This window comes from Chelmon rostratus, chromosome 6, assembly GCF_017976325.1.
Source record: "Chelmon rostratus isolate fCheRos1 chromosome 6, fCheRos1.pri, whole genome shotgun sequence".
NCBI classification, from domain to species: Eukaryota; Metazoa; Chordata; class Actinopteri; order Chaetodontiformes; family Chaetodontidae; genus Chelmon; species Chelmon rostratus.
In genome coordinates this window covers 13,204,863-13,346,475 of record NC_055663.1, presented here as the reverse complement: position 1 = coordinate 13,346,475, position 141,613 = coordinate 13,204,863, and the positions used below count along the sequence as shown (strand labels likewise).

The following is a 141,613-nucleotide window of genomic DNA, read 5'->3' as shown; positions in this document are numbered from 1 at the left end:
GCTCCAGCCCGTCTTGTTCTTCTTACTGTTCCTTCGCTGTCAGAGGCGAATCTGTCAGAGAGTTGGTGTCAGAGGTCACCTCGGTGTGTGGCCATTGACTTGTCCCCTGCCCCAGTGAATGTTAGGTAGTGTCAAACACCTCCTGAAGTGCTCCAGCTGGGCCTGCAGCCTCTCCCTCTCCTCTCTCACTTTCTGCCTCTGACTCACCAGCTCCTGAGAAATTGAAGGATGGACACGACTCTCATTACAGAAAGTGCAAACGGCAAATGGGAACACATTAAAGGATTAAAAGTGTACAACTCTGCAAGTCACAAAGAAGCAGGCATGAAGGCGTGGTCTCAGATACTTACCCCCATAGTGAGCGAGAGCTGCTCTGCAGTTCTGGTCAGGTTGTAATTCTGTGCTTCAAGTCTTTTACACTGACTGTGAAGAACCTGCCTCTCTATACTCCATTCTGAGAGAAACACACAGAAACCACAGATAAGGGGAAATGATATCCATTATAATACCTGTTTCACACAAATGACCTGAGGAAATGGTGGAGCCCAGCAAACAGTCCATGGGTCAAATCCGTCCCTCCAACAAAAATATTTTAAAGTTTTCCCTTTAAAATGTATTTGTCAAACTGTAAATTGTCCTGCTCAGTACATCACAATTCTTTAATAACCACATTTAAGGGATTCTAGAAATGTTTCTGTTGTGTTAAAAACAAGCATTGGCTGATATATTGTTATCTGGCTTTTAACTGTTAAACACAGTCATAGTTTTGGGCTACATACATAAAACTTTACACTGACTCACCATCCACATATTCCTGGTAGGCCTCAAATATAGCTTCAATACCCTGCCACTTCTTTGGAGCTTCTTCCATCTCCTCCTCCTCATCCTCCTCCTCCTGACCAGACTCCTCCTCGTCCTCATCGGACAGGTTTTCCTGTGCTCCTGGGGTCTCCCTGCTGGCTGCAGGGAGATGGAAGTGATGTCCGTTGATGTGTGTGTGCTGAGGGGCATGGTTAAGACTTGAACTTTTCAGCTGAGAGATGCTGTGAGGCAACGAGCGGTCGGCCTTCATGCCCACCTCAGGGACGCAATTTGAGACTCCTTAGAAGAGAAGAGTGAGACAAAAAGGCAATGATTTTAACAGCTATGATATTTCATTTTAACACCACTAGGTGGCAGAATATTGTCATTTTAAAATCCATGGTCAAGCCTAATGGTCATGCACCTATGGGAGCGAGTGTCTAACCTTTGTTCTGCAGTGTGTTGTGTGTGGACTGCAGCACGGCCTGGTGGAAGTACTGAGCAAAGGCCTCAGGTGTGAACCTCTCCAAGGGCCGATTCCGTCCATTCTGCACGGGGCTGGGCTCCTTTTTCTGGGGAGAAGCAACAATGTCGTTCTGGAGGCCCTGGAGCTTCCTGTTCGGTTGAGCCTCCATGAATTCAGCCTGTTCATGATGAAGGGCCACGGGTGGAGGGATGCGAGCCACGTGGATGTCCATGGAGGGTTTGATCGTGTCGTTATGGAGGAGATGCTTAGGTTTGTGTAGGTAGGGAGGGGAGGGGCTGGGAGAGTCTGGATACAGATGTCCGTTTGATTGACAAGGCAGAGGGGCTGATGAGGAGTCACCTAAAAATAAATTGGTACAGCGTCTTAGAGAGAGTTTTTGCAACTTTAAACATGCATATAAATGTGTGTGTGTGTGCGTGTGTGTGTGTGCGTTCGTGTGTCTCACCAGTTGAGGGAGCAGGAGGACTGCTACATGGAGGTAAAGGATTATATCTGAGTGTGTCTAACGTCACAGTCTTCCTCTGAATGGCCCTCAGCAGCTCCTCTGTCCTCTCCTTATCTACAGAGAAAAAGACAGAATGAGAACACCTGTCATTCATATTTGAAAAAAGGACTTAAAATATTGACTTGTGCGAGGAACTGACGGAAAAAGGTCAGCAAATAGGTGACGCGAGGTAATGCTCAGTGCACCATCACAGGCTATAGCCACAGAAATTAAAGTTTAATGCAGGCTCATCATTTTCAGTTTCTACCACCTTTTCTACAAACAAATATCAAGTTTTTTAAGAGGAGCAGATTGGCTCATAAAAATATTCACATAGATTTTATGTCTCTATTCATCCAGAAGCTGATTATCGCTGTTTACTGTGAACTAGGTTGTCTTGCGATGTTGACAGATCAGAAAATGTGTCTGGTAACAGAAAATTAACATACACATATTCACCATTAATGAGTTTCTTATTAGCTTGCATTGTAGTGGCCATTTATTAGCCATTATAAAGCACTTATTAATGTCTTATTCTGCATGACCATATTCTACAACTATTCAGCCATTAACTAATAATCAATAATCAATAACCTCCTAATTACTACTTATTGATACGAGTTAGGAAGTTATTCTTCATGAATTACGACATTAATAACCTAATCCTCCATAATCCTAACCCACATAATAAGGCAAGGGCTTTATAATGACTAATAAAAAGCCAAAATGCTACTAATATGCATGCTAATAAGCAGCATTTTTGTAAGAAGAAAGAATTTTTGTATTGTTTATGTTCTTTCCATCAGATTTTTTTTAATGAATTGGTAAAATAAAGAAAATTAGAAGGCAAATATATCTATCTATCTATCTATCTATCTATCTATCTATCTATCTATCTATCTACATTAAAAATACACTAGTGGAACAAGTTTCGAAAAGCATTCATACATTTTTAACTGATCGTATATTTTGACAAGCCATAGATTCAAATACACCCTTGCTGGAGAAAGTAGAAAATTCTGCCACAACCTCCTCTCCAGATGCACCCTAACTTTATTTTCTTCTCACCCCTCCTACAGCCTCGGTAAATAATAAAACAAAGAGAGAAACTGCATGATGTATTTTTCCACACGGAATCACCAGAACAACTGTGAAGAGAGCCGAGTAGCACAGAGGATGTGTGTGTGGATATTAAACAGGTTGTTACCTCTCCTCTGCTGTGGGCTGACATGGGAGAGGTTGAACATAAGGAGGAAGTCCTTCTTCTCCTCCAGTTCGGGGGTGCTGTCCATCTGCTCGGCAGAGTACGGGGTAGTTAAGGGAGTTGTAGGTGTTGAAGGTGAAGGGGCTTTTCTCTTGCCCCGCACAGCTGGCGGAGAGAGGCTGCGCTCTCTCATCATCCTCCTCCTCTTCCTCCTCTTCCTTGCCAGAAGCTCATCACGATGGGCCAGTGTGGTCAGACCACACACACGCAGAAATTCCACCTTCTGTGGAGAGAGAGATTTGGGCGGTTTAATATCGCTCTAACAAACATTTTCAAACCTTGTGTGTATATATGACATGTGTGTATGTTCGTGCACCTCGGAGGACGTGTCCAGTTTGAGTGGAGGCTGTTCTGTCACTCTCCTCAAGTGGGCTTTCACCTCCTCCTCGTCACTCTCATCATATGACTCATCCAGGTCATAATAATAACCTGGAAAGAGGAGGACAAGAGAGAAATTATCTTTCATCACAAAGAAATTATAAGCCTTCGGGTTAATATTAATGGCACTAGCAACCATTCCCTGTCGTCATCTCTTCTGCCGGCCACTTCCCCTCCTGCTCATAAATCCCCTCTCTTTTCACTGCCCTGCTCACCTCCCTCTCTGGCCTCCCTCCTCCTCTTCTCCTCCAGGTCGAGTTTGCTGAGCAGCCTGCGGTGCTGTTGGAGAACTTCGTCATACACCAGCATGCTGTCGGGCAGCTGACTCTGCCGCTCCCTCACCGGAGACGGGGAGGCTGCCTGGCACTGCCTCCCAAGGTCAGGAGGCACGCAGGACCTCTGGTGGAGGTTGTTGATGTGATGCCGGTGGTAGAGGCCCTGGATGGCTCTGTCTTGCTCTGCCTTGTTCCAGCAGCTTGCCTCTTGTAAACTAGCTCCCCTCAGTGAGGCGTACCTCTCTGTGCCCTCTGGCCTCCTCCTGCCTGCGTCTTCCAGCTTCTCCCCCCAACTCAGCGGGGGTCTGTCGGCTCTGGTCAGTCCTGGAGGTGGCCGACTTGGTGGCGTAGGAGGGTGGAGTTTTCTGCGGGAGTCTGCAGCGGTGTCAACGAGGGCTGCTGGGTTCCAGAGTGCAGTCGGAGGCGCAGGGGGATGATGGGGACCTTTGGGGGAGATAAGGGGAGGTGGAGCACCGAGGCAGGGAGGTACATCTTTGCTTCCTGGGTTGTGATGGACTGAATTGGTTCTGTTTCAGTAAATAAAAAACAAAACATTGCATTTAGAGTCAAAGTCTCACCACACTGAGTGACACTGCAGGAGGATAAATCGTTTTCCAAGGCTAATTGTTTAGGCGTCTTCACCTGTGGCTGTCTCTCCTCGGCTCCACTCCTTTCCCAGGTGACCTGAGGCCCATCTCCGGCAGACCCTCCCTCTCCTGTCCTTGCCCTCGCTGCCGTGTTAACCATGCCGCCTCGCTTGCCCTTTGTGTCATCATGGCAGCTGCCAGAGCTCCATGGATCCCCCCCGCAGCTGCAGCAGCAGCAGCATGGTGCTTCCCCAGGTGAGACGGCACCAGGCTGGGCACTGGGTGTGGGATAGACCCCCTGGAGGAGTGAAGGCCAGGCTGCAGGGACAGAGCTTTGGGTGCTGGGAACCCTGGGTGCTCTGAGTCCTTGGGTTTATCTGGAGAAGTTTGGAAACCATGAATTATTAAGTCGAACAGCAACACATCTTCAACTTTTTTAATATTACAAGATTTATTCAGACATCATTCAGCATCTTACACTTTTGACAGGATGATGGATTACCAATAAAAGTTTTTTTTCAAATGTGCATGCTGTGTCTTGTAGGTTATTTAAAAATAGCATTTTAATAAATTTCAATCCATACACTTTGTATATTTATTTATAATACATGAAACCCAACAGACTGGGCTGTGCCATGTTTCGGGTATAAAAGTAGAAGGAGGAAAAAACTGAGATTAAAAGTTTAAATTTCCCAACAGTCAAACACTGAAACAAGCATGCTGGGCCAGTAGGCCTTTGACCTTTGGTGGTTGTAACTTAAAAACACAAACACCAGTAGCTAATTGTTTATTTGTATTTATTTAACACGTTTCTGGCACCTAGCCTAGCAGTGCTAACCAAACGTAAACTAACCAGCAGTTCATTGGTGTTGGTTGAGATGCGTGCTCATTACACAAGGCAGCAATGAGCATGCTTGAACTGAGGTGATGACATTATTGTTTCCTAAACTCATCAGTTTTACATGCACACACGGATATGCCGAAACTGGAGATTCTACACCTAAGAAGGCCTTCTTGTGTTAGAGTGACCTAAACTGTGTGTGAACGAGAGGGCCGAACAGGAAAATGTTTGTTTTGCTGAATATACAAATGCGTGTGGTCAAGGCCTCCGCTAGCAGAGTCTCCCCACACTATATTGTTTGTTCTTTTTTTATTGATTTACTGAATAAACTTAAAATGTGCTTCATCCTTGTTGCAACACACAGACTGCCAGTGCAAGCAGTCTGGGTATCCGGTCGTGTTTGTGCCTGCACGTGTGCACGCACACATGAGTGACCGTGTGTGCGTGTGTAGGTACCCAGTCTGTTCGGGGTCAGCCTCTCCCCTGGCCTGGCCCTGTCCTCTGGTGGTGCCCTCCGAGCCTGCAGCTCAGCCAGGTAGTGGCTCTCCGCCGCTCTGACCATCTGCTGCTGTCGCTCCCTCTGCCTCTCCTTCTGTCTGTCCAGCTCTCTCTCCCGCTCTCTCCCCCTCTCCTCCTCCCTCTCTCTCTCCCTCTCTCTCTCCCGCTCTCGTTCCAGCCCTGCCTCGCGCTCCCTTTCTTTCTCTCGTTCACGCTCTTGCTGTCTCTCTTGCTGGCGGAGCTCATTCTCCATCTGTAGCCTGTGGGGGAGGTTGACAAGTATGCGCACACACACACATGCACGCACGCACGCACGCACACACACACACACATAACACACACACACACACACACACACACACAGGGGGAGAAGGTGAGAGATGCAACACCCAACATGAGGGAGATATTAACCACACACTGGTGAACCTCACACAAACATTTCTGCTCAAACACACACACACACGCGCGCAGAAACACACACAAGTATGCACACGCACACTCTCCACTTACCATGAGGAAAATAATCCATACACAGCATGACTGAGCAAGAGCAGATGAACACTTAATAGGTATCCACAGGAAAAGGACGCACGCACGCACAAACACACACAAAACAGACCACATTCGCCAGCGATCAATATCACAGAAAAAAACCTACAGGATATGCTGGAGCCATTACAGAACCAGACGATAAATACCATCCATTTCAAACACAAACATTTCCCCTGTGTATTATGCCACAGGGAAACAATGTGTATTGTGAAACTGAGAGAGGAGCTCAAAGTACTGGAAGAAAATGGAGAGAAAGAAAGAGAGCGAGTAAGGAAAGACTTCCTTTTGTGCGTGTGTGTGAGATTTTGTGTGTGAACTGGCTTGCATATGCATGTGTATGGGTGTGCAGTGTGTGTGTGTGTGTGTGTGAAGGGCAGTGTGTGTGATGAGTGTATAGGAGGCACTGTGGGGTGTATGCTAAAAATATCACACACTCAGCAACCTGTGCCTACCCTGCAGAGAGAGATTACACAGCCCTGCAGACAGAGGAGAGAGAGAGAGAGAGAGAGAGAGAGAGAGAGAGAGACAGAGAGAGAGAGAGAGAAAGAATGAAAGAAACAAGGAAGGAAATAACTAAAAGAATAAAGAAAAGGAAAGGAAAGGAAAGGAAAGGAAAGAAAAGAAGAAAGGAAAAAAGAAAGTGTGGGGGTGTGTGTGTGTGTTACCTCTCAGCCAGCGCTGTGTGGTTTAGTTCTCCAGGGTAGCGGCCTCCAGGCAGGTGCAAGTGGAGGGCAGATGGGTGTAGAGGAGGAAAGGCACCCCCTGCAGGCACAGAGTAGAACTGCGACCGCAACGCAGAAAGACATAGAGACTCCTCCATCCTGTGACAGACAGACGGACGGACAGAAGCAAACCAGTCAGACTGTATGTGCAAGTGTGGAAAAGATGGCTTGCTTATAACTGGTAGTGTTGCCTCAGTCAATGCACAGAACCGCATTGTTCAGCATTTGTACCCTAACGTTCCCAACGTTCCCCTTACATTTCCCCTTACATTTCCCCTTAAAAACTTTGGTTGGATAAAATAGTTCCATGCTGTTTAACATCACATGTATTGTAAGGCGTTGTCATTTTTCACAGCTGCACCTCCCAATCAAACTTAATTCGAATTCAAACAAGAATTATGTGGGTGTCTAAACAACATGAGTTTGAAAGGTTAATGACCGAGAGTTTAAGGTGGTGTTGTTACCTGGGTAAGGACAGCGGGTGGTGCAGGTAGGCAGGATGATAGTAAGCAGCAGCAGCTGCAGCGTGGGCAGCAGCAGCAGGGTCCAGACTCAGGGGTAGAGAAGTCAGTCGGAGGTCATCTGATGTGGCGAAGGGCCGGAGCGCTCTCAGGTACTCCTCTGGGACGGCACCCGAGGGAACCACGGGGTGCATCTGCCCAGGCAAACTGCACGAGGAGTGCACAAAGCATTAATCTAACAATGCTGCATCAAGTGGGTTCTGTATGAAGATTTTTAGAGGTTATGATCAAAAAGTCTTCTCTTGTACAAACAATTGCAGTCCAGCTGTGGGTGTGTGTGTTGCACTTACCTAAGGCTCTGTATTCTGGGGTCCTGCATGACGGAGCTGGGGGTGAGGCCAAAGGGGTGAGCCAGGGGGTGAGGCGACGGGGTGGGCGGAGTCCTCTTATCCTGCTGTGGCTGGGTGTTCTCAGCACCCACCCGCTCCCTACCAAGTCCTTGAACACTCGGCTCTACCTGACAGGGAGACAAGCAGACGGTGTGAGAGCAGACATTACTATGTATATCCCTGGGCTCTGAGCGTGTGCTAGATTGAAACTGAGCAGAAAAAAGTTCAGGAAAATGGTTCCCGTATACCCCCCCGCCACCTCCCCTGAGCTGCACCCAGAGGCTCAGTGGAGTGGAAAAGTGGGTCTGATATGTCATAACAGGTCAAGATCAAAGAGGAAAGATGATCCTAATATCTGGCCGACTGCTCTCCCCTTCATCGCTCACTGTCTCCCTGTCTAAGAGCTTCCCACTCAGAGGACTCGTCACCACAAAGTTGCATTTGGTCCTTGATTGATTAAAGTAAAATTCCAACCTTCAAATCGACAAAAGCAGTCATGGAAAAACCAAAGCTCCAAATTACAAAAGGATGTGTGCCCAACTTGCACGAAAATTTACAGTAAACAGTGACACAGTTGGCAAGGATGAAAACCATGTGACTGCGTTCTGGGACTTGGATCAGTCCAAGTTTGCTTAATATGTCATGTGTCATTGTGCTCACTCTCCAAACAAAATGCCAAAAGATTATGTAAAACAAGACCAAGAGGCTTCACAGGCCATGTGGGGCTACTTTGAGCTACTGTACACTTTAATGCCAGAATGCTAACAGGCTCACACTGACAATGACAACATGCTGATGTTTAGCAGGTATAATGTTCAGAATCATAGTTCAGCATGTTAGCATTTGCTGATTAGCACTAAACAGCTGAGACTGATGATATCTTCGCAGGTATACTGGGGCAAAATTTGATGGCGCCAAATGAAAAGTCAGAGTACCAAAGTCATTAGGATTCCTCCTCTGGGCACCATCCTATGCAGGAACTGCAAGTACCATTTATAAACAAACAGTTTTTGGCGCTGCGTCTGCCATTCTTGTAGCTTCCTCTTAGATGTGTGTTTGTTGGTCTGGCATCTAGTCGTTACCTTTTCATAAAGTCTCAACCTCATCTGCGGGCTGTTGTTGGCTGGCTGCCGATGGGATGCACACCCAGAAGGCAGGGTCTCTGTAGATAAATACACCATTGCATACTTCTACAGGGTTCTACAAGTGATGATTGAGAGGGATTAAACAGGCACTTTTCATGTGAAAGCATTTCACTTGTTCCAAGCTTTTTTTGTCCTTAATTATCTCAATAAGACATTATAACTGCTTACTGAGATTTAATTACTGGTTCTGGGTAACTTGACACTTGAAACTAGAATTTCCAGAATTACAAAGCTGTTTGATCAACACTGACAAGTACAAAACGTCTTGGTCAAAGACAGACAAATGTACTTGTTTAGAGTCTGACTGCCTGTCGGACCTGTTTTAAAAATCTTTGTATGTGAAATTTTTCCTGTTCTGTTGGCGGATAATTTTTCTTATTTCAAGTAAAATTTACCCCATTTTACAACTTTTTTTCTTGCTTTTTAGAGCTGTGTTTTTGCAGTGTATGGACACAGTTTTTTAGTAAAATCCTGCGTATTATACCTTTAATTGTAACATAGTTTTGACAACATAATGGAAAAAGTCTTAGCTGGCAGGAAATCTCTGATGACAGTGCGTTACTGAGAAAGAGACATACATTTCCACTATGATGTGACAAATCTTGTTGCTACAGCAACAGAGGTCAGACAGACCACGGGTAAACCACAACCAAATGACCTCTCCCAGCAACACCCGATCTGCTACCTTAGTTCTGTACAACACTTGCCTTGCAGTGAAATATCTGTGCTTTGAATATGTTTGAATAGTTTTGAATGTGTCACTCATGGAAAGCAGATTCAAACCAGCGATGAATTATCTCTCTCTCTCCATCATTCAGTAATCTCCACTGGTTTAAAATGAGGAGGGGAGACACAGGAAGGGTCTGGAGAGCAGCCATCACATTCCTTGACCTCTGATCCTGCAGACAGCCAACGGCCTTCACAGATGCAGCACTAAACACACACAAACAGTCAGTTTCTTTTGCTTAAATCATCCTATCTGTCTTTCTCTGTTCTAGGACAAGCTCCACACAGTAAGGACAAATACTGAATCTAGGAAACACTATAGAAACCTCTCTCTGTCGCTCTCCTGCTCATTCTTACTCTGCCGCCCCTCATTTCTTAACATCCTATTCTCTATTTTCCTGCCTCCCTCCCTCCTTCTCTCTCTCTGAATGTCTGAATGGGAGCCCCGGGCAGGCAGAGCCACAGAGTGGTCTTTGTGAAGGGGGAGAAAGGCAGCTCTGATCCAGGGGGAAGTGGCTACCGTGGGGGCTAACCCCTGCATTGTGTGAGGGGCCTGGTTCCTCACCCCACCTTAAATCCACTCACACACCCACAAGCAAACACATCCACAGACACACACACACACACAAACACACGCACGGGTCCTTCTTCACATCCTAAGCCTTTTGTGGTGAGGGGTCAAGTACACACACACATATGCACACACACACACACACACACACACACACACACACACACACACACTGCAGGAAGCTGAACACAATAGGTGCCAGTCTCTGCTGCCTCCAGTGTTTCTTTACAAACCCTTCATGTGTTGCTGAAAAAGACATGGACTGATTAGCGAGAGGAAGAGGGGGTGAGGCAGAGGGGTGAAAGCATGAAAATGAAAGAATGAGACAAGACAGAGACAGAGAGAGTGTGTGGGGGATGGAAAGAAAGAAACGGAGGGATGGCTGGTTTTGACAGTTTGATGTTGACAAGCACTGGGACTATTTCTTTAATGGAGGGAGCAGCAACAGGACGCTTAAATGAGACAGAAAGAGACAAGCGACTCATCTGCTGAGAGAAAGCATGAGACAGAGAGAGAAAGGAGAAACCAGCAAGACGAGGGAACAAAAAGTACAGATACACAGAGCAAGAACAGCACATGTCTCAAACATTCACGATTTGACAAACGCCGTGTCTCACCTGTCGTCCGTCGGCCCTCCACAGGCCGTTGCTGATCTTGGTGGGGGCAATGGTGACTACTGGAGGGGTGCTGGGGACACCGTGAGCCCTGGTCTGGCCCAGGAGGGGCCCTAATGAGCCCCGCTTAGGTGTGGTGACCGGCGAGCTGTGGCTGGTGGCTGGGGAAGAGACTGGAGACGACTCACCGCTGACAGCAGAACCTGAGGCGGGGAGAGATGATAGCGGGAGAGGCAGCAATAAACTGGAGCTATCAGACGGCTCATCAGATTAAAAAGATTTCAGGATCAAACAATCCCCCCGTGACATAATACAGATGGTACACGTAAAAGAAAAACTAACTTTTCTGTCAGTGTGCTGGCCTGCGACGAAGTAAACAGTGATTCAATCATTTTGATGAAAAGCATTCTGGCAAGATGTGACAGAAATAAAGAAAAGCGTAAAAAGATACACAGGGTAGAAAAGATGAGGAAATTGGTATGAGATGAAAGTGTGTGTGTGTGTGTGTGCTGCACTGATGAAAAAAAGACAAAAATCAAGTATGGATTGAAGGAAAGAAGGATGTCATAAATGAAGGTGTTAAAAAGAGGCTGGGGTGTGACACGGCGAAGGGGCCGGCGTTAAATGTGATAAAGAGAGAGTATGTGTGTGCTTTCACTCCATTAGTGTAACACTCACAATCAGCAGACACACACAGAAACACAAACACATTCAGAGATGCTAAGAAGGAGGAAATAATAATGAGATGGAGAGAAGGTGGGAACAAATGAGCTCATGGAGAGCCTAAAGGTAGAGAAAGAGCCACAGGGAGAGAGCGAGAGAGAGAAAACGAGATGGTGATAGAGAGGGAGAGAGAGAGCGAGGGAGAGAGGGAGGGAGAGAGAGAGAGAGAGCTTGTTATAATTGACTGTAATTAGATTCTCATTATTAGGAGATGAATGGAAACGAATGAAGGAAGAGGCAGAGAGGGAGAGGTCAGAATAGGTCAGCTCTTATTCAACACCTTCATTAGGACACCAATGAGCTGAGTGAGGACACACACACACACACTGACACACACACACACACACACATACACACACACACACACAACCTCAGAGTTACCAGGCAGTAAAACGTTTCGTATTAATCCACAAAACACAACTTTGGTCTGTGAAAAGTGTGTTGCAGTACGCAGTTTTTTCATCGATGTCTCGTTCACACTTTAAAGGAATAGTTCGCCATTTTGTGAAGTGTATTCCTTTGCTTTTTGGCGGAGAGTTAGATGAGATGTTTGACACCATTCATATGTCTGTGGCTTAGCTTAGCATCAAGACTGGAAACAGCTAGTTGGGCCAGCACCTCTTGCTCACTGATCAGGAAGTTATAGCACGTGTGTTTAATCTGTACAAAAACCAAAGTGTACAAGCGTCAAACTGCAGTTTTACATGGGCGTACGCTTATTCCTCTTCCTCCACGAGAAAAAGAAATAAGCCTAAGTGTTAAACTATTCCTTTTGTTTTGTTTCTGCAGCTCAGTTTCTTGGTGTAGAGGTGCCAGAAACAATGAAAACATGCAGATACATTAAAGGATGATAAACAAGCCTGACAGCAGCAGGAGAGGAGGTTATTTTTGGGTGTGACCAACAAAGAAGAGTCTGCTATACCTGTGTGTGTGTGTGTCTGCGCGTGCGCGCGTGTGTATGTGTGTTCAGGCCCTTGTTAGATCTCCAGGGCCTGGAGCTGATGGCGCTCTGGGTTATAAAGAGGTTAAATCACCGCTCACCTCTGGGATCCTCAGCCTGTTTGGCCAGTTTACGCAGGGCAGCAGCGAATCCAGAATTTGCAGATTGGGCAACTGAGTTCCCATTGGCTAGTGGGCTGAGGGGACTGACAGTAGCCGTGGTGCGAGTTGCCGTGGAGATCATTCCTAATGGTGGTGATTTATTGGACTCATGGTTCATACCTGAGGAGAAGAGCGGAAAGAAATGCGTGAGGAGCCTTGATATACGGAGAAACGTTGCCGTGAAGTTTATAGTTTGTTATCTCTAAATAAAACTTGGACAATCCAGTTAGTAGAAGTGTGTGATTCTTTTTCCAACTGAGGAATTTGATTACCACCTCTCTAAAAAGAAGAACATTTAGCTTAAAGTCATTTTGCATCAGTTTTTGAACACAGTTGGTAACTCGTCTATCTCTGAACAAATGAAACTCATCATACACCAGTGCTGAAACAGAACGGACAAGTGTGTGCGTGCGTGCATGCGTATGTGTGTGTGTGCATGTGTGTGTGTGTCTGCCTTTGTGTCTGGACATCATAGTGAGCGCATACGCGTGGGTCCGCTCCACTAGAGACAGAGTGGAGGGAGTAGAGCTGTGTCAAATAGAGCGGTGACCCTAATAGCAAATCACACACATGAGTGCACACATGTCCATTTCCTCAAGGGAGCTAGTCAACACATCTTAAGAAACTCGGGAGTGTCTACACGCAAACATTATTAAGTATCACTGCAGTTTTACACCCTCGCGCAGAAGCAAGCATGTACACACACACACTCAGTAAACACACACACACACAGATAACTAGCAGCACCATTGATCGACTGAATAGTGGACATACTTAGAGCAAACGTGTTTAGAGTAACCTTTGTCTTCACCCTCTACCCTCTTACTGACCCACTAATGTTAATTACAGCTGGAATTAGCCAGCAGCCCCCCTGCCCGCTTCAGCAATGACCTCATTACCACCACAACACACACACACACACCTTTCAAACACGCATACACACACACATATGCCACAGGAAGACCAAACAAACAGCCGAAGCAGTAAACACACTCATGAAAAATTCATACGTGCACATCGAACACCATTACTGGATGTTCTGCTCATCACGGGGACGATTTTGAAGAAAGAATGAAAGGGCGGCGGGATCTCAAGAGTTTGTTCATTGAAAGTATCATAAATCTTACATTCACAGATTAGATGTCTACCTTCTGCCGGCCAGCTTTCACACGCGTGAGCAAAAACAGGCGGAGGAAGCTGTCGAGCGATAAACAGAGTGGGAGAAGGAGATATATGAAGGGGGGAGTGAGGCAGGGAAAATGAACAAGAGCCAAATCTTAAAGTAAAGTGAACATGAAGTGGAGACCGACTGAGGTTGCTGTGGGAAATCGCGTGGACCTTCAGAGGATCGTACCGGTGCATTTCTTCTGCACGTTGGGAAAATTTACCATCAGAGTTCAACATTATCAAAGTTTTGAGACAAGCGATTGCAGGTGTGATGACCCTGCCGGCTGGTGAAAAGCCTCCTCTCATCAATTTCTCACAAGCTGCCACAAAGCAACACAGACAGATAACCTGTCAGCCGACATCTAACTGCTCTGAATGACATGTCTAATGTGTGTAATGTGTACAATTAACATGCATGCAGCTTCTGACGTGCGCGAGAGGGTCCACAGGATGTGTGCTTGTCTCTAATGTTACCTGTTCTTGTCTTAAATAAGCTGTTTCTAGTATACTTCTAATGTCTTTCCCTTTCTTTCTTCACTGCTTTCCTTTATGTCTTTGGCTACACTTATGTATTTGCATGTCACGCCGAAAGAGCAAATTGAAATTGAGACAGACAGAAAGGGAAACATGAAGAGAGTAAAAGCTCAGATCCTAACAGGCTGTGTGTGTGTGTGTGTGTGTGTGTGTGTGTGTGTGTGTGTGTGTGTGTGTGTGTGTGTGCGCGCGTCTGTATCTCTGTCTCTGCTGAGCCCAGCAGTCAAGGGAGAGATGATAAGACAGTTTCTATCGACTCTTTCTCTCCCTCCCTCCTCTGTTCTCACTCTCTCTTTCCTTCCCGTCTTTCGTCCCTCTCCTCTCTCTCTCGCCTATCAGCATACTGGAGCTTATTTGACAAAAGCCAAACACACATAATCTCCTCTCTGCTTCTTGCTTTCTTTCTTCCTTCTTCTAAAATCTTTTCTCACAGGCTATTTCCTCTGATATTTATCCGTGTCATTCACAAACACATACTAGCATATGCATGTGCACATAATTCAAACATGCAAGCAGACACACTCACCCTCCCGCTCACTGTTCTCCTCCTGCTCGTCGTCTTTCTGCTCCTCTGTGAGACTCTTTCTCTCTCTCCCTCTCAGCCTTGCAGCTGCTACGTGGTCACGTGACCTCTTTTCTATCCACTAGCCCCCCCTCCTCCTTCCCCTCTCCATCCACCGCCCCCCTCCTCCTTCTTCCCCTCCCTCTCCATCTATCACCCTCTCCATCCCACCTCCTCCTCCTTCTCTCTTTTCCCTTCTCTGTCACTCTTTTTATCTTCCCATTTTCTCTCCTTAGCTGTCCCTTCTCTCTCTCTCAAACTGTGCTCTCTGTCGTTTTCTTTTCTCTCTTCATTCTTCATCCCTCCTCCTTTTGGCTCGCACTCTCGGGAGGGTGGAGGGTGGTGGTGGCGTTGGTTGGGAGGGGGGGTAGGGGGTTGAGAGTAGAAGGAGGAGGAGGGTTTATGGTGATGACTGGGAGGGTGGATGTGTGGTTTTAGCTGTGTGTGTGTGAGTGTGTGTGTGTGTGTGAGTGTGTGTGTGAGTGTGTGTGAGTGTGAGTGTGAGTCTGTGTTTATGTGTGTGTTAACTCTCCATCCATCACTCTGTCTCTCTGCTAGTCAGCTCTGTCTGCTTTGGGGACAGGGGGGAGGTGGGGGAGGGGAGGTCTCTGACAGTGACCTTTAACCCTCCACCTCTGACCTCTTAGCCCCTGACAGCAGGGGGCTGCAGAGTGAATCACACAACAGTCCCATATACAAATTAAGACATTTAACTCCCTTTAGGAATCTTTTTTTAGAGGTGATGACTGAATGAATAAATACCACTAAAAGGCCATGCTAGCATCCCCAAGAGGCGAGACAACTTTACTATTCACATCATTGCAGGGGTAAGAAAGTGTACGTATGAGCTGAGGATGGTGCCAGCGCACGGCTATGTAGCTGTTCATCCTCTGTACGGTGGGCATAATAGGACATGTCAGACTGAGGCTTTATATCGGCAGACTTCACTGCTAGTGTTAGCATGCTTACATGATTACAGCTATCATGTTACAAACAAGCTAACACACTGACATTACTACAAATATACATACAAATTAACATTGTAACAGCATTTAGCATGTTGGCAATAATCTCAAGCAACAGCTACGACTCAACGACTCCATAAACGAACAGAGGCAAGAGGAAAAACAATTAAAGCTTGGAGAAAAATAACAGAGAGAACTGTTATTGATCCAAAACGTACCAACTTTTCAAATCACTCTGAGCTGTCAAACTAACACACACAGTCACACTTCACTCACACAAGGTCAGGGTGTAAGTTAGCTAGCTAACAGCTACAGCCGGTGACTGTGTACAGCTGGTACATTGGCTGCTTAAACGCTTGAATTTCGACAAAAGAAACATGGTGCAATATTTAGTTTTACATAAGCCAAAGAGGATCAGCTCTCCATTGTCAGCCTCAGCTGTGCTTTGAGCTAGCTGTAGACAACCTCATGCTAAAAAAACTTCCAATTACCATACCAATGATTAATATGTAACATTTAACTTGTTAGCATGCTAATGTGCAATAGCAACATGCTACACATACCAAGCTCCAGTTTGTTTGCATTAATCTCAAAGTACAACAGGGGCCAGTATGATTCATCCTCTGCTAATCGTTAATGTCTGTGCGAAAGTTCTTTGCACTTTCAATTCTTTTGCATTTTCAACATATCTTTACCCAGGACCAAAATTTAAGTGACCACCGGTCGTTGACAAACTGACACTGCTGTAAAGCCTGTCCTTGCTAGAAATATTCCAACGCCACAAACTAATAATAAAACTACACCCTGCTTGGCCAGAAACAGACGTTACACCCAGGTGTGACCCCATTCATCCACACGCAAACACACCTTCATACACAATCACACTCTGATGTCAGTGATATAGGACATGTTGAGGCCTGTGTCTTTGACACCTTTTTCTGTGTCTAGCTCTCTCTTTCACTTTCACTCTCTCACTAACACACACACACACACACAAACAGGCAAACACCCACTACACAGGGGGACTGTAAGGATAGCGAGGGGGGTTGGTCTGCCCCGTCAGCTCATTAAAAAGCACAATGTCTGTGTGTGTATTTAGTATTTATGTGTGTGTGTGTGTGTGTGTGTGTGTGTGTGTGTGTGTAAGCAGGGATGGGTCATTAAGATGGAAGAAGAGGTTGTAACACACTACCTACTCATTAACCCTCATCACATTGGCATGTCTGAGTGTGTGTGTTCCTGCGCTGGCTACTGTGTTAACACTTAGACATTAAATTGACTATGCTCGTTTGTGACCAATAATGAGCGTGTACACACACACACACACACACACACACACGCACACACACACACACACACACGCACACACACACACGCACACGCACGCACAACCACACACACACACACACACACACACATTCCCTTAACACAAAATATGCTCTATTTAAGTTTTAAGACATTATTATTTGGACTCCTACTGCTGATACTAATCGCAAGAACAACTACTGTTGTTACAATAGCTGGCAGACGTCCTCTAACAAGTACAACACACACACACACAGACAGAGAGAGAGAGGAAGGAGAAAGAAAGACAGAAAGACAGACAGAAAGAAAGAAAGAAAGAAAGAAAGAAAGCAAGAAAGAAAGAAAGAAAGAAAGAAAGAAAGAAAGAAAGAAGGAAGGAAAGAAAGAAAGAAAGCGAGGGAGAGGAAAAGTAGCCAAATGTTTTACAGCCTCTTAAAACTTGTCTGTAATAGCAGTCAGAGTGGCGTCAACACAGCAGTCTCCAGGGTTACTCCAGGGGCTGCTAAATGGCTTTACTAGCTCCAGTCACTCTGCAGCTCGCACAGAAACACTTAACACTTCCTTACAATCCATAAACAACGAACACGCTCTCCTACTCCAGCGTCTCACACACTCACGGACACAGAAATAGGCACGCAAATGACCATAAACGTCAGAAAAATGACACAAGACAGAACAATGACATCAACCAAAACACACATATATGTAAGCCGTCTGTGTAAATGCATGCACAGAGCGGCACATACACAATTAGCTGACTCAGGATTCAGGCATTGTGCGTCACAAAAGGTATGCATGTGACCCCTAGGGACCAAACAGCCAGCATGCATTTATGGTTCTGGGATAAATGGAGCAGAAAAACCACATACTGTAATAACCAACACCTCCAACAAAAAAAAAAAAAGAAAAACGAAACCAGGAAGCAACATCCAAAGGCACGCTGCAGCAGAGAATTATGAGCACACAGCAGGAAAAGAAACAATGGAGAAAGTATCGGAAGTGCAGCTGTCATTACTCTGTTCAATATTAAACAGTGTGTCCGCTAGAGCAGAGCCATGTTTACTGTGCAATCATAACAGTGTGCAGGTGTTAGTGAAAGGTCTATAAATTATCAGCGCCATAGCTTAGAGCAGAAATGTGGACAGGACGGCTACATTGGAAAAGCTCTTCTTCTCTTTTCCTCTCTCCTCCCTTGAACTCAGGCCTCCCGGCTGCAGAGAACTTTTGCTCTTTCAGCAACCCCTTCTCCTTTTCTCTAATCAGTGTACTCGTCTACAAGCATCTCGTTGCTGTCTGTCAGATACAGAGAGAAGATATAAACAGCAGCCATTTTTGGAAGCCTTACACTTTTATCTGCCCGCGTTATCGTTTCTTTGCCTTGTCATTTCCTCCTCGCTATCTCTTTTCCTGCCTCCTACCACTCACTCGACAGCCTCTCCCATCACGTCGGCTACAGTTCTGTTTTTCCCCTCTGTGTCATCGATCTCTTCTGCAGCGTGTGGCTCAGTCTCGCCTCTCTGATACGGAGATGATGCAAAAAGATAAAACAATCCGAGGCAAACCAATCTCACTCTGTCTCAGTTTGTTTCGGCGCCTGGCTGCGTCTGACTCTTGCCCGCAGGATTTTGTGTGGGTGTGTGTGCGTGTGTGTGTTCAGCGTTGGTGGGAGTGTATACACAGGGTCGTGTCAGACGGTTGACAGCCACAGTTCCTCCTCTTCTGGCCCGAGGCCGGCTCTGCTCACCAGGTGCCGACACCACGGTGGCTAGACCTCAACCATCTGAACAAACACGAGGGGGGAGAACACACGCACACACACTCTGGTTGCACAAAGGTGTATGAAGACACAACAGACTAGCAGATGCACATAAACTGGCCTGACAGCCTGCTGCTGGATACGTGTAAAGCAGAGTCTAACTGAAGTCTGTGCTGCGAGAGACGACCTGCAGAGCAACTAGCACTGTTGCAAACAATGAAGTTAGTATGACTCTGGTGAAGTTTGGACCAGAAACTTAGGTCTGGAGGTTCTATGGATTATTTCCTCATTTATAATCACTGCACAGATGAGGAGCAATGGGAGAAGCAGCTTTGACAGTTGACTGACTCCTGCCATCACCTCTGTCCTCTGTGTCAGTGTGTATTGCTGACTTGTGTGTCTGATGTTGATTCTTGTGACTGAAGCATGTGCCTGTTACAGCTGTAACACAATCATTTGCTTTGTGTCACCACCTTGTGCTCATCCACCACTTGCTTTTCTCGGTGTGTGGAAGACTGTGCAGTATAGATTACTCTGTAATTCAGTATAATACAGAATACATTTTGGAACATCACACTCAAAACACCACAAGAAAATAACAACTAACTGCCAGACTCACACAATGTAGGACAGAACGGGACTATTTAAGTAATAGGATACTGTAGTAAAGGATGCAACTAACAATCATTTTTATTACTGATTACTTTGGAATTTATTTTCTGATGGACTGAAGTGGCCCTTGTGGTGACATTGATGTCCGTTACAGATCAGTGGATGCTTTACAGTCATTGCATAGCAAACACATTGAAAACTGGTTTGGCTGCAATCCACTCAACTTATCTGCAAACATACAAATAGAAAAAAAAATGAAATATGTACCTGTATGTGAAACTCTAAATAGTCATAATCACATGTACGTGGTGAACAGAATTCTAAAATAAAACACCCGATATGTGAATGTAAGCATTGACAGTTATAGCACCTACTGCACCAGCAGCTGCAGCAGCTGGGTGTTGCTGACGAAGATCATGCGATAAGAACCCCCCCCCCCCGGCTACTAAATGGCCCCTTTGATCATTTACTCAAGCTGCTTGCATTGTCAAAAAAAGGATTATTTCCTAAATTAGTCCATTAATTGATTGGTGTACTGAACATTAGAAAATAAAGAAAAATGTGTATCACATTTTCCCCGGTTATGAGGTGACATATGTTTTATTTTATCTGTTAACAGTTAAATTTACAAAGATATGAAGCAGCAAACCCTCATATTTGACAGTTTGGAACTAGAAAATGCTTTTTGCCTGATGTGTGCCCTTAAGTTTAACAAAATATCAAAACAGTTGCCTTCATTTTCTGTTGATCTGTTGACGACTGTACACAAGTTTCAGCTCTAATGATACTGAAACCACAGGAGGAAAAAAAGCATCATGAAGTAGGATCAGGTAATTAGATACATACCACTGAGCAGCCTACCAAGAACAAGCTCTACAGGAATATCGTGCTGACTATTTTTTTTTTTTTTTTTTTGCTTTTAACAATTCGTTTACCAACAAATGTAGTATAATATGAACAGAATGTGCAACTGTATAATTAAAATAAATAGAAACTCTGAGTTGAATCTGAAGCCATGGAGTGTTGGAGCTTATCTATATGAGATGGAGGTAATTAAAGAGATTGGAGGTTTACTCAGTAACCCCTGCTGAGCAGCTGGTCTACGGCAGGTCAGGAGCAGCACATGGCGCATGGAGTGTGTGTGTGCGTGTTTGTGTGTGTGTGTGTTCCACCTGCGGGCTGTGTACACACACAAAAGCGACGTGATCCGCTTGACTGCTGCTAATGCGCCCAGCGCATCTATCTCAGCCAAACAATACAGTCGCTGTTAAAGGTCCCGGATTAAAGAGCGACTCCTCTAACTCCCTTGGGTGCTGTGACAAGCCACCACAAGGAAGGAGATGGGTGACACACCGCTGTGTTTCACGTTCGTCTTCCTGTCCGTTAAGTTTATCCGGAGCGCTGTTTGATCACCGACAAGTTTGACAGGAAAGATAACATAACAAGGAACCACAAACACCATTAACAGCCTCACCTTCTGGGCTGCGTCAAGAGTCACAGTTAGCAGCACTAGACAGGAAAAGAGGGGTTCTAACTTCAAAATAAAAGCACGAAAAGTTTCTTACATAAATACATATAATGTAAACGATAGAAAAAAAATAAGTAATTGGATTTTACTGTGCTTAAATTATCATAGCAACGCTACTTTTGGCCTTGTAAAGTCGCTGTGCCGCACGCTAATAACGCCTAATTTCTTAGTCACCAGAAGCTCTTTCTCCTGCTGCCTTCACACTGTCCGTCAAGCTGAACCAGTTTGTCTCATTACATACTGCCTACTGATTCAATCACACACTGCACACTTTCACAGTTTTATAGTCTCCGGCAGTTCAGCTAAAAATAACCTCGAATGAAAATACATTTTCACTTCCTGCACTGAAGAAGACAAAGATAGAGATGAAGATAAAGGACACAAAGTGAGGATTCAGTTGCCCACACACATCAAAACGAAACTGCTGCCATAACACAGAAAAATAAAATAACCACAAAGAAGACAACGTCACTGCTGAGCAGGCTACTACAGACAAGGTAATCTAAAGCCCGTAAAAATAAGAGGATGTCATGGGTTTTTAAAAGAAAGCCATAAGGTCATTAGAGAAAGTCACCACTCAGCGATATCCAGTAATTCAGTGATAATTCAACAACTCAGTCCCGTGTAAACTTAAAGATGGTCGACACGCACATATGAAAGACCTTATTGTTCACTCTGGGCAGCAACAAAAGCAAACAGACGTTTTGTCCTGAAACAACAGAAAACTTACCGTCTCACCAAAGGGCAGAGAATCGTCGCTTTCTGCGCATCCTTCACCGCACAAACTACAGCGGCTCTGTGAGCAGCGATAAAGCCCGCTGTGTGATCTCCACGATACCACCACAACACACACCGATGAGGGAAGGAGAAGGACAACACGTTAACTGTCCTCAGGGACACAGAGAGAGAGAGAGAGAGAGAGAGAGGCGGGGTGTGAGAGTGGAGGGTGCAGGAGGGAGGAGGAGGAGGAGGGCGAGCACCTGCTCCACTGACACTCCCTGGAGAGATGGAGGGATGGAGAGAAGGAAGATGTGGCCCCAGACTGCTGATACCTCTCAGCCTGGACATGTTTACTGTCCACTGGAGACAATCAGATCTGTTCAAGTCAGCTCCTCCTGCTGCTGCTGCTGCTGCTGCTCCGCTGCACACACTCACACAGTGCAGAGCAGCGGCACAGCCTCAATTAACTGATCACAATAATACTACTAGCATTGCTCTACTGGTACTACTGCTGCTGCTGCTGAGGTAACTGACATATTACCACCCCGTCAAGTTGTTGTGGTGAACTCTGACTCAGTCTAACTGAGAAACATTTGCACTCATTGTGTGTTTCTGGTGACCTAGTGAGCACCAGAAACTCTTATCAACTCAATATTTACTCTTAGCTCTGTTTTTGGTCTCAAACGACTCTTGAGGAAAAAACTGCCTGGCTCTTCAGTTGCACGTTTTCAACAGCTACCTGCGGCGACTGGGATCGTCTCTGGTGAGAGCTGTGAGACCAGCAGTGAAGCTGCTGACCGTAAAAACCCAAAGAATTAGCTGAAATACCCTAAAAGGCCCCGTGGAGCTGAGGGGAACTGCAAAGTGGGTGATTAGTGCGGCTTCAATACTAAAACTGTAAGCTAAGTCCTTGAGTAACTTTAATTTGACAGGAAAGTTAGTTATTATTCTACTTTTTAAATTCCCTCTTTCTAACATATAGCATAGCATCAGCAGTGTCTCAGTGATTTTATGTTCCATCACACATATTATGTCTTGTATAAGGAGAAAATACACCACCTGCTATTTACTGCACATACTGTAAGACATGTCAAGTTCTAAACATACATAAACATTCATCTGCCATCATACGCTATAAGCTCACTCGCCTGCTTCATTTAGTCCAATATTTCAACATGTCCCCTGGGCCTCTCTGTCTGTCTCTCTGTCTCCCTGTCTCCCTCTCTTCCGTCATCGTTCATCCCTTCATCTCCCCCATCCCTCTCTCCTCGTCTCCCAAGCAGCTGCTCCACTTTGCAGCTATTTAACAGCTGTTTTGCATCGATTTGCGCTTCCGAGTGCAGATTCCTACCTTGTCCGTCCTCCTCCTCCCTCTCACTTTTTATTTCTCCCCCTCTCTATCTCTTTCCTCTCTTCCTCTCGCTTTTCTAAGATGGCAGGCACACAGTAATGCCAAACAGCCTTGATGTTTTCCTCAATGAATAGACTGTCTCCTTCAAGTCTTTCCCTGAGATCCATTCAGTGATGAAAGAAAAACACACACACACACACACACACACAAGCATGCATAAACACAGGCTGGCACGCATACACCCTAGGATACACACACATTTGTACACACATGCACATGCACGCAGATTAGCGGCCCCCTACTTCCCTACTTTTCCCTCTATGGAAACAACAAGTACTGAAGGAAGCAACGAAAAAGAAAAGAAAAAAGTGAGGCTCCCCTATAATCCCCAAATCCCTCTCTCTTGTACTCAAACCTACACAAGAGAAAAGAGGGGGAGTGAACGAGAATTGTGTGTGTCTCATTGTGTGTATGAGTGTGTGTGTGTGTGTGTCTGCAGAGACTAGTGTAGCCTGACATGATTTATGGTTTGGCTGTGCACTGCAGGCAGACACTCTCAGTTTTCTCTGAGGTGGGTGTCTCACCTCCATCCCTTGTGACCTATACAGGTTGTATAGTGCTTGTGTGTGTGTGTGTGTGCGCACGCACGTGTGTGTGTGTGTCTATGTGATAGAGAGAGGAAGATAAATTGTAAAATGCACACATGAGCATCACTGTGTACAGCTGCAGGTGCATGAAACAGAAGATAAACCTGATCGAACATGTGCTGCTGCTTCTGTCTGTGTGTGTGTGTGTGTGTGTGTTTGTGTGCAGTGTTGGGGTCAAAGCGCACAGCGGTGTGTATTCTCTGGGTGGGTTATACTTGGCAGTGGACTGTAGGATCCCCCATTAAGCAGCGTGTAAAAGAGGCCAAGCACAGAGGCCATTATGAACTCCGGCAGTAATAGCTCCAGGAATCTTATTGCCTCTGGAGACCTGGTCATTAGCCTATTCCTCTCTCATAAAGTCCTCTATCCATCACACACGCAAGCATACACACATTTATATGCAGACGCAGCCACACACAAACACACAAGCGCATGCACCGTCGTCTCCGTCTCCTGCTTTCTTGTTCTCTGTCTATTCATCTCTGGTGAGTACAGTGCTACGAGAACAATCCACCAAGACATCCGCAGATGTCTTTAAAAGCAGATGCACTCGCTCTCACATGAACACACACACCAACACACAAGCACGCAGATGCTCATTTACAAAAGCAGCCAGGCATAATATCAGCCATGAACCCAAACCGCTGATTATTTAAATGTATTCCTCCTTCCCCATCCAGTGAAAGTGAGATGCTGGAGCAGCCTGTTAGCTCTGGTCAGGTAGGAGATTACAAACAGAAACACTGTCACATACAATGGGCCAACGTGGCTGGACAAGCATTACAATCGCAACTGAACCCACCTTCTGAGCATTCACACACACACACATGTGTATACGCACACTCCGTGGCCAGGTTTATTGCCAATTCGGACAGTGAAGACAAACTGCAGAGGCAAAGAAGAGGTGAGCACACTCTTTATCCTCAGGCACACACACATGCACAGCAGAACAGAGCAGAATCACTAGTGTATCACCAAACAGTACAGTATATGTATTTACTTTCACCTCTGCACACACACATAAACTCACACCCTCAAAGCACACAGACTATAGCCAGAGTAAGTGTGGGTCTAATATAGGCACACGCATACCCCCCCACACACACACGCACACATATATATATATATATATATATATATATACACACACATACAGAGTACATTGTGTACCAGCACACACAAAGCAGAGGGAGTCCAGAGAGAAGAGATACCTGGGGATGGAGACACATTGGCAAAGGTAATGCTGGAGTCAGTCACTCTGTCCTCAGGCAAAACACACACATACTCACACACACACGCGTGCACACACACACACACACACGCACACACACATTGCTGTAAAGATAAGCACTAATCCTGTTTATTACCTCCTCCCTCTCTACACCCTCCCTCTCTTTTTCATTTTATCTCTCTCTCATTTTCTCCCTCTCTCCCTCTCCTGTCTTCTCTTATTTTTCCTGTCTCTCCTCCTCAAGCCTATTTCAGTAGCATGCACACACACACAAGCACACAAAAATACACACACACACAGTCATGTTTCTATCATTTTTGGGGACATTATGGAGACTTACCCTAACCATAACCATAATCTCTACTTGCCTTAACCCTAACCTCAACCTAAGTTTAACCTAAGTCTTCACCATGAAATGTAACGATTTATTATATGGGCAGTTGCATTTTGTCCCCACAATGTGACTGTGTAAACAGATTTATGTCCCCACAACATGAGTAATGCATGTCCACACACACACACACACACATTTCGTGCACACACAAACACACGCTCACACATTGTCAGTTTACTCCTGTGATGTTTGTTGGCCTGGGGCTGAGACGAGGAAACGGGGAGGGGAGTGTTGATGTGTGCTGCTCTTTTCCAGCTCCAGCTCTGTTCATGTCCTGCAGAGAGAATTACCTTCCCTTTGTCTGTGTGAAGGGGCTGCTGCCTTTACCATCTGTGCAGCGGATACAGTGGCAGGCAGGCAGTGTGTGTGTGCGTGTGTGTGCTTGTGTTTGTGTGTCTCTGTACTGCTACAGTCTTCCAAAATAAAGACATTTCAGGGACATTAAGACTTTAGGGATAAGATTTAAGGTTATACTGCAGGTGAAGTGAATGGGTACGTTTCAGGCTTAGAAAATAAATGCTGTCAAGTTAAGGTCCTCCCATTTATAGCAATGCAAATATTTTGGTGGAGTTTGTTCAGTTGTCATGAAATTTCGAGAGGTTTAATTTTCCATTTTTGTAAACACCAAAGACTTCTTGACTTTGGAAACAGCTGCTGACAAAATCTCAAGAGTCCATTTAGTAGCTATACTGGAGCTCTTGATCATATTGCATGATCTTCATCAGCAGATGGTGTCTGCCTTTGTGGTTACATGCTAAACATTTTTTCGAATGTAATTTAAAATCTTCTCTATGCTGTTGTTACTTTATCTAATCTTCTTTGAGGTCTAATTCGGATTATGCGGGTATTTTTAGTGCAGTTTTTTTCATTCTCATCTACATCCTTCCTATTTGTCTGAATTACGTGTGTTTTTGATTAAGTTTCTGGATATTTAAGATGCTAGCCTGAATGTACAATGTGATTATAATTCGGTTTCTGCACACAAAAATGTATTTGGAGCTCTATCACACCTGTGATCTTGTCTGGTTTTCAAATTCAGATTCTCTGATCACACTCAAACATTTCCACACATTCACAGCTGATTATAAATCCCAGTCTGCCCTGATGGACACTGGGTTCATGGCCTTGCTCACAGCCACCACAGTGGAGGTCCAGGAATCAAACTGGAGACCCTCTGCTCCTCTAATATTTAGGCCCTCGGATAAAGTCTCTTATTGTCAACAATTCCTGTGAAAAGACCAAAACATCATTAACCTATCTCTCAATACATCATGCCTTCTCCAGCCTGCCTGTGGCACAAGGATGAAGTAATTTCCTAAAACAGCTGGAAACGGGAGCTTTTCTCAAGTGTTACTTAAACAGGAGTAAATTGTATATTTGTGTGGTCTATTTTCGGCTGCAGATGAATACACATTTTGTGCTCTATAGCGAGTGCTCACAGCAGGAGGATGGTGTATGTGGGATCAACGCAAAACAAACTCACCCTGCTCATGTTCATTGAGGAACACATCATAGTTTTTGGATGACTATGGAGCTCTGTGGCACAGAGGAATAAGCTAAACCAAGCTTACAGAGGCAATACTTGTTAGTAAGATCAATTCATTGTTAGATTTGGTCTTTTCATGTCACACACACATTGACATAAGAAAAACATAGAATACTGCCAGACTTATCATTTAGGATGAGCTGTGTTTTTAATGTATGTGAGCCCCTGTCTTCATTTTTGTTGTTGTTGTTGTTGTTGTTTTGTTTGTGTTTTTATAGAGGTGAAGATGCAGTTTTCTCTTGGGGACAATTCATAAAAGAGCTAACTAAATAAAGCATTAGATTAAAACAAAAGAGATCATTAACTCGGGTGTAAACAGATTAAACATATAGACAAAAAAGAAACCTTTCTTCTTTTATCCTTTTTGCACTTTGTTTCCTCCGTTTTTTCTAATTCTCCTCCTCTTATTTATCCCGCCAGCCATTACTCCTCCCAGATGTTCTTTCCTCCCCCTTCCTCTGAAACTGTCCTCATGTGTTCATCCCTCGTTTCCTTCTCGCGCTTCCTCTCTTGTCCTTCTCTTTCGCCTCCTTTTCTCACCTTGTTCTATCTTCCATTTGCCTCCTCTCTCTCTCTCTCTCTCCCATAATGTTTCTCCTCCTCCTCTTACTCCCCTCTCTCTCTCTCCAGATGGGTGGCAGAGAGTAGCAGCTTGCTGTGGTCAGGCCAATTATTTACATAATTATGATCTCCCACTTAACCACATGATCCCTTACCTGGGCGTGGGCAATTAAAGCCGGCATCATTATGCAGATTATGCAAATACAGTCAGAAGTGGAACAAGGTGGCGAGAGATCACACATGAGCAAACACGTGCCCTGTAACTGCATGTGTGTGTTTGTGCGCTGTTGATATATGTCAGAGGGTATATATGTGTGTGTGTGTGTGTGTGTGTGTGTGTGTGTGTGTGTGTGCATCAGCACGTGGGAGCATATTTGACAGTATCCTGATTTGTTAATTGCATGTTGTTTTCTTTTTGCCTTTTGTGTGACTTGCTGTCCACAAAACGTCTGAATGTCAGCCACAGATGCACCTGCAGATGCACCTTCATAAGCTGCATGCTGTGATATACTTTATGGGATCAGGGTTGACCTAGTCCAAGGCCGAATTTTATCCAAGTTAAAGGATCAGTCCAGCCACCAAAAGCAAACCCAACAGAAAGTGAATTGAATTATTTTGAATGTGGAAAGCGTTAAAATATTTACATGACAAAAACTCAATGGCGGTTTGTCTTTCCAGAAACGATGTCATGGTTACTCTGGATTGTCAAAACTCACTTATAAACAGTTCCTTAAACGCTCTCTGCCACATCTTATTCAGAAAAAAATGCTCATGGTGAGGGTGGATTGAACACTAAGTCTTGTTTTGAGTATTAATACTTGCATCAGTATATACACTCCTCATAGCTGCTCTGTTTTGTGCACAAAGACCTTGTTAGTTCAAAGATGGCAGCATTCTTCTTAATTATCATTAAAAATGGTGGTCTGTTTAAACATGCATGGTATAATAAAAAAAAATAGTAAAATCAAATGTTTGGCTGATCATTAGATGGTAATGAAATGTACTCAGGTGTAGCCTTTTATTGATGCATTCACATCGTGACACAAGGCTTTCCCCTATGTCATGTTACATTTGCCTTTTTTGTAATTAAAGGTAGTGGTTTCAGGGTTGATGTTGATTATTCGAGCACTGACACAACTGCACTGGTACAGACTGAAACTGAATGTGGTGGTATTGCCCCTTCTTTTTAAAAGTGAGGTCTGTGGATTATCCAGAGTAAATGACATGTTGTTTCTCAAAAGAGTTGAGCTTTGCATATGTGATTTTTCAGTGTTGTGAGCACCAGCAACAAAATTCACCTCCACTGTATTGGAGTGACAGCTCAAATCTTGGGAAAGGATACCTCAAAAACTCAAATAAAATGGAACATATCTGCATGGCTAGATAATGCTAGGGCGTAATGCTTTTTAATGTTTTTACCTTTTAACCCCTTGAAGACAGATTGTATTTTGTGGTGCCTGCTTGTTTTGAGAGCAAGATCAACTGGCTGATGTTGAGATGCTCTGTGTGTGTGTGTGTGGGTGGGTGGGTGCGTGTGTGTCGCCATATGTGTAAGTTCACTGAAAACATGCTAACATGGTGAGGCCAGGTGGCAGACTGAGCCATGACTGAGCCTCACAATCAACAGGCTCTTCAGCGAAGCGACATCATTGATTATATTTGTGTGTGTGTGTGTATGAGAGAGAGAGAGAGAGAGAGAGAGAGAGAGAGAGAGAGCCACATCCCTCCTGGCTGGAGCGCTGTGTTACCTCACAAAGAAAGCATGTGCAAACACGCATCTGCATTATGAAGCACACATGCCCTGTCTGATGGTAATGATCATCTAACTGCTGTTAACCTGCTCTCTGTAGAGGCCCCCCCACACACACACACGCAGACACACACACACAACACACCACACACACACAGCACACACAGTACATACACACTGACACATTCAATCAATTATGTTTTGACATGGTTCATGAACATGCAGATGGTGCAGGACCAGTGAGGGCAGAGGACTGAGTATCTGAGTATCTCTCTCTCCCTCTTTGGCTCAGCCTTGTAGATGTATGTGTGTACTTGTGTGTGTGTGTGTGTGCTCCCACTAAGGAGTCCACCTCCCTATAAAAGATATTAATGCCAGCAAATTTTTGCTGCTGTATTTTCATTTGGCTAATCCTCCTTCCATCTGCTCGTTATCATACACCGTGCTGCTTATTACAGTTTTACTCTGCGTGTTGGTGTATGTGTGTCCTCGGAGCATGTGCATGTGTGCGGGTCTGTGTGTGTGAGCTTCCAGGAGATGTCGTTATCACCTCGGGTCAAAATCTGCTGGCATTTATCCCAATCTCCCCAGTTCAGCGAGCAGGCAGGCTGTGTGTGTGTGTGAGTGTGTGTGTGTGTGTGTGTGTGTGTGTGTGTGTGCATGCGTGCGTGTGTGCATGTGCGTGTTCATTGTTTGTGTGGCTGTGTGCTTGCATGTGAGATCGCACATCAAAGCTTCTCTGCCTCTTCAAAATGAATGTAAACATCACAGAGCAGGCATGTTTGCCTGCATGAGCGTGTGTGTTTGTGCGTGTGTGTTGCTGGGTGTGCATGTGCTTTAAGTGAATCCTCTGTTAATTAAGAGCTCATTAGTGACACCAGCTCTTTGACCAATTAGGGCAGCTTGCGTACTTGCTCACTTGTTTGTTTTCTAGTTGAGACATTACCAAACACGTTGTTTTATTCATTCCTTTTCTTTTACACTCCTTCTTCGGCTTTATTTTCACTGTCTCTGGAGAGCAGAAAACATAAAAAATAGATTATGGTTGTTTTGCACTTTTATTCTTGTTTTTTTTTTTTCCTTGGCAAGAAAAAGTCGCTCAGCTCCCACATGATGTTTGTATGTGTGTGTGCGCATGTGTGTGCGTGTGTTTTTTTTTTTTTATCTCCTCTGTGTTATCAAGCTGTTGTCATGGTCTTTTATTCATCTCATTAATAACAGCGCCCTTGAGGTGGAGCAACGCGACCCTGTTTTCATCGGCGCATGCTCGCGAGCACAAGCAGGCACATACACACATGCACACACACACACACACAATTAGCAGCACGAGCTAGCCTGACAGCAGCTTCCTTTGAGGCAGCACCCATCTCAGCCTCCTGCATGAATACACAAAGACTCTCCCCATACATACAGAATAAAAATATGGCCAAACACACACACACACGTGCGTGCCAGCAGCTTCCCCACCCACTAAAAACATATACATATACACACAACACCTTGCGTCCTACTTAAAATAAACACTAAAAAGCAGAGATTGAATTCAGCACAGAGCCTCACATATGAGACAGAGCCCACCTGGCATCTTAACCAAGGTAACGCCAAAAACAACGAGAAAAGACACGAAATGAGCAGAAAAAAGAAAGACACTGAGAAGCAAGAGAGTCACATCAAGGGATACTGATCCACCAGTAAGGCATCCTCAGTCTATCGTTACAGTGACCAGCACAGTCTAACAAGCTGTGCTGGTCTTCAACATTTAAGTTGAACCCGGTCTTCAGCTGTGTGTTCATTTACTTGATTACTTTCTGATATTCTGAACTCTTTTTTAGTCTTCCTCTCTTGATGACAGTCTCTGTCACTACAACATTCACATTCATTTTGCAACTCAGTTGAAGTCATTAATATTCTGCTGTCTGAGACATTTATGTATTGGTGCATGTGAAACTGCTGCTGCTGTGCAATGCAGCAAAAGTATTTAGAGTGAAGTTATCAAATGCCACGTTCACAGTACGGCAGCCTGAGGCTGAGTGAGAAGCGTGTGTGTGAGCTGTACTGGGTGTGTGTGTATGCTCATGTGACATCTGCCATAAATCACAAGCCACAGTGTCCTTGTAGCTCTAACACATATCATGGAAATCAATGCAGAGGTCAAGTCGAACAGAGCTACCCAACCCCCGAAAATACCACAGCAGCCAATAAATATGGCAGGCTAATACACACGTCAACAACCCGGCTTTCTAACCCTATTGACTTGCTGCAGATAATGTGTGTGCGCACATGAGTGAATGCGTACATGTACAGAAACACAAATGTCACTGAGTGTCTGACCACTCCTCATGCCAGGTTTGACCTGGTGACATTGTGAGATCTGGAGATGAATTATCTCAGCCTGCGTGAACCTCTGCATACAATATGAGAGGACAAATCTCGCAATATTCTTTATTTTTCTTACTGTCTACAAATCCTGTGGAAAGACCAAAACCAGAAATTACCTGAACAAGTATTGTCTTTAGAGCTAAAGCCTGATACAGTATATCTGGTGGGAACTCCTTCATTGTGGTCACTGTAATTTATTCTGAGTGAATTTTAAATACACCACCCTGCTGCAGTAAATACTCATTAAAAACGTCAGTGCTCAGCTGTTTTAGTAAAATATAATAGTTATATTTGTGACCCCTTTTTAAAGATTCACACCTTCAGTATGGCTGAGGGCCACAGACAGGAGAAGGAAATGAAAAAGTATTGTGAGACAGACTAACACAGTGTTGGTTTTGGTCTTTTTCCTGGGATTTGTTGACTACAAGAAAGATACAGAATATCTCCAGCCTTATCCTTTAAACAGAGTTAAAGATGGTTTTGTTTATTTCATGACTTGCAAAACTCCCAGCAGCCTTCATGCACCGTCTCCTGGGAATATGTTCTGATTTCAAAAGATACAATTTTGAAAAGACATTTGAATAGCGATCAACTGACAAGCCACTGAGGGAAAAGAGTAAAATGCTGTAATGTGTGTGGCACATATCACCAGGGGGTCCGGAGAGTGGGAGATAGCAAAATGCCACTTTCGCTTCCTTATGATACCACGTTAAGGTCATGGTGTGCTCTGGGTAACAACATGTGAAGACACGCGCACGCACACTCACACACACCCTCTTTTTCTGTCACGTCTCCTATCTCACACTTTTCTTGTTGGTGGTTTTATGAGAGATCCTCATGTAGATCATATATATCATTAACCTGAGTTTCTATTGTTGCTTCTAATCTCCATTCCTGTCTCATCCTTACTTTGCCCCACTCCTTCTACCCTGACTAATCACACAGTAATCGCTCCACATTGCACACACACACACACACACACACACACACACACATCCTTTACCCCTCACCCCTTACATTGTCAAATGATCATTGAGGAGCGAGCGTGTGGCTGACACTGTCGCCACAGCAACGGCAGTTAGGACCAGGAGGGGGGCTGGGGCATCTTCCAGAGTGTGAATGATGAGAACACACACACACACACACATACACACTAACACACACCTACATAAACACAAACAGAACAGACAGGTGCACATAACCACAAACACACACGCACACAAACACACACACACACACACACACACAAAGGTGCCAGCTATGACAAAAAACCATTTACACACATGCACGAAAACACAGTCAAGTTGGCACATGCTCGTGCACGCAGACGTTCAAAAGTACACACACCACACAGACATGAAGCGAGACCCAGGAAAGTGAAAAAAGAGGATGAAAGCGAGGGTGGGGGGTTGTTGCTTCCTGGAGAGATTTTCTCCTTCTTCCTCTCTCGTTCACATGCACGCGCAGATAGAAAAAGCACACACACACAAATATACAAACAATGACAAAGCACCACACAATCACTCTGATTCAATCATTTATGAAAGCAGATGTATAATTCAAAAACCAGCATGAAAGATTCACAAGGCAAAGAACATTGTTTAATCTGCCCTCCGCCCTTTAATTCTCCCCATCAATCCCTCCCTCCTGCTTTTCTCTCTCTGTCTCCCTCTCTCTTGACTCACCCATCCCTCCCCCACTTCTCACCTTTTGCCTCAGCAGGGTTTTTAATCATTGGCCACAGTCTGGCCCAGACAACTGAAAGGTCAGAGATCAGGTTAAGGGGTCGGGGGGAAGACTCACCATGAGGTCTGCCTTCAAGCAGGAAGAGTTTTGCTTCAAACATTATCATTCACATCATTTCCCTCACTGCTTGAAACAAGAAAATCCCAGTACATACACCTTTTCTTTGCTCCTCACCCTGTCATTTTAATTCTCTTCCTCACACCGCCTTTTCCCTGACCTCTCCCTCCCCCTTCCTTTCTCTTTTCGGTGTCGTTCTGTCATCCTGCCACCGGGCATGTTTAAGCACCTTTCTCAGGTAACCTCACACCTGTCTCCATGCTGACACTGGCTGCACTCTCTTGTATATCACACAGTTGCCTGGAAGACTACAGACAATAGATGTCCAGGCTGTCTGGCTAATAGGAAACCAAAAGAGAGATAAACCACAGAGTTACAAACCAACCTTCACCATGGAGCCCTACAATTACGAGCCCTATTTCCGTTCATGGCTGCACCTAACTTATTTAAACAATTGATTAAAAGGCCAACTATTTTCTTGATTAATCACTTAATCATTTAGTCCAGACAATGTCAGAAAACAGGGGAAAAATGCTCATCACAGTTTCCTAGAGCTCAAGATGACATATTACAATAGATTGTACAGCAAAAAATATATATTCATCTTAATATCACATAATAATAAGAAAACCAGCAAATATTCATATCTGAGAAGCTGGAACCAAAGAATTAGTCATTAGTTAAGCAACTAATTAATATTCAAAGTAGTTCCTGATTGATTTTCTGTGGTTCAACTCATTATTTACAGGAACTGCCTTACCTTTCATCTTTTGATATTGGTTTTTAATGAAGTTGGCAATTTTTTTTGTCCACTGTATAGACTACACTCATTCAATCAAGCCAGAAATTGAGAAAAGATCAATATGAACAGCACAGCAAAATAATAACAGGGGAAATATATATATATATATATATAAATACAAAAACAAAAACAAGAGCGTACATGGATACTGTGGTTTATGTTTACAGGAAATATCCAAATTGTGGATCTGTCACAATAGTGGCCAAGAGAAAATACACAGCTTAAGGCATGCAGTCACAGGTCAACACTGTGAGCAAATGATGAGAATTTTTTAAATGATCAAGGTTTATTAACAAAAACACTAGCAGCAGCTGCTGTATCTGTGACTATTACAGACACACTGGGTACCTCTCCTTACCCGGCAGAAGACAGTAAATCAGTTGTGACATCACTCAAACTATTAATTATGCCTTGAAAGGATGATTGAAAGAAAGGGAAATTCACTCTTGTCCACCATGTGACCAGTTGGAAGGAATACCAGCACAGAGAAGTCAGCAGGAAAATTAGATAGTGAATTAAAATGTCTTACCTGGGAGGTAGAAGTGTGGGGTCTTTAATCCAAACATGGTCCCGGATCACTCCTCCACTGACTCAGAGAATGAAGAGTCTGGGTTACAGGAGGCAGGGAGGGGGTGGGCAGGGAGGGATCGGGCTGTGGTCGGCCAGGTTAAGGAGCTCGTTGCTGGTGTAAGTCATCAGACGGCTCTCCCTCTCTCTCTATCTCTCTCTCTCTGTGGGCCCTGCGGGTGCGAGGAGGGAGGAGGGGAGAGGTCACCCTCTGTCTACCTCCCTCCCCTCCTCTTTGACCCTCTGGACTGAACCCGCGTGGAGCAAAGAGGTGTAGGGATGAGAGGGAAAAACAGAGAGGAGGAAGAGACAAAGTGACAGAAAGAAAGAGAGAAGATGAGGCGAACGGAAACGCTCCACAAGCTGAGGATGGGTGACAGTGTGCTCATGCCATCTTTTACTGAGGAGATCGCCTGGGAGGGAGAGCCTCTGAAAGAGCTGGGAGGGTGACAGGAAGGATAGGAGGAGGGGGGGGGGGGGTCAGAGAAAGAGAGAGTAGAGGGAGAGAGAGAGTCTTCAGCCGGCGTTCTCTCCTTTTTTTAGTCCTGCGCTTTGTAATCCCTTCCTTGTTATTCATTCAGCGGCCTCTTGCTCGTTTGCTGTATAATGATCTGTTTTTCTGTGCCTCTGTTCTCTTTTCTGTCTCTATTCTTGCTTTATCCTCCCTCCTTTGCCTCAGTCCCACCACTGACTGCTCAGCTCAGCGAGCACATAGGAGGAGGAGGAGGGAGGGAAGCAAGGAGAGAAAAGAGGGAGGGAGGGAGGAAAAAAGAGGGGAGGAGAATCATAAGACGGATGAGTGAGGGAGAGATGAATGAGTTTATGTGAGTGTGGTGCACACACATGTCTGTGTGTGTGTGTTTGTGTGAAATATGTGGAGGAAGGATGATTTAGTTGGTGTGTGTTTGTGTGTGTGTGTGTAAAAAGAGACTGAGAGAAAGAGAAAGAGGGAGGAAGAGAGGCGAGAGGGTGTTGATGCAGTTCTCATTATCAGTAGATTGGACTGGTGCCTGAGTGACAGCTGATTCATCATGGGAGAGAGAGGAAGGGAGAGTGGAAGGGAGAAAAGTGTGTGTGTGTGTACGTGTGTGTGTGTGTGTGTGGAGCAGAGAGGGAGGGAGGGAGTGGGGGTTAAAACCTTCCCTTAAGCATCTGCTTCATTCAGATCCCCTCCTCTTCTCCTCTCTTTCCTCTTCTCCTCTTTTTCAGCCTCCAGTCCTGAAAATCAACAGTCTTGTGTGTCTGCTTTGGATCGCAGACACGCTGCTGCATACCGTGATGTGACCAGCATAACTGCATCATACACACACACACACACACACGTAGCCCCAAACACCGGTCACATGCTCCCATTGATTGGACAGGCCTCATATGTCTGACACATCACGTTAGCCGGGCTCTCCATCAATTACTGTCCACTCTTGGCGAGCTAACATCTACTGTCACCGAGACCCAATTCTATCACAGCCACGTTAGAGCTGGAGCCCAAAACCACTGCCCACACACACACACACACACACACACACACACCATCAAACCATGCGGGGGAATGATATGCCATTAGGAGCAATTATTTGCGGTGGTTCTGTGGTGTTCTGCTCGTTGGTGGTGTAAAGTCAACGGTGCCATTTTGGAGCGTCTTCTTGCCGTTTGTGGTTTCTGTCTGTGTGTCCATGGCAGCCTGGAGGAACCTGGCCGCTCTATCAATGCCTCCATCTCCTCACAGTAGCCCTCATTTCTCTCTGTCACTCCCTCTCTCACACATATGGTGCATGCAGACAGTTTCATTGCATCTGCAGACACATTCAAGTATAACAATGCAGAAGGACACGGGCATGTCTTTCAAATTGGTAAACCCCTCTCTTCCCATTTTCTTCTCTATTTATATATTCTCTCTTCATCATTTTTATCTCTCGTCTTTACATTTCTTCTCTCTTTTTCCCCTCTACCTCTCTACCTCCTCTCTGTGAGTTGTGAGGAGGAAGTGTGCTGGTGATAAGATTGATTGTGAGGGTCTCAAAGAGCTATCTATAACCCCGTCTGTCACTGCTGAATCAATGAAGAGAGACTGCTGTAGGACACACTGTATACAGCACACACACACGCACACACATACACGCAGATAAAGGCACTTTCACAATTCATAAACACATGTGTGAACCCACACAAGGACACACATTAAGCATGCATGAAGGCGTGCGACCCTCGCTTGTGCACGCTCATACACAGGCCGATCAACAGCTGTGGGAGAAGTTGTGAAACATCAGCCGACCACAAACTGACAGTGGGAGCAGACTGGAGAGAAGAGATAAAGAATACTAAAGAAACAGCAAAGAGGATAGAGAGGTGGCGATGGGGGGAAGAGGGAGGTTGAAGTGGAGGGAGACTGTGTGTGTGTGTGTGTGTGTGTGTGTGTGTGTGTGTGTGTCTGTGAGATGGGTTTATTCTCAGTTTCTTAATCAAGCGATTGGTTCTGAATCAGATCAAAACTATTATTTGTCATACACACACATACACACACACACACACACAACTGCCAGCGCTCTGTAAACACCCCTGCCCTCCGGGTCGAGACAGTGGAGGCCCTTTGGCCCCCCGGGTCACGCTCTGCTGCACGGAGCAGGGCCGCCGAGGTCAAGAGAGGAGGAGGAGGAGGCCCAACAAACACACAGCACGATCCGTGATGATTACAGACAACAGCCAATAACGAGCGTCCACCTCTGACCTCATCGCCGTGGAAACGTGAGGGAATGCCTGTCACCGAGGGAGCAGTATAACTCAATCTATCACCGACCAGAGAAGGGGGGGGTAGAGGAAAAAAAGGATGAGGAGAAGGAGGGAGAGAGTTTAGAGCTGTGGTCAATAAAACACCAGCCACAGCCATCACACAGCCTTCCTTTTCCTTATTGGAGCTCTTGTTCTGTCTTCAAAACAGACACCATCACAGACAGAAGAAGCAAACCCCCACCCGCACCCCCAGCCCCCACCTCCTCTTCTCATGTCTTCTCCTCCCTGGCTCTTTCTCTATCATTTGCCTGTCAGATGCATGCTGTGGCAGAATAAGAGCTGACACCCCGGTCCCAGCAGCAACCAGGGGCTGCCATCAGCACTTAAACATTTTCTCTCTCTGCTACGTCCCCCTTCCCTCCCCTGCGTCCATGCAGTACTCTAACTGCTGACAAGGAACACAGAGAAGATGACAAATAAAGGGAGAGAAATGATGGGGGGGTTGGAGAGAGGTGGGGAGAGAAAAGCCTTCTTCCATCTTGCTATTATTCCTGCTTTCCCTTCCCATCTTGTTTTTTCTGCTACCCCCTCCCTCGTCATCTCAGCCCCAGTGAGGTCAGTGACCCCGAGTGAGTGAGCCTCATTACCCAGTCACTCTGTATCCACTCACACAGGGTGGAGGGGGTGTACGTGATCATGTGTTGACGAGGCAAACAGTAAATATATTTGTCATTCCTCAAGTCACCCTGGCAGTTTCAGAAAAGACGTTTAAAGAGACGACAGAGGACGGGCGACATCTTCCCAGAGAGGCAAGATTAAAAGACGGTGAATCGAGGGTGGGTGCAGAGCGGAGGATGAAGTGATGGGGGAGAAGAGGGGGTGGCGGAGGGTGGAGGGATAGGGGGTGGCTCATGCTGGATCAAAGATAATTGTCAGCGGAAGTCATTATGCACATATTGTATAGAGAAACCCGAGGACGCTTCTTTCAACCAATGCTTCTCATCATTTCTCCTCTCCTCTTCATCAGCCTCTCGGTGTCTTCCATAGCACATCGGGGATTTAATTGGACACTGATGGGTTCACTGTGACCTCCAGAGAGAGAGAGAGAGGGGGGGAGTTAAAACTGTTGGGACATGAAACCGCATCCGCAGCACCATCTGCATTAGTCTGTTATAGAAACATTTAGAAATGATCCACAATCACAGGTCTGTCTCCCTCCTCCAAAGTTTTGACACAGCCTCAGACGCTCAGTAATAACACCCTCAACTGCAGCCTTACTGAGGTTTGGATTGCTACGGTGCATTTAGACTGGTTTGGTCTGTGTCTCTTTGTGTGGTGACGGCTGTATTCATGTGACGGTGTCAGTCTCCAAATGAGGACAAAATGGGAGGGAAGTATGCTGTGAAAGCCCCCCTCTCCTCATTTCAGCCCCCGAGCTACGCTCTGGACTCCGGCTGTCTGGTGCCTGTCTGGCCACCAAACTATCTGAAACACGCCATGCTCACATAGACGTGTATTATCAGAGTGTGGCCTGCTGAAGGCCTGAATCAGCACACACACACACACACACACACACACACACACACACACACACACACACACACACACACACACACACACACACACACATACAGTGGTGTTTCCAACACTTATGGGGACATTACTTGGACTGATATTCATTTCCTGAAAACTCACGTTAAGTTTAATGATTTACTTTATGGGGGCCTGCGTTTTGTTCCCATAAGGAGGATGAGACCCCACAATGTGAGTGTGTAAACAGGCTTATGTCCCCACAATGTATTAGTATACACATCCACACAGGCACACGCTCACACACAAACACACACATACAGTTGACTCGGCTGACGTTGTCCCACCACAGCATGCAGAGCAGCATAAATCAGGTCTGTTAATGGGCCTGAGCCACAGGGCTTCACTGTACTTCTCCACCCCTTCAAACTCCCCCTCCTCTCTCTCTCTCTCTCTCTCTCTCTCTCTCTCTCTTTCTCTGTCTCTCTCTCTGTCTCTCGTCCATCTGTCCGTTTGCACGTATGAGCGGAGCACAGTGACACACATACTGAGTGGGAAATTAGCCTGCTGCTGTGACATTCGGTCTTGTGAGCGTTCTTGTGTGTCTCTCTCCATTAGTGTTTGTGTGCAGTGCATGTACACAAGGCAGTGCTGTATACGTATGTCAGCATATGTGTGTATATAGCACACATTCAGTATGAGCATCTGAATGTCTGTGCAGAGCTGGAAAAAAATTACATATGTGTCCTGTAGCTTGCACAACTGAATGATATGAAGAGTATTGTTAGTAAGTTTTTTTTTTTTTATTATTATTGTCCTATCCATCTATCTATCCATATATCTATAGAATGATAGATGAAATGAAATAAAATAAAGCAATTTCATTATTTATTATTTACGAAAAGCAGTAAGTGCGTCAGTACTACCGTCACTGTCACTTGGCTCTCACAACTTTTTAGCTGTAATCTCTGCTGTCTAATAACTTGTACTCCATGTTGGTCCTCTGTCCTCCAAACTAGCCATGGCTATCTATCTATCTATCTATCTATCTATCTATCTATCTATCTATCTATCTATCTATCCATCCATCCATCCATCCATCCATCCATCCTGGCCATCTGTCCATTGCAGTTATAGCAGAAACACTGCCACACACACACTGAGTGGCAAATTAGCCTGCTGCTGTTGCTGTGACATGGGTCTTCAGTGTGTGTGTGTGTGTGTGAGATATGTGTTGTGCCTTTGTTTGGCCCCGCTCTGTCTGCCCAGATGGTGATATCTACTGATTATCTCTGTATGTATCTGCTCCTCCATCCTGCAGCCCTCGTGGGTCAGGCAGGTCCCACCCTCGCCATGCCACCATCCGCGCCGTGCCACATCGATTACGCTCCCCCGGGAAACACACGCCCCCGCAGCCAGGATCGCAGCTCAGCAGAGCTCCCCGGGAGAGTTTTGAACTTCTCTCAGCACATTTCCCTGCCCTGGCCTGACCACCGAGGTGACCCCCGACCTCTGACCTGGTTCTGTGACCTCTAAACCTGTGTCTGTCGCATCTGATGTTTTCTGACCTCGAAGGATCATAAATCACCAGCTCACAAACCTCAAACCTTTCTCTTCGATCTCTTGTACCCAAATTTTGCCTAATTTTGCTTTTATGAAATTAAATCAGAATCTCTGAGCACAAATACCCAAATAGATAATAATAATACATGAATAATCATATAGTGCATAATAATATATAAATAACTTGAAAAATCAGAAATAAATAATCATATATAGTAATAATAAAGAGAGAGAGGGGAGTGGGTGACACTAACATGAAGCTTGTCATACATCGCTGTCACATTAGTGATGTGAGTAGGAAGTCAGCATTTCATAGTAGCTGAGAAATGAATAGAGGAATATGTTTCAACATTAATAAAGATATAAGAGGTAAGATCCAAGTTTCATGGCGAGGCATCAGACTCAATTATTATTACAGTGCTAAATATTTTCAACTGAAGGTTCACTCACACTTGCTTTTTCCAGAGCTTTCAACTGTAAGGCCCACTTCACTGAGTACGATTAGAGTCATGAGTCTTAATGATTCACGGATTAATCACTTCGTCAATCTATAGAAAATTCATCAGGAGCTATTTTGACAATTAAATAATTATCATTGCACTATTAATTAACATATCCTGCTTCTCAGGTGCGAGGATTTGATGCTTTTCTTTGACATCTATGATAGTAAATTGATATTTTTGGGTTCTGCACTGTTTGCTGAATAAACAAGATATTTGATCATCACACTGGGCATGTTTCTCTGTTTTTGACCAGTTAGTTAGTCAGTCAGTTTCAGACCAAGTAACGAGTGGTCACATACAGGGGGAGATTGCAACCTCTGCCTCTGCTGTCTGATGATTTCCTCCCCTTTCCTGAGTACTTTAAGGACCAAACATCCATGTTGACCTAAAATGTGAGAGCTGAGATTAAAACCTGACTTCGGGAACACATAACTGTTATTGCTCATGGTTCATAATTATAATAATGGTTTAACAAAACTGTTTTTGAAAACATGTTTTCCTCTTTATTTTATAAAGAAAATAGAAATAAGCGCGGTATGTAACCAGCCAGTTGATACACTGATCAGGGTTAAGGACAAAATGTATACAGCGTATGAATCATGCATATTATTGCATTGTTTTATATTTCTTTTTGTGTTTGCCAGTCATTTGCTGAGAATTCACTTTGAAGGTCACTTCGCTTGTCAACATGCGTCTAATTTACTGTGAATTTCAGACAGATGTGTTAGACTGATGCATCAGGCTGGTTATAGTGTATTATGATTATCTGCAAATCACAGCTCTGCCTTCTGGGATATCTGGCATGCTGTGTGCAACCGGTGCTGTCACTTGTCAGTCAGATGTCACTTAATATCTTGCACCGCTGAATTAAAACAATGAGGAAAGAGGAGATTTTCTACTGAGTGAGAGCGGTTTTTTAAACATTTTATCAAGATAACAGATATTCAGATGTGTCATATTCCATGGCTCTTGAGGGAAATCCTGGCAGTCTGTACTAACTACCCAGATCAAGGATTATTCTGGCTCCACTGCCAGCACACCTTCACACACACACACATGCACATCCACATTACCTGGGGGGTCTGAGCTCCCCCTCTACAGGCCTTCACCCCACATGCTCATCTCAATTAATCACCCAACAAAACAGATGTCAGGAACAAAGGAACGATCTCCAGGCCTGTGGGGTAAAGGGGGGAGGAGGAGGAGGAGGGGGAGAGGGGTTTTAGCAGAAGGAGGGAGGAGAGGGGAGGAAAAGCAAAAGGGAGGAGGGATGCCAGGCAGAATAGGAAAAAGGAGAAGGAAGCGGCAGTGCATTTAAGTGCTGGGTGGTTTGAACGAGGCAGGTGATTGGAGGTTGGAGGTCCAGTTAGAGAAGGATGTGTTAGCTGTTTTTGTGCTTCAAGTTACTGTACAACGCAAGATGAAACTGTAAAAGAGAAGGAGAAAAAAAAGGAGAAGAAGTCACGATGTAAGAGGGGGAGAGAGAGTGAGAGACGACGAGAGAGTGAGAAAACAACAAAGCCCTGGAGATGAAAGACGGTCTACAAAACAATGGATACAAAATAATGCTCCGCGGTGTGCAGAAATAGAGCAAAGATTGAAAACCTGCCAAGATAAAGACAAACCCCCGCTTTTGAACTGTCACTTCACCACGATACTGTCAGAAAACAAATGGCAATCTTGACAGGTTTCAGCTGCTTTGAAAGAGACAGAATCATATTTTATTCACAAACGCATATTTTATGGCTTTTATAGCAAAAGATCGTAACCTGTTGTTAAGCACTGAATTCTTGAATCTTGCGCTAAATTATTGACGTCTACATAATGTACAGATGGAGAGAGGGGGGAAGGAGCAAAGGAGGGGAAATAGGCAGGAAAGAGGAGGGAGAAAAGGAGAGGGGGCGCTGCAGGGTGGAGGAAATGCTTGGATGACTAAAATCTCCACATTTTCATAACATGTGCGCTGTTGTTTTTGCATGGATCCATGGAAAACGCCACACAGTCTGAAGTCTGCACATTACGGGGAAAGCCATCAATCTGCTGGCATTATCTCCCCACTGTTTCTTTTCTTCCTTCCCTCCAGAGCAGCAGTCCTCTGTCTCTCTTTCCGTCTGTGTGGACAGTGAGAGTTAGAGCTCGCATCAATAACAGGCAGATAACAGCCCAGTCGTCAGTCTTCAAGCACAGCCTTAAATCACATCAGCCCTGGGGGGAAGCAAGAGAGGAGGAGAAGTGTGTGTGTGTGTGTGTGTGTGGGGGGGTGCTTGGCACTTATAAGGCACAGTACAACTACAACAACAGTGCAGCGCTGTAAAACACACACACACAAGTGGAACAGAGTTGTATTGGGGGGGAAATGACAAGAACGCATCAATTTATGCAGCATAAAAACAAGGCTCGGTGTTGTAACTGAGAGTTCACACAGTGAGCAGCACGCTGAGGGAGGAGGGAAGTGAAGACATGATGACTGAGTATGTGTGTGTGTGTGTATGTGTGTGTGTGTTACTCACGTTGTGGGAACATAAATCTGTTTACACAGTCACATTGTTGGGACTTGCCTGCCTTATGAGGACAAAACACAAGTCCCCATAACATAAATCGCTAAATTTTATGGTGAGGACAGGTGAGGAAACACGACTGTGTGTGTGTGTGTGTGTGTGTGTTTGCATATGTGTCACTGCATCACTGCAAGTCTTCATGTATGCTTGTATGACTGAGCTGACATGAAAGAGACCTTCATGAAGCGCTCCGCGCACTGGCAGCTTGTATATTGATCCAAGGCACACCTGTTGTATGTATTGAACAACAATCGACACAAACACACACAAGCGCTGGTGTTTTCAAGGTTAATTCTGTGTTTTTTAGCAAGTTAGTTGCTGAGATGTGGATACGTAACAACATCAGTGAAAAGAAGTCAGAGAGGGCAAGAAACACATGCAGTCAGATGAGCATACAGGCAACAAACAGACATTTGAAAGGGAAAATTCCTGCATCAGCTTTGACCTACTGAACTTGTTTTAGTTTTACCCTCAGATTACCCACATTTCACATATTTTCAGATACAATTTCTAATAATGTGGATCAGATAAGTGGTTCCTCAATCCCAGATACAATGATTATAATATTTTACAATTGCTATAGGCCATTTTTACAGCAATCACCTTAAACTTCCATCACTTCCTGTCACATCTCTAACAAAAATATGCTAGTTTTTAAATAAAGCGGGTCATCAGTATGCGAGGCGACAAGTCTGTCACCACCACCTGTCAGCAGTACATGAAATCTGTGTAAAGCCAATATAGTAAGTACCCACGTTCTTGTTGGTGTGATCTTACTTCTTGCCTCAATCTCAGCAACTACATTTGAACCTCTTTAAGATACCTCTTTAATTCACCCCACCTCCATCCTTCCATATATTGTGCCTCCAGCTTCATCTTTCCTCCCTCCCCCCTTTGCTCTGCCACTCATACGCATCTACACTGTCTCTCACTCATCACTCTTCATTTGTCTTGTTTGCCTCCTCTCTCTCTCTCTCTCTCTCCCTCTCTCTCCCTCTCTCGCTCTCCCTCTGTCTCTCTCTCTCTCTCCCTCTCTCCCTCGACATAGTGATTCAGTGACACTTGTCTTCTCACTTCAGTGTCACTCCGACAGGAGGAGTACACACACTCTAACGCAGGAGAGAGGTGGGGGAGGATGGAGGTCTAGTTAAGCTCCACAGTGAACAGCGTGTGTGACATCCTCTAGGCGGAGGTCAGAGGTCAGCCGGGGTGTCATGACTCCCTCTGTACCCTCTGTACAGCCAGGGTCACACATTCTTCACAGGCAGCTGCTGTCCATACTGTCCCAGTGCTCTGAAGTATGGATCAGAACTGCTGAAGAGATTTAAAGGGATTACTCCACTCTGCTCAAACACACAGACACACACACATCTGTACTCACAAACACACACACACACACACACTGTGCACACTGCATAAAGATAGAGAGGCTTATGGACTGCCATGTTCCTGCATTATGAGAGTGTGTACTTTGTGGCGGCGTTCGATAATGTCATTGTGTCCAGCCACATAGTGGCTGACCTCCTGACCTTTGCCCTGCGCTCAGCACCTGCCAACCCCGTTTGGAGAAGAGGTTGGAGGTCACTGGGGACCACACACTTATCTTAGACACACACACACACACAAACACACACAGTAGTCACCGTCTCCAGTCTGTGTGTGTGTGTCTGAAATGTGTGTGAAACAGTGCATACGTTAACCACAGTGACAGTATGTGACTCAACAGTTTCTCTTGGTTCTGCAAATATCTGCACCCAAAGATTTCACTTGTAAAGATATAAACGCAAGGCAGCTGTGAGAAAACGTAGTTATTAATGTCTGAATTACACAATGATCATATCACAAGTGAGTTTAAATGTATTCTGAGTAGGCGCTCAAATGGATGTTGCTCTCTTATACATTACTTTCTGACAAAAAAGACAAACAAATGTAATCAGCAGCAGGGTTTCCAAATTACTTCTCATGTGCTGTTGTGTGCGTGTGTGTTGTGTGACTGTGCGTGTGTGTGTGGTGAGCTGTCACAGGAGATCTGGTGAGAGTGGGCTAATTGGAGTTAATTCACCATCTGTCTGTGTGAGCCAGCAGACAGGGTCATTAGCAGAGACAAGTCCAGCCACAGGGGAGGCCGAGAGGGGAATCACCATCCCTCACTTTCTCTCTCTCTGCCTTTAGGTTTCCTTCCTGTTCACCAAACCCTCCCTTGTCTCCATCTCTGCCTTCGCATCTGTTTGATCCCCCCTCATCACTTTTTCCCACCACATCCTGTTGTCTGAACGTCTTTGCAAAGCACAGGCTTGAGAAAACGCTTTTTAATTCTTTGCTTGACATGCTGATCTTAATATATTCACGAGGCTGTTTGAGGTGGTGCTGGTGATATAAGTGGGTGGAGAGTGATCAGTGACAGAGCTCTTTTTCCCTTATTATTGACTGTTTTGTCAGATCAGCACTGCCCTCTGCTGGCCAGAGGTCGACCTGAGATCACAGCACTGAGCGGCGATAAAGGAGATGAAAAAGAAAAGACTGTCCAGAACCTCTGCCAGTTGTCAAAAGTCTGATAAATCTTCTTAAGCTAAAGAGGAACAGAGAGAGATTAGCTGTGCCATAATCGCTTTTTGAGCGGATGTGACAGCAATGCATTGAAAAACTCTAAACACACTGAGATGTTCCTTTATGATGATATAAGCTTATATTTCTTGTTCATCACAATTGCAGGTAAACTGGAGCTTCTAATAAATACTGAACTTTTGTCCAGGACCTCTCTATCTCCTTGTATTTCTTATATCTGTCCACTATTGACCGTCATGAAGCAAAAATGGCATTAAAATAATAAATACAAATATAATAAATAAAATAATAAGAGGAAGCAAGGAAGGTGAATAAATCAGCTGCATAACCCAGTGAGTCTCTACATGCTACAGATCAAATGCAAACATCAGACCGACTAGTGTGGGTAATCACATGCACACACACACACACACAAACACAAAGGCAGAATCCCACTCATCTATCAGCATTCAAAATGTCATTAATAACAATATCAAAGTTAATAGAGCTCCTGTAAAATAACACTGGATTCTTAACTCAGACCATTAAGTCTCGGCATGTTCGCGGAGGCAAGATGGACGATTGAGTTTTGAGGTCCCCTTCTGACCCAGACCACCCACACAGGTTTGACTGATCTGTCTGCTAGATGATGCTGTCTCCGCATCAGTCAGAGCGGTTGCACAGAGACTGCTGAAGAGGAGAGGGCAGCAAACTTTAAATTTGGAAGATGCATGTTTAGTATTTGCCTTGAGTATTCATGAGCAGATAGTGGCCATCATGGTCAGCATAGTTCAGACCAGTCCAGGCCCTTCTCCATCCCCATGAGGAGTCAATCAGTGGGAGGCTGCACTGTTTTTCAACGCTGGCTCAATGGACCATTTTCTGCAATGTTCATCACATGTTGGTCTATTCCTTCATTTTAGAAATTTGCAGCATTAATATACGCACTGTTTAAAGCAAGGAAAATCTGATTACTTTCTAATGCTCTGTATTTTTTGATTATTCACACATGCACTGATACCCTGTTCTTCCTCCTACAGGAGAACATTGTCAATTTATACATGATTATTTAGTTTGGTGTATTATTTCTTTTCAAATTTAGGATGAGGAGCATCATGGTAGCCGCATGCTGGATGATGGCGACTATTGCCAGTTCAGTTCCAGGTGGTGACCACTGTTGCATGTCACACTCCTCTCTCTCGCCCTGATTCCTTTCTTCACCTGTCACAATCAAACAAAGGCAAAAATATGTCCCCAAAAATGTAGAATAATGAGTGATTCCTTTTGTTCTGAGTAGTCTCAGCCTCTGTTTGACTCCTTGCTAAATTTCAAGATGTCTGGCGAAGGTTCGGGGAGCCAAATGGGGGGAGATCTTGAATGATTCAGGGGCCCAGAGCTAGACAGGAACTCAGAAAATGGCAGGAATTGTACATATTTACTGTTTCAGAGCCCTGGGTGAGCCGTTCTCAGGGGGGCCAGGATTTCTAGCAGTGCCCCTGAAGGTCAGAAGTGATTCTAAGGTCAGAGTCACTTGAACTACAGATACTACTCAGTTCTGGTACTGCTGGACGCACGATACTGTGCAACACAAGAAGGACACAAGATTTTATATATTTATTAGTTATGTTGATGTGAATTGTAATCGAATATGCAGTTACTTTTCTTAGACAAGTGATTGACAGAAGTTCTTATTTATACCTGTGCTTTTCTTACTGTAGCGGACCCAGTGCGTCTTTCACACACTGCCTCTCTTGCCCTTTCCACACCAAACCACTAACAATCACTGTAAAGCACCCGCTGTGTGTCCTGCCAGCAGCCAGAGGTGACCAGGTCAGTGAACACCTCGCTGCAGTAAGTCTGGGCTTACAGCCAGGTTAAAAACATTTAAACCAAGAAGCACTCGACAGGCAGGCAGGCAGGTGACACAGCAGAGCCCTCAAACAAATGCATCTGTTGCCGGGTCGATGTTGGATGTGTGACTAATTTGACAGGGAATACTATGCTAGGATTCATAAAGACTTTTAGCTGCATCTGCAGGATGAGGCTGCCTCATCCTTGAGGTTGCCAGTGGTCCTTGAAATGTTTCCAACAGTAAATATGGTTATATGACTCCTGTTTTCAGTCTTCTCCACAGTGCAAAAGATTGAGAACACAGTTTTCTCCAGAGACAGACTGCACTAAAATATTTATGTTGCTCATCTTTTCCATGACACGTTATTCTGAAGGGGATTTTTTTTTTTCATGTCAAGACAGCATTACCACATTTTATCAGGGGTGTAAAAATCAGAGCCAATCAATTAAGAAAAAAGTGCAATATATGATAACATAATTTAATTGAATCTAACATTTTATGTAAATATTCTCAAAAATAATGTTCTCTATTTGTGTGTCAACTTCTATATGTTATCCAAATTTGACCTATATGCCTGTTTGTCTGCATGTTGTTGTTAATTTGTTTTTATATTTGCTTGTGCTGTGCACAAAAGCTGTATAACTATAATGTTTAGTCTTTCTTCAGCTGTATGCCTATGCCTAGCTGTGTGTGTAGTTCTTGGTGCTGTGAGGACAATGTCAGCATACATGGCCAATAATCTTGTCATTCCAATACTGAGCCACTGTGGTAGACTATATGAATTATACCTGTGTAACCTTTACTTGTAGAACTAATAACCTGTATTTTGTTGTTGTTTTTCACAAAAAGCCTAACCTACAGTGTAGTTGCATCCAGTTTCAACCCATTAGGAAATCAGCGTCTGTAAAAAATACCTTCAAACAAATATTGAAACTTGAATTAAACAATAAACACACAGATGCTATACATTTCAAACATACATTATTGTTCTAATTTTCATTTTAAATAAAACAATGTATTATTATTATTATTATTATTATTATTATTATTACTATTATCATTATTATTATTTCAGACTGTAGTAAAAGTAACGATACTTATCACTTCCACTAGGAGGCGCTGGCCAACGGCTAAACTTGCTATAAGCTAATAAGCTGGTTTATTCATTTGTTGAGATCCGGGTGGGATGCTCCGACGCTACTGGAAATGCCTCAGAAGGTAAAAGAGGAAAGTTTCTACAATCGAGAAAAGTTCTTGGATACGCTTTGCGATGAGCTGGAGTAAGCGATAAGTTGTTTTGGACAGCCTGGACGAGAAGGTTGCTCTGCTTTGAAGCTCTCAAGTTTAGAGAGCTAAGGCTACGCCGACGTTTGCTAGCGTTAGCGCTATAGCTTTAGCCTAGCCTGCTAGGTAAATATTACGACTGCCTTTCGGAGTTTCCTGCATCTGTGACCACGTTGCCAACAGAAGAACCTTGTTGTTAGTGGACATTTTGTACCACAATTTTTATTAAATGTAATAGAAGGCTTCGCTCCAACGAGATGGGTAGATTTTGTTACGTTACACACAAAGCTAACTGGCTATAGTTTGTATGCTAGCTGATATTAGCTAACGTTGCCGAGCCAGCCAGCAACTTCGGCAGGAGAGTTTCGGCGAGCTAACCACGACAGTATTGTCGCCCAAAAGCAAACTCTGCTGCAAAAAGGAGTTAACCTGCAGTCATGTTTGAAATGGAGACACATATATCGTGCCTTTTCCCGGAGATCCTGGCCATTATTTTCAGTTATCTGGACGTGAAAGACAAAGGAAGAGTAGCCCAAGTGTGCGCGGCCTGGAGAGACGCGTCCTACCACAAGTCGGTGTGGAGGGGGGTGGAAGCCAAGCTCCATCTACGGCGAGCTAACCCGTCTCTGTTCCCCAGTCTGCAGACCAGGGGAATCAAAAAAGTTCAGATTCTCAGCCTGAGGAGAAGTCTGAGCTACGTGATTCAAGGGATGCCGCACATCGAAAGCCTTAACCTGTGTGGATGTTTCAACCTCACAGACAACGGACTCGGACATGCCTTTGTGCAGGACATCCCATCCCTGCGGGTGTTGAACCTCAGTCTCTGCAAACAGATCACTGACTCCAGCCTGGGCAGGATTGCCCAATACCTCAAAAACCTGGAGGTGCTTGAACTCGGGGGTTGCAGCAATATCACAAACACAGGCCTGTTGCTCATTGCCTGGGGCTTGCACAGACTCAAGAGCCTTAACCTGCGCAGCTGCAGGCATGTGTCCGATGTGGGCATCGGTCACCTGTCGGGCATGACCCGCAGCGCTGCGGAGGGCTGCCTGTCCCTGGAGAAGTTAACCTTGCAGGACTGCCAGAAGCTGACTGACCTTTCTCTTAAACATGTCTCAAAGGGCCTAAACAAGCTCAAAGTGCTCAACCTCAGCTTCTGTGGAGGGATATCCGACGTAGGGATGATCCACCTGTCGCATATGACCCACCTGTGCAGCCTGAATTTGCGGTCGTGCGATAACATCAGTGACACAGGGATAATGCATCTGGCCATGGGCTCCCTCCGGCTGTCTGGACTTGATGTGTCCTTCTGTGACAAGATTGGAGACCAGAGTCTGGCTTACATCGCCCAGGGGCTGTATCAGCTCAAGTCCCTCTCTCTCTGCTCCTGCCATATTAGTGATGATGGCATTAACAGGATGGTACGCCAGATGCACGAACTCAAGACTCTCAACATTGGACAATGTGTGAGGATTACAGACAAAGGGTTGGAGTTGATAGCTGACCACCTGACCCAGCTGACAGGGATTGATCTGTATGGTTGTACAAAGATTACCAAGAGGGGTCTGGAGAGGATAACACAGCTCCCGTGCCTTAAAGTGTTAAATCTGGGACTGTGGCAGATGACAGAGAGTGAACGAATGAGGTGAACGCTCTCCTATTTAGCATACATGTGTTTCATTGTGTATAGTGTGTACTGAAAGGGACTGCCTGTATCCATTCTTAATTTTACCTTCTATACTGTGACTAAAAACAAGCGGAGGGACTCAGCATTGATCACTGGAATATTGTTCACCTCCGCCGCAATACTCCACCCTTACTCAAATTATGTTTCAGTCTTGTGCTTTCTTTTGATGTGCATTGTTTAATCTCAGCCTGTGTACAGTTCCTACTATCTAGCTACCTCACCCGTCAAACACAGGAGTGCCTACTATCGCTGAATACTAGATTACGTGCATATTTTTGTGACTCACATACCAATGGAAATTTTGATATTTAAATAAAAAAATCTAATTGCAGAATAATAGTTAGGCATTTTAACTCTTAACAGAAAGGCTGGAGTACCTTGCATTGAAGGTTTGATAGAATGTTTTTGATTTATTGTTTTTTGGGGGCTATTTTTTACTTATGCAACCAATATTTTTTGTATTGAATGACTGTTGTTGACACAATTGTACTTCAAATTGAAGTGGGTGGATCACTCCTGTCTGTCCTCGTTTACCTATGTATAGTTGGCTGTGTTTCATATTCCTGAGGAAACAAGTATGTATCAGATGTTCCAGTATGCTACTCTGTCAGAGGTTCATACACACAACTACAGTAAGGCGTAGTAATTAACCGCTGCCAAGGCTATATGCAATACCTTAAAACTGTTTATCAGTGGTTTTTCTCCTGAGGAGCTTCCAACGATAGTGTCAGAGTATTTGTTTAAAAAAGCAGTAATTTAAGATTGTTTTATATTCATACAGTAGTGATATTTATGAATAAAGATGGCAAATATGTTTCAGTTTTATGTGTTTTACTTGTCAGAACAGAAGCCTGTCCTCTTCACTTGCAGTTAGATACATTTAACAACATTTTTGGACACAGACCTTCATCAGGTAATTTTTTGACCCACAACTATTTGATTCATGATTATAGCCATAGAGCACTACGATTTGTGCAGTTTAGGGCTCCATTTGCAAAAACGTTCAACTGTAAAACAAGTCTTACAAGCCAAGTTTTTTGGAATATATATTTGCGTCACAAGATAATCAGAAGAATGCCTTTTGGCTGCCACTAAATGAAATCTAGGGTCAACTATGTAATTAAGGGGGAGATTAACATCTTCGTCACTTCACAGCAGGTAATAACAATTAAGCCTGTGCAGCCATGGGGAATTTACACCTCGTGTACCTGTAATAAACTGACATTTAAATGTTGGATAATGTATGAGGACTGTGTGAGATAAAAAAAAAGGACAGATATAGAAAAATGTATTTTCACTCGGAGAACGTAACATTTACAGATGGTTTACAGTAGGTATCCTATTAAATCACACTGGGATGAGGAAAAATGTCAGATATAACACAGCTCTGCCACAGAACCTGGGTTCAAAGCACCATTTAGCAAGTTACTACCCTGCTTAGCTACCTTTAACCACCACTTTATAGTGTCTTTCCTTACATACTCAGAATGTAATGCATGTTGTCAATTCGTTTGTGAGGACCCCGGCCTCTTTAATACTGATGGGTGCATTCAAGAGCTCCACAACAAACCTTTTGGGCACTGCATGCACTTTTCTGTGGTCAGCAATCCCTCAGAATTGCTTGAGGAAACAACACAAAATTCATTGCAGTGGAATGTATGACATGATACACAAAGAAGCTCAAAAGACAGAAAGCAGTGTTCAGCTGTCCTGTGATGACATCCCATATTCCACATTGTTCACCCTGAGAGTTTGCATTCTTGACCTTGAAAACAGCAGTTTCAGACACAATTTCACCACAAGGTCCATTTAGTGTTCTGGAGCTTTCTGTGTGTTTATGAGCTCTGATAGCAGATCAAATATCTAGCAAGTCCATAACAATCTCTCACGTTTTTGGGAAGATTATGTGACACGACTGAAAGATCCAGAAGACATGATAAATGGACGTCATGTTCAGGTTCAATGTGAGTGCGAGAAGATGTTAGCAGCTATCTCACCACAAAGTTTCAGAGGCCAGAGTCAGCTCCTTCCCTGAAACCGCTGACACTGAAAAAGATATTTCTAAAGGAGTCATGTATTAAACATAACCAACAGGGAGGTCTGTGGCCAACTAATGTACAATTTCCAATCCGCGTGGTCTTCCTGCAAGGGTTTTAAGTAGTTGCACAGGATAAATATGGGTTTGAAATTTTTATTTTGATGCAATCTCCACTTTATTTATTTCCAATAATAAAATCTCTACAGTCTAAAACTACTAGGTGCCACTTAAGTATTCTTTCACCTTTAAATCGCACTAGCTGCAAATGTGAGATCAGTTGGAGAGCTAGTGTTCAAACTAGTTTAAAAACTGGTTACAGAATAAATCAAGCAATCACACATTTGAATGGAGCTTACAGTAGAAGTAATTTAATGAACAGATGTCCATCTCTGTGTCTTTTTGGAAAAAAAGAAAAAAAAAACAAGGCTTATAATTTATTTATTTACATACATACAAAATCCAAATAACTCACAAACATGTCTGTTTTGCTTTCTTTTTACACTGTTTGATTCTTAACACGAACAGACAGAAGGCAGTACATTTCTTATACAAACGCAAAAGAAAAATAACAAATATCATGAACTAGACAGAAGCCCCCTAATCAGCTCTGTGTTCCTCAATAAGGAGTCGAGAAAAAGAGATGACAAGACATTAAGGCAAGGGCAGGGACACACAGGCCAAAGTAAGGGAAAGGAAACACTTCAAAATAAAAAACAAAAAGCTTTCTTGGTGAAAGGTGAGGGGTCAAAAGAGATGGAGAGAAATTAGTCTCCACTACGAGAGGTTTGACAGACAAGAAGTACAAAAACAAGCATCCAACTAACATCCTCCCTGAACCAGGGTGTGTGCGTGTTCTGCATTCAGTAAAATTTAGCCATCTTAATCTAATCTGAAATCAATGAACTTCCAGGTGCAGTTTTTCCACTGTTTTGTAACATTATGTTCCTTTTATAACAGCAGGGGGGCGATGATGGCTGGGGACTTATTTTTATCCATCAGCTGTCATCTGTCAATGACATCAACCAACAAAAACCATTGACATAACAGGTAAGAAGACAACACTGGAATCTCAGGATAATACATTTACATCACCATACGGTGAAAATATAGATTTAAAAAAATGATTAGAAATAAATGCAAGAAAAGTACTCTCCCATCACACAGTCACGGTTTGAAAACGTTTGTAGTTCACACATTATTTTGACACAAAAGTTGTTTTTTTTGACACTTCTTTCCTCAGTTTCTGCTGAGGACACTAACTCGACGGTCATTTTGTTCAGAGCAGCTCGCTCTTCAAGATTCTGTGCAAACATTCAATGCATATCCATACAGTAAACATTTTTATATATATGTATTATATTTATATATATCTATAGAACATGACTTTCCGCAAGTTATGGCAGTACTGTCACACACACACATTTTGTCCTGCAGACAAAATTAGACACAAAAGACAACTGCACTGCTTTGAACTTCTGATATTTTTTTAAAAGAATGCACAACACCTTCCACTTAATTACCTTTATTCAGTCACTGTACGTGTTAAATATCACGTTATTTACAAACTGATCTAAAAAGTCAAAATCTGCTGAAAAGTGACTTTCATCTCTTGTAAATGTAGATGCACTTAGTAATTAAAAACCTCAGCCCTGAAGATTTCAAAAAATACAATTAAAGGAGGCATCACTTGCATTGGTAAGTGATCTGAAAACAAACAAGAAGAAAGGGGCATCGCTTGTATTCTTCAGTGATTCAGTCGACAAACTAAAGATCAGCTGGGCTTTAAGTAACATCTATAGAAACTTTGGATGAGACTGAATGATAACTGGATCAGATCAAAAGTTCTTACATCATGCCTTAGCACCAATATTACAGAGAAATGAATATCCCTGCATTAGGTCCAGTACTGATCTCTGTGCATGCTCCAAGGCCACGAGAACGTTCTCAAAAGAAACATTGCATACCTCATAATCAAGTGGACACTGTGTGCAAAACCATCTAAAACGTAATACGTCACAAAGAATAAAAGCTTCTTTTTTTTGTTTCCTCTCTCCCTCACGCTCATATTTGAGAACATGGTGTAACTAAAAGCTGACCTCTGATCTGTGTCAAAGGTCAGGCCTTGATCCCCCTCTCGTGCCAATGACCCAGCCACAGACTACACAGTAAAACGTACCTACAACTTAATCCCGGCTACAACGGCACAGCCACGGCTCCGAGCTGGGAGAGGAAACGTTTGGAGAACATGCTGCATTTATTTGGTTAAAAAGAGGCGTTAGGCCACCAGTAGCTGTGTTTCTAACTAGTGACTGGGTTCCAACCTACTAGTTAGGGGACGCTGACTAAAATAAAAAACAAGCATCTACATGGCACCATGATTTACCCACTGAACTCTGCTCCTCTCCGCTCCCCTCTAGGTGTAGCAGCTCCCCAGTTCTCTAAGACAAAAAGCGCTTTCCTGCCCCATGAACTGAATACATTTTCCCCTTTTAACTTGAAAGATTTGTGAGAGGAATCTAAGAGGTAAAAGACTGAGATAGAAGTGAGTGAGGTAACTGTGCTTGATCTAGCACTTCCTGCTGTGAATGAAGACGTCTAGGGAGAGGAAGGTTGGCAGTATACTCCAAGACTTTGTGCGGAAGTTTGCTTCTATCATCTGATATCCCGTCTCTCCCAACGCACCTGTCCCTGACTTACAGGTGTGCACTGATATTTTTCTAAATATACTACAAGCGAATCTGGTGAGTTCACGAATGCTAAAAGGGTGAGATTTTAACTTCTCTTCCCGCTGCGACTCCACCTTCTGCCAGGACTGTCATTGCATGAGCAGACCTCAGTTTGATTAATCCGATATCTTATCAGTGCCAAATATGACGACGTTTCCAGAGACTTTGTGAAAATCCCTAGTTCGATTCCCCAGGCCTGACATTACAGAGACACATGAGACAGGAAAGCGCTTAGGAATGAAAGTTTGTTCCAGGGTGGACGAGGGGAGCGAGGAAGAAAAGCTCAGTGGGGGTGAGATAATGCCCCAGCTTTCATCCTTCCAGGAGCCTCGTTGAGCGGAGGTAGGGGGCTCAGCTACAGGTTATGTGAAGACCAGGCGGCAGCTGTCTGAGGTCAGAGTTGTCAGCATGATTCCTCCAGGGCATTGACAACCTGCTCCAGGATATCGGGGCAGTAGTCTGCGATCTGCTGGAGAACAGAGTTGGCGTACTCCTGCAGCTCTCCGCTCTCCTTCTCACACACCTCCAGCTCCCGCTCCAACTGGAGGGAAAACGCGGGAATTAGTTTCTTTTAAGAGTTTCAATTCAACCGTCAAAAAAATTCAGCATTTTTCCCAAAAAAAATAAAAAGGCATATTTTGGCTTCCTGAACATGGTATGGGGCTAAATGAGAAAACTGTGTGAGGACATTTTATAAAAATTTTCCATTTATCTTCAATCTCCCATAAAGACACTATGCCTGATACAATTATGGACTACATCATCATGCAAATTAAAACACTAATGGAGGCTACTATGACTCCCATATTGACTTAATATTACATCAGGAATAAGTAAAAATGAGTAAACTAAATGAAATCAACTTTGTGATTTTGTTAAAATTGCCCCAAATTTATCTGCTTTCAAATCAAAATTTGAAAAACATTGACTGATCGATTGATACATCTTCCCCACTTGAACTTTTATTTCCTTAACTTATCAGATTTCCTTGATTTGGGGCTTATAGCTCATTGCTGCACTGGAGCTGTATTTTCTGTGTTATTTTCTCTCTTTATGTTGACTTTTAATCAGTTCCCCTTGAATTGATTTCATTTTCTTGACTGTGTTTGAAAGGTGCTGTACATATAAACTAAAACAGGCCTATTCATTTCATTTCATTCATTATGATCAATTAAGAAACAACCAAATGCTTAAAGTCAAACTGGTTAATTATTCATGCTAATATACCTGTCATTTTGAATAGAAATAACAAATTGACAATTACAAATGTAGAGATGAAAAACAGAGAGCGAGAGAGCTCCTCCCCTACCTGTTCGGCACTCATCTTCTGGAGCTCCTCCTCCCAGTCTTCAGGGTCGCTGTGGTGGTAGTGAGAGGGCGGTGTGAGCTGGCTGAGGATGCTGGGGTCCCGGTCATGGCAGAGGTCTGTCAGGTGGGCGATGTAGAGCTTGAGCTTACTGCGGTTCTGGGACAGGGCTAGAAGAGGGGGTATCATCTGCAGAAGGGGAAGAGAATGTGGCAGAAAGGGAGAAAGAGCATTAAGGAATATGTATAAAGGTAAAAGGGGGAAAAAGGGGTTTTTTCCATCTTACACAATAGAAGTTTAATGAATGCTTATGCTCATGTTTCAATGGTTGGACCTAATGAAAGACCCGAGCACAAATAAAAAAAATATTTTCCTGAGAGAAAAACAAAACATCACGATCCACATTCATGCTCACAAACCCATCACCATCTCACATTAGAGCCAACCTTGTCGGGTGCATTATTAGAGTATCTATGGATTATTATTTATGCATGTGCAGTTCAGCAAAGTGTCTTACAAAGCGACTTACTCAACCACCAATTACTGAGGTTAAAAAAGTTTTCCAATACAGCACCTGTCTGTGTGGGTCAAAATGTGAGGAGCTAATCATTGGTGTCAGAGCAGTGGCATGCAAAGCTAAGACGCTTTAGTTTGAGGCGGTAAGACCTCTTAGCCTGTGCATGCAAACGCACACAAACACACGCCACTCATCACTTTCCTATAAGCCACTAAAAGGCAGTAAATGAACCATGGGATGAGTGGTACGATCACGAAAGACCAAGCAATGATGACAATGACCATCAACAATAAGAAGAGAGGAATTACACAGTGCCAAAAAAGAAAACCACAACAAAAGGTAGATGAGTAAACATGCGACAAATACACGATGAAGAAAGGTTTGGCTTTTTAGACTAGCTCACCCTTCTGAACAAAATGGCTGAGAGAGAGAGAGGGGGAGGGCAAAAGGTTGGCTACGCCCAGATACCCTCCTCATCATCCTGTTAGCCACAAGGTAAGCCAGTCGCAGCATTAGGAAGGAACATTTGGTTAGTGTGTACGCAGACAAAAAAGGTACATAAACAGAGGAAAACTTCCTTTTCCAAATGATAGTTCCCTTCAGACAGTAGGCATCCCTTACAACAGACATCACCTTGTGAACAAATCAATTGCAGAAATGTTAGAGAAGCTGTTCAGTGATGTGGAAACATGACAAAATTGGTGGTGAGGTGAAGCTACCTGATCTGGAGAGGGTTTGTGATTTGTCTGGTCAGGGGCAATCTTCAGATGGTCATCCTCATAGTTGTCTGCCATCAGTTTCATTCTGTTCTGGGTCTGTAAATTAAAGACGGTAAGAATGAAAAAACACGTCAGTAACATGACGGAAAAAAAGAGGTAAGAACAGTAGAGTGACATCATTTAAAAAAAGATTTAGAAAGCTGGAATGGAAAAGTTAAGCATAAATAAGCTGAGGTTTGGGATGTGTTTACATGAACAGTCAGACAATAGGCCTTTTTCACAGCAGATACGTTGACTCACAGTGTGAAAAGCACAGGTGTTTCTATTTGTGTCCCAGTAAATCATGAGTGTGACAGCGAGCCAGCATGCACAACACCAGGACCCCAAAACCGAAGCAGCTAAATGGGATTCAGCCATTGGTATTTTACTATCTACACCTGTGCTTTTCAATGCCACGCCAGAGACACACAGGAGGTAGAAGCGCCACTTGTTTCCTTTCTGTGCCCATGTTAACCAATCGGGCTGCTCAGACAGAGCGTGCCAAGGCTGGCTCTCGTTCTGCAGTGATAGTTTCAGCGTCTCTTATTCTCTCTGCACACCGCAAGAGAATCTGGCAAAAATAAAGACCCACTATGCTAATTTCCTACAAACTATAGAAATTGCCAATCCTTTTAATTGACTGAAGCTCTATAAAATATGTCCCAGGTTGCTAAAAAACACTTTTAGTCTCCTCTGCTATACAGGACTGAGTTCTATCACTCAATCATCATACTGGTCAAACATTTAATATAGATATTTCAGAGAATTATGCCCGTTTTAAAATCTATTTTTTGTACAGAATTGACTACTGAGTGAGTCTTATATGTAATTACCCCAATATATATTTCAAAGTAAAATTGGGCGAGATTTAGGAGACAGAGATTGCACAAGTTTAAAACCTTTGTGTGGAGTGAACACAGAGCCAGTCAGGAGTCTGTCTGATATGGAGCCATTGTTTTAGCTTACTTTCTGATTGGCTCATACTTAGAGAGCAGGAGTGTATGGTGGTCTACATTCAGGGACATCAGATACTGTTGGTAGAAAAAGTTACCCCCCAGTGTCACAGATACTCAGGGGTTTTATGATAAAGACATACTATAATGGTTATTGGCATGAAACTTTGCAGTGTGCCTGGTGGCTGTTACTGACACCCAGAGTCCCATTTTTCCAACAGTTTTCTGGTAAGACCACAGAGTCCCTCCACTCTATTCTCTACTGGTGAACACATTCTGTGTGAGAGACATGTGGGAAAGACAAATGGAAATTACATGACTGTGTGTAATCACCACCTCAGTCATATATTCCCACCATGGATACCAGCAGCCCCCTCCCCACCTGCTGCTTGAGCTGTTGCACCAGTCTGTCCTTCTCCCGCTTCAGCAGAGCCACCTCATCCTGGGTCTTCTTCTTTTTAGAGGAGGACAACTCCAGCAGGGCAATGTTCGCATCCTTCTCACTGATAGCAGCCAACAGCGCCTCCTGCCTGTTAGGTAAAACAACATGGCATTTAACCACACAAGTAAATAGCTCAATTATCATTTATTATTCATTGTGCAAAATCATCCTGCCAGCTTGGTGAAGGCCAGAATTGGATGACATTTTACAAGAAGAAGGTAGCAATCAATTCTCCACAGTCTAGTCCACCCTACTGTGTATGTGTGTGTGTGTGTGTGTGTGTGTGTGTGTGTGTGTGTGTGTGTGTGTGTCTTACTTCATCTCCAGCACCTCCTCCAGGTGTTTCCTGCGCTCAGCTCGCAAGGTTGAGAGATGTGCCTCTTTCTCACACAGAGACTGCTGGGTGGAGGCCAGCTTGGCCCTCATGGACTCCAGCTCCTGCTTCACCTTCTCCATGGCCCCCAGCAGCTCCTCCATCTGGACACACAGACACACACACACACAGACACAAAAACAACAATTTAGTCATGAACAGAGTAAAGCAGATCACCTAAATCCATCAGTGAAAGCACAGGGGTTTTGTGAAAAAAAGGGGGTTTTCATGACTTGACAGTATAAACTGCTCTAATAAGAGGCAGGGGCAGCAGAATTCATGGGGGCTTTTGGGAAGGACTAGGAGTCAAGTATTACACAGATACCATTAAAACCAAAGTGCTAAATTTCATTTACCTGTTATTCATTTAAAGGGGCACAAAAGTACCATTGTTTTGTATCAATATATGGTTTAATTACAATTGGTCAAATGAAAAGAGTAATTAATTCATCCCCAAATGATCAATTTTATTGGCTATTTTCTACCGTATTAGCCAAACACTTATATCAGCATTGCTATGTTTCATAAGCAAACAGCAGGTAAACAAAATAACAAGAAAATTACATGGGCTGGAAACAGCAACACCTTACAACATAATGCAATTCAACAACATCAAAAATGATCAACTTTACAAATGCATTTATTGCAGGGTTGTTGCACAGGATTGCATGAATCGTAGAGGCGCTGCTGTTATTGTATCCACCCCTGTAAGTGTTGTTGCTCACTGATGGAGGTCACACGTACTGGGCTCATACCTTGGACCACTTAAAGTGGGCGAGGTTGGACTCATGCATTGGTTTGAGTGAGTGCTTCTGAGAGGCAGTGTGTAGCGGAGAGAAAACAAGAGAAAACGATAAGATGAAAGAACTGAGAAAGAGACGGAGGCCAGAGGAGTGGAGGGAGGTGAAGAAAGGATGAGACAAACCACAATGGCAGCATAAAGGTGAGGGAGAAAGAATCTCAGTATATGAAGGTGTTTATTTTATCTATATACAAGTATGTTTAGATGTGCTGTAGGTATGATCCTGTGGCTTGAGTAATATTGCTTTGTCATATGTGTGTGTGTTTAGGGAACGTTGCGTACCTGTTTCTCCTGGAGCGACCTGGCCGCCTCCTCCTGCGCCAGTACCATCTCTCGCTCAGCTGTGATCTGAACGCTCTCCCTCAAGGCCTCTTCCAGCTCCTCTATGCGCTCCGCCTTCTGACGCAGAGTGTCCTTCACAGCAGGAGTTGGAATTATAGTATGTTAGACACTGAACTAACAAGTCAGCACCAGCAAATGAATGTTCGATGGAATGCAAGGTTCATGCAGTCCAAGTGAGCTACACACATGCCTCACCTTCACCTGCTGGGAGTTCTCAGACAGGTTGTCCTCCCTCTTCCTGGCCTCCTCCATGAGTCGAGCATTCCTACTCTTCTCAACCTGCTCCTTGTGCTTCAGAGATGCCACCTTCTTCGACTGGTCCTTCATCTGCCTACAATGGACATCACGGCATAGATGGGAGAAGTCACCAGTTGTGTATATGTTAGACTATGATCCGACATGACATGTAAATGTAATTAGGGATGCACAATATCTATCAGGCCGATAAAGTATTCTCCAATAATGGGAAATCTGTATTATGCATGATTCCGATATTGAAATTATAGCAACTTTATAGAGCCAATTATACAAACCCAAACTGCCCAAAGTGTAGCATCTACAGACTCTGATACAGTAGGTGGTGGTATGTGCCGTTAAACTTAGCTTGCTGTCTGCCAATAAACACAAATGAGAAAAAGGACAAGTGCAGCATGCTGTTCTCAAGCTCATGACATCACACTGCTGCACACAGGGAGAGCCACACAGTGTAGACTGTAGTGGATGTTTTTTTTTCTTGTTTTGTTTTAGGTTGAGAGGAAGACAACACAAATCATATGTAGTGATGTCAGTTTGATTTGGTTAGGTCACAGCTATGGATAATTAAGTCGTCCATATTTTCTCACTACATCTTAGCTCTTCTTACCCTCAGGTGTGCATAAAGCACAAGGTGACTTCTTATTAAAATACAAAAATGTGAAAATCATTGGTCATCTTTTCAGTATTGAGATCATCAGTATCAGGTGGAAAAAAAAAAATCAGATTTAGCATCCGTAAATTTAATTTATCATTCCAATTAAAATGAGATGGTAAATTGGGGAAAGGTGCAAACAAGTTATGTTTTAAAAACAGATATGCACTCAGCCTCTGGGACTGAACATGTTAACAGTCTGGTGCAAAAAACATTTTTGGCCTGCATAGCTAATTTCCCCATTAATTACAACAGAATGGGCCTTATGGGCATGGCCACTTTGAGGAACAGCTAACTGTGAGGTTTCAGCAACCACACTTCATTTGGCCTGCCTCAGCTCCACCCAGGCTTCATCTCTTTGCCCATTTCTGGATTATAAGGAATCAGAAACTGCCGAGACGGTGACGGCCAGAGCCGATGTTACTGAGCTTCACAACGACTCTTCTGAAACCTATGGGTGACTTCATGGAGACTGCTTACATGTTTTATGCAGTGATGTGCGACAAATAAATAGGGGTCTGATTCCAATTGATGAGTGGAAGCACAGCAAGCATATTTCAATATATCACTGTTTTCACACATTAGGGCACATCAATGTACGTCTATGTAGAATGTTTATGTCAGATATAATTGTACCAACTGATCATGGAACGCTAGGTAAATCAAGTGTCAGGCAGCAAATTAAAGGCATTTTTATAATGAGTACGGACATAAATATATGTGAACCTCTTTTAAAACACACTGACATGACAGTTACGACCGAAGCCAAAGACTTGCTTTTGGTAAGATTTTAGAGTTCCTTGCAAAGAGTCAAACTCATTTGACTCAAGGTAAAAAGCAGAACAATAAGGCAAAAGAGGAAAAGTGAGCATCAACAGAAGTAAGAGGAAAGACAAAGAGTTCAATATGTCAGGACAAGGCAGTTGCTTGTGGCACCACATACTGTGGAGAGGTAGGAGGTGGAGAGAAATGTGAGAAAAGGACAAAGCGAGTAAGGATGTCAGGGTCAGGGAGGGAGAAAAAGAGCAATACTAACCTTGAGGCCAAACTGGTGGGGTGAAAGATTTCCGGTGCAAAGACAAGAAAGCAGTAAAGAGAAAAACAGACTCAGACCAGCAAGATGAGTCAATATGAAGAAAAGAGTAAGAGCTCTAGGATTATGTGGTGTCTTTGGCTCTGGTGTCACAAGGTCACATCGTTCACCACATACGCATACAAGCACAAGACAAACATTGCAGAAACATTACATGAAAGATAAATTGCCTTTCCCAACTCCTGCAGACGGATCAACAAGCTGCTAATAATGTTCACCATATCAGCTTTCAAAGCAAAAACCGCTAAGATGCCACATGGCAGATGGCCAAATTACACTAAAGTCCACCATTTAATGTGCTGCAGGGCAATGTTCTCCAGAGTGACATGATGTCACTGAAGGAAAATTTAGTGGTCACAAGCCCAAGCTAGAGGAAGGACGAAATCAGATAGCAGAAAGCACAATGTAGCTGCCTGACACCACAAATAAACAACACAGCATGTACATGTAATCATTCAAAACGTCTCACACAAAATCTGTACATTTTGAACCTTAAGGATAGTTCTTATTCCAGGGCTAACAATCACAAACTGACATTCATTAACTACTGTGTAAAGACAAGGGCGGAGCTTGAAAACGTGGTGCAGAGTCACCAGCATGTAAGTTTCCACCCACCTCTCCAGCTCACTGATCTTTTTGTCCTTGTCATTCTTCTCATTCTCCATTTCCCGAAGGATCTCCAGCAGGCGGTCCACCTCAGCCTGGGCCTTGCCAGAGTCCTCTTTGTGGCGAGCCACTTCCTGCTCAAGGTTCTTAATGCGCTCGGCCAGCTCTGTGTTGGCCTGAGCCTCCAGGGCTGCATTTTGAGCCTGACAAAACACAGGGTGCTGGTTAGAAAGCAGTTCACTTCAGTGTCCACAGGTAGGCATTAGATAAGTGAAAATTCAAAAGTGGCAGACTGTGTCATAATCATATAAACACTGAGTAACATCATCTTGATGCTGAGCCAGCACATGAGTCGGCTGATTTCACTATTTGAAGATCTCACTCTCTTAAGCTGGTTCTCCAGTTTGAGGCACTCCTCCTTCTTCTGCTCCAAGGTGATCTCCAGACTCTTGAGTTTGGAGTCCTTCTTCAACCCCGAAGAGGCCAGGGATGATGCATGCTCCTTCAGGTCCAACAGAGACGTCTGCAAATACACACAACCACATGCACTGAAGTAAAGAAGCTGTTCCAGCTTATTAAGCTAATAGAGCACAGGACTGAGGAGACTGACAATACATTAGATCTAATACAGGTATCTATGACTCATGGAAAAAGAGACTAATGGTAGCAGTGATATTTCATTTTATTAATAGAATCAAAGTAAACAACAGTTTGCCTGTGTTTGTGTGAGCTTGTGTTCATGCATCCGTTTCTCACCTCTCTGTCTGACAGGTCTCCCTGCAGTAAACTCAGTTTCTCCTTCAACTCTTTCAGCTCCTTCTTGTTACAGTCAAGCTCCTCTGTCTTCTCCCGATCGTCTCTGTCTCGCTGCTCCTTTAGACGCTCAATGATGCGCTCCTAGGAGGAAGGACAGACAACGATCACATGTGCTGCCTTCACAAATGTAACCAACCACATACACACATACATCACTACAAATGAAAATGCAGACATAAACTCACCTTTTCGGCAAGAGACTCCTCCAGTGTGGTGAGAGCAGTGTCAGTGTTGGAAGTATCAGCCTGCAAAGACTTCACTCTCTCCTTGAGGCTGCTCATCTGCTTCTCCTTGTCCCTCAGCTGCTCCTGCAAGTTCTCAATCTGCAGAGCAAATACAGTCAAAATGAGCATCAATCACAGACATGCATCGCAGCATGATGGATGCATCTTGATGGTTATTTCAGAAAAAAACAAGATCTTTGAAACAACTTTTTGCCCAAATCACCTTCTTCTGTAGCACATTAACTTTGCGCTCCTTAACCTCCAGCATGTCCTTGAGGTCGTGGATCTCCCCGTTGAGTGTGCCTTTCTCTTCTGACATTTCTTGGATCTGCTTGCTCTTCTTATTCAGAGTTGCCTCCTTCTCTTCCAAGCGCAGGCGCAAGGCATCCACCTGGCCAGGAAAAGGTAGACAACTTACAACTGTCACTCACCATAACTGTGTCATGCACAAAAGTTTAAAATAAATAATCTTTCTTAACATATGGTAACTCTGTGCTTTTGTTTGTAGTACTGTCAGTCTGAAGCAGCAGGAACAAGTCCCTCCTCTCACTGTACAACATATGAACTCTTTAAAGTGCCCTTGCTATAAACCTATGCCAAAGTCCTCTGGGCACAAGTGTATAGATATGTATCTGCTGTACCTCTGTCTGCAAGATGGCAGCTCGCTGCTCCTTGGCAGTGAGGGACTCCTTGAGGACTTCAATGTGCTGTTTGCTGTCTGAGAACTGGTTGGTGAGCGTCTCAAGCTTGGTCTGCAAGCCAAGAAGCTCAGTGTCCTTCCTGGAGAGGTCCTGTTTCACCTGCTCCATCTGAAAAATATGAGGCCAGGAGGGAAAGAAACCAAGAGGGAGGGAGGGAGGGACATGACACTTAGCAAACTGAAGTCTGTGTCCTCCTGAATGTAAGATTCAGCAGTCCAGTCAAGCTCAACTCCATTTCATGCCATCTCAGACCTTGTTCTTCATGAACTTGGTGTGGCTGCGGTAGACCTCCATCTGTTTCATCTCCTCCTGACGCTCCTCGCAGCTCAGGAGTCCGTTGGATTTCAGCATCAGCAGCTCCTCCTCCATGTCTCTCAGGCTCCGCTCCATTGAATTGATTTTTGCATCCTGGGGTTAATAAAGAGGAGTTCATGCACATATCATGGCACATGTGTCCAAAAACACAACAAACATACTCAAACACACTCCTCTAGTTAAACCCTCACCTTCATGTCAATGACAGTCTGTAGAGCTTTAGTTTTGGTGGACTCGGGGGTTCCCTCGTATCGCCGGTGCAGCTCCTGCTGGGTGCGATGAAGAACATATTGCACGTATGTATAAAATATATAAGTACAGTTTCAAACCAGAGTATAAATATGATAAAACAATAGACAGCAACCAGACTTATGAAATGTTAAGTTATATCTTTCATGATTGGACTGAACAATACCTCTCTTAATGCAGTGATCTCTCTGTCTCTCTGGTCCAGTAAGCTCTCAAGGTGATGCCTGTGCATCTCTGCATCAGCGAGTCTCCTGGTCCGCTCCTGGTCTTCCTCTGATGCCTTGGCAGATGGCCCTGAGACAGAGCGCATAACAATTTGGTTGCCATGATAACATAAAGACATTTGTGTAGTTGAAAGTCTTTCTAAAAGTCAACCTGTGCATTGTAAGCCACATGGTTAACCCACAGATGCTAACACAGGAGCTAAGACTTTGTTTAATGCTTCAGACAAAAGCTCATCTGTTCAGCAGGGAAGGACATCTAAAAGCATTGATTCATGCCTCCACAGCCAACACAAAACAAAAACAAATAACCAAATATAACATTTTATTTTATTCATAAAAGATATTCTCAGGAGTTTAATTTGTTTTAGGATTTCTTCTCAGTTTCTGTATCTGGTTTGTCAAATATAATATCTGTTGTATTTGGTGTCGGGAAGACCAAAACATAAATTTTTTGTTAGACATCTATGCAAAGGTCAATGCATGAAGCCCTCAGATGTTCTTAGCCTCAGAAGCAAACTTGGGTTTAAAGTGTGCATTGGTTGGGTGGAGCTGAGGAGGAATCATCGTAGCTTTCAGTTGTAGCCTGAGACCGAAACCTTTTAAGACCTTAAATATTTGTTGAACAAACGTGTTAACTTTGTAATTCAGAGTTGGCTGGTTTTCCTGTACACTTAAATACTGTTTTGTAAAAGAATCAGAATCTACTGGCTAATAGAAGAACTGCTCTGTGGTACAGTTCTCCACTGGATCCACAGTGTTTCTTACATGTAAACAGCCACATCTCCATTGATACTTTATGAGGATCAATTAGCCGTACACACGACTATCCCCGAGGCTCAAACCTTTGCTCTGCAGCATCTCCAGAAGTTTCTTGATGGACTCGTCTCTGGCTCCCAGAGTTTGCTTCTGTGTGTCAATCCTCAGTTCCATCTCCTCCAGGGTCTTTCTAAGCAGGAAGAGCTCTTTGGCCTGCCTCTCGTGCTCGGCCTGTAGCCGCCGGTAGTTCTCCTCCGTAGGTTCAGACGTCAGGGCCAGGTCACGGCCTTGGCTGGCGGGGTCTTGCTGGAGGAGCTGGTTCAGGTCCCTCTGGATCCTCAGCTCATCCTGAAGAGCCTGAACGGTCATCTGGAGGTGCTAGACTCAAATAACAGCCACACATTAATTTGTTAACATTCATCTGTTCTTAAGTCTGTTTGCTAGACTTTGCTGCAAAATGATGTACTCAGGGGTATATGAGGTGAAGGAAATTTATTGATGATTAATAATACAGAGGGAGGCTCCCACCTCATTTTATGGGAATGATCAGGGCAGAATATTGTGTTACAGCCAGTTAAAAATCAGCCTCTAACCATGACTGAAAATGTAGTGATGCCCTGACAGATGCACCACCAACAGCCTGCTTTGTGGACAGTGTTACATTTCATGCACAGAGAAATACAAGTGGTGAAACACAATCAGCCTAGTATAGTATTGCATTGTTTGTGGCATCTGACGCCAGGGACACTTGGCAGAGTTGCTGTTAGACAGTAACACAAGGCTGTGTTACACTCTGGTCTGAACCAGCTGTGAGCGTTTTCAGACGACAGAACAAAGGGAGAAGTCAGTGTCTGCCTTCGTTTCTCTCTGTCCTCCTCCTCCAGCCCCCTCCCCTCTCCTTCCTTTGTCATTCTCTTCTTCGCCCTCCACCAGCACACACTACTCTCCTCCTCACACACACTATTCATCCACCTTGCCTGCTTGTGCCCCATCTCTTCCCTCCAATACTCTCACCTCTCTTCTCACTAACCCTCCCTTTCCATCACCCTCTCCACCCCGTGACTAAGGCTGACTCACTGCTGTGACTGCACAGTCCACCCCCCAACACACACGCAGGCAGATGCGTGCACGGACAAGGACACACAGACACACAACTTCTCCCTTCCTCAGCCCCCGAGGAGAGACAACAGTCAGGTGTTTGAGAGAGCACAAATAGGAGATGTGATCCAAACACTAATAAGTCACAACTCGGGACATCACAGAGTGCACAGAGAACAAAGCCTCTGCTACACATCAACCACAGCACTGGACAAACTGTATACAAGTCAAAATGTTAATGATGCTCATATCTGCTCTAATAACTCAAGTACTGCTGTATGTCACTTGGTAAAACATCACTAGCATTTCATAAATGTGACATTTTATCCATGTGTCACTTAACATAATAGCAGTCACTTATCAGAGAATGACAGGTATAAATGCCTTCTGCTGTAAATAAGGATTTTGGAAATCTCTTGCCAGCATGCATTATCAGCAGAAAAGCTCATCAAAATGACACACATAAACATACAATTGCAGACGTATTTACTGTCAGTTGGACCTACAGTCAATAAGGACATGCAATTTAACTGAAGCCGTAATTAGCCAAATGCCTTTAAATGTGAGTGAGAGTGTATGTGTCCGTGCTTTCTGTTGTATGTGTGCCAGCGTGGGAGGTGGAGGCTGACATATGAAAGCAGACATCTTTAAATTACAACACCCACTGATTAGCCCTGCGCTAGTCAGGCATTACTGGGAATTAGTCCACAGTGTGATTTTGTGACTCAGCAGGAGTGAAAACCGCAAATTACACAGATCTGCCCATCCATTAAGAATCACAGCGAAACAAAGACCATTGCTCTTCATTAATTAAACTTCATTTGCACAATTCCCACAACATATTGTTGGTTTTTAAAATAGATCTTGCACCTATAGTTAATGTTATTAAACATATGCTTTTCAAACATGTGTGCAGCAGTATGTATACATGCATAGAGGTCAACACAAATGAAAAAGAAATTGACCTCAAATTTTGCAAACCCAGCATCACTATACTTTAGATCTTTAGTATGGAAGATAAAAACAAGTGAAAACTGACTTAACAGTGATAACAGGGAATGGAAAGCATATGGATATACTGCACCTAAAATCAGAAATGATGCAATTTGGATGAATGGCAACACATATTCAACTCTACAAGAATAAGTCCAATGTTGTATACTTAATTTTAACAGACAATGGAGGTGGAGGTGTAAGGACTCAAAAGTAGAAGTTTCACAACGTGTTTTTAAAAAGCTGGAACTTGATAAAATCTTGTAAGTGAAAAATCAAAAAGGAATCAAAGCAGTCAGCACCAAGTTACAGACATACAGTGCATGTCCACACTGACTGTCATATTCAATAGGTGTATTTTCTTCTATTGAAACCTAGTGTGCTCTCAGTACTCATATTCATATTGAGTGATTATTTTCAATCCATCCAAAGTATTATAAAAGCCTTAAATGTGAATTCTACAGTTTTGCTACGGATTTCCATTGAAAGACAAATGTAAAACATTTTTTCTTTATCTGGATTTTCATCATTTCACCTCAATGTATCATATCACCTGTGTCTATAGGTTGTGGATAAACCAAAAGAGAACGATAAGTTCAATGTTCTTGACGGGCACGTAAGCAAAATACTGAATAAAAAGTGCCATTGAGAACAGCTCCTTTAATAATCCTACCTGAGACATCATTCAGGATTTGGTTTCTTATTTTCTGCTGTGGTTAAACTACTATACATACAGACAAATTTACATTTTTGCTTTCTCCACATTTTTATCCTGCCCACCACATCCAGCATTTTATAAAACACACAGAAATGCTAATGCCACCATTAGTCTTATGGCCTCTTTCATCTATTAAGCATGAGCATATAGCTGCATATAAGAGGATTAACTAGATGTTCAAAAACTGCCTCTAACCTATGCAGAGAGAGACGAGAGAGAGAAAGAGAAACATATTTGTACTAAAGCTGACAGAGTAGGTGAATTGCATTCATCCAGTCAAACATGTCTGATCCAGGTGGATTGGTGATGCTACTTTGATTGAGAAACATTTGATTATGAGCTCAGAAACACTGATTTTGAGGCAACATCTATTCCATCTATTCAAATCAATATAGGGGAACACTCACCTGTGCTTCATCTTGAATCACACGATATTGTTCCTTCCAGACAGTGATCTTTGACACCTCATCTTTCCTGAGAGCTCGCTCCTTTTTTAATTCTGGGCTCCAAAAGGTCTTGATAGAATTCATGGAGGAACTGAGCTTGCTCTCTTTAACTTCCACTTCTCGCCGCAGCATCTCATTCTCACGGAGAACCTGAGAAAGGAAGATAAAGGGGTGGAACATAAATATTGTACAGGTGTTCTACGAAAGCTAGCAAGTCAAACTCTTCATCAAAAATTCCACATCCTTCAAAGAGACAATCTGCAAACTGGCAGAAAAACAATGAGCAAAATACCTCTTTCAGTTGGGCCTGCAGGTCCAGTATGGTGTTGTCTCTGGCCTGCCTTAGAGAATGGGGCACAGTGGAGGCCATGTGGTGGTCCCCAAAAGCTAGAGCATCGCCTGCCATCATTCCTGCTGGCAGCACAGCATTGCCAGGCACTGAGGTGGAGATGTTGGGGGTGCTGGCGGCCACAACTCCACTGCTGTTGCCCCGTGACCCATATGTCACCCTCTGTCTCCCCATGGTAGTCACTGTCCCACCACTTTTGGGAAGGTGGTCGCCTCCCATAGCAACCTCATTGTCACTCAGGTACATTGGTCCTGAGGTGGCATACGCAGCGTTGAGGGACTGGATGTTCTCCATGGAAAGTGTCTTGCCTCCCGCTCCTCCAGGACCCCCTCCACTACCTCCAGTGCTGTTGGTGCGACGGTGGCCCATCCGAGGAGAGCGGGGAAGGCGAGGGGAACGGCCAGATCCCTGATTACCAGTACCACCTCCATCTCTTCCTCCACTATGGTTGGCATCCCCTCTGCCAACAGAGCGGGCACTACCATACATCTTCCGCTAAATAGAAGAATTGAGCTGACAGCAAAAGTGAAATATGACCTCAAGTATCTGTATATATATATTCTAACTAACTTTGTGGTTGTGACTTTCACTAACTGTGTGAATGTGTGGTGGTGATCCTGCTTCAAGTGGAGACTGTGGGCGCAATGTTCATGATAATATAGAGGTCTGACGCTGAGACAATGTAGACAGACTTTCCTCTTCCAGCAGGAGCTCTCCCGTCTTACAAATTATGACACCAATCTGTAAAGAAAACACAGTTGCTCCCTGTTAAGTGCATAGCAATGGCATACATGAGGCATAAGTTATCAATTAAGCATGTAAAACTGACAAAACCCAACTGAATCTGCATTATATGGGCTCACAATGTTGTACAAGCCAGAGGTTCCCAACATGCAGTGTAGGGTCCACAGAACATCATTACAGAGGTCTCCATCAGTCTCCAGCAACACGCAGAGTACTACATTTAACATCTGCTCCAGGTTTTAACATTTAGTGAGACTGAGTAGGGATGTCCACTCCGTGCTTAGTTTTCACTGTCCCTCTTGGATTCCCTCATGCAGTACAGATTATGTAACTGTATAAAGTCATGTCCACGTAGAAAATTCTTCTCAAATGGGGTCCCTCAGAACAAAGTCCTTGCTAATGGACCTCAGATGTGGGACGGTCTAGGACCCTCAGTTTTTAGGTTTATCCTTTACAAAGGTGTAGTTGACTGCTGTAACGTTTGAACTGTCCTTCTGTCAGCCTCGTCGAACAATCTGAGTCAAAGTGATGGTATCTAACGTTACAAAGTAGACTTCAAATGGCTTTATGTGCGAAAAAATACCTGGCTTGTGCTGCGTTTTTTATTTTTATTTTGATTGAACAGAATATCCACCACAGCCATTTAACTGGGCAGTCTGCGTGGCCTTGCTAGCAGCTAACGTTACGTTAACATACCGGCTAACGGCAGAGGCTGACATGTCTACCTTTAACTTCGCATTGTCCTTAAAATGTAGTCGGTTGCTTGAGAAGTGTGTAAAATTAGTTCGTAGATTCTGTGTGCCAAATCTTTAATTTAGAAATCGTTGTTCCAACGTGCTGACGCTGTGTATTAAAACTAGCAAGGGAGGGAAAAGGGGTTGTCCATGGTGGACATCGCACGGGGGAAAAAATCTCCCTGCTCGTAAAGATTGAACACAGCAGACTATTAAATAGATAGCTAGATGCCTGACGTGATAAACTAATTGCATGTGATGTCAAAATGTGACACGTTAAACCAGAATTGAAGCATTTCCACAATCCGAACGGCACCGTACAGGGTCTGCTTTGGAGACACCCACATCAAACCATATCCATTTTCCTCCAGCTATAGCATTACTGAACGGCTTTTCGTTTTAAGCTACGGTTTTCCTCATTCACAGGGTCGCATACCCAGCCGCGGGTGTCGTAATTATCTAGAAAAGAGCTAAAATGGCAAAAGCACATACGTTTAACGCTAGCTCGCCTTGACATATGGAGGCTAGTCCATCCAATTTCTGTGGTCAAGCAGAACCTCTTATTTTTTTCTCGCTAACACAATAGCCAGTGGTGAAAACCTCTCCAAACAAACTACCTTTCTCGTTGTCTGGTGGAGCTCAAACCGGTGCCAATACTGAATCCTCTGTCAAATGGAAATCAGCTGCAAAAACCGTCATTTTATGTTAATAACTCGGTAGATGTCTATCTGATTTTCCCATCTTTTTGCCAGCAGTACCAGCGGCTCAGGAGAGCCAGGGCGCCTCAGTGACGTCAAGCCTCCTGTGCGCGCTCACGAGTCTTCCTCGCCACGCTTGAGTTTTGAACGCGCGCTCACGAGCTTGAGGTGGGGGGGGTGGAGAGAGCAGCAGAAAGCAGGCCCAAAAACATTTTTACAAGAAATGCACAGCTTTGGATAAATGTGATGGGATAAGAAATAGTTGTGGTCACACTCTGGAATGTTAAAATATTATATTAGTGAGCAGGGACCGACGGAAATGTAGTTAATGACAATTTACAATACATACACCTGATATTAACAATAAAATAGTAATTAGGCATTGTGAATATAATGTGTTCAGCAGTGAGCTTTTCGTTTTGTGTGAAATAATATAAATGGGGATACATATGACATGTTGAGTCAACAAATACCAGCAGGGGGCGGTGCTTACTTGTAGGAAAATTGTGTCACTGAAATGGTTTCTACAGAAAATCGTCTTGCTGATTGTTTTTTTTTTTTTCACAAAATGCATTAAATAAAACTGAGTCATATGTATGTATAACAGTATGTTGAGGTCGTATCTTGTCCACTCATTATAAAATGTCTTCCTATATTTTTCCAATCATTTGTTGTCTGAAAGAAATTTGAAGAAGAGCAGCTCACCTGTGGTCTTACAAATAATTCATCCTGGTCTATGTTTTAATAATGACACCATATCTTGTAATTTGTTAACAGGGCTCCAGCTAATAATGGTGTGATTAAAGTAATATGTTTTGTCAGACACTTTATTAATTAAAATAAGCTTTCATTTTTCAATTTCACAACAGACGGTTAAACAGCAGCTATACATGGAAGATACAATCAAAACTAATAAATGGAGAAATAGAATTAATACAATGAAATAATAAAACAATAAAACAGATAAAAGCAGATAAAAAATATGTTTTGATTGGAGTGTTTTGAAATGGAATTAAAACACAATTGTATATTAATAATTATCAAATATGTAAAGTATTGCAGAAGGTAAACAATGATTTTTGTTTTCTTTCTAGAAAAAAATTGTGAATGTAAAAAAATCTCTTTTTGACCTTGTAATCAAATCATTTGGGGGTCTTTACATTCAAAAGATATTGTTACATATTTGACAAACAGCTTTAACTTGTTTTGACAATATTGAAAATCACACCTAAAATCTGACCAAAATTTCTCGGTAAAATTAAAATTGGAGAAGACATGAATGAGTGATACTTAATGCAACAGACATCAACATTACTAAGGCGTAAATCATTATCGTATCCAAAAATGATTTTTAATCTTATTTCATTCCTTTTTATTTACCTCGGGTACGTTTATCACATAATTATAGAATCAGGACCTATACTTGATATGTGGTTTGAATTCACATGTGTTGAGAAGTACACATACGTCCACTGTCAAAAAAGATCAGATACAAAACTGATACAGAGAAGATGTGTTATGGTTATGAGGTCATTCTTCACTGGCGCAGGCGCTCTCGGAAAACCCCGTTTCTTCGTCAATATGTAGCAACTGCGCCGCTTGTTTGTCAGTAAGCCCTCAAATCGCAACTTTGGTATTCACTAAAAAGGTAACTTATCCGCCTGAACCCGAAGGATAATGTACATATATTATCTTATATAAATGCGAAGACGGATTGACACTGTGAGGACAATTTCAACGTCGATGACCGTCAGTGTTGTGGATACGATATTGAGGTAGGTCGCTATCTGCCACCCGGCACCACTACGTTAGGTAGGAAGGGCTATATATTGCTAACAGCGGCTAGCGTAACGTAACCAAATAGAAACAAACGTCATATAAGCTAGATGCTTTAGCTGTCGCACACGATAATAGTCTTTAGAACCAGCCAATAATCATGTCAGTATAAAGTGTGTTATAACAACAGACTAAACAGGTGTGGTTAGTGCGGTTATGTTTCAGAAAACGTTAAATTGAATGGAGGACAGCCAGGAGGTGGGTCTTGCTTTTTAGGCCATCAGCAAGACCTGCCTAGCTAACGTTAGCTAGCTGGGTAGGCTAGCACTGGCGCTATTTTGTTCCTGTCTGATGGCTCTCCAACCGGCGTCATACCGTATCCGGTGTGTTAGCACGGCTTGTAATGACTTGGATACGGTAAAGTTGTCAGTATAGAATAAAAACAAGTGTTGAATGGTAACTGGAACAGATACGTTAAAATAGCTACAATAGCTAGCTATGTGGGATATCTTTCACGTCAAGATGAATTGCGAACAACGGGCCTGGAATGTATTTTTAAAATACGTGACGTGGTAAATCATTCATCATTGCTTCACTGGTTAAGGATCAGCTAACGCTAGTTAACTAGCTCCGCGCTAGCTTCTGTCGTTAGCGAGCTAACAAAGAGCCGTTGCTCCTCCTTGCTTTGTATGCTCGATGTTGCCATTTCAAATGGCTATGGTGACACTTACAAGGCGGTGAAGAAATGGGTAAGTAAGACAAGGCTTATGTTAATCAGACTCCTAATTTAACTAATTCGCGCTGCCGTTTCTCTTATCGGAATCTTGTTGCTGCTAACTTTACCAGGTTTAGTTCTGACATTGTGGTTGGTTACAGTGGCAAGGGCTGCAAACACATCAGGATAACATATTGCTGACTAGTAAGCAATAAGACTGTAATTGTCATTGCAGGTCTGCATATTTTAAAGACCTTAATTAATGTCACGGTGCAAACATGTATACAAACACAATTTCAAAAATAGTCATACTAAATGGCACCGGTGTTTACTAAATGGCACCGGTGTTTTGCATCGAAAATTTAAATGTTGCCAGGTTTATAGCTTTGCACCTTTAACATAAAGTGTACAAAGCCGATTTTAACAATGTACTTAACATTAGTTATTCAGACAATAGTCATTAACATGAGTAAAATAAGTAGCAGCATATGTGGTTTCTTGTTTATACTGGAGACTGAGGAATAAGCATCTGACAGCTGTGCTCAATTAGTTACTTCTAGGCTTTAACAAATGAGAGGCACTGAGAGGTTAGTGTGTCATTCTGAAGGGCTGTGGAATGCATTTAGGATTTGTGCGACATTGTATGCTTATCTGTTTTATAAACTTAATATTTACTTAATATATAAATCTTATGGGAGGGCAGTAAGGACACATTAAAGGTGAATCACAAAATAATCTAGACACTGAGCCTTACACTGAAGTGCACATGGCAGTCAACTTAAGAGATCATGTCTGAAACACTAGATATGTAGTGTCTGTCAGCTTTTGATGAAAGCAGTGTTATTAAACTTTATGTATACTGTAAATTCTACTTGTGAACACATTTGGCTACTGTCTTACAAATCTTGTTGACATTTGACATACTGTTGGTTACTTTTAGAAACATGTCAAGCAGCTTTTGTTTCCTTTTTTTCTCTAACAGTGAAACTGGACTGGAGCATATTCAAAGTGTCTGGCCATCCTACCCTTGCCTACAGTTGGAAGTTTGGTGCCTGTTGTAGGCTGTGCATGTTTGTTCCTCACCAGTGATTCCCCATGCTTGATAGAAGCTGCACCCCGTGTCTTACAGGATGGATGATGTGGACTTAAAGAGACCTGTGTATCAACATCAGCAATCTCTATTCTGCTGTGGTGTTCAATCTTTTACTGTTTACAAGAGATCACCTCCCATCCTACACCTCCAAGCTCTGCACTATATATATAAAGACAGTCTTTAAGCAATAAAAAGACAGCAGGAGGCAGAAGTTGTAAGAATATCTGTCTTTTTTTCTTTTTAAGGCATAGGTCGATACTGCTTATATAAGCTTATGGCGGACATGGCAGTATCCTTATTTTAATATTTCAGTTATTGGACCCCCTTACTATTGGTGTGGGTGGTGGGATGTCGGAAAAGCCAGACGACAAAATGGTGAAGTTCCTGGCTCCCCCCCAGAAGAGTGGAAATGGCCCCAGTTCTGGTTCAGATTCGATGGTGAGTGAATGCCGGCCAACAGAAGTGAGACGCCGGCATCACACCATGGAGCGTGATCGATGTAACCCCGAACACCGTTTCTTGCGACGTAGTGTCATCAGTGATTCCAATGCTACAGCATTGGCACTCCCTTTACCCAGCAAGATCCCCATCCCTGCACCTCATCGGGTTCAGCTACGGGAAGCTGCCCCCCAGCGGCAACAGGCTGCTGCTGTTGCTCATTTGCCGCAGCCTGAACCAAGTTTAGCTAAAAATGAGGAATCTGCTGATAGTGGAAGAGGAGGACAAAAAGGAAAAGATGTTGACATAGCCAAGGTGGATGTAGTGCCTTCAGAGCAGGAGCCTGCCATTGTACAAGATATCTGTGATGGAGAGGTGGTGGTAGCAGCCCGTTCTGCACCATGCTTAGGAACAGAATTGCCATGCCAAACAGAATCTGAAAGCACCACTGAGGTGAAGGTACATCATGAAGAAGAGGGGGAAGAAGAAGATAAGGACTCTGCCAAGGCACGTGCAGAGGCAGAGCAGAGAGAAGCTGAGAAAAAAGTTCAGGATGACATCGAAGAGGCAGAGACCAAAGCAGTGGGAACATCACCGGATGGGCGTTTCCTAAAGTTTGATATAGAAATTGGACGTGGCTCCTTCAAGACCGTCTACAAAGGCTTGGACACTGAGACCACAGTGGAGGTGGCTTGGTGTGAGCTGCAGGTATGAATTTTGGATATTACTTACCTTTCTCCATACTATTCCTATCAGTTGCTATCAGTTATTAATATTCTTTACTTGAGTCACCCTTAGTGTTGTGTTCTCTTGCACGTGTCATCATCTGTTTTTGTTTGGGCTGTTTGCTTTCACCAGGCTTACGCATGATGGAGTAGAGCCAATGCAATTTCCTTCTAAACCGTTACCTGAGCTAAAGCAGCTGTCATTTCCCCTCTGACAGAAATGGCGAGCATTTCCTTTTTGATTGTTTCACATTGAATTCATCAGAAAAGCACCGCAAAATAACTTCTCACTTCCTCATTTTACTTCTTTGGTGCCACTCCATCAATCCATACTGACTGACATGACTACTTACAACTGAATGGCTTAAGTAAAAAGTTTACTTCACCATAAGACATTAGAAATTACCAGAAGTTATCAAGTCTTGTAGGGCTTGTACAATTAATGTTTTTAACACTATGACTAGGAGACACACTTGAGACACTGGAAATGACCTTGGACAAGATTTAGGGTTAGACTTTTTCATTGAATTGGTCGTGTGCAGATTTCATATAGTCATGATAATGATTTCCCATATTTCATACAGGCAGAACCATTACAGTGATTATAATTTGCAATTTCCAGAAATGAATATAGCAACAGTATTAATAATCGACTTATACCTTTAAAAAACTTGACTTTGTAGTTTTTTATCTTGGCTTTAAGAGTTTTCTTTGAACCTTCATATACTTGAGTTAATTATTGAACCCAGTTTATTGTTATTATACCTGAATACAGTGTTTCTGTATTACAGAATCCACTATTTTGCTTTGAATCTGCTTCAGACCAATAGTGATTTTCTTGAATTAGAGATAGAATTGTTTGTGAAAAAATAGGAGCTCTGCTGTCTGTTCAGTTAGCTTCATGGCCCACAGAAAAGTTTGACCTCATTCACCACATGAATGTTTGCTTTTACTGTCACGCTTTCACCCTGCCTTGAGAGGCATAGGCCTTGCACGGCAGCACATGCAACCATAGCTACACATGCACTCTGGTTTCAGAACAATGTGAAGATTACAGACACGTGCCCCTCCCCCCTCACACAGACCGAATCAAGCGCATGCTCAGTGCATTCCTCCTCTCAATGCTTGTGTGAATGTAAAATGGGTCACATTCCTGATAGAGGAATCTCCTGTGTGAAGTGAAGCAGGCCAGCCTTCCAAGCCTGCTTCTAAGCTAATCAGTCTACATCCCACCTTTTTAATGTCCTCACATTTTCCCATATTTCTTTTGTTTCAACCAATTTCAAGAAAAACTATGTAAATGTAACTATGCAGTCCTACTTTCACTAGCTAATATTATACTATGAGTTAGTATAAGTAAAAGTATGTAGTTATTGTTGTCCAAACTTTATAAATCTTCCCTTTAACAAAGCAACTAATAATTTGCCAACTATTGTAGAAGGAATTGAAAGCCATGTGAATTTTCACTTTTATTGACTGAGCATAGGGGCATCAATCAGCATGTAATCAGACAGAAAAAAAGTTCAGCTTAAAACCAGTTTGAGAAGTGAAGAAGAAGGGAAAAACAAAATGTGCCTGTCTTTGTGTAGTTTATAAAGAATTATTCATCCAAATGGACAAGGTGTAACAGTCTCTCTTGAGGCTCGCCTAAACTTGCTGTAGGATCTAACTGGCTTTATTTTTTCAGTTACTACTTATAGCAGAAGTCTGATCCACTGCAAAAGGATGATTTGTTGAAATTTTTCAAGTTGAATGAGAACAGCTTTGTTTTATGCACATGGTCTGTTCCGTGTAACCTGACACTCTCATTCCCCTTCGTTTCTCTGTCAACTCAAGGGTTTCAGTGTTAGAAACCGTTGAGAAGCTGAAATCCCCTCTCACATGGCTGCTAAAGCTGCCCCATGATCTCTGAAGCGCTAGTGTTAAATTCTCCATACATCCTGTGGGCATATGTAGTGGAATATAATGTAAGCATATATTATTTTCTGTATGCTTTTTTTCTGTTAAGTTTCAATTGTTCAGTTCCTTTTCAGATATTCATATAATTACAGCATTTCCCCCTTGGGAGTTTTCGACAATAATAGTAATGGTTGCCTAAAAAATGCAGATATTAATATGGGAAAGCATGCACTGTTTAAGAAAGCAGTAGGGGCTCATTCAGTTAATGTAATTATTGTTAGTTTCCTGTTGATGCCAGAATCAGTGATGTAGAAAGTAATCAGCCTTGCCACTTGTGTGTTCACTGGGAATTTGGTGTCAGCTGGAAACAACAGCAGCTCCCTTGCCTGTATGCTAATGAAACAAGTATGACAGGTTTTGCCTCATAAGATCCTTTTCTCTTCCTGAAACATGGCAAAAATTCTAGAGCCACTTAGCAGCCCTGTGACGCTGTAATTCTCAGTACAAACCAGAAAACTATGTAAAAGGGTTTGCTATTCTCAGATCCCTACTGACCTGAAGGTGTTCTTGTTGATTTATTACGCTTATTTGTCATGGACAAAAGCGGTCCATGATCTCGCAGTAGAACATGAGCCTGGCTGGAATTTAGTCATTTGTTTTAGAGCTATGTTGTCATAAACTAAAGTTTTAGACAAGTGGAAATTTGGTACCACATGTCATGGCAAGTTCTTCAGTAGATATTTCACTCTGCACCAGAGTGTTGGTTTGATGAATCAACCAATCCTCTTTGCTTTTTCCTAAGATATGCTGCAATTGTGGCTAGAAATTGTACTGTGTAAAGTTTGAATAAAATATCCCTGGCTTGTTCAGTCTGGAAGGCCATCTGTCCACAATTGTCTAAGAATTTCTAGGCGTCTACCATTTTTCACCTCACCCATGAACCCACACATTTGTTTCGGATCTCACGTTGCAGGCATGTCTGAACAATAAGTAGGTCACCAAATAGAGGAAGTCGAGGGGGAAAAAAAGGAATACATTTAGGAACCTCCCCTTTCTTGCTCATTCATCCATCTTCAACCATGTCATCTTCCACTGGCTCCCTCCCTACCTCCTTCCTCTCCAGTACTGGCTGAAGCCAAGCATTGAAAGATGAGGAAGAGAACCCCAGGCATCCTGTAGACGCTATGGAAGCTGCCTGTCCAGCTGTCTGATGGCATCCGCTGGAAGTGACACTATATCCAAGTAGTATAACATAGTGACTCATCTGTAATTGCCCTTCACGATTAGAAGCCCTTAGGATTAGCGTAAGATTTTGAATATCTTATTTCTGTTTTTACAATTAGATGCAACAAATTCGGGAACAAAATGTAACATTTTGTAAAGTGAAATTCCTAACTGTATTGTCAGCATTCCTCATTGAAGCCATTGGGTAGACTTCCTCATGACATACTGTGGTTTACCCTCTAAGTCATCTTATTTTGACCAAGGTAGTAAGAATGTTTATGTTTTCCCCTTGTCCCTCAGTATCATGTAACATAAAGAATTCAGCAGTAGCTATTAGCTAACCTGTTACTGTAAAGCAGCCTTACTTGAACCGTTTACTCTTGATATTACAGTAATAGTAACGGCTTTTGGTTTTCAACAGCTGTATTGCTGTATTCTACAAATTGTCTCTTATCAGTTGCATTTACTGTTTATTACACTGAAAGAACTTAAATGTCATTGATCGGTAAAGAGGGATACATTAGTGAAAAAACAGTGGGGTTGAATGCTAGCTTTGTGCATCACAACGCTCAAAATAGACCACAAAGCTAAACTGACACCATTAACTGTTAAGCATCGTATTGTGTCCTGGTTCCATTCTGACTTTAACTGTGGAAGGTTGAAGGTTATGGCCTTTCAAACTTCTGATTTACAAGTGTGTATAGGTAATTTCCAGGTAAAGACAGTCACACAAATCAACAAAATCACACTGATCAGAAGGTCACAGTGCTTTCACTGTTCATTATATTTGTTGTGCCTTTTTGGACCCCCTTTTTTACTGTATTTCTTTCTACCCCAATGGTTTTAGATGAATAGTTATACTGGCAGATGTGAAATGGCCTGGCTCTTTCATCTTGTCAGTTGCTGACAGTTTGATTGACAGTCACAGTGATCTTTTGACCTCATTACCATGTGTCACAGTATCACCACAGTACCAAAAATCTCTGTCCACAGAAACATACTGCCCTAACAACACACTAACACAGTAATGTTTTAACGTGGCCAGCTGGCTTTCATGCCCATCAGCCTTTTGGTCTTAACCAGATGTCAATGTTAACCAGAGGGCTCCATCTAGTCCTCAGTGTCAACCTCAGAAGAGACCTCAATGCAGAGACCTGACACTGCCAGCCCTTGGCATGATCACAGCCTTTTTTTTACTCAGTCTATTTTTAGGGTTATTGGGTTATTTATGATGGCTTTTGCCTAGTAGCAGTATTTTCTGCTCTGCTTTGTTACTACTGTAGTTAACTGGCATCAGATGTAATTCTCGTCGGCTGGAAATGCCTCAGGACTTCAAGTCATTGAGATAGTAGTAAAGCTTGGTAATTAAGATTGAAATTGATATCATGGTTCAGATTGATTTTCAATGCGCTGAACTGTGTTCCACTCTTATACATTACTTCAGAGAAAACACTAAACAACTGTAAAACAAAAACTATCTTTAGTTTTGTTTGCTGTAATTAAAATGTACTCACAATCACATGTTAATATTATTCTCGTACAATTTTGTTTAAAGTTGATTAAGGATTATATTGAGCTACGACCATGTCCTACATAATGTCCTGTCCTCTATTGTTCGACCACAATTAGGGCTGGGAAATAAAGTTGATTTATTTCCCAGGTGAGTTGTAGCCCTAGTTCAGCCAATTTAGTAAATTCAAGTTTTTGTTTTTAGATGAGTAAAATGTGTGCGTTGTGGAAATCAAGTTATCCGTAACCAGAGGTCCTTGTCTGCTACAAAGGGCATGGAGGTCTGACAGAGATGGTAAAATTCCTTGTATCTAACACATATTTTTAAAGCTTGGAGGGAATTTCCATTTGATCAGTTTATACTGAGCCACTATATAATTTAAACTCTGATAATAAGTTGGGCTGTCACTGCTTAATCGTGCATTTGCTTGTTGAGGGGTGTGCCGCTGAACTGAAGCAATGGGTTCATGATTTCAGATAAGTGTTGTGCTAACTCTGCAGAAATGGTCAGAAACAAGGTGTTGACTAGTCTGATTTGGAAGATATAGTACTCTTTGTTTTTAACTGAATTTCTACATTGTTCTCACACTCTCCCTTAACTAGTGTGTATATTCTAAACACATTTGCAATACTGTATATTTCCCATGCTCTCTTTCTCTCACTTTATCACATTCAGAGACTTAACAAGGTTAGTATTCACAGCTGAGAGTTGCTATTGCAAAGGCAGTGGTGGCAACACAGCTTTTTAGTGAGCTGACTCATGCCCACTCTGTCAAATAGAGCTGCTGTGATTCAGCTGCAGCTGCTGTTGCCCTCTGAGTGCCTGACAGGTTATGTTTCCTAATTTATAGACATTTAAAGCCTCTCCCTCAAAATGGTATGTAGAATGTGATGAATGATTGACTGTAGAAAAACCTCACAAAATCCGTGAAAGCACGCAAACGGTTTTGAAGTAATCCTTTAAGGTCTACTGTTGGGTTTGGGAAATTCTGACCATCTTTATGAGTTTCTCAATGGGAAGATGGGGTAGTCCAAGTGGAGCTGAGGTGCAATAAGCAAGCTACAGCACCCTTAGCCGATAGGTCAAGACACCTATCAGTCAGGAAAACATGCCCAACATTATTTTTTTCCTTGACTGGCCAGCTCATTGTCACAAATCACAGGGAACACAGGGAGAAAGAGGGAGATAATATGGAACAAAGGTCCCTGGTGGAACTCCAACTAAGTTCACCAAGTCTGCAAATCTAAGCATCGAGTTGTTGGTCCACCACATCATGAAACAGTAATCGTCACATTTGTTGCCAAACTATACAGAGGATGTGATATTAAATATTGGTGACATAATATGGGAATATGCTTACATGTATCTACAGCTGTTTGACTGGTACATGTCTAAGATTACTGTCCTTGCTTTTCTTCATCTCTTCAGCCATTAATTTAGGTAGCAGAAGATTATTTTTTTTTTACTTGAAGTTTTTTTTATCTGATTTAATCTTTTATTTTTTAAAGATAAGTAAATCAAAGGGAAAATGTCTGTCTTTGATAAAGACAGCTTATACCTATTGACTATGGGTATCCTTGGTAGTAATGAGAGAAAACCATTCTGTTTGTTTCCCTTCCATTGTTTTGAGAATAGTGGATATTTAGCCTTTCTGATGAGGGGGTTGGGGATGTACCAGACTCTGTGTTCTCAGTGAGACCAGGTCATGGCACAGGCCAAAGAACTCTTTCAAGTGACAGTCAAAGGGAGTGTGATGTATGTCTTATGATTGGAAGACCATAAATTCCTGGAGGGTTTTTACATGCCCTGGGTCATGCATGCTTTTAAGTGGTAAGAGAGGTATGTAATTAGTTCATCCTGGCTTGTACTGAGTAATTCATGGAAAAATGTCAGTGGGGTAGGGTTTTGGAGTGAGAGTGAAATGTTTTTCTCTCTTTCTTTATTTTTGTGTAGATAACTCAGGCACGTTTTCTTCCATGGTTTTGAATAACTGTCTTTCAAGACACGTCTGACTCAACACATCACACCTCACATTCTGATGCCAACTCACCTTTTATGATCAATTTAGCTACTGTGTTACGGTCTGAAAGCACTCCCTTCCTTTGGTCTTAATTTCTTTCTTTCTTGTCATTATGCATTATGCAGCTGTTTGTTGAGTAGAAAATGTGCTTTCATAAGTTATGGCAGTGTGCCTTCACAAAATAGCACTCCCAAGTGTGTACAGAAGTTGAAGTAGATGTCAGTGATGCAGGTAAATGTTTTTTTATCATACAGGGAATGCAATTTTCTGTTCTGACATTTGTTTTAGATGAGCTATCATTGTGGCTGTGAGCCTACAGTGCAAATGCTGTCCTTGATACAGCAGATTGGTATTTGTGTAGTTTGGGGTCCTGCACACCCAAGGGTAGAAGCTCTGAGGCTATGAATGCTGCTGTTGATTTTTTGCATGACTGTTCACGTGGTGCACAGAAAGAGAAAGGGGAACCACTGTCCCACTAGATACTCTGCTAAGTAGGTCAGTTGGTCCAAATGCATGGTTGAGCCTCCCATTACCCTCCCATCTTCCCTCACCCTCTGTTTCCTGACATTGCTCCCTGATTCAGTGTCGTCCATGTTTCTAATTGTTTACACATTTACCTTTAACTTTTCATTCATGTCAGCCCTATCTTGCCCCCAGATATTGAACACATTCAACTTCAAACATCCGAAATGCCTCCAGCAAAGGCTGTAGCAGTTTCAGTTATGTTTTTCTTCAAGCAATGTTGGTGACTGGAAAGTTTTCTATCTCTTGCTGACACACACACAAAGGCAAATGCTCATTCTCTACTCACAAATGGCCTGAATTTCCTGGATAGCCTGGCCTGTGGCCAGGTCTCTGGAGGATTCAAGGGAGGTCTTTGGCTACAGGGTTTCACTGGGCTTGTCTAACTGGTATGGGTTTGCTGCTCTATAGTCCAGCATGCTGTAAATGTAGGTCATACCAGGAATTACTCAGGAAACCTGAGGAGGGTGACTTTATGCATTCCAGATTTTTTGTTAATACACAGTCTCTACAAAAGGGGGTTATTGCCAGTCTGTATCTATGCATCAGCTAGTTTATGGAATGTTAAATCCCACACAATACTATTATCTTTGGATATATTTTGCTATAATTCATAGACCAACCCATCAGCAGCCATACATTTATTGACTCGTATCATCCATAGCTTTGTTCAGAATACAAGCCTTGGTAAGCACAATGTTAGTCTCATACCAGACAGTTGATATCCAAAGAGCTTGGCAATATATCAGTATTATTATTCACTATAATCTATCATTGTTGTGAATAATGATGCACATATTTGTTTAAATTAACAATAAGGACCAAGCGAGAATGACCCCTAATAAATAAGGAGTTTGCAATGCATTTGCATTCATTGTTGCATGTTGTGATGATTATCTCTTGAAAGTGTGTGTGTGCGTGTGTGTGTGTGAGAATTCCTCACCTTTTGGCCTCTACTCTGCTATTTCTCCACTGTTCAAACCTGGAATGTCAAGATGACTGTAGATTACACTACTCCAAATTAGTCTGTATATATCTAGAAATAGTGCTGCTCTCTGTGATGTGTCACATCTTTTATGTATTTTCTTTTTGTCCAATACAGGATCGTAAGCTGTCAAAGACGGAGAGGCAGCGCTTTAAGGAGGAAGCGGGTATGTTAAAGGGACTACAGCATCCCAACATTGTCCGTTTTTACGACTCCTGGGAGGGACCCTCCAAAGGAAGGAAGTGCATTGTACTGGTCACTGAACTCATGACTTCTGGCACACTCAAAACGTGAGTCTCAAACTTGTCACAGCTAACATACACGTAGATACAGAAGTCATACATGCTTAAAACACATTCTGATAAAAAGGATCATCCTGATTATTGATTCTAAATATTCTGACCAATATTTGTCTGATAAAATATTTGATAAATTTAGTCTAAGTTGGTAATGTTATTTGTCAAGAATGGATCAAATGTCCATAAATATATTTCATGCAATTGAAGTATAATGCAAGTGCATTTGCTCTGGTTAGGTGCTTTTATTAAGAAGTGTACAGGAAATACTATATTTCTCACATTATTTATTCCGTGCTTCTCAGAGGATATGTGAAATGTATGATCTGTTCACTTGTAGATATCTGAAGCGGTTCAAGGTGATGAAAATTAAAGTGCTGCGGAGCTGGTGTAGACAAATCCTCAAGGGACTCCACTTTCTTCATACTCGGGCTCCCCCCATCATCCACAGGGACCTTAAGTGTGACAACATTTTCATCACAGGCCCAACAGGATCCGTCAAGATTGGAGACTTGGGACTGGCCACACTCAAGCGTGCATCATTTGCCAAGAGTGTCATAGGTACGACTCCAAAGTCATTTCTACATCCTGGTCCCTGTCCTGCTGTTGGACAGTACCTTTTGTTTGTATGGAAATTGATGGTGTTTAAAGAGGGTATTTATCTTGACTTATTTTTCTGACGGTGTGGTTCAAAAACAGACCACAGCGTTTCAGCTGTCTCTCAAACCACAGCTCAAATGGAGGCCAAAAACTGTGGTAATCTTAAGCAGATAACCACAAGGCTTTCTCTCTTTGCACTCACACAGTAACTCTATCAAGTTTGGTCATTGTACAGAATATTTCTGTTCTATGTTTCTCCAAAAAAGAGAGGGTTTTTTTTCCAGGCACCTACTGAATGTAAGTAGCGCCTAACATTTCACATACTGTTAAATATTAATATCATTATTATAATAGTTGTTATGCCTTCTTGCAGGCTAACCTGGCCATGGCTAAAGGTATGGCCTTTGCTTCTGTCATAGACTGGTCTTTGTTCTGTGGTTTGGAAATATGTGGTCTGTTTGCCAGTTTACCTAATGTTTAACATCTCTTTCTATGGGTTTGCCTCAACAGGTTTTTTTTTTCTAGTGTTTGTCTCTTACTGTCTTTTAAAATATTGCAGGTTGGCAGAATCTTTTTGCTCCATCTTTGTGTCCAGGGAGCTCTCCCCACTTTCTCTCTGTCAGCCTTTTGCCTTTGTTTTTTTTGTTTGTTTGTTGGTTTTATTTTAAATCAATTTATTTTATTTTATTTTTTTACTTTCACATTCTTGGGTATGTTTTTAAAATGTAGGCTCTAGCCTCAGCTGTGCCCCATTCTGCTGTTTGGAATGAATAGGGTACTGCTGGTCATTGAGTAAGTATGAACTTTTATGGGCCTGGTAAGTCTGACAGTGTGCTGTAACACACATCAATATCAAAAACAATTACATTCAAATAACCAAATGAGTTTTTCTGTGTAAGACCTGAGATTGAATATAAAATGATCAATGAATAGAAGAAGGCTGATGTGCAAAGACACACTGCTGAGCACAGTAAGTAGCTATGGGATCTGCTTTTCTCAGCCTTGACCATAACAGTTTCCTCCTGCAGGTCAAGAAGAAATGGTAAGTCAGACTTCGAAAGGTGAGTGTGCTATAAAAGACAATGTTAATGTGTTTGTAAGGTAAGGTCTTGACAAAAGTTATTTCCATAGCTAGTTATATTTCTCTTACTTGGATCATTGGCATCTCCTTTGAACAAATCATACTGTATTCTGGCCTGAGTATTATTCTCAAGGGCCAAATTTTGAACCTGTTGAACATTGGGAATAGCATTAATTTTGGCTAACAGTTGTGTTCTGCACATTGGCTTAACTCAGTCACCTTATTATATCACAACATGTTAAGGTCTTACACAGACAAACACGTGCTTTCCTCTCTGCAGTCTAACTGAGCCCAGCTTCTCCCTCCTTTTTTGTTTTCTGTCTCTTTTTTGCTTTCCTTCCCCTTTTCTTTTTTTTTCTCTCTCTTCCAACTTTCACCTCACAGGTTCTACTCCAGGAGATGTCAACAGGCTGGTCACTCTTCTCATCCTCCTCTTCCTCAACCCCTCATGGGTTAGAGGAGCAGAGGGGCAATGGGTTGTGAGAAGCCCGCTCAATCAGTAAGGGAGTTCGAGAGTTCTGAATAGTTGTTTTGATTTAAGGTACCCCTGAGTTCATGGCGCCTGAGATGTATGAGGAGAAGTACGACGAGTCAGTGGATGTGTATGCCTTTGGAATGTGCATGCTGGAGATGGCCACCTCAGAGTACCCTTACTCAGAGTGCCAGAATGCTGCACAGATCTACCGCAGAGTTACCAGCGTAAGTCTTCTTTTCAACCCTCCATGTCACCCCTCTGCCCTGCCTTCACCTCTTCCTGTATGCAAAGAAGGCTAGTGCCCCATTGTGGAATTATTTTATATTCCTACCCCTCTTTATCTAGCGTATACATTTCTATCTTCTACTATTGTATTTCACCTCTTATCTTCAGTGTATTCCTGTTGGAAGAACTCCCACTTTGAAAACCTCAAAGAGAAAATAGTTATTTACACCAACAAGCCCCTTTGCTCACCTCATCCTGTCTTTTTTCTTTCTTTCTGAATTATGCTGTGTGTTGGTTAAGCATGTAAACGTGAGGCGTGGATGATTGATAAGAGGCTGAACAAGCACAGTCCTGCTTAATGATTCAGTTTTGTGATGACGCCAGAAGGGCAGTAGCTGTCCTAGAAAAAAACACATATTTGTAGTCTTATTCATAGTTCATATCGGCTTTTTAAATGCATAGTCATGGATATGATTCATACTGTTGCAATTACACGAGTCTCATAGATAAAGAGATAGTGTTATGTGCCTTGAAATCTGTATGTCCTTAGTTTATCATGAACTGCAAAGTGCGAATACTGAAGTCTTTGCCACATAATTCAAGACACAATTTTTTACTCTGCTGCTAAGTGTTCTGAAGTAGTTCTTAAAGCTCTCTTTATGAGCCACAAATAGCTCATACTGCAGAGCACCAAGCACAGTTGACTCAGATGAGCAACAAAGTGCTACAGTGGTTTATTTAGGCAGTGTCACATGCCCTGGTTTTACAGTAGTATTCCCCTGGGGAGATGGGCTGTTGTTCTTCCTATTCTGTTATTTAGCTCAGCTGTTCAGCTCTCAGTCAGTCCTCCATTTTCCTGTAGCACCATGCAGTTTCCTGTTGGTCCTTCCTCAGTTCAGCACCTCTCTTTAGCCATCCTCTACTGACTTATGCCCTCCTTTTAACATTATTTTAATGGTTTACTGGCAAGGTAAAGTTTCTGAGAAGCAACCCTTCCTCTTCATACAGTGACATTTGAGCTTAATTCCACAGCAAAATCTAAAGAGGGAATTTGTTTAAGGCTGTAATTATCGCAGTCATCAATATTTCTGTGATACTCAGGTAGAGTCTCTGAGTTGAAAACAGACAACAAGGTATGGGGTAGTCTCCAAAATAAGAGAAGGTGGGATGAGAAGCAGAAACATTCTCATTCAGGGTTCTGTGTTTCCTGTAGGGGGTGAAGCCGGGCAGCTTCGACAAGGTGGCCATTCCTGAAGTGAAGGAGATCATCGAGGGATGTATTCGGCAGAACAAGGATGAGAGGTCTCTAATTTAAAAGAACATTTCACAGGTTTGAGGTTGTCTAGCTCTCCAGGAAAACATGTATTTGCTCACAGCTTGTTTCCCTCTGTTTAGGTACTCAATCAAGGACCTTCTGAACCATGCCTTCTTCCAGGAGGACACAGGGGTGCGTGTGGAGTTGGCAGAAGAGGATGATGGAGAGATGGAGGCTATCAAGCTGTGGCTGAGAATTGAGGATATAAAGAAACTCAAGGGAAAGTACAAAGACAACGAAGCTATTGAGTTTTCTTTTGACCTCAACAAAGACGTCCCAGAAGATGTGGCTCAGGAAATGGTGAATTGAACTTCTAATGCTTTAATCAGTCTTTTAAAAATACAACACCACCTCAGTGCTGTTACTATTAAAGGCTGCATGACAAATAAAAAAAAAAAAGAGAAGTTATTTTAAAAGTTTTTCATCGCAGTCTTTAAGATGTTTTTTGCTGAATTATTTGTCATGTCTTTGTAGGTTGAGTCTGGTTATGTGTACGACGGTGATCACAAGACCATTGCAAAGGCCATAAAGGACAGGGTGTCTCTAATCAGTCGAAAGAGAGCACAACGGCAGCAGGTTTGTCCATGCTAACCATAGTCCATCTAATGTTACTTATCTTTACTATTGGCTCAAGAGCTTTGCTTGAATTCTTAACTCAGTCATAGGATGTATGCATGTTGTGATGTTTTGATGTCAATCAGTGCTCTCTTGGGGGGTTGACATATTTGCTGTTAATTGTCTTGAAGGTCAGAGAAGATCAGGAGAAAAGAAGGCTAGAAGAAGAACAGCAGAATCCGCTACTGCCAGTTCAGCAACCAAGCCAACAGTCATGCACAGAGGCACCTCAGTCCCAGCCAGTGCCACAGTCTGCTTCTTATGTCTCTCCACAACCAAACCAGCACAGCACACAGATGTCTGCCCAACCTGCATCTCAGCAGAGCCTTCAGAGCTCTAACTACAGCACTCCTCAATCAACCCAACTGACCGGCATGACGCAGGGGGTCCCTTACGTTCCCCACTCAACTGGGCAAGTCCCAGTTTCAGTTCAGGGTCAGAGTGTGACTACCATCCAGTCAGAGTCAGAGGAGCCAGAAACTGACCAACACCAACAACTACAGCACACTGGAGGAGGTGTGTATTAAAGACGAGTGATGGTCGAATACACTAACAGACCACTGGATGATAACAAAACGGTTGGATTTTTGAGTTGAGTGCATTCAGAATCTTTTCAAAAATTAACCTTCTTCTCCCCCTTTTACAGCCAGTCACATGGGAGACAGACTACCTGATTCCTCCATCCTTCCCGAAGCTCAGCCTCCTCAGCCTGGAATATCCTACAGCTCCCTTCCCAGTCAGCACCTTCAGCCCCAGGTGTCCTGCCCGCAGACACAAAATGACCAAACGCAGCAGCAGTTGCCAGTGAGTCTTGATGAAAATTGGATATTGTCTTGTGTGTTATGTTGGTCTCGCTCGGCAGGAACTTTACATCTGCACTCTACATGTGTCTCTTGAGCAATATGTCTTTATAGAATTTTATCCTCTATCTGTTTACTTCCTTATTTGCCTCATTTTAACCACATGTGCTATTGTTTTCTTTCTGTGCAACATACTAAGGTTCAACCCCAGATACAAGGTGTCCAACCTGAAGCTGTTCCTGTTGCAGCCAGCAGCCAGTCAGTTCCCGGGGCACCTCCACAGGTATACCTTGTACTGCATGTCTTAATGTCTTTAAAGGAACTTCACACCAATTGAAAAGCATTGTTTCACTGACCTCTGGTTAAAAGTTTCAAATCTGTTGCAACCGACAACACACCTGAAAGTAATGTCTGGTTGTACCGAACACACCCTGAAAACACTTGAATATCACTGCAGCAAATGTGAACTTCAACTACTTAAGGTCAGCAAAAACATGATTTTCAGAGGGTGATAAGTTAACCTTTAAAGGCTGTATTCTTTGCTGCAGGTGGCTGTGTTGTTCCCAGAGTTTTCCGGTCTCTTCTATTATATTTTCCTTGGTTTCTTTTCATTCTCAGGTTTCCTACTCTTACCCTGTGTTATGTTTTGTTTCTTATAGTATGGAGTTTACTACCAACCATCGCTTCCCCCTCAGGTAGATAAAATGTCCCATTTTCCTGTTACCACTTATAAATACACCCATAGCTTTTCGGATAACATGTTCTGGGGAAAAAAAAAGTACTATCTCTATTAGTCAGCAAGGAAGACTCAGCCTTTTTCGGTCAGTTTTCAGAGATGTTTGGTATGTTGTGGTTCAGTTATTTTAGGCTTTTAAAAATGGAAATTATGTTATCCTTACAAAAATCTTACAATCTTACAGTTGTTTTTAAAACATGCAAGTGCAGCGTGGATTGACATGCAATGTACATGTCTCTAAAATACACGGAGTTGACACAAGGATGAATGTTCAAAGATTAATGCCTTGACATCCCATATTGTCAAATTAATAAATGGTCAGATTATTGCAGCTATGGTATCCAACAGGTAAGTGCATCTCTGAAAGATTTAAATTAGAAACCGGGTTTTGAGGGAGAAGCTATGAAAGTGTGACGTGTATGTCAAATGTGTTTTTACCTCATCTTACCTCTTTTATTTTATTGTTGTTTCTGCCACACCATCATTATCTTCTCCCCTCTTCTAGATTCCCACCCAGCAAGTGATGATACCCCCGTCCTCTCAATCGTCTCCGTCCCAACAACCAGAGAGCAGCAGTACTCTTCAGAGCTCCACTATACCGCAGGCACAGACTGGAGCTCAGCAGGTACAGGTGACGCAGACACACACACTTCCCGCTCGTACTTAACATGCAAATTCATTTGACTGTGCTTTAAGACAGAGATTAACATATATAGGTATTTAGCTCATTAATTCCTTTGTTTTGCTTGACCATTCCAGAATATTAATTTCATGCTCTCTATTTTTATGCTTGCGGTTTCTCTGAACCTCTTTCTTTTCTCTGGACACAACTCTCATTATCATGGCTGTCCCCTATTTTTCTTCCTCTCTTCCCTTCTGCATGCTGCATATTCCTGCATGACTCTTAGTCTTGGGCCAATGATCCAAGTCCTCCTATCATGTCTCCTCCACTCAACGCAGAGCACCTATACTTCCTCTATCAGGCCTCGTGCCTCTCTGCTCTGCAGGTACTCTACAAAGCACAAAACAAAGCTGTGTGGTTAGGGTGTAAGTGGGTCAGAGATGAAGTATTTGGGTCACACCTTCTTACGTTGTTCTTGTTCCTTGAAGTATGTGTATATTTATACTTCAAAAAAGAAGTACATTTTACATATTTTTTGATAGATTTGTATTAAATGAAATAAACAATTATTTTGTCAATTATAGTAAAGAGCACAAGTAAAGATATGATTATCAAAAGGAGAGCAGTATCTACTAAAATGTGAGAACATAGTACAGTGTTTGTTTTCAGTGCTGTTAAATTTTGACCAAAAGAAGGCAATGTAAACAATTTCCTATCCTACTGGCTGTTCTGACAATCCAACAGCTCAAGGGTTTTACTTGAAGCTTCAAATCCTTCATGAAAACAGCACTCTAATACATATCATTTGTCAGCATGTGATAAATAAAAGACATTTTATCACAATTAGAAAATGAGCTTTTCAACTTCACACAGGGCTGGAACTGGAGATTGCAAGAACAGCAGTAACCTATATAAACTTGACTTACATCCATTACAGAACAGCAAAGGAAAAATTGGCACATTCTGAAGGAAATGAAATGAACATTGCACAGCAATATTTTCACTCTGCCTGAGAGCTGAATAATGGCGTCTTGTACCACCCTGATTCAAGTTTAAACAGCTCCATCTGGTGGGTTGTCTGGTTAAAAATCATTCTTTTCCTGTAAATAGTTGGTCACCATAAATGACCAAAATTAAAATTGAATAAATGCATGGAAACAACATATAAACAATCAGTTTACTGTGGAAAACCTAAATTATTTCATAAGAGTAATGCACAATAAGACTTTCTATTTTGAGATTGCTTGATAAAGAGCCTCATCAGATAGAGTGCAGTTTTGCAGCGAGGGGCTTTTTTTTCCAGTTGTAAAGCCAGTGAGTACTTCGCGTGCTACTTATGTGCCTCGAATAAATGGAGAGAAAGAAAGGAGGGCAAAGAAGGAGAAGGAATCTTCATTCCCCTGTTTCCAGCGTACTATTAAATATAAGGTACAGGTCTGTGAGTTTACCTCACAGCTAAAATCAGGGTTAGTCAAAGGAAAGGTGATTTGATGGTTGCTTAGCAACGATTTCAAAAAGTACCACACAGCTCTTTTTTTAAATTGTAGGCTTCAAGAGAAAAGGCAGTATGGTGCTCTTCATGTGTTGCAACGCACAAAATGCCCTCTGTCTGATCCGGCTCTTATGAAAGTTCTCTGTGTTTCAGGCCCCTGTGAGCATTCCTCAGTCAGCAGCCGTGGAGCAGCCAGCAGGATCCACTGCTCTGGTGCCACCATCTGTAGAAAGGTGAGAAGGAAGTTTTTTTTTTTTTTTTTTTAAAGCATGCACGTAATATAATAGGGTCTAATCTCTCTCTCATGGGTTCATTTCTGTTTCAGCTGCCTGTCAGATGCAGCTTCAGGTCTTAGTGATGGCAATGATGGAAGTTCTACATCAGGAGGTCGCCATGAGGGGCGCTCACTGAAGCGTCACCAGCGGCGATCTGTACGCAGCCGCTCCCGCCATGAGAAGACTGCAAGGGCCAAGCTAAATGTTCTCAGTGTACGTGTTTGTGCTGAGGAGTTTGTTCGTATTCTGCCTTAAGCTCTTTGTCATTAAACAGTTTTTAACCTGAATGAATGTTTTGCAGATCTCTAATGTGGGAGACAGAGTAGCGGAGTGCCAGCTCGAAACGCATAACAGGAAGATGGTGACCTTCAAATTTGACCTTGATGGTGATAATCCAGAGGAGATTGCACAGATCATGGTAGTAGTGGTTCTGTAAACATTTAGGACTGTATAACGTTTCTTTGTTTTAATAATGTGTTCTCTCTCCATGTATAATGAACGTATGTATTCATAGAGTATGTACATTTGCATTGCTGCCCTTCACAAAATCCCATCAATTTACTGAGAATCCACCATAACTGGACAAAAAGCAAGAGCAAAGGGAAGATACAGCTAATGGTCCTGTGTTGTTGTTTTTTTTATATCGGGTGTATCACCCAGTGATGATTACAGATTTTTAGCAATTCTGTGGAACACACTCACAGTACATGTCTCGTTTTCTTACAGTAAATGAACTTCTTTTTGCGTTCTGTTTCAGGTTGAGAGTGAGTTCATCTTGGAAAGTGAGCGGGAGTCCTTCATCGAGCAGGTCCGTGAAGTCATAGAAATGGCTGACGAGAAAGGAGAGAGAATGAAGGATGGGTTTCCTCAGGTATTTCCTTACTACACATCACCTTATTAGCCATTACCCATAATGACAGTTTTGATACTCTGATATCTGATATTTGATATGCCGAGGAGGTAACCACATACATTTTATCTCTTTGCAGATGAGTGATCACCAACCACAGGCTGAGCTGTCTGTTCCCATGCTGCCAGGTGAACAAACTTTAGCCAAAAATACAGTGCTGAATGTCAAGTTATTGATGTTTATAAAGTTTAGCTCCTGCCTCACATCTGACCTTTTCTTTTGACCTTTTCGTTCTCTCAGGCATTTCCCCGAGCACTACAGCCCAGGTGGTGCATTCAGCAGGACGAAGGTTCATAGTCAGCCCAGTGCCAGAGTCTCGTCTCAAAGAACAGTTCTTTGGTGCTTCCTCTGCTAATACCTCCTTTGGAGATGAACCTGCCCCAGGTAAGAGAAGAGTTTGCTTTTGGGCATGGCACAGAAGAGTGATGAAAAATGAAAACTCCAGGGTTTTTGCAGGTTATATATTATTACACAACTGTTAACATAAGCTGTTATTAATACTTACAATAATCATATTTAAGTTTTTGTCAATTTTCAGGTAATGACTTCCTGTTTTTGCTTTCTTCTAGCTCCCTCTATGACATTGGGCCTTTCTCTGTCTGCTCCATCGGGCACTCTCCAGCAGGCTTTCAGTGAAATGAGGCAGGCTCGTGAAGAGAGATGCAGCACCCTTGATCTCCCTGCTGCTGTGCAAGAACCAGGCACTGTCCCGTCCACTGAGGCAGGACTCGGCCCAAACTCTAACAGTGTACTTGCTCCTCCAGAGGCTGGAGGTTCCACCACTACCGCTACTTTTCCTGCTGTGTCTCTCTCGTCTATATCAGCATCCTCACCACCTGCCTCTACTGGAAGGGTTTCCCCTCCTCCTATATCCACTCAGTCCCAAACTCCAGCTCCTGTCACCAGTGATCCCAGTCCACCTGCTCAGTCTTCCCACGAAACAGCCCCCTCACAGCATGCACCAGCTGCCAACATCCCTCCTTCATCTTCCACCATTTGTCCTCCATCAGGGCAGACGTCCGTCCCTGCAGTACCTGGGCCTCAGCTCAATAGTAGTTCTGTCTCTTCTGTTGCTAGTGTCACACCCAGTAGTACTTGCACTGTTCCTGCTTCAGAGCAGCAGCAGTTTAATAGTGCTGTTACTCAGCCTATGAGTTCGTCCATCCATGCACCACAGCACACAACCTCTCAGTGTCAGCCCGTTCCCATTTCCACGCAGCCCCCTCCTCCCACCTCGTTACCCAACCAGAGCCAGGTCCAACCGCAGCCGGTGGAGTCAGAGGGGGCTGAGCTCCAGACCAAGACTGCTGGCAGAGATGATATTCAAGCTCTAGATAAGAAGCTACGGTCCCTCTTTAAAGATCAGAGCTCTGCCTCTTCGTCCACATCAGTGGATGCCAGTCAGAACACAGGCACCGCCTCTCCTCCCACTGGAACTTCTTCCCCTCCACCCGGAGCCGCCCTGGTCCCCCCATCTAACCTGCCCCTCAACTCTGGGGTGCAAGGTGTCCTGTGCCCCACAACAACCCCAGGACAGGGTATCACCCCAGCAGGACATGCACAGACGCCTCCAACTAAGCCGAGGGCACAGGTTAGTGAAAACAGCAACATCTAAGACTACATCCCAAAATGCTGTTTGTTGTGATGAAAATATTTTGACTTCCCTCTGTTGTATTTTGTAGACTTTACCTACTGGTTTTGACCAAGCTGCTACACCTCCCTCTGACCTTGTACCCCCCTTTCCTGGACCAAATCAGGTGAGGTCTCCTATGTCCCTGTAATATAATCTGCTGTAATGCTTTTATAGGTTTTTAACAAACAGTTGTATAACTGTATAGTTGTACTATTTAGATCGGTCCTTATGTCTTGTTTGTGTGACTTCACAGTCACAGCAACCCCTGGGCACTTTGGATGCGGAGTTGAGGAGAGCTCTGAGCCCAGAGACTGTCCAGGGGGGTAACAGAGTCCAGCCCTCAGCAGCTGGTTTCACTCTTGGACGTTTCCAAGTAAGTTTTATTCACAGCTTAAAATGTATGTGGTTAATTCAGTTTAAAACCTGTAGCTTAGTTCATTGACATTCCCCTGCCCCTCTTTCACAGGTGTCTGTTGCCACTGATGGTGCGTCCAGAGGCGTTCCAGATCCCTCCAGCATTGTGTCCTCTTCTTCCCTCACGCCATCCTCTACCTCCTCCTCCTCCTCTTCTTCCTCTTCCTCTTCCTCCTCCCCCTCAAGTCCAGAAAATACCCTCCACCGGTCATCCTCTCTGGCCAAAGGCGTTTGTGAAACTGACGCTGTAAATGGAGCGTCATCTCTCTCTGTTGGTCCTGCCAGTCAGTCCACCACTATTGGTCGCTTCCAAGTGTCCACGAGCACCAATGCCACATCTGGGCCAACCACTGGCTCTAAAGTGGGACGTTTTTCTGTCACAGGTGTGTACTAGGTTCATAGCAATTCATCTTTTATAAATTAGTATAAAGCCCTCTTTGCACAGGAGTAATATTGAACAGTGTCTTACTATACTATACTGTACTTAATATACGTATAATATGTATATGTATATATATATAATTTGTACTGAGCATCATACAAAACTGCTGCTTCACACAGTCGTAACAGTTATTTTACTGCCAACACTAGAACAGAAAAGACTAAATTAATTAACCATAATAGTTATGAGAATTTTCATTCTGATCTAAGAAAAGCACCAAAGTGACTGAGAAAAACTGTTATAATTAAAGCTTTGATAGCATGTATCTATCTACTGATCTCGAAAATTCATTGTGTTTTAAAAAGATCAGAAGATAATCCCTGGACTTGACCAGTAAAGTTGCTTGAAACAGGTTTCTGGTGCATGTTAAAATCATGGGAGGACCTCACAGGTAAACCCAGTAAAATGGCCTTATTGTGTTTGATTTCCATCAGTGACCCCAGCTCTAGCAGCAGGCTCCAGTATGCAGAATGGACCCTCATCCTCCACCTCTGATCCTCATAACACACATCCCCATTACAGTAGTGACAATGACGACGACTCTGAGACTGAGGATGAAGCTTTGCAGAAAGAAATTAGCCGTCTCAGAGAAAAGTAAGCAGCATTCACAATCCTGATTTACACATCCTTCATCTCCTCTTATGAGTGTTACTTCACAGCTCAATTTTAACATGACTTTATGTTTTACTGCCTTTCTTCTCCCACTCTTAGACATATGATTGAGATCCAGGCCTTGCAGACTCGTCAGAAAGAGGAGATAGAGTCTCTATTCACACGGATGGGAAAGCCTCCTCCGCCCTCTGTCTTCTCCCCTGCTGTGGTAATGGCCGGAGGTAGACGTAGGCGCAAAAGCCACAAATCTGCTCGAAGTAGTGGACAGCCCAGCCCCATACACTCAGGTAAGGACAGTGAACAGGCTTTTAGCTTTGTGGACTCTCAAGACCAATGCAATACTCACTTTGGTGTCACTGCTACAATTTGTGTTTTATGTACAAGCTTTTTAAATCACTGACCCAGTTGAAATGGTACGCTCCTGGGTAAATGTTTACACGCCATTGTGATTTGTGCTTGTATGTTCAGGATCCTCAGCCTCAGCTCAGAGTCCTCATGGTTCAGAGTCCTCTCCAAAGCAAAGTTCAGTGTCAGAAACAGCAACAGGGGCATCACAAGCAGCTGGCAGGTCCTCCATACAGCAGCTCCGGTCCTCTCCATCCATGCCCAGCCTCAGTAGCTGCACAACAGGTAACGTGCAGGCATTTTAACTTGTCACAGCGAGCTGCTTGAATTGATTCCCTGACTTTATTTTCTAGTTCACCTCTCTTAATGTTTCCCAGGATCAAGTGGGACCAGCTCCACAAATGGTTCAGGCCACTGCCAGAACCACTCTGCTTCCTTGGCCCAGGGGACTGGACCGACTCCTCTTGCCTCTCACACCCAGAAGGGCAAGGGCACCTTCACTGACGACCTGCACCAACTGGTGGATAACTGGGCCAGGGACGCTATCAGCCTCTCCCAGTGCAAGAGAGGTCCCAAAACTGGGGCACAGGGAGCACTGGGACATGATGTAGGCATTCAGTACTTTCTTTTAATTTAAAAACTGTCCTGTCTTTGGAGTATGGACTAGATGACCTTGTATGATACTTATGTTTTTGTCAACTGCTTGTTGTTACGTAATAATGATAATCATTTTTTCCTCTATTGCAGATTATCCCTCCAGCCAACATGGGACGCAAATTCTCAGCTCCAGGGTATCTCTGCCCTACACTTCCCACGCCCTCCAACACCACATCCACCACCACCAACACTCACCTCCCTAACCAAGCCAATCCTTCTGTCCCAGTGGGGCCTCGTAAAGGCTCTCTGGGCCCAGTTGCCCAGGGGTTTGGATACGCTTCATCCCCGTACAGCGCTCCTCAGTGGGCAGGACCCACAGGCGCATGCCAGGTCAGCATGCTTAACCCCACACAGCCGTTAACACAGTACCAGCCGCCTACAACAGCCTCAGTGCCCCTGCACCAAGGCTACCACATGGGAGCCACATCAGCCCCCCAGAAATCAGTCAGCCCTGGAGCGTCCAACCTGAGGCCAACGTAGCCCAGTCAGAGCCCTGGTCCAGGCTAAGACGGCGGACCACACAGGGCAGACAGTTTTTGAACCACTAGCTCTCTTTGCTGTTTGCTGGTTAGCTGACTGGATTATTGGGCTTTTTATTTTTATTTCAACTTTTATTGTTATGTGTTTTTTTTTCTCTGTAATAGAGATGAGCTGTGTGGTTCAAGTCCTCTCATGCAGAACGAAATCTGTCTGGCAATTGGAGGGAGAGTGCAATACACATCCACAGCACAAAAGTCTCACACTTAGCCTGCCATTAGCTGTGGAATCGAGCTGTGATGAGCCGTTTGGTCGTGTCTGGTGATGTAATGACCCAAAGGCATAACCAACAACATGCCAAAGATGTCTTTTGAGAGCAGACGTTGCAATGTCGTCATTCCTTTGAAGAGGAGTAGACAGCCGAAAGCCGAGCTGGGACCGAATACAGTTGAACTAATACACCACATAGACACATGTGTGCGCACACACCTGACTAAACATTCATTTGGTTGAGTGACTTGGGATGGTAGGTAAAGTTGTCTCAGAGAGTGAAGGGGGAGTGTTCTGGAAAGTGGGAGATAGGAGTGGGACAGTTTGTCTTAGATGGGAAAGTAAAGTGTGGCTGGAGGAGTCAGGAGAAGAAAGACATAGTAAGTTAGGCAGGAGTGAAATGGATAGGGTTGCAGTATGAAGACATCCCAGTGGCTACATATTAAGTAAAATGCAATAATGAAAAAGAGTAGATATACTGTCCCTTGTATCTGTGGCCTTATTCCCCCAACATTTAAACATTGACTTTGTACATAGGTATTTCTTCACTGGGTTGTGATTCCATGTTTAGCATATTTATGTCCCTGTGAGAGTCTGGTGTCATTGTGATTTGAGTTGTCTATCCATAAAGATTTATTATCATACTGATTTATTCTACATGTCTGATATTTAAGCCAGTGGATCTGCCATACAAAAAAAGCGTTGTCCTGGTGTTGACCACCATTTGAAGTTTGAATCTTAACAGGTGATGCTGCTGTATATCACAATCTGGCTAGGACGGTGTTTGCAGGGTGTTCGCTTCTTCTTCTTTGTTTTCTCCAAGAATGAAATCTTGGTAAGAATCCTAAGTTGACACATGAAACCATTTCACTTAGTGCTTAGCAGTGACTTTTGAGCAGTTCAAAATCTGTTCCTTATATCCTACACAATGGTATAGTTTTGGTTTATTGTAGTAGTATTTGTGGATGGGATGCAGCCTCCCATCTTCTCTCAGTTGTTTAGACAGTGCACAGTACATAGATGAACAGGTTGTTAGTGAAGTCATGTCACATTAAATATCTCAGCTCATATCATTTAGCCGTCATGTCTCAAATCGCAAGTGTCTGGGGTTCTCTCTTTCTGTGGTCTGTTTTTGTATGCGTATATTTAATAAAACAAATGTTCTTTATGGACCTGTATTCAGCCATCAGATTTTGATGTTGTTTCACTGTAATTATTTTTAAAGGTTGTTAAACAACATGTAGTTAAAGGAATATAAAAAGTGCAATTGCAGGGTTGTTGTTATTGGTATGCTACTCACCAGGCTGGAGTAATCCTGCTGTTTATTAAGCTCTTCTATCTATGACTGCCCTGCCCCCTTTTTCTATTTAATTGTATATATGTTAATGTGAGGTAAATGCTTTCACCTGATGCTCAGTCACTAGAGTACGCTTGTGGTGACCCACTCTACATGCACATGCACTCTAACCTGTAAACATGAGGAACACTTTAGTGCCTTGCATCCTCACTAATGACAAGTTCCAGATTCATCTAGTCCTGTAGCTGTGACTGTAGTGCAGAAAACCAGTCAACTAAAATCTGCACACGATGTAAACACAACACGCAGCTCCATAACTGACACACAGCCAGCTCAGAGGCTGTGACACTCTGAAACATTAGACACGACACCACACACAGGACTGCAGAACAAAGAGCACACTGATGTGGAAACCGTTTTTCTCTCTACAGTTACATTTGTGTTGGCTGTGTATTTACTGTATATTTGGCTCATGCATTCATGGATTTGGCTGACATTTGTTTTTGTGGATTTATCATTAAACCGTGTAATAGAAACACCTGTGCAGGCAGCGAGTGAGCCGTGTAAAGGTTTAAAAGTTGTCGTGCCCTCATGCTGGCTCAACCTTTGTCTCACCCACCTCACACGAGTGCCATGCTGTCGTTGTGACTTTTTCGCCTGCTTGTAGATTGGACGAATAGTTAAACTTCTCTAGAGAAAAAATAAGTTACTGCAATGCAGGATATGCAATGTTTAAAGTTTTAAAGGGACTGAGGGGTATGGAAACATTTGCATGCTGAAGAGGGTTGTTACTGACTTCAATGTTTTTGATATTGGAATATTAGAGATCTTTGTTTTTTATTCCTTGCCTTCCTGAGTCATCATTTATGTGTTGATCTGTTCAATTGCCATTCACCAATATCACAGGCACAACTTCAATATCAGACTAGCAGCATATGATTTCTGCATGCCGGCTTCACTGATGTTTAATCTTACAAATGAAAACTAACTGGCCACTGTACAGCACAAGCTCTCAGCAAAGCTTAAGGTCCATGTGCTACTATGCTTCTATCGGTAATTATCACAGACCTCTACACAGTACTGTTTGAGGCTACTGACACGCAGTAAGATGTTGACTTCTTATTTCTGATCCCTCCTGACTTCCTGTGATTCAGTGTCTGTTTTGTGTATGTTTTTCACATTGTACAAAATGTAAAAACAAATAAAAATAATATCAATTAATTTGCCTTGCAGATTTTCTTTTTAACACTCATGACCAGACTGTGCTATTTTAGTGTTTACTAATTGAACTCAGGGATAAACTGGGATTGGGTTTTTTTCTCTCACCCCAAACTTCCTCACTTCTCTATTACATTAAATATTCCTTGCTGATTCTTAATTTTGTTATAAAGTTATGGCTGTTCGATTTAGTATGTGGGTGTATATATTGGAATCGCCTGCCATAAATCTTGATTTGGTACAGTCAGATGACTCGTCTTTCTTTCATGCTTTTAGGCTGTTTTGTTGGAAAGATTTTCCCAAAAAAAAGTTTTGTACACGGCAGACTTAACACTGTTCATGGTTCAACCAGACTGATAACTGAAAGGGCACCAACAAACCTCGAAGCAAGTTAATATAAAACATCACCAGTCATTGGTAAAAGAATCTGGAAGCTCAGCATCAAAATCTGCAGGTTCCTGTCTCTACTGTCAACTGCATAATACTGGCTTTAACAAGTTGGAATTGACAGAGGTGTTGTCCCAGCAAAGCTATTTTTAAAGCCTAAAAACAGAAAATTAGAGTTAGCACTGTCGGAATATCAGATGAACACTCTGGACTAACAAACCAGTTTAAAGCTGTTCAATCCAACCTGCAGAGGGAACAACAGCTCCCAAAAATATTCAGAATCCAGTTGCACTGTCATGGTTCAATAATGATCTGGAGTCCCCTGTCATGTAACACTGTGGGGACATTGAGTAAACTGAAGTTTTAATCCTTTTATTACATGTCATTTTGGGGCTGAAACTATTTCACATGAAAATACATTCGGTGTCAGAATTATGCTGTTTGTCTAAATTAAAATAGGCTTTATTGAAGGAAAGAAAAAAAAACATCAATATAACAGGTGATTCCACATTGTTGAACAGTGGTGTAGAATATATACATATATAAAATATGAATAAAACTCAGCTGACTGACTTCTGTGGTTATGTTTTTATTTTTTTACAAAACCAGATTAACATTTCTCCAAACATCAGACATAGCAGCAATAGCAAAATAAACTCATTGAATGTACATATTAAAATAAATATAAAAAACTGAGGCAGTTGTGGAACAGCAACATAAAATCTCAGCTGTCCAGTCTGCGTTTCTTCATGTACTGTCCCTGTCTGTATGGACTGAAGGCTTCACCTGTAAGGTTGAAATAGCACTATGAAGACCACAAAATTCAGCCAACAGCTCACTAACAGACCATTGACTCACCTGATCCTGTTTGAGGTCTGAACTGACTCCTGTCCTGTCCTCTGCTGTACGACGGGGCCTCGTCTGGAGGTCTGCCCGGGGCTCTCTGAGGGGTCTTACTGCGTGTCTGCATCTGGTGACTGCTGGGTGTGCTGGGCCTGAACCCTCTGGTCTGAGGGCCACCTGCGAGGACATCAAGCGCCTCAATCCCATCCAGAGTGAAATCCCAGAGCTCAGGATCATCTGCAGAGAGAGACAAACCAGTAGTACTGACTGAAGGTGCGAAAAGGCGAAGAGAGGCAGGTCTCCTCACCACACTGCCTCAGTATGCTGAGCCCTCTGGTGGTGGATTACAGCACCTGCTAAATACTCGTCCTTGCTGCTGGGGGTCCTGTGTCCAGCCGAGGTGCTGTCACTGAGAGCGGGTGCACCTTCATGACCTGGAGAATTGGACACATCTTTAAAAAAAACAACTCCAGAGAAAAACACAGTAAACTTCTAAAAGTTAAAGACACTTTAAACCAAAACTGGAGGTCAAACCCAGCCTGTGAGACAATGTCATGAAACCCCCTAAATGTTAAAAAGTTCCATGTGCCCTGAATACTTTTTTTTTTACATATTGCCATACAAAATCATAGCATAAAAATAAACTGTCACGTTTCACATTTAGCAAACTGTGCCTAATTACACAACACTTTAAAACAGGGTAGCATTTTAATTGAATTATTTCTATTGCATAAAATATGACAGGCTCCTCTTGAACCTGCTGTTCTCAAGGTAAAGGATCTCCTGTAGTGTGTTACTGCAGGTATGAGAGAGAATTTGTTTCTGGCAAAAAGGGGGTTGGGCTTTTTCTGCAAAGTATTCAAGGTGCTGCTAAAGAAAACCCAATCCAGCATAAGGTCATGAGTTTGACACTGCTCCTTTAAACAATGAAATCACGCTACATTATGTTAACACATGAAACCTTTACCTCCACTGGATCCCCGTCCAATAGCGACCTCTGTGTCCTCAGACTTGGCTTGATGCTGTTCCTGCTGCAGCCTCTTGGCCTCCATCTCTTTTCTGAACTGCTGCTGAAGCTGCTGCTGTCGGAGTTTTCTCAGCTGTTTGGGGTCCGTGTGGGTTTCAGAGTCTGTGGGAGGTCTGGGAGAAAGAAATGGAGGAAATAGATTGGAAGTGATGCACATTTGGAGGCACAAAAGATGAAGTGTTAGCACCACTAGACCCACTGCTGTTTACCTGGAGCAGATGTTCTCACTCTGCCTGTCGAGAGCAGAGTCAGCGGCATTAGGAGTATGAACTTCTGAACAGTTCTGCTTCTGGTTGAGGATTCTGGGCTCCAGCGGCGTCCTGCTAGGTCCCACCACAGACGCAAGCTTGTCCTCCCGGACCAGACTGGAGTACCGGGCCTTGTCCACTGAGGGCTCACCGTCAGAGCGCTTAGTCTGCATCAGGTCTAGAGGAGGAGGAGGCTTTGTGTGGAGAAGAAACAAGATTCAGCATCCAAAGAATTTTTTTTGAGTGAAAATAAAAAGTGCTAAAAGTTCATATTATGTATCTGACCTGTTTGGGGATCTTGTTAATGGCTAGAAGATATTCTTTATTCAGGATGCAGTTTCCCAGGGCATTACCGAAGCATCTCAACAAGACCAAAAAAACCCCAAACAATTAAAACACACATCAGATATCAGCAAAAGACTTTGATCGGTCTACTTAGACCGAATTTTTTTTCGTTATAAATGATTGTCTTCATACAACCCTGATTCCAAAAAAGGTGGTACTCTGTTTAAAACATGAATAAAAACAGCATCATTTGCAAACAATCTGTGTTTAGTGACAACAGTTTTGCAAAGTGATCCTGAGCACATGTAGTCACATCCTTTATCCAATCATATGTTCACAAAGTGGTGAACCTCGTTCCATCCTCGCTTGTGAACGACTGAGCCTTTCCAGGATGCTCCTTTTTTACCCAATCATGATACTATCACCTGTTATCAATCAACCTGTTTACCTGTGGAATGATCCAAACAGGTGTTTTTGGAGCATTCCACAACTTTCCCAGTCTTTTGTTGGTCCTGTCCCAACTTGTTTGAAACGTGTTGCTGCATCAAATTCAGAATAAGCAGATATTTACAAAAATCAATTAAGCTGATGAGGTCAAACATTAGACATATTGTCTTTGTGCTATTTTCAATTGACAATATGTCTAATAGGATTAGAAAATAATCAAATTGTCTTTTTTTGTCTGTTTTACACAGCATCACAACTTGTTTTGGAGTCTGGGCTGTATTTCAGATTGATAAGAGATATACAAATGCAAATCCCAGTACTTCAGCGCTCTCTTCATGCCATCAGTGACAGCTTCCTTTCTCGCCTTTTCCAATGACAGAGCTTTAGACTTCAGCCCTTCACTGACTCCGTACCCTACATCCTCATGAAATGCCCCGTCCTGGAGAGAAAGCACACATTAAACACAAATTCACATTGACAGCATGCGCATCAGAGGGTGATGAGCACTGCAGAGAATACATGATTTAAAAATTTAAGTGAAATGAATCTTGATCAGATGATCCATTATGTGAAAATAGTGCTGAAATCAGTAAAGTAAAATAAATGAGGTTATTTGTCTAACCTTCAGCTGCACTTTGACAAACGCACTGACTCCAACATAAAACTTCCCGTTGATGAGGTCGACAAAGTCTGTGAAATATAAGTGTTCTGTTAGTCTGACTGTGAGGCAACAGCTTGACTTTAACAGGATTCTCCAGCAAGAAGCTCCGAGTCGTACCGACATTCTGCTGAGAGATGGAGTGAGACCATCCGTTGTATCCAAACATCTCATTAGCCAGGCTGATCACACGATGGCCTTCAATGTAACACACCTGGAAGAGTCCATTCAAGGGTTGATATGAGAGACAGAGGCAGGGGCAGGGTTATATCCAGATGGTCTTTTGCAACCTGATTTGCCGAACTGGAAAATGGGCAAATTTGGGTCAAATTTCCTCCATGTTGTACCAACGTCACTTTGTTTCCACTTGAGAAAAACTTACCTTTAAGGGAAGGAAAATAAAATAAAAATATAAAGCCATTACATAAATGCATTTGTGCAACAATAATGTGCTTATAAATTAACTTTAACTCCACTGACAGACACACATTTAACTTTGCAACATTTCTGCAATTCATTCAAGCTTGGCATCACAGCAGTACAGAAAACAAAGGCAGAGAGATGAACAAAGACTTGCCCTCTGTCCTCCTCCAGCCACTCTGGTACTGATGTACTCTGGTCCCAGCTTCTGTCGCAGAGCGTTGTGCACCGCCTGGTACTCCTCAGCTGTGTAGGTACACTGACAACACACACACAGTCCAGTTAGCAGAGCAAAAACAAATGCACACACACACGAACCATGACATATTAAAAGCATGGATGTTTTTTTTACCAGTCAATCCTAATTAATCTGACTGAGTAACCCCTCACCCACTGCTGTGGCACTGCCTTCTGCTGTCACATGATGTTTTAAAGGTTTTAAAATTGACTTTCATCTATGCAACTGATATAATATATAGTGATATATTGCACATAAAGAGTATTGTTAAAAGTTTGAAACAATGCATTTTAAAAAATAGCGTTAATCTCCGAAGCACCAGTGCAGCCAAACTGTTCAGTGGAATTTCTAAGTACACCAAAGACATCGGTGGGGGGACGCTGGACAAATTTGTATACAACGATGGACAAGCTATTGTTGGAAAGGTGCAGCCATAAAAACACGGAGACCTGGGTCTGAATATCTCACTCAGTGTAAACATTATATACATGTAATGAAGAGTTGGAACAAGGTGAATAGACACTGCCAGACAAAGTGGAATCAGATGGTTTTTGCAAGCTTAAAACTAATGAAAAGAAACTGGATGATTAGGGTTAGAAATTACTTTAGTCTATCCGGTCCATCCATAAGTCTTTCATGTCTTGTTTCTTTTCTAGGGCTGCAACTAACGATTGTTTTCATTGTCAATTGATCTGTTGATTATTTCCATGACTAAGTGAGTACTGGTTTAGTCTATAAAATGTCAAAAAAAAGTGTGATCACAATATCCCAGAGCCCAACGTGACATCTTCATATTGTGTCTTTTGTCCAACCAACAGTCCAAAACCCAAATACTCTTTACGTACTGTAATAAATGACAAAGAAAAGCAGCAAATCATTACATTTAAGAAGGTTAAACCAGCAAATGTTTTTGCATCAAAACTGACTGAGACAACATACATAACACAGCTGGCTATACTTTTTTATTCTTTTTCGATCGACTAATCGATTACTCAACTAATCACTGCAGCAATGTCCTTACCGGGCACAGAAAAAGAAACACACACAACACAACACACAGACACAGTGACAGAGACCACCATACTTCCCAGATTGATGAAGCTAATTACTGAATTCTGCACACCTGAGCTTTGGATGAATGGGTGTGTGGCAGGAGCTTTCAGGTAAAGAGCCTGGTGTGTTAGCATAATGTCTCTCTGCATTCGTGTTATCAACCCACCTGCCCGAAGCACTTAGTTGCAGGGTTGCTCCCCTCCTCAGCGTTACTGGACATGATTGCAGAGCTCTCCTGTAGTCACTCAAGTAAACAGGCATGTAAACAGGAAACCGTTGATGGAGCTAATAACAACTGATTTCTGCTCTTCTAATCAACATGCCAATACGCCATGTAACTATCCGTAAGGGTAACTTCGTTATTAAAAGCTGAATTGAACCTAGAACGGACACAGAAGCGAAGCTAACGTCAAATGTATGCAGCGTAGCACATTAGCAGGTCAAACTAAAAACTACTGGCGGCTTCGGTTAACGTTAGCTGGTTAATATTGCATTATCCCTAGCCGTAAGCACAAACTCACCAATTAATGTTCCTCCACAGTGAAGTTTGTGTTGACTGAGCTAGCCGCAGCACAGGAGCATTTGCTACATTTTAGCTAACAGGATGAACATCTTAACTTCCCGCTCGGACACCAGGGGGAGGAGTTTATGCTGCCTTCGGGTCCTGTTAGAAACTAGTCCTGCGACTGAGATGTCGGATAAATCAGAGCTGTTTTTGTATTCGTTTTCCAATATGGGATTTCACTGTCAGTCAACACGTTTTAAACATAGTCTACGGTCGTGCGGTACAATCAGTCTGACTCAGTTTTGTCTACGTGACTTAACGTGTTGTCCCTTACTTCGTTGGGAGATCAAGCACTTCCCATTAGCCTCAGCGAGGTCGTACCAATCACAGGTATTGCTGTTACCATGGAAACGTTACCGTGTTAGTGGGAGGCCATTCCAGGACAAAATAACAAAAGTGTTCACAAAGTGTTTATAAAGTAGAAATAAAAGGAAAACGAATTAGATGAAAGAGATCAAAGTTTCTCCTTTTTGCTCTGTCGCTGGGGCACATGATTAAAAGAGCTGTGCAAATACCTACAAACATTTTGTGCCAGCGGTGATTTTCGACCCATGCGCTTCGGATCCAGACCAGTCTTTGTCCGGTTAGCTCACCAACCCTCCTGCTGGGGGTTAAATTACTGACATAATCTTTTTTTTTTACAATTGTGATTAAACTTTTGTACTTAACTAATCTCATGTAGCACACTTGTGATGACTAATGTGTAATGAATTTATTTTAAATTACCACTTTAATAGAAAATAATAGCAGTTTCTTCCATGTATGGTTAATCCATATCAAATGAGTTTTACAGAGGTCATGTGAGTGTGTCGTATTTATCCAGTGTATTAATGTATGGTATTAACAAATCCGCAACGTTCTCAAGGCTAGATATAGGGATTTACGAGGCTAAAGTGAGCATTACATTTACTGGGGAGACTATGAAGATATTCACAGTGCGGCTGTTTTGCCCTGTATTTCTGTTATTTGAGAGTGGTAGTACATTACTGTACATCAGCCACACTGTCCACTGTTGATTTGGGGGAATAAATGTAAAGAGATGGACACTTAATGCTCCCTCAATTTTTCCATTCTTCATTTTAATATTGGACTTCCGCTATACGCATCCCTTGTTTTTTCATTCTGAAAGAATCGTGCAATTAATTGTCTTAAAATGATCAGACTAAATCTGGTGTGAAAAAGCCTCCCCCTCGTGTGTTATTTGGGCTACACAGTGTGTTAATGTTACTTTTTGCTCTTTGCTCTTTGTACAAATCAGTTGTCACAACATGCATATAGATGTCATAATTTGGTGTTGGGCACAGCTGTATTTGCGCACCAAGCAAAAAATGAATTTCTCTAATACTGAGGAGGGAACTGTAATGAAGTGTTTGCCTCAGTGCCTCTTGCGTGATTTTTATGCCAGTGACGTTTCTCACGAGACCCGGTTATTTACATCACGACCCATGGAAATAGGGGATTATCTGCAAAGAGCCCGCGCCTGCTTTGACAGATGGTAAGACACCCGCTGTGTTAAACGGCATAGATTGGGGTCAGTGCTGGATACAGTGCGTTTATTACCTTCCACTCCGTTTATGAAGCCATATGCATACATGAGGCCAAAGCAACGTGGTACATACAGTGTTTGCTCCAGTGTGTCCAGTGTAATACAGTGCAGCACTCTCTTTCTTTTTCTTTGTTTATTGTGGAGGTTAAGGGTCCTTCACTGTGCTTGTTGAATAAAGTGGAACATCTCATGCATGACCAGGGCAAAACTCTCTCTGCTTTTTTCTCTTGAACCCCCCCTTTACTCTTTTGCATACAGATATAACCACTATGCGCGTGCACGCGGCGCTCGTGGCCGCGACCAGGTTCGCTTTGCATCTCGTCAAAACAAAGCGGGGGCGAGCCAGAGAGGGAGCGATTGAGCGAGCGGCGGTGCATGCCTCATGAATGAGTCCCCCTCCACCGCACCGCAGGTCGGACCCTTCATCCGCCTGCGCCCTGTGGGTGCGCACACCGGCGGGGAGCAGTAGCGGAGCCAGCCGCTGATGAGCCCGGACAGTAAACACTTCCCATCGGCGCTACATGATCGTTTCATCCCATCCGGAACAACGCGACGGGATAAGGTACGGTGAGCGCAGGCTACAGTGGGCGTGCAGAGGCGCATGACATACGGCAACTTTGTGGCCATTATGATACAGTTTTTATCCACAGGAGGACTTTATGATGCGTCTGTCCCAGCGCGCGTGTGTTCATGAGACAGTCACGTTGTTTACAGTGTTACTTTGCCTCATTCTCCCGTCCGCACAGGTAGAAAAAAAACCAGAAAACCTCCACGTACGCACGACTGGGTTTACATTCCTCCCTGTAGGACAAACGTGCGCTGTTGATGGCGTGTCTGGCCAATTGATTGGCTATATGTCGAATAGGCATGACGGGGGAGGTACAGCGGGATGTGAATAGGCCAGAAAAGAAATGGAGACTAATAGAAATTAAAAGTGGCATCGATCTGACTGTGGTCGCCCCTCAAAGACGAGGAGGAGGGGTGAACAAAAGCAGAAATGCCCAGACTGGCGTGGCACAGCATGTCGGGTAGACAGAGCGCAGTCTTCCTCTGCGCCTGTGACCGAGACGAGATGTTACTGTCACGAAAGTGCAGGCCAGTCCCTCTGAAAACACACCAGACACCCATTTTATCACCCGCATGCAGGGTGGCAGCGGAGGAGGCTCGTGTTGTGTCTTTGTCTGAGGAGTGACAGCCCAGACTGTCGTTCCCCCCTCTGACCAGGGGGTGGTGCTTCACTATGTACAGTTTGTCTCCGTGGGGAGACACCCAGAATACTGTAATGTCATGCTCCAGGAGAGAGGATCGCGGCTTCGTGGCATTTACAGGAATAATTCTCACACACACTCATACTGTACATGCTCACACACGCATTTCCCGTTTCTTCTCTGATGTAATGTGTGTGTGTGTGTGTGTGTGTGTGTGTGTGTGTGTGTGTGTGAGTGACTGTGTTAAGGCGTAGCTCTGGTTGCAAAACACACTTCCAATGTGTTGAAATAACAGAAAGATTAGGGAAACAGAAAGCACGCAGATGATTTAACGCTATAGCTGCTTGAAGAGGGTCACAGATGTGTGGCTTGATTTTCTCCTCTGTCCCCTTGACCGTAAGTTTGACTTTAATATGTCTTGTCTGTATGTTTTGTGCTTCATTGTTCCTTATTTCATTCGTTGTCTGAGTATGTGGAGTGTCATGACTGTGTCAGGGCCTCACACAGCTGCTTGATCTACTCGTGATCTCTCCCACGTGCCTTTGATTACATGTTTACCTCCAGAAGCATCTCTCCACCGTCTCCCCTCTCATGCTCAGATGCTTGATGGACTCCGTAGGAGGCACGCCTCCCGGCCCTCCTCCCGACCCCTGTCACTCAACTTCAGCACCTTCTCGGCCCCTCCCCCGAGCCCAGACCTGGACAGCAGCAGTGAGCATCCAATCAGGAGGTGAGGCTCAGCTCCTGGGATTAAACTTTCACAACACACAGCATCCTGGAAAATGCATGAAATATTAACTAGCATTCATAAAAAATCCCACTGTCTCTCCTTCCAGGAGCTTTTAATTAAGCAGCTGAGCTTTGCTTGCAACACATGTTGACCTGATGATAATGATCTCCTGGTGGGATGTTTGATTGACTCATTTCCTCACGCGTGTACATCTCATCAGTGTTTGCACTCGCTCTCCATGTTTTCTGTGTCTGTGTGGACGTGGGTGTGGATGGGGGTCTGTTGTTTACCGCCGTGCTGTCAGCAGAGAGTTTCTGGACTGCGTGGGTTTCATCTCATCATCTCTTCCTCTTCAAAGTGCTACTTTTCACCAGTTTCTGGTCAATTCAGGATATTTTCCTTTTTTTATGACAGCAAGTATTCATTTATAAATTGCATTGTTCCTGAAGTGAGTGAGGATTTAAAAGAATCTTCAAGGGGAGGTTGTTTCATAAAAGAGCAAGACCAACAAATTCAGTGGGCCAGTATATTGACGATGTTAGCTTATTGCAGATATGTCGTGTCAATACATACTATGCTGGCTGATAAGTACTGAGAAATGTTTGTAGGATGCCAAAGAAATGTTAGAGGTAGTTTTGCAACAATGTCTTTGTTACATAATTTGTCCACCAGAGAGCACTGACAAGTTTATTTTTCAGCTGTAAAATGTAGAGTGCATTTCGTAATAAAATGAAAACTAATTTTAAAACTTAAAAAACTAATGTAAGGGACCCTTATCCAAAAAGGGTAAAAAATCTTCATATTACCTGTTAATTACTATTGGCTGTATATTGTTACTCTTATGCCCTTTCCTGTTGAGGATCAGGCGAGCGGATCAGTACCACTCTCATGTCTTTACGGTAACTATGAAGCTACAGCCAGCAGCTGTTTAGCTTATCTTAGCACAAAGACTAGAAATGGGGGGAAACAGCCCGGCTCTGTCCAAAGGTTACAAAATCTGCTCCTTCCTGCACCTTTAAAGCTCAATAATTAAACACCAGTTTGTAGGATTTACTGGCAACTTGGCTGCAGATTGCAAACAACTGAATACCCCCGGCCAATATTATGTTCTATTTCTGTCATATTGTACCAATATGCTGGACTATTCCTTTGCAGGTGCAGTGACTCCATCAGTAGCCTGGCAGTTTGACAGTGACATGATATGCCAGGTCATAACCCCCTTTGTAACCTCTGAGCAGAGCCTGTTCATCCCTAATTCCAGTTTTTATGCTAAGACAGGACAATCAACTGCTGGTTGTGGCCTCATGTTTAGCGCCTCTCATCTAGCCCTCAGCAAAGAAAGTGAGTCTTTACAATGGAGATCCCAAATTTTTAAAGGCACCAAACATTTTAGGTTGAATTTGGTTCAAAAAGATGTACAAGACATCCAGAATATTTCCATTTGCTGTGACCATGCAGTCATAAAAAACACAGTCCTGGCTTTCAATATTTCATTCAGTGCAGACATCATAGCTTTCATGAATAGTTCAAACAAGCTGATACACGATATATATGTGATACTATCAGAAAGGGTGGGGAAAATGATATTTCCAACCATAAAGGAGGATATAAAAGAATAGCAACTGGATGTTTAAACTCTCAAATACCAACATAGTAATCGGCTTCAAAGACCCAGTATCTGTCTCACGCTTTGCGCTGCTTTTTACATTTGTCGTCCTGCACCAGCTGTGCTGAAAACAGGAGAGCAGGAAAACCTTCCTCATTGTCCCGCATTGTGTCACAGCTTCCTATCCCTGTTTTTGTTGTCAATAAGCCTGACGACTTCCTCCTCCACCTCCTCGCCGTACAGTGACAAGCACAACAAAGTCCCTACTGCTTCAGTCTGCTTACCCTGCAGTTCCTCTGGCATCTGTGCTCTGCATAAATATTTGTTTGCATCAATGGTCGTATTGTGCTGCGATAGAGGCAGAGAGGGAGGACGAGCATGCATACATCAGTGCATGTGCTATTGTTTTCTCCCCTTCTGAGACCTGGGGCAGTGCGGTGTCCCACCTCTCGGCTCTTGGCTCCACCCATCCTGCTCTTAACGTGCTACCCCTCTCTCAGCATGCATCATTCTGTCCTACTTCTCTCCTCCTCTGACACTGGCCGCTCTTTGTGTTGTCATTGTGCTTCTTCCCTCTGCGTACTCTACCTCTCTCTCAGACTCACGCCGCTTATGTTCCCTTCTCCCCTCCGGCCATCTCCTCGTGTTTCTTCCTTGTGTCTCTGCATGTCAGCTCACCGCCTGACCTTCTTTCTCTCCTGTCCAGTGCTTACTCTGTTTCTGTCTCCACTCCCTCCTTATCTCCCTCATGAGGACTCTGCACCGGCTGAAGTTGATGAGCTCTCCCAGCCTCAGCGATCTGGGGAAGAGTGAGAAAAGTTCACCAGAGGACAGAGGGGAGAAGCAGAAGAGGGCAGGAGCCAACGCCACCTGGAACAGGTGCACTAGATACAATCAAAGTGCAGAAAATGCTCTTGGAAGAACAATCTAGACCATTGTGTGTGTGTGTGTGTGTTATGTTGCAGCATCCACAACGCTGTCATAGCGGTCTTCCAGAAGAAAGGTCTGGCAGATAATGAACTCTACGTCCTCAATGAAGGCGTCCGGTGAGTTTCGACAGCCACAGAAAAAGCTGCGAGCACTGTCACAGCACAGAGAAAACATCCTTATTTTAGACTGTTGATGCCATTTTGTGCTATAATTAGTATAATTACCGCCTGTCCTACGTTCTGTGACTGAACGTTTTCCTGTGAATGAGTTTGTTTGTGTGAGCAGCGTACTGTACGCTGGCCAGGGGAGTCATGTGGTCGTGCCAGATATCTCATTATCTTTCAAAACCAGACCCGTCACTTCTATCACATCAGCCTCCATTATAGCCCAGTAAACATGTTTCCATGTAGAGGAAAGCCACGGGAGGTCGACGCACATTTCTGCAACCACACAGGAAACTGGCAGTCATAATGCAGGAAAACCTGGTGGATGCAGCTCTGCCATTAGCACATTAATTAAATGTAGCTTGTAAAAACTTTATTGACACAAATTTGATAAAACAGATGACAATGGTTGAATAGTATCCATCTCATGATCATTTGTTTCTTCAGGCATCTGTTGAAGACTGAACTGGGGTCCTTCTTCACAGAATATCTTCAGGTAATAGATGGTATTCATATACCACTAATATAAAACCACCAATATAAGACTCATTCAGATATATTGCAGCAGAAGACTTTTTTTAAGTAGTTGTGGTGTCTCTGATGTTTATATTAATGGCATCTTTCCTCTGTACTTCACAGAACCAGTTGCTAACGAAAGGCATGGTCATCCTTCGGGACAAAATAAGGTTCTACGAAGGTGTGGCTGACAGGCAAAAATAGCCCGAATACATTTCGCAGTGCTCTGTGCAGGCAAGTAAAGCTTTAATCAGCTGTCTTTTTGGCTTTGTGCTGGATGCAGGTCAGAAGTTACTCGACTCTCTGGCAGAGACCTGGGACTTCTTCTTCTGTGATGTTCTCTCCATGCTGCAGGCCATCTTCCATCCGGTTCAGGTACACAACCACCTTAGCAGGTGTTTTTTTCTTTTCTGCACAAAAGGATCAGCTATAACAGCTATAACAATCTGTACTGGAAGATGGTCTTTGTTGCTCAGTTCTGCTGTTTTCTGTGTTCTTGATGTGTGTAGGGTAAGGAGCCCTCTGTCCGACAGCTAGCTCTGCTTCACTTCAGGAACACCATAGTACTGAGTGTAAAGTTAGAGGACGCCCTGTCTCGACCTCGGGCCCGCGTGCCCCCCTCTGTTACACAGATGCTGCTTATTCTACAGGTATCCCTGCAGGCACCAAGGCAACCTTAATACCTTGTTTCCTCACTCACTGTTTGATTATTCGTTTTGTTCCCAACAAGGGAAAACAGCACTAAATCAGGTTTTTGAGCTTTGCATGTGGTCACTTGTGATGATGATAAAAACTTGCAGCTTTTCATGTGATTTTTCATTGATTTGTATCTAGACATGAACAGAAACACATTTGACTAAATGGCATAAAAACACAAAAAAAAGTTCAGATAAAAATTGTCATACATCTATTTGTGTGATTGGAGCCTTCAATTCACACTTTGATGCCTGTCTCCGTCCATGTTAAGGGGGTCCATGAGTCGCGTGGTGTGAATGAGGACTACCTGAGGCTCGAGTCTCTGGTTCAGAAGGTGGTCTCACCCTACCTGGGCACCCACGGGCTTTACTCTGGAGATGGTGCTGAGGCCCATTGCTGTGTTCTGGGTAAGATAGTGTGGGCATCAACCTAAAAGCAGAGTAATAATGGCATATATCTGATGCGGAACATACATTAATCAAGACCTTTTTGTCTTTTCTTTCAGAGAAGTGTTTACCGTGGCCCAAATCTGCGGATCAACCCTCCAAAAACCCTGTGGTACGATCGAAAAGCTACAATATCCCTCTGCTGCTGACCCCGGTGGCTGAGTATGACCCAGATGCCAGCTCAGTTGGCAGCGGAGGAATTCGGCGTCACTCGGCCTGTGAGATTATATCATGCCTCGAGGACCAAGGACTGGCCTACACAGACCTGGCCTCAGGACCTGAACTGTCTGGCCCCTCCTCCAACAGGCTGTGTGTGGGCTCTCAGTTCAATGGTACGACAGATTAAGAGTCGCATGCTGGTCATTATGAAATCAAAATCAAAATGTAATATTCCGTAATAATCCAGTGCCCTGTCGCACACAGGTATCGTACAGGCAGGAGCGAGTGCCCTGGACTCGCCTCTTTCGTCTCCCTCCATCCTTCATTCCTCGGGAGCTCTCCACGGCACTGAGGCCACAACAACGATGACTGATCTCAGTAAAGGGGCATCCTCTACGCCACCCAGTGAATCGTCCAGCCCTGAAACCATCATTGGACAAGTGCTAGAGTCCGCAGACTCAGACTCAGATGGGATATTTATTGATTTCCCACCTCACTCCTCAGAGGCTATGGGGTACAGTCGCGACAGTAGGCAGAGCACTGTGTAGCTGTGGTTGACATTAGGAACACAGCCCCCTGCCCCCCAGTGTGTACGGTAATAATCTGTGAGAAAGTTTAAAGAAATCTACATTTCATTAAGTGGGTGCCTCCTTCCCCTCTTACTGTAGTACGATGAATTTCCATGACGAGTCCATTCCAAGTGCTTTTGCTGGTGAGTGACAACCTGGCACCTTTATTCAATGTCAACATACAAAGCTAATTCTGGTGGGACTGTTATTAAAGATTAAAGGACTCAAATGTTGTACCAGGTTTTCATCTTGAGGGCGCTGTAGCCCAAGCCTTTTATCCTACAGTCTAATAATGTTCTCAAGCAAAAATTGTGGTGATATTCTATAATTTTCCTTATTGACAACAAATCTCATGAAAACCAGAGATTAGAATCAGCAACGAATTGATCCTCCTAACGAGCCCCTGATGTATGTCATCTCTCTGAGCCACAGAACTCATTTTAAGTCAAAAACACGTCAATGAGCCACACCATTGCCACCGTGACGTGATTCTTGTTTTGGATGAACATGGGCAGTTTATTTTGAGTCAATCCCACATGCACATTAAATACTCATTAGAGCAACAAATATGTAATAGTCAGAATCTGAAAATACTACCCAACAAAACATCATGAGGTTTGTTGACAACATCACAAATGTACAACACAGTCAATATTATGCTTTAACCCAGAGAGAGACATGTCATCCTTCAGCTATAGTAAAATCACAAAAATGACCAAAATTGGAGTTGCAAGGTTTTCGCTTAGCCGGCTTTTAAAACCACCATTCACATGGAAAGATCACAAAAACTTTGCATATTTCTCATGGATTTGTTTTGTGTATGTGTATTTTGAACCTCAAAGCAGTTTTATATTTTCTTTTTACGCTTTGTTGTGTCCCTCTTGGTGGTAACACAGTAATGAGATCTTCTGCTCTCACTTTTGTACGACATCTTATTAAAACGCGGACTGTTGAATTGTTTTTATTGCCAAAGGCGGTCATAGACAGCTAATGCAAAATACTCTTCTTAGAGCAAACATCAGTGTGACCGCATTTGCTTTTCTGTATTAGCTCTGTAAAGCAGGATTTTCGATGAATATGACAATGTTTATTGTTTACATTTGACAAAGACATGAACATTTTGGCTGAATGTCGTCCCACACACTGTATTTTGCACCACCACTACCTTGTAAATAAAAGTGCATTGTTGGTTTTTAGGACAGCTAGATGGTGTAAAGTGAGCTTTTACCTTTAAATGAATTGACATTTTAATAAGGGCTTTTTAACTGAATCTTTTTCAAATGATGTTTTACCTCAAGCGTTTTGTACTTTACTTTTTTTGACAATCTATGATGTCTACGGAGTTGTACTTTGTATTAATTTGTTATACTAGCCCAGTAAAAAGTAAATAAATTTGAACAGTATTTAAAAAACATGGGGTATCTCCTTCTATGTTAAACAATTGATTCATTTTGTTTGTTTGTTAATAAAAAGAGGGGGATCTACAGTAACAGCTAGATTTAGTTTTACTATTTAGATTAACTTTCTTTCAGAGCATTCAGCTGCATATTGTGACCTTTATTAGCAGATGGAGTTTGCTCAGTTGTCATGGGAAAGAAATCTAGTAATTTATTATTATTAATATTTGACAAATTCCCATCAGGCAGCTACAACCCGGCAGTTATCTATCAAAATAAAATACATTAGCTGATAAACTCGTGCTTTTGTTTTGAAAAGGGGTATCAGAAAACTTAGTCACCTATCAAAATAAAATATATCGCCTGTTTAAAAGCATGCTTTTATATTGTAAAGATTGACCGGAAGTATTGCCGTTACTGCTGGCGGAAGAAGCCTGAACTAGCTTGAAGCTAACTACATTATACGAATCGCTGTGCTCGAACTGCTCTGCTGTTAAAACTAAGTTGTTTGTTTTAAAGTGCTGACATTTGCCTTGTTGGTAAAGAATTGGTCTTTCAAACAGAGTGATTCTCCTGGTCAGGTTGGTAAGACATCTTTCTTTGAACAATGTTTCTGTTTGGGTTTCACAAGTTGGCTATAGCTAGCCAACACACAGCAGCTTCAGGTCTGCACTAAGTGGAAGTAACAGCAAAAATTATTCATCAACGAGATGCACATTGATGAAAGCCCGAACGCTGGTGGTGGGAGTTTTGATGCATGACCAAAGTGACCTATTGTTTTCGGTCATTACATCCATATGAAAGTGCTGTGTTGTGTTTTGGTCTTCAGATCTGTGTGTGTGTCACCTTGGCTGTGGTCCTCAGTCTCTCTGGGTGTGGGTGATAACTGGCTCTGTGCCAGTCCTCTGTAGATGAAGATGTCCCTGGCCCAGCGAGTGCTCCTCTCCTGGATCTTCGCCCTGATCTTCCTTATCATGCTGGTCCTGAAGCTGGACTCTAAGGTCCACTGGAACTGGTTTCTCATCTTCCTCCCTGTGTGGACCTTTGACACCATCCTCATCCTCATGTTGATAGTGAAGATGGCAGGGCGCTGCAAGCCGGACTTTGACCCCAGGGATGGTGAGCAGAGCCTGAAGAGGAGGCTGTGGTACCTGACAGCCCTGCTGCTGAAGCTGGCCTTCTGTCTGACACTCTGCTCCCGCCTGGAGAGGCTCATTGACATGTGGGTCAGTGTGGTGTGTGTCCCTCTGTGGGTGCTGCTGGGTGGGGCACTGGTGGAGCTGGGACACAGTGTTTTTCACTACCGGAGAGACTGAACCAGAGTACTCCACAGTACGTGGTTTTGAACTGTAACATAGGCGACAGAAAGTACCTCTCGCTTGAGATGCACAGATGCAATCCACTGGAATGGTGTCAGACTGATGCTGACCTTTATAAGTGGATGGGGTATTGGTCAGACATGACCGACCAACTTTGAATACAGTTTCCTTGTCGAAGTCATTATAAAATCCAATGCCTCTGCGATAAGTTACTTTTACGTTAGAGCAAGTTGCAGACTCTGAGTTTTACAGGTTTTAAAAACAGGAAAAATGAGCACTCATATCCCATCAGGAGTCGGTATCAGTATCTGGAAAGAAAAAGTGGGATCGGTGTATTCTTTTCTTCACCTCAATAAGACCTAATTGTGTTTCATTCTGTGATGCTACTGGATCTTCGTTAAACAGGAAGATTTAACATACATCACTACACAGTTTGGCATCTTTAGAATAAATCCTGGCATCACATTGTTTTGGCATTCACATTACTGCCTTGTGGCTCGTCTTTAGTCTGTAGGACAGGATCGAAGGAAAATTAATTTCCAACTATTTTGATAATTGATTGTCTCAGTCATTTTTCAACCAAAAATGTAAAACATTTGCTGCTTCCAGCATCTTAAAGCTTTTCTTCGCCCTATGGACTAAAGAAGCAATTTAAAGACGTGGCTTTGGGTCCGTGAAAGTCTGATGAGCTTGTTTACCTTTTTTTTTTTTTTAATTTTATAGGCTAAACTTTTAATCAATTGGTCATGAAAATAATTGGCAGATTTTTATTTTATATTGGACTGTCCTATGCTGGCAGGTGGGACAAGGTTTAAGAAATGGAGCTAAGAAATCTTGTGATCCAAAATCAGTAATTTTCTACACTTAATGTTGGTCTACAATTCACGTTTTCCCTTTATAGGAAGAGAGTGCACATATTATCTCACAAATCAGTTGTCAGTCATGTACTATTGTGGGATCCTGGTGAAACTGAAACTAGCCCTGCATTAATAGTATGAAATTATCCAGCCTGTACTAGCATGCACTGTGTGCCACTGAGCCATATTGTACCCGTTTGTGAAACGTATAGCACTATTTGAGCATTTCTGTAAAGCAGTTACAATCCTCACACCTTCCATATGTGATGGTACACACATGATGTATTAATACAAGTACTTGGCAGTGCCCATCGCAGGGTGTCCCTCTGACACAGACACAATTTGAATGTAAATCCCTAACTTTCTCCAACAATATGGATGTGACAGATGTGCACAGAGATGTATTTTCCTGTAAAATTTGCAATGTAAATCCTTTGGATGCATTTTTTCCTGTGATCACATTATAAATATAAACATCTGCCAGACTCACCTTGTCAGGTCACAGCTCAGCACTGATTAACTCTGCTTTCATCACTGTACTTTGCCAGTCCATCAGTTTCATCACATCACATTAAATGTGACACTTTGTCAGCTTCAGTTAGACTGCTTGGAATATTGAATAGTGACAATTTAACATGATGCAGTAGGAAAAGCATAGGTGTCAATAATAAAATCAAAGATGACTGAATTCCATTTGACTGCTCAGTTTCAGGTCTTGAAATTGTGCATGCTAGCTCACTGGGACACCTGAATAGAGCAGAGGCATCATTAATGTCATTCGTAACACCTGTGCTTTTCCTACTCTGGCCAGTCAAAACATCTGCTCTGAAAAAGGTCAGCATGCTACCATGGACTTTTAACATGCTTGCTGTTAGCAAGTTAAAGTAACATTAAGCATGTGAGCATTGTATATAAAACTAGTCGAACTAAAATAATCAAGTACAAGTACAGCTTAAGACTGACAGGTTTTTAGAGATATCCTGACACAACTGCAGTGACTGAGAAACACATTTTGAACTCTTGTGGCAGCAAATTTCACAGCAATCAATCCAACAGTTTTCAGTGTTGGACCAACATTGTCATCTCTAGACCCGAGCCACTGAAGAAGCTAAAAAGAAAAGCATTGAAACCTTAAGGATATGAAATGCAGGAGAGACAGTAACAGTAGGTCAATATTTTTGAACCATTTATTGAGAGGTTCTGATCAGAGTATAAATCACACTACCAAGTCTTATCTTAGGAAATAAAATGTATTTACAACAAAATTTTCACATACATTGGTTTCAAATAAAAACAGACAGTAAATGATATAAATAAGTTCTATGGAAAATAAAACTTGTCTTACAAAAAATATATGCAATTTCTGTATACATTTTCTCACATTGGTGCTAATAACATCTATACTGTACAGTTTTGGTACATACAGTATCATTTACAGCCCTGTGTGAGTCAAACAACGTCCAGTCTGAAAACAACTACTTGCTCCAATTTTGGAGTGTTACAAACAACAGACCCCAATGACTAAAGCAACATGGCAAAGAGGATTTCAGCAGGAGCTCTGTGACATCCCAAAACGTCCCAAACAGTGAATGTAGGTAATTCCTATAGCAGGGAGTAAGGATGGTTGTTTTCAGAGTGGCTAGTCCAGTACCTAAAATAGGTGCTTTAAGAGCGAAGCTAAGTAGTGCACAGGCACTGACACATGGGTCACATAACATTTTATATAGAGCCTACATACATTCGCTAACAAACGTGAAGTGAGCTACTTAGCTTACATTCTTAGGCACTGCTAAAATACTTGGAGAATGCATCCTCTTTTCACGACATCTCTGGAGTAATGTGGCTGTGGCAGCACAGTAATGGAACGCACCCGCACTCCTATTTGCAAAATTAGAAAGGCCAGTTGATGTCTGAAGGAAGGATGCATTTTCAAATACTTTAACAAAGCCTTGGCGTAAGTTGTACAGTAAAAAAAGAAGACTAGACACCTAGACATTCATATTAAGAAGTCTTTCTGTGTTTGGGGCGTGTGTGTTTTAAGGGGCTGTTTTAACGAGTGCTGTGGCCGAGTGTCCTGTAGGGGTGTGGCAGGTTTTCCCTGCGCCGTGTCCTTTACTTTTGGTCCTTTAGAGGGCACAACTGTCCGACTGTCAGATCCAGGCTTCGAGGAAGAGCCTCGAGAGTCACTGTGATGGTGGGTCTTAGGCCTACTGTCTGTGAAGGAAAGGGCCAGAGTTTGGTGAGCCTCCATCGGCTTAAAGAGGTCAAAGGTGATGAGCGTCCGTGGTGGTTTGTGTTCTGGTGGTGCAGAGGCAGTCTTCTTCCTCTCCTCTTTACTGTTGACGTCTTTCTTTCCCTCTTTCTTTACCTGAATGTTCGCAGGTTTGGGAGTGCCCGTCTTACCGTCTTCTCTCCCCGACTTTGCCTGCACCCCCTGCGTGCTCGCCGCGTTGCCCTCCCTGTGTCCGCTTTTCTCCTTCTTGCCGTGCGAGGACTTGTGTTTATGCGAACAGGCGTCTCGAGCCTCCTCTCTGTCTGGCCGTAAGAGAGACGCTCCCTGTGTGCCTCCCCTGTCTTTATCGTGCTCCTTCTCTCTCTTGCCGTGGGTCTTTGAGTCCCACTCCTTGGCCCACTTCTCGTCTCTCTGTGCAGGCTGGGATGTTTGAGAGGCTTTACTGCCCTCTCTTGTCCGCTCCTCGTCCTCTTTTTTCCTTATCTGTGGCAGCGGCTGCATCGCCGTGCTTCCGTCTCTTCCTCCCTCAGCCTTAACTTTCTCCTGCTCCCTCGCCCTCTCCTTCTCCCTATCCCTGTCTTTCCCCCTGTCCTTTTTCTCCTTTTCCTTCTCTTTACTCCTGTCCTTCTCCTTCTTCTCTTTAACCCTCTCCTTTTCATCTTTCTCTCTTTTTCCTTTATCTTTTTCCTTTTTGAGTTGGGATGTGTTGTAAGTGCTTGTTATACTATCTTTAGTTTTCTCTTTTAGACCTTGACCTGGTACCGTCGTCTTTTGCTGCCTCTCTTCCTCCACATCATTCTCCTTCCTAATGTGCTGTAGTGACTTTAAGGATGCACTGTCAACTCCACCCTCCTCGTGGGCCTTCTGCACTGTCCGGCATGCGTCTGCATCTTCACCCCCCCCTCCCCTGCCTTCCTCCTTCTCACCTTCCTCAGCTGTAGGCTCCATTAGTGTGTGAGCGAGTACACCTTCATCTCTCTCCTTCTTGACGAATGGCGGAGACGGTGTTGTTGACAACTGCTTAGTCTCGGCTTTGTTCTCTTGCTCTTCCTCCTTGAAAATCTGTGTCGGAGTTTGTGGGGGCGGCCCCTCCCTTCCCTCAGTCTCCTCATCCTCCAGCTTCATCGCTGTTTGTAAAGCAGGGTCACACTCTTTCCCCTCAAGCTCCTCGTCTTCCTCTTTGATATGAAGTGTTACTTCTCTTGGTGCACACTTCTCCTCTTCCTTCACCTCTTCCTCCTCCTCCTCGTCTTTCTCTTCCTGTTGGTGATACTGTTTGAGTCGGATATGCCAGGCCAGACTGCAGACAGCAGACACAGTTTTGAACTGGTGGACAACTCCTCTGGGAATGAAGTAGATGTCATCGTGGTAGAGCTGAATTCGGGCGTATCGGATCCCCTCCCTCCTTAGCTGGTTCAGCTTGGCGTCATCGATCCACTGTACACACTGTAGATGGAGTGACAGGAACACGTGAGATTCAGTAGTCTCTTGAAAAATGAGCAAATATTTTAATACTTGCATGGTAGAAACAGAAAACTGATTCTGATCATGTATTGCACAGACTAACAGTATTATAAGTAAGTAGAAGTGAGTTTTCTTTTTGCACTTACAGCTCTTTAAGACACTTGGGGATATTGCAACAAGCTGTAGACTCATTATCACCTTGTAAAGTTGTTAGGGTGAAAATGTTAAAATGCAGTTTCCAATATACACATCTAGCAGACACGGAGTAGCATAATTATTAATTTGTAGTCCAATATTAACTCTCTTCGCTCAGTTTCCGGTCTACACCAACTCCTGAGAAAATGATCTGTCTCTGTAACGGCTAAATGCTAAATGCTAAGCTGTCTTCACTAGTCAGTTTGGTAGGTAGCCTACAGTAGGCTTCTTAAAGCTTTTTTTACTGAAAACAGCTGCCTGATGCTCGAAAGCTGGGTTGACAATAGTAATGACAGCGAACCAAGCTTGGGCCATAAAACCAAAGCAAGCTGAAACACATGATTACGCTCAACAGAGCTGAAGGGAACTGCAGAGATGGGTGAAAGATATGGGTGGATTCATCACTACAAGCAACCTCTTTTACATTACAGAGTCATTTGATTTCTTGTTAATACAAAAATATGTATTTGTGCAGTTTTAAAGGACATGCATTTGATCTCACAAGCAGAAAAGAGATCTTTTTATCTGCTGCTGCTGCTGTGTGCTGCAAGGCACAGTTAATAAATCTGACCCACCTGAGACAGCGGAGGTTCGTGAAGGTCCAGCTGCAGCCTCATGACCACGTCTGGGAAATCTCCAGCATGGAAACACACAACATCTTTGGTGATCCGGGCCGGAGCACATGTGCTGTAAGGCAATAGGCACAGTCCTGTTTACTGATCTGAGTTCAAATCTGAATACAAATAAACAGCAACATCAACTGTGTTTCTTACTCATCACAGCTGTACAATGAAGGACTTTGACACGGAAATGCTCCCCATAACCCATTATTTCACAATATACTTATATCTGCAAAGATGTATTCTGTTACCTGCAGTTGTTTTTTTTTTTTTTTCCAACATCGACCATCTACACTGTACTGACTGTTAAACCATCTTCAACGGCAGATCAAAGGTCATCTGGCCAAGACAGCTGTCTGGTTGTATTCTATGCAACGTAAGTGCATTAATGTATGTGTGTGTGTGCTGCATTTGATTAAAAGTTGTGAGTGTGTACTCACTCCTCTCCGCAGCGCACAGCCTTCAGCACACCTACAGCAGCAGTAGTTTGTCTCTCGAAGCCCTGACCGATGTGGTCAGCGTGGGCTCTCGTCCGGTCCTCAAACAGCATCTCCCTGGGCTCACTGGCCCTGGGCAGATACTGCAGGTTCTTGATCTCATTGGTGGACCTGAAATACATTTATTCACATCAGCCAGGATACAATCATGGCATGGTTAAGAACCTGTATGTGGCATGAAATATAAGCTGAACGTAATTCAATGATTTGCTGCATCAGCTTTACTTCAAACATTTTTTTTTGAAAACAAGGTTGCTGGTGAGACGATAACACCTGTGCACTGGCAAACATTTAAAGCTTTGATATGCCAACCCACCTTTTCCTTTTGAAGGGTGATTTTGGCATGTCTGCCATAGGGATCATCTGTTCTCCAGGTCTGACCCACATGATGGGGCCGTCGTCACTCTCAGTGGGGCTCTGCAGCCGCAGACTGGAGAACGTTCCCCAGGGCAGAGTCCGCTGTATAAACACAGGGTGAGAAACTGTGAGTTACATAATGACTCATGGCCATACACAGGGAAAAGTTAGACAGACTTTCACTGGCTGAAATGGCGTTTACATACACAGGCATAATAAACATACTAACCTCCAGAAAGGGAGACTCCTCTAACATGCTGATGAACTCGGGGAAGTAGTCTCCAACCTCTTCATCCACAGCCCCGACCAGACTGACCTGCCGCATGGCCCCGGCACGGTAAGTTCCCTGGGAATATGTCCGCTTCACCTGCAGGATGAACCGTAGAGAAGGCAAATCAGACCCTCAACCAGTAGGTATCAAAATATCCTAGGTAGACAAGTCTAACTAAATCTGACATATACTCTACTGTCAGTTGAGACCTTTTCAAAAACATATACGTCTTTATACATGTTAAAATTGAGGCTAGCACTGTCAGTGTGCTCTTGACATAAATGGTGTGACCTGTCCATTGCACCTGCCTATAATAAAGCACTCAGTACCATCAGCACCTGCTTGGTAGTTAACAATACAAAGATTTATGTCTTTGGTGGCTCCAAGACACTTCGCAGTAATCTAGAGAGGCAAATGTCAACAGAGGACAAATTAAAGGCAAACTGTTGTTACTCAGAGGAACGAAAGACTGTTTTACAGAGAAATTAGAGAGAAACCAAAAGAGAAAATGGGAAGACAACAAAATCAGGCCTCAGGTTCACACAAGTCCCTTATCAGACATTAAAGCTCAGCTGGGTGAATGTCAACGTTAAAGTGTGAATGTTATTTCATGCAGCAGGGATGGTGCCTCAGAAGAGCTCATAAACCTTTATTATGTGTCAGAATCTGGGAGATTCAACTGGGATTGTTTGAAAGTTTTTGTTTATGCTGTTATCGTTCTGCATTGTAATAGTGCAATGTACCAAATGTATTGTGTGCATTTGGTGGGTGGGGCTAAAAGTATACATGATATGTGTATGCTGGCCTACAATAACTATGAACTGTACATACATATTACACAAGGAGATCTCCGGTCATCTAACTGGACTCACAGAATACGTTATACAATGAGGTCAATTTACATCAGGACAGGGGTTTCACCTCCCTAGATGCACCACTAAATGCTGTATGAAGTCTTTTCTTCTGTAATGTATTAGCTTTTTAAACAAATGTATTTGGCCTATTAATAGCTATAGATGTGACAGGGTTTCTGGCTTCTTACTGTCACTGTTTTTACTTGATGGTGTTGGTGACAATTACACAATTGGTTGTTTACTTCTGTATACTGTATTTATTTATATTATTAACCGCTGTCTATAAGCCATATTGCCCCCACGGAGACATTTAAGCTTCCCTCTACATACACTACATAACAGGAAAGTGCAAAGTACAAATGATGGTGCAAATCATGAATGCATGAGCAGGGTAATGGTTAGTATGAAAATATACAATCCTTCTTATCAAACAGCTAAAAAAGAAAATATACAATACAACACTTCTTATCACTACTGTTTGCTACTTTTGATATTTTATTATTATGTATATAATTTTTTACTGCTTGCTATTTTGATATTTTATTCTGTATAGTTTGTTCTTTATAGTCCTATTTCACAATTTTTCACTTTTTTTTTAAAATAAAGTCTATCCATCCATCCATCCATCCATCCATCCATGAACAAAATTGTACATTTACTATGTTCCAAATGTTACGAATTACAGGAAACAAAATATAGAGTATGATCAGGGTAAGGAATACAGCTGTTCATTAAAAATGTCCAAAGAGCCTTTTACCTCAAGTTTTCTTTTTAGTGTTTTTTGTAAATCCTCTCTCATAATCCTCGGCTTTATTTACCACTTCAATGTAAATTGTTTAAAAAGGAAAACAAACAAAACTGCAGCATCACAAGATGCCTGGAAGCTCTAACATGGTGATTCTTTGTGAACACTCCCCAGGTCTGAGACACACAGGCCGAAGGAACAAAACACTGTGACACAACTGCAGCGTGTTGTTAAAATGTGCCAAGCCAAAAGAAAAACGAAAAATCTTATTTTGATGGACACATGAGCCACAATCCTAGTGGGAAAGGTGATTTTTGCATTTCATTTTCACTGGAAAAATCTAAAAATGATGATGTGACATCTGCTCGGGTTTGTACGAAACAAATATGTTCTCTTAGATGTGGAGGATATGATTTGTAGTTTCATTTATAATGGCATGTTGTGACACATTTTGCCGTTATTTATTATAAAATTGAAGCTCCTGTGATTTGGATATTGCACTTTGGCATACTGCAATTTTGCTAATATTTTCGTTTAACTGTTCAGGCCTACAAGCTATGCAATAAAATACATGAAACACTGTATCCATTATTCTTGCATATGTGCTTCGTGCCAGCAGGAACTCTTTTTCAGTCTAACAGCAAACGCAGTCATGAATCAATCAGTCACAACTCCAGGGGCACTAAACACTGCTGACATGCCATCAAAGGACGTTAAGCCCAAACCGGCTATATTAAGAAAATATGCTGACAGTTGTATTGAGTTTGGTTTATTGAGAACAGCAACAGGATGAAATGCACCATCTGCCCTATGTTGGTAGCGGAGGAAGTCATGATGCCAGACGAGCTGAAGCAATATCTGATTACAAAGCACTCGGAATATCAGTATGATCAAGGGAGGGAGAGGGAGACAGACCCTTTGGAAACATTTTCTTCCCAGTGAGGGGTCCCTCAGCTTGAATAATTTCAGCTTTTACTGGTCTAAACTGATTGTCTCATTTTTAAAAGCACGTTTAAATGATGCTAGAATACAAGCTGTGATTTTTTTTCATTTAAGAAGTATCATTTCACTAATTGCTCTCTCAGGTGGGTCAGATTTCTCAATCGAGTCTTAGGTTATGGAAGACATAAATATGTATCTAGTAATCATTAACACATAGTTCTTGTTATGTCTTCAGACATTTTTGCCTCATAATAATTAACATCATTTTATTTGGTGGGGGGGTGGGGGGGGGCAAGTCTCACATGGAAACTAGAATTACTGCCTCTCGGCTGTTTGCTTCCGCCAATCAGTCAAATTGTAGTTTACATCCTCATATACTATATGTAGTGAAGACGTTGAGGAAACTTAATAAAAGCTGCTGTCTTCACTCAGGGTTTTTACAGAGGACTGACAGAGAGCTTCATCACATGGTGCAATGACAATCACCTGAAGCTCTCAGCAAAACCAATGAGCTTGTGGTGGATTATAATGCTTCAAATATGGATGTTACAGAAAAGAGGCTACAAATTCTAAAACGTGGATGCTTCACACACACACCTTCAACACAGCAGGAAGACAAACACAATCACCACACTTTCAACGTGGGCACCCAATTCAATATCTGACCAAAAATGAAATATGGTCCCATTCTGCCCTTCTGTTCATGAGTTACGGCGTCAAATGGCCTGACTACTGGCCAGAAACGTGTTGTTGCATAACATTAGAATCTCATTTGACATTTATCTCAGACTAAGGGTGTAAGGATTCATCGATCTTTATTGATGTATTGATTCAATGATCAACCATTCAATAGTGAAAACATTGTTCCACGTCATCACCTTTTTGATACGCCTTTATTTTCAAAATTTTCTTGGCATGTCTGTGTCACTGGTTACGTGTGAGTGCACCTTCTTTCTCAACATTTAAACAGTCCCAGTGCCAGGCGGGACTCCCTAAGTCGCTATATGTCCCGTGTACACCGAGTATTTTGAACCTGATGTATGTTCTCGTCGCTCACATTGAGTCGTCTCATCACTTTATGGATGAGCTAACAAAACTTAAAAAGTAATTTATTAACCTAATCTTTGCCTTGAACTCAAGCTTAATCTTACACAAGACCTCAGACTGAATAGGAACCTGAAACAGAGATGCTGTTTTATTTTTTCGTCATCATTGATTTATGAAGATTCACTTTGATTTTTGCTCCTTGTACTACTGGCACAGCTGCAGCTGTGACTAGATTTCCCTGCAGATTTCCACATGACTATTCTGATATCAGTCTAGTATTTTGCATCAATAGATGGCCAGCTGCTGGGCATCTAAGCCCGTTTGGGCTGAAGTTTGCCTTCTGGGCTTTCTGCCAGAAAGCCGCTGTTCATGTCCCATGTAAAATGAAAAATCAACATCGATTTATTATTTTAACCCAAACCATGATCTTTTGCTAACCCTAACCAAGTTGTTTTGGTACATAAACTTAACCAAATAGCTGTGTTGCCTAAACATTTCCAAACTGTGACTAACAACTGAAAATGATAAGTTAACTAAATCTAAGAATAAAAAAGTCAAAACAAAGACCTGATTTTGACCCATTCATTCACACAACCTGCACACAACCCGGAGCGGGTCGTTTGGCCCTCTTTATACCATCTCACCAGACTTCCTGAAGGCTTTCTGGCAGAAAGCCCTGAACTTAAACTCCTCCCATAACTGTCAAGACAGGCTAACAAGGCAGACTAATCAATTTCCGAGTTCACCGAAGCGTGCACTGCTACGTTCTGCAAAACCACTCCCATCCTCCCAAACACCATGGTTTCAGGGAGTCCCAGCGTTAAATAGATAAAGGGAAAGAAGCCAAGACAACAACGATGCAACAATGCCTTAAAATAAAATTCTCAGGAAACACGACGAACCTGCCCGGGCACCTAAGAAAGAAACATGGCTTTGCTAGCATTAACATGTCAGATGCCACCTGTTCTTTTTGTGCCTGTGACCCAGCTTTTTCTGGCAAAAACTGAACCGTTCCTCCAAAGAGCCACGAGTATCACAGCTACCATTTCACATTTCATTTGCAATGACATGAGGCCTTACAGTGTTGACAACAACGGTTTTCGTGAGCTTCTGCGTGTTCCAGAACCAAAATATGTAATTCCATCGAACAGCACAAAACTTATACTAAACCCGTACAATCTTCAAATGGCTTGAGTCAGGTTCATTCTTTCTGTCTCTCTTTCCTTCTCTCTCCCTGTCTGTCTGTTTCTTGTTGGTTGCTGTTTGTCTCTACAATGGCTTTGTTGATGACTAAGTTGCCTCTGCAGTGGCTCTGTGTTTTACTTGCTGCGTGGCTATATTGATAAGAAGGCCATATTAAATATGGTATACTATTGTGCCTTGTTTGCCTGGACATTGAAGTCATTGTCTACAGAGATACAGACACTGACAAGATTTTGAGTCTAGTCATATATGTTATTGTGTGTGATTTGTGATGTTTGTATACTATGGAGTATGTCTGACAGTTGGTTATTAAGGTTTTGTGATTTTCTTTGTTTTTATGCAGTGTTGTACAATTTGCTTTGATGAGTAACTAATTGTAGGTCGTTTCTGCACTGTTTTGTGAGTTGATATTTGTAACTAATTATGTTAAATGGGCACGATACAATTTCATATTGATTGCAAACCCCTGAATTGAATCAAGTCAAACTCGGATCGTCGAGGGCATTGTGATATCAGCAAATATATTGTTTTCCAAAGAATCAATATAATATTGTCTCGTGATGAAACTTGTGATTTACACCCTGTCTCGGAGTGAGCAGTCAGCACTGCCATCCGAAGAAGTCAAAGATAATTATTCTAAGCTTAGTCAGAATGAAAGGAAAGCTATCAGAAACTTCTAAACAATAAAAACAACCAAGTTAAAGCAACACCCTGATGGTTACCACTCACAATTGTTTGGAAGTGGTGAAGTGACAACATGAACCATCCGTGAATGAAGAGAAGTGGACTTGTGTTCATTTTATGAACTCAGCACCCAGGAAGCTGATTTTACTCTCCAGCAAAACAAAATTATCAACACAAACCAAGACTACTATGGAACAGTCTTCCTGAGTGCGGACATTGTTGCTGTCACCTTTACAAAGCCCACAATCTTTGAACTTAGACAAACTCTCTTCAGCAGTATCTTCGGGGGCTGACGTGAAAGCACACTAACAGACTAGCTTTTTAAGAAACCATTTTGTTAGGTGAGAAACAATGAGACACAGATCTTTAGGGCTTACTGCTCTACGGGACAATCTGGACACTGAAACGCTTTAAACACATGAGTAAAGATGGCTCAAGGCAGTGTGAAAAGCTCTACCCATCAACAGTCTGGACAAAGACTGACACACAGATAACTTCAAACACACACACAAAAACTGGTGATGTGTTGTTTCAGCTTGTGGCAGTTGAGTCTGTGCTGCTCACACCTCCAGACTAAAAACTGACACTTCACAGTATCAAAGTGGACAGTTCAGCGTCCTCCTATACTCAAAGCCTACTCATTGTGTTTGCCACTACAGAGGAGAGAAATAACACACAAAAAAAAACAACCATCTTACCTGAGAGTGGAAGTTGACCATGGTTGTTGTCTCTATGTCCTTCTTCCCAAGCACCTCCATCTTCACTGGCGCATTGGGGAACTTGTAGGAGAAGTAGTCCAGGAAGTCTGGGAGGTAGGACGCCGCTCCATGGATGATTCCCATCACAAAACACGCAGCCTGGGCCTCGTCCTCGCTGAATGACAGGGTCACAAACTCCTGGGCGAAGCGCTGCATCTCAGCCGGGGACAGACAGGAGAGCTGCTCGCTGTAGGCGTGCGCCACAGACGCTCCTCCATTGGCCTGCTGCTCGATGTGGATCAGATGGCCAAACTCCAGGCCGGGCAGGCCCGGAGCTGGGGTGCAGTGGAGCGGGGAACTGTAGCCGAGCCTGTCCCTCACCATGGTGGAGATGGAGGCGGAGGTAGCGGCAGTAACGGGAGGATCCTGGTGGTGCGGTGGTGCTGCTGCAGTGGTGTGGAGTAGACTGCTGCTGTTGATGCTGTTGTTCCCATTGATTCGACTGAGGAACTCGGGCAGAGCCAGAGACACTCCTGAACACACCGTCTGGCAGGAGCGATGATACATTTTGGGCCGGCTGTGCCTCTCCTTCACCCGCTCACCATCTTTGTGCTTCTTTTTCTTCTTCTTCTTGAGTTTCTTCAGCAGGAGGTCTTCCTCTGAACCAGCTTTGGGCTTCTCCATAGAGTCTGTGGTGGAGGATAAGACATTTTTAGAGTTAGCACAATGCTGTACATCATTTCAGGCCTATAATATGTAGCTACAGTGACGATTTCAAGTAACACTTTTATATACTTGAGATCACATCTGACCTTTGACAACTTTTTTGTAAAAGAAGGGATTTGTTCAACTAGGTTATGTTTTAATGTTACTGTATATTTGTGTACATTCAGCATTCAGAATTTGCACATACTTTAAATGAATAGTGTTTTTTCCCCTAATAAAAATATATGTTTCATTCAAATATCTGACATATTGTTATAAATCAAATATTTAACCATAATTTTAACTTACTAACTTAACATTTAACTTGTCTTTTTATAATTAATTGTAAGTCACTCAAGCAAAGTTGCCTCAGTCAGACCTCTGACACTGCATCCAGGCAAAGCACATTTAAGGCACTTATGTAATTCAAAGTTCCCCCAAAATAATATAAATATACGAATATAAAACACTTTTCATCCCAACTGATCAGCGTTAGATGTCATCACTACCTTTCTGTGGAGAAATCACCTCCCCGTTTTCTCTTGCGATGTCATGTACAGGTGGCAATTTGTGATTTTTCCACTCTTTATTCTTTTCCTTTTTCTTCTCTCTGTCTTTCTCCTTCGCACGGTGGTCTGAGGAGAGCAGAAGGGGAGACGGAGTGAGGTGAAATGCTGTTACATCCATGCATGAGCAGCAAAACTGACGAGCAAACATTTCCACGTGTATATATCACCATCTGGGCCTAATAAATACTTGGGCCTATGGTGGAGAAAAATTATGTAATAATTTCATAAATCATTTTATTACAGTATATGCTTAACCTACAGTTTTTACTTTGACCATAAACTGGTTTTAGCGGAGTGCTGGAAGTTAGTGATCAGGCTGGCTGTGCTGTCCTACCTCTCTGTAGCATTTTCATGTCGCCGTTCTCGGTCTTTGTATGGCAGCTAGCTGGGCTCACTCTCTCCACACCAGCGGCTGTGCTCCGCTGCGCTTCGCTGCTTTTCTCCTTCTCCTTGTGACGCTTCTCTTTCGCCTTTTTCACTTTGGGTGGCGAGGCGAGGAAGTTGCTGATTTTGAAGATTTTCCGAGCGGGAGTAGCTGGCACCGCGGCGGCGGTGGAGTGGCTCGCCTTGGCCGGGCCGAAACTCCATTTCGCTGGGCTCCCACAACTCTGCTTCCCGTTGTGTTTTTCCCCTGCGCACACCTCTCCGTTCAGTTTCCTGTGCTTCAGGCCCTTCTCCTCCACCCGGACCTTCTTTGGGGGCGGTGGGTAAATGTCGCTGGAAGACTGCGGTCGGCTCTCCGGTGGCCGTTTGGCTATCAAGGGTTTAGGGGAATTTGTTTTGCTGTTTGCTGCGAAATGCATGGAGTCCACGGCCTCGGCCATCTTGGAAGTTTCTATTTTTTACGGTCAGACGTAACTGGTGCGTGAGAGCCAGGCCGGAGGCGGGGCTTAGCGAGTTACGTAAGACGCACGGAGGAGGGAGCGCAGCAGACAGGATTGTTTACAGCCTGCAGGACAAGAAACAGCACTGTACTGTTAACAGCGCAGGCACACTGACTGCAGCAGAACCATGAATATAAAGGAGGCTCTCTGGCAGAATAGGACAGTTGTGAATTCTCTGTCAGGTTTGCTCTGCTGGGCTGGAAAATCATTATTCATATTATACAAAAAAAAGACAATAAAAAGGAATACAAAAAAAATCAACTATATAAATGTACAGTATATACAAAAAGAGTATAAAAATAATATTGCCGGTGGAGAATTTTTGAATTGCACATGGTAAGTGGATAATAGAATACAGAGTTTTGTACTATTGCACAGTAGAAAAATATTTAACACAGCAGAAAAAATATACAAGCACAGTAAGAAAAAAGAGTGATAATGCACAAGAGATTTGCACGGATGTAGTGGATATTAGCAAATGCTGAACTTTTTATTTTTCAATTGTAGGGAACCACTGAAATATATTTGCCAAAATTTCATAATTAATTGCTCATTAGTTCTTATTATAAATGACACATTTACCAGAGAGAGCTTTATAATGTGTACGACATATGACAACAACAGTGATCGCCACAGAAGAAACTTCATGAGTCAACTGTGACATATTATTATTCTTATAGTTTGCTTATTTAACAGCAAAAGTACCAGCAAAGTTTTTGTAGGCACAACATATTCCGTGACGGTTGAAGAACGGAAAATTAACTGCAAATGTTTGAATATGTTCAGAATTTTTCTGATACGCTTTTTGAAAATGTCTGGAAAGTCCTCATGCGTACGGTGTTGAATAATCAAAAACACATTTAAACTAGTTTAGTTTTTCATAAGCATTAAAGTCATTATAGATGCCTATTAATTGCAAATGTACAGAATCAGTCTGTATTCAAAGATAATCCTTTAAACTGTCACTAGGTGGCAGTATAGTGATGGAAATACATTGAGGACCTTTTTTTTCTCTCACTGACCCTCAGAGATGTGTCATCAGGGCTCCTGACAAAACACAAACAAAAAAAACAGAAAAACACAATAACAAATGTTGGGAGGAGTCAGTTGAAAATGTGCCCATTTCTGTTGCGCAACAATGCTTAATCACTACCTTTATTGCACCCAACATTTAGGTGTTATTATTTGTGTAATGTCAACACTATGTAATTAAATGTCAATTCAATGCCTAGACATTTTATTGCATAACATGCTAATATTGTATGAAAGTTATCATTTTGTTATGACAGAAACCAGAAACAAATCCTGCAGTGATGTGGAAAGTTACCTTTCTCTCGACCATTCGGTCAGATTGCCCTCTCTCTCAGTCCACATCCATTTACATGCTACTCTCGCCTGTATCTGCAGAAGTAGAAGACTTAATCTGCCAGGGAGATTGGAAAGGTAGTGTACACATTGTTCATCAGCGCTGACATTGGCTTACTCTAAAATGAGATTTGTTTACTTCGTTTGACCCAAATTGTTCATTGGGTGAATGTTACACTCAGCGCTGACACTTAAACAGTTGCCATAGAAAAGAAGACAAAGTTTGCAGGACAATAAAATAAAGGTTATTTTTGGTTCCCATAACACGAGCCAGTGCAAAGAGAATAAGCCTTTATAGCACCTTCAGCAGTGGTGGAAAGTTTGCACTCAAGCATTTGAGGTACTTGTATTGCGCTCAGTATTTCAACTTTATGCCACATTATACTCCACTGCATTTATTTCACAGCTAGTTACTTTGCATATTAAGACTTGACACAAACACATAAGGATCTTAAAAAATATGATACATTGTTCAAAATAAAATAAATGGTACATGAAATCATTAAAATCTTTTTCACCTCGACCAGCTACAATGGCAAAATGCTGCTGACACATTAATGCAACAGTAGTAATAATGCAATATGATATATAAGGTCACCGAAATCAGCCACACCTTTCTGTGCTTTTAAATGTAATGCGTCTACACGGTTTCTGTTAACCACAGCTGGGAAATAAGTGTCTTTGTAGAAGGTTTAAACATACCTAAAAAATTAAAATAGTCTCTCCTGTCATGGAGGACATAAGAGAATGCCAGGGTCTCAGAAATGTCCACTTTCACCTCAGAGTCCACTCCCACTGGGCAGAAGGTGACAGCAGCAGATGACCTGTTCCCACATTACGCTCGCCTTCCATATCCTTCATCAGGACAAAGGATTCTTAAATATAAATTTCAAACAATGTCGTAATGAAGTCCAGGCTTTTGGATTAGAAACAAATTGACCTGAGGTTATCTGGTGTTGGCTAGCTGTAGGAAATCCAGCCCAGATGTGAAAGACACTTGATTGTTTCATTTTCAAGACTCACTATCAGTCAATTGACAGATGAAAAACCTTCTCACACATGGCAAAGGAATGTATCGGTTGCTGAAGAATTAAGGACTTGGCAACAGGCAATTCGTGTGAATATGAATATGCTAGTGTGTGTGTGTGTGAGAGAGAGAGAGAGAGAGAGTGTAAAAAGAGCCAGGGAGTGATTCTTTTCATTTTAAACTGATACACACTGATTCACAGGACTAAGGCAGGTGTCATATCATATCTGTTCTGCTAAATGAATATATGTTTATTCGTTCTCAGCATTCAAACAGTGAGTCAGTAGAATAATATTGTCCAGGTAGGTTTGTACCTTCAGGCAGGCAGGCTGAGTGTGGTAATACAAGAGGCTGGCGTGGCACTACGACAGTCGTTGGGTTCACTCCAGTTCAGCTGGAAATGGGACACTTATGCACATAACAGACATGACCGACGACACTGGCTCCTCTGCCCAAAGTGGAGGAAGATGAAGTGGTCTGCCAGGAAGCCCCGGCGGCGAGGCAGGACTGATGGTCAGATGTTTGTTCTAGTCTGAGTGGAAAAAAACCACAGTGTTTACACAATCCAGGACAGAGAGTGGGCCAAGCCAGCTCACTGGGGGAATTCAAAACACCGTATCCCAAGAGGGCACCCTGAGGAGAAAAAAAAGCTGCTGTCCATAAATGGGTAAAGCCACGAGTGAGGGTATTATTGGGAATAATACAGCTCCTGGCTGTGCTCTGCTGCCGTCGAGAACAGAACGGATTCATTTCGATGGGCTAAATGAATTGACCCTGCTAACCTTAATCAACAGCATTAATCGTTATCGTTCCTCATGCAGCCCGTGCATCAGGTTAGTTTGTTGTGGCAAAGCAGCGACTGTCTGAGATTTGTGCTTGGCTGTGCTGCGCAAGATGTGGCCCTGTGATGCTAAATCGATACGGCCCAGACAGAAGTCTCTCGGGAGTGTAAACATTTCTCTCACACCAAGTCTAAGTGTTGAAGAACTGAAGCAACTGTGAAAGGTGAAGGGATACTTACTCCTGGCTTTTACCCTGCCAACAGTTGTCAAATGTCAAATGAGCTCATAGCTGCATTAGCAGGGGAGGAGGAGGAAGGGTACAGCTTGCAGTGTAAAGTCATATAGGGTAGAATTGGACAGGTAGTTACCACCTTTACTGTATATACAAGGATTACGAGGCCTCAGCATTGTCTTGTTGAAACAATTTACAGCCTTGTTTCCAAAGTCAACTACTGAACTGATTGATTCCTTTTCTTTTCATTTTCTCAAAATGCAACATTTTTTGTAAAGTGTAGCATTTGAAATTGTCACAATCTGTCACGGCGCTGTTTCTCCAGACGTAACTATAAACTCGCAGGCCAGTGCTGTTCAATACTGAGCCGTTTTCTCCCTGCTTAACTCATTTTTCATTTCTAACCTGATGCTTCCCACACTCCTCTCGCTAAACAAATGGTTTCCTTTGTCATTATTAAACGACAGCTGAAAAATCTCTCCGGCTTCGTGCAGTCAGAGCAAAGCTGGCTAGTGTGAGAGACACACAGAGCGAAAATGCAGGAGGGTCACGTTTCATCACAGTCTCAAAACAAGACAACTTAAGTGGCCTAACAACCATTAAAAACAGACAAATATCTAAAACATCAAATGCTGGCATTGCATGCTATCACTCATATCTCATATCCTGTGGCGGGACTGACATTTACACCCCGGGCCTGAGAAACTAAAGCCTCATTATCTAAACTCCCTGCCAAGCAGATGCCTCATTTAGCTCATGTGACTGTGTTTTCTCTCCTTCTTTTTTTCTGACTATATGTAGACACAATGAATTAGCACAAAACCGAACTCTTAAATGGACGGACAGTCTGCACACGGCGAGCTTAGCTTCTCCACCCAGAGGTTGCCTCACCAATTCTCGACACTTGTTGAGGATTAGCGCTGTGCGAATAACGTCAATAGCACGAGAGGTTTCTCTCCCATGGCACTGCATTTGAATCAAGCGTCCTTCTTGGATAAATCTGACATTCCTGAGTTTCATCACTGGGAAGCGGAACTAAGCCACACAGCTTACAGTAAAATGAAATATGTTCTTACAAATCTGAGTAACAAACTCTTGGCTCCGGCCCAGAAGCCAGTATTTTGCTTCAAATGCATATTTTGACCTGTCGCATCTGTCACTCACATGTTTATGGACCGACTGACAGGAAGCTCGGGAGGCGCCTGCCAAAGCAACTGTGACACACATGCATATTCAAGGCCATAATACTACAGCATCGAGTGAGAATGCATTACAAATGGTCTTCATTAACTGATGTGATTACAATGAGGATACACTGGAATGTAATAATAGGATTATAGTGAGACACATGCTTTCTAAAGCTTTCACAGTTTGCGCTCTTTCATGACAGATTTAGAACTGTTATGGCTAATTCTGCTTATGTTATAAAGTAGAAATATTTGACAATTTCCTCACGCTTCATGCTTATCATCCACTATCTCACAGAGACCATCTACTGAGCAGTACATCCACACGATCCTCCTCTCACTCTCTCTGTTATTTTTTTCTCACCTGTTTCCCTCTCAAAGCTCCTCGCTCCTCATTTCTCTCACAGACTCACTTTCCACTGCATGGCTCCATCAGTTCCCCCCTCCCTCCTCTTCTCCCTCCCACCTTACCTCCTCCTCTCACTGTCACTGCGCCTCTCAAACTGAGGTGGGTCATTTTTACACTCTCTCCCGCCTCTCCTTTTACTCTTCACTCTCAGGACGTGATGAGGTTAACAGCACTGTGCGTATGTGGGACCTTGCTGGCCTTCTCGAGCCTCTCTTGGACCACAGTGGACTCTGATGAAGCAGACCTCCTGGGAGATAATGGATTTGGGCCTTGCGGTGCGACTCTGATACCTGAGGGGCCGTGCAGACAGAGGCAGGATGACAGCACGTGTCCCTACCTATTTAGTCTGCCACCGCTGACTGTCCATTTGCCAAAGCAGCTTGGAGAGCTGGAAAAGATCATGAGGGATCTGCAGAATCTGAAGGACAATGTGGATCAACTGAGGAAGATATGTGCAGATTGTAAAGTAAGCCAAACTGAGAAAGAGTGTGGAAGGCAAAGAGAAAGAGAGCATGACACGCTGAATGAGGGAAGAGATGGACGTAAGGATGAGAACTGCCTGAAAGAGAGAAATCCAGACAGACTAAAAGATTTCAGTCGGGAGCATGGGACAGACAGGGTTAAAGCAGAAAAGAAGATGGAAGGAGATGGTGACACTGACTCTGAAAAAAGCACAACTTTGGAAGAGAAAGGGAGAAACAAATGGGAAGCAGAGAGAGAGAGCGATAAAGGGGTCGTAAAAGAAAATGAGAATGAAGAAACCCTAAAAGAAGTGGCAGAAAAACCTGGAAAAACTCAGATGGAGGGGGCAAAAGGAAAGGATAAATTGGCGCAGGCAAAGGTGCCAGCTGCTGGTGGATATGAGGGAAGAGTGGACATGGACAGAAAAAAGGAGAGAGAGACAGACAAAAATAAAGGAAAAGATTCGAAGGGGAATTCAAGGGGAGATCGAGAGGATATGTTGGGAAATGGAAAAGAGAAGATGATTACAAGCAATATAAAAAATAAGGAGAAAACAGAAGAAAGTGACCATCACGTGTGGCGAGACGAAACAAAGGAAACAGACAGAAAGACACAAACTGAAGAAGACAGGGGCAATGATGGAATAAAGATGTCCGAGGACCATGATGAGCATATAAATAAGGAGCGAGAGCAGCACGGGGAGGAGAGGAAAAAGGAAATGGAAAAGGGAATAAAAGTGGAGCGAAATAATGAGGGACCAAAACAGACTGAAAGCATCGGGCGAGCAGAAAAAGAGACGACTATAAAAGAAGGGGAGGTGGAGGAGAAAGACAGGGAGACAGGGAAGGAGATCAAAACAGAAGGAGAAAAAAGGGTCCAGAGTGTACAGAGAGACAGTGATGGAGAATTAGCATCCAGCAAGGCAACTGAGAGGGCAGACTTTGTTTCAATCAGCCCGACCCCTCATTCTACCATCAGTTTAGCTCTGAGGCGTGACTCCATGGACTCAAACGAAGCTGTAACCTTTGCATCATCTCTTCCATCTTCTCCATTGTCCAGTTCGACTTCACATTTGATCACAGGTGTCAATCAAGAGATGACAACAACTGCTCACAGACTTCAAGCCCAAAGGACAGGCCTTGAATCAGCTGGCATTTCTGAGCACCCAAGCTCTCGTC

At 43.1% G+C, this 141,613-nt stretch overlaps 8 protein-coding genes across 18 annotated transcripts in view; 4 read left to right on the top strand and 4 right to left on the bottom strand.

The window, feature by feature from the left end:
* The window catches only part of LOC121607806 (genetic suppressor element 1-like), a 22,580-nt gene extending 654 nt beyond the window's left edge, over window positions 1-21,926 (bottom strand). The window contains exons 1-17 of one of the 4 annotated variants that reach the window (XM_041938783.1): window positions 14,847-14,877; window positions 13,747-13,816; window positions 12,560-12,739; window positions 10,799-10,998; window positions 7,701-7,867; window positions 7,354-7,557; window positions 6,833-6,988; window positions 5,574-5,875; window positions 4,332-4,653; window positions 3,630-4,216; window positions 3,353-3,465; window positions 2,980-3,259; window positions 1,734-1,847; window positions 1,247-1,627; window positions 802-1,101; window positions 351-454; window positions 1-213 (exon numbers count right to left, since the gene is read on the bottom strand). The exon at window positions 1-213 is cut by the window's left edge and continues 654 nt beyond it. In XM_041938783.1, coding sequence (XP_041794717.1) covers window positions 76-213; window positions 351-454; window positions 802-1,101; window positions 1,247-1,627; window positions 1,734-1,847; window positions 2,980-3,259; window positions 3,353-3,465; window positions 3,630-4,216; window positions 4,332-4,653; window positions 5,574-5,875; window positions 6,833-6,988; window positions 7,354-7,557; window positions 7,701-7,867; window positions 10,799-10,998; window positions 12,560-12,737 — 3,546 coding nt within the window. In that variant the 5' untranslated portion in view covers window positions 12,738-12,739; window positions 13,747-13,816; window positions 14,847-14,877 and the 3' untranslated portion in view covers window positions 1-75. Of the gene's footprint in view, window positions 214-350; window positions 455-801; window positions 1,102-1,246; window positions 1,628-1,733; window positions 1,848-2,979; window positions 3,260-3,352; window positions 3,466-3,629; window positions 4,217-4,331; window positions 4,654-5,573; window positions 5,876-6,832; window positions 6,989-7,353; window positions 7,558-7,700; window positions 7,868-10,798; window positions 10,999-12,559; window positions 12,740-13,746; window positions 13,817-14,846; window positions 14,889-18,577; window positions 18,672-21,778 lie in introns of those variants that run through there. The other 3 variants (XM_041938782.1, XM_041938785.1, XM_041938784.1) reach the window with 3 other exon arrangements.
* A 27,332-nt stretch (window positions 21,927-49,258) lies between these two features.
* On the top strand, window positions 49,259-51,855 carry LOC121608130 (F-box/LRR-repeat protein 14-like). Its single transcript, XM_041939283.1, has one exon. It carries the CDS (start codon window positions 49,798-49,800, stop codon window positions 51,007-51,009), a length of 1,212 nt encoding a protein of 403 aa, XP_041795217.1. The 5' UTR covers window positions 49,259-49,797; the 3' UTR covers window positions 51,010-51,855.
* Window positions 51,856-53,431: 1,576 nt separating this feature from the next.
* Window positions 53,432-73,038, bottom strand: LOC121607598 (ELKS/Rab6-interacting/CAST family member 1-like). Of its 2 annotated transcripts, none has more exons than XM_041938495.1 (20): window positions 72,895-73,038; window positions 70,743-71,540; window positions 70,412-70,600; window positions 67,282-67,573; window positions 66,382-66,509; window positions 66,158-66,235; window positions 65,904-66,059; window positions 65,592-65,759; window positions 65,174-65,341; window positions 64,912-65,049; window positions 64,667-64,807; window positions 64,293-64,433; window positions 63,920-64,113; window positions 61,500-61,635; window positions 61,245-61,376; window positions 60,104-60,264; window positions 59,728-59,875; window positions 58,354-58,449; window positions 57,121-57,306; window positions 53,432-56,352 (listed from the first exon to the last, which is right to left on the bottom strand). In XM_041938495.1, the coding sequence occupies exons 2-20, from the start codon at window positions 71,286-71,288 to the stop codon at window positions 56,215-56,217; spliced, it is 3,336 nt and encodes a 1,111-aa protein (XP_041794429.1). In that variant the 5' UTR covers window positions 71,289-71,540; window positions 72,895-73,038; the 3' UTR covers window positions 53,432-56,214. The 2 variants fall into 2 exon arrangements, with proteins under 2 accessions (XP_041794429.1, XP_041794430.1); XM_041938496.1 differs by having other exon boundaries at window positions 66,158-66,232.
* A 1,524-nt stretch (window positions 73,039-74,562) lies between these two features.
* On the top strand, window positions 74,563-102,677 carry LOC121607652 (serine/threonine-protein kinase WNK1-like). 3 transcript variants are annotated; one of them, XM_041938570.1, is made up of 28 exons: window positions 74,563-74,750; window positions 76,449-77,705; window positions 86,000-86,172; window positions 86,519-86,739; window positions 88,401-88,558; window positions 89,773-89,861; window positions 89,955-90,174; window positions 90,349-90,450; window positions 90,621-91,005; window positions 91,136-91,293; window positions 91,489-91,572; window positions 91,949-91,984; window positions 92,531-92,650; window positions 94,293-94,372; window positions 94,465-94,627; window positions 94,716-94,832; window positions 95,172-95,285; window positions 95,404-95,452; window positions 95,565-95,708; window positions 95,894-96,915; window positions 97,007-97,081; window positions 97,211-97,330; window positions 97,424-97,754; window positions 98,248-98,407; window positions 98,525-98,712; window positions 98,894-99,055; window positions 99,148-99,377; window positions 99,518-102,677. In XM_041938570.1, exons 2-28 carry the CDS (start codon window positions 76,908-76,910, stop codon window positions 99,905-99,907), a joined length of 5,889 nt encoding a protein of 1,962 aa, XP_041794504.1. In that variant the 5' UTR covers window positions 74,563-74,750; window positions 76,449-76,907; the 3' UTR covers window positions 99,908-102,677. The 3 variants fall into 3 exon arrangements, with proteins under 3 accessions (XP_041794504.1, XP_041794507.1, XP_041794506.1); XM_041938572.1 differs by lacking the exon at window positions 74,563-74,750 and adding an exon at window positions 75,323-75,500; XM_041938573.1 differs by lacking the exon at window positions 91,949-91,984.
* Window positions 102,678-103,657: 980 nt separating this feature from the next.
* Window positions 103,658-108,918, bottom strand: rad52 (RAD52 homolog, DNA repair protein). 4 transcript variants are annotated; one of them, XM_041939204.1, is made up of 12 exons: window positions 108,817-108,918; window positions 108,462-108,530; window positions 107,162-107,263; window positions 106,705-106,798; window positions 106,549-106,616; window positions 106,247-106,365; window positions 105,480-105,555; window positions 105,156-105,388; window positions 104,887-105,059; window positions 104,273-104,353; window positions 103,935-104,156; window positions 103,658-103,862 (listed from the first exon to the last, which is right to left on the bottom strand). In XM_041939204.1, the coding sequence occupies exons 2-12, from the start codon at window positions 108,513-108,515 to the stop codon at window positions 103,801-103,803; spliced, it is 1,284 nt and encodes a 427-aa protein (XP_041795138.1). In that variant the 5' UTR covers window positions 108,516-108,530; window positions 108,817-108,918; the 3' UTR covers window positions 103,658-103,800. The 4 variants fall into 4 exon arrangements, with proteins under 4 accessions (XP_041795138.1, XP_041795142.1, XP_041795141.1 ...); XM_041939208.1 differs by having other exon boundaries at window positions 108,462-108,539; window positions 108,817-108,885; XM_041939207.1 differs by having other exon boundaries at window positions 108,462-108,675; window positions 108,817-108,837.
* Window positions 108,919-110,762: 1,844 nt separating this feature from the next.
* Window positions 110,763-118,004, top strand: prr5a (proline rich 5a (renal)). 2 transcript variants are annotated; one of them, XM_041939659.1, is made up of 11 exons: window positions 110,763-110,968; window positions 112,214-112,344; window positions 114,704-114,829; window positions 114,916-114,996; window positions 115,492-115,540; window positions 115,684-115,741; window positions 115,844-115,935; window positions 116,070-116,210; window positions 116,528-116,663; window positions 116,762-117,034; window positions 117,126-118,004. In XM_041939659.1, the coding sequence occupies exons 1-11, from the start codon at window positions 110,891-110,893 to the stop codon at window positions 117,407-117,409; spliced, it is 1,449 nt and encodes a 482-aa protein (XP_041795593.1). In that variant the 5' UTR covers window positions 110,763-110,890; the 3' UTR covers window positions 117,410-118,004. The 2 variants fall into 2 exon arrangements, with proteins under 2 accessions (XP_041795593.1, XP_041795594.1); XM_041939660.1 differs by lacking the exon at window positions 110,763-110,968 and adding an exon at window positions 111,018-112,010.
* A 1,261-nt stretch (window positions 118,005-119,265) lies between these two features.
* Window positions 119,266-121,492, top strand: tmem60 (transmembrane protein 60). Its single transcript, XM_041938259.1, has 2 exons — window positions 119,266-119,408; window positions 119,657-121,492. Exon 2 carries the CDS (start codon window positions 119,739-119,741, stop codon window positions 120,141-120,143), a length of 405 nt encoding a protein of 134 aa, XP_041794193.1. The 5' UTR covers window positions 119,266-119,408; window positions 119,657-119,738; the 3' UTR covers window positions 120,144-121,492.
* A 663-nt stretch (window positions 121,493-122,155) lies between these two features.
* Window positions 122,156-134,917, bottom strand: LOC121607450 (lysine-specific demethylase RSBN1L-like). Its single transcript, XM_041938249.1, has 8 exons — window positions 134,422-134,917; window positions 134,028-134,153; window positions 132,814-133,502; window positions 126,599-126,736; window positions 126,329-126,471; window positions 125,956-126,123; window positions 125,471-125,582; window positions 122,156-124,682 (listed from the first exon to the last, which is right to left on the bottom strand). The coding sequence occupies exons 1-8, from the start codon at window positions 134,909-134,911 to the stop codon at window positions 123,000-123,002; spliced, it is 3,549 nt and encodes a 1,182-aa protein (XP_041794183.1). The 5' UTR covers window positions 134,912-134,917; the 3' UTR covers window positions 122,156-122,999.
* Between the last annotated feature and the right edge of the window lie 6,696 nt (window positions 134,918-141,613).

What these genes read in the sequence shown, in the direction of transcription:
- LOC121608130 (XM_041939283.1), top strand. Translation starts at nt 49,798, where the DNA reads ATGTTTGAAATGGAGACACATATATCGTGCCTTTTCCCGGAGATCCTG.
- LOC121607598 (XM_041938495.1), bottom strand. Translation starts at nt 71,288, where the DNA reads ATGTATGGTAGTGCCCGCTCTGTTGGCAGAGGGGATGCCAACCATAGT. An exon ending in GGAGATGCTGCAGAGCAAAG is followed by an intron (nt 66,510 to 67,281) that starts GTTTGAGCCTCG and finishes GCTCTGTCTCAG; the next exon opens with GGCCATCTGCCAAGGCATCA. An exon ending in AGACTGTCATTGACATGAAG is followed by an intron (nt 66,060 to 66,157) that starts GTGAGGGTTTAA and finishes TATTAACCCCAG; the next exon opens with GATGCAAAAATCAATTCAAT.
- LOC121607652 (XM_041938570.1), top strand. Translation starts at nt 76,908, where the DNA reads ATGTCGGAAAAGCCAGACGACAAAATGGTGAAGTTCCTGGCTCCCCCC. An exon ending in AACCATCGCTTCCCCCTCAG is followed by an intron (nt 91,985 to 92,530) that starts GTAGATAAAATG and finishes CCCCTCTTCTAG; the next exon opens with ATTCCCACCCAGCAAGTGAT. An exon ending in GGGACGTTTTTCTGTCACAG is followed by an intron (nt 97,755 to 98,247) that starts GTGTGTACTAGG and finishes GATTTCCATCAG; the next exon opens with TGACCCCAGCTCTAGCAGCA.
- rad52 (XM_041939204.1), bottom strand. Translation starts at nt 108,515, where the DNA reads ATGTCCAGTAACGCTGAGGAGGGGAGCAACCCTGCAACTAAGTGCTTC. An exon ending in CAACTAAGTGCTTCGGGCAG is followed by an intron (nt 107,264 to 108,461) that starts GTGGGTTGATAA and finishes GTGTGTTGTCAG; the next exon opens with TGTACCTACACAGCTGAGGA. An exon ending in CAAGGACGAGTATTTAGCAG is followed by an intron (nt 104,157 to 104,272) that starts GTGCTGTAATCC and finishes CTCTCTCTGCAG; the next exon opens with ATGATCCTGAGCTCTGGGAT.
- prr5a (XM_041939659.1), top strand. Translation starts at nt 110,891, where the DNA reads ATGAGCCCGGACAGTAAACACTTCCCATCGGCGCTACATGATCGTTTC. An exon ending in CAAAATAAGGTTCTACGAAG is followed by an intron (nt 115,742 to 115,843) that starts GTGTGGCTGACA and finishes TGCTGGATGCAG; the next exon opens with GTCAGAAGTTACTCGACTCT. An exon ending in CCATCTTCCATCCGGTTCAG is followed by an intron (nt 115,936 to 116,069) that starts GTACACAACCAC and finishes TGATGTGTGTAG; the next exon opens with GGTAAGGAGCCCTCTGTCCG.
- tmem60 (XM_041938259.1), top strand. Translation starts at nt 119,739, where the DNA reads ATGAAGATGTCCCTGGCCCAGCGAGTGCTCCTCTCCTGGATCTTCGCC.
- LOC121607450 (XM_041938249.1), bottom strand. Translation starts at nt 134,911, where the DNA reads ATGGCCGAGGCCGTGGACTCCATGCATTTCGCAGCAAACAGCAAAACA. An exon ending in AGGAGTCTCCCTTTCTGGAG is followed by an intron (nt 126,472 to 126,598) that starts GTTAGTATGTTT and finishes GTGTTTATACAG; the next exon opens with CGGACTCTGCCCTGGGGAAC. An exon ending in GCTGTGCGCTGCGGAGAGGA is followed by an intron (nt 125,583 to 125,955) that starts GTGAGTACACAC and finishes ATTGCCTTACAG; the next exon opens with CACATGTGCTCCGGCCCGGA.